The 144,179-nt window shown below is 46.4% G+C and overlaps 1 protein-coding gene across 1 annotated transcript; it reads left to right on the top strand.

Moving 5' to 3' along the window:
• The first annotated feature begins 62,026 nt into the window (after window positions 1–62,026).
• On the top strand, window positions 62,027–120,162 carry LOC138464428 (extracellular calcium-sensing receptor-like). The gene is made up of 6 exons (XM_069607217.1): window positions 62,027–62,274; window positions 71,045–71,336; window positions 80,859–81,683; window positions 85,651–85,875; window positions 119,029–119,152; window positions 119,243–120,162. The coding sequence occupies exons 1-6, from the start codon at window positions 62,027–62,029 to the stop codon at window positions 120,160–120,162; spliced, it is 2,634 nt and encodes an 877-aa protein (XP_069463318.1).
• The last annotated feature ends 24,017 nt before the right edge of the window (window positions 120,163–144,179 follow it).

The following is a 144,179-nucleotide window of genomic DNA, read 5'->3' as shown; positions in this document are numbered from 1 at the left end:
CCCCTGTTGTGTCCCGATACTTGCCGGAGTAACACCCTAGTTTTCAAATTCGTTCTATTCTTCGCTTCTCTTTCGGTATTTACTCGATTCTCGTAATATTGGGCCATGTGTAATACTTCTCCTAGCGTTTTTGCTTGCCATGCACTTTCTGATATCATTATTAAATTTTGAATCAGGAGTATTAATCCGCTCACATATTTATCAACAAATAACCTTTTTTCCGCTTCCGTGCTTACATCCTGCCCACTGAAATCTGTAAATACTTCTTTGAATCTGTTAAAATAATCTGTAGCCAGCTCGTCCTTACCTTGAACACATGCAGTGAATTTGTCCCATTGAATTCTTTTCTCTGGGACAAATTCTTTTAATTTTTGTACTATTCGTGCCGGCAATGCTATCATATTCGGCCCTGGCTTTGCACCACTTCTTTATCTTTATCCTCCTGTATTACATTTGCCCAAGTGGCGCCATAGGCTGTCTCATCATCTACCTTCCTTATTCGTTTCCATATGTCCGCTGGCAGAATTACAGGGGAATATTAGATTTATATCACTCAGAGTGAACACTGAGGATTGCAATAAAGACTCTACTTCTTTATAGAAACCCGATGGATTTTTTCGTATGTCAGGGATCGTTTGTTTTATATTATTTACTTCCTGTCTAGAGAAGGGGACGTGCACATATTGGGCTGTGTAATGTGCTGGAGTTACCTGAGCTGGCGTAGTGCCTACCGCGGGAGTCTCTACCTTTGGTACACAGGTAGGGGGCACTTCCCTCATGGGGAATGTCACACTCACTGTTCCTCCCCCTTCTCTCATATGCAACAATATTCCCAGATCGAGGGATAAGGCTGTTTCTCCCGTCCCTCGTTCCATTGCCCTTTAATATACTGCCATTGTCTGGGGGGTGGGCTGGCTTTCTCCTTGCTTATTTCTCTGTTTATTAGATATTCAACCATCATCTGCAGTGCTTTCCTTTTCATCGGTAAAGAATATTCATCAAATATTCCGTGTATTTCCATTGCGGGAATACTAGGATCTGAAATCCACTTTAACGCTTCACTTGTGCATACTTTTAATACACCTCTAACCTGACCTGGTGGCGGCAAAGATTTCTGCATATAAGGTCCCGCTGCTTTCTTCCTACCTCTCTCAATATCCTTCCTCCCATACCCTGGTGTAGCAAGTACTTCGGAATATTCCTCATCAAGTTCATTCTTAAGTTCAAACAGTCTGCTCACATGTTCTTTTATTTCTTCATCTCTCCCTCTACAATTGGCTAATGCGTTCAAATCCAACAATCGTTGCGGTGGTAACTTCCCAATCAACTTTTTCCATTGTGCTGACAAATATTCCCCCATGCATTCCAACAATACCTGTTTTTTATTGTTCCTTCTGAAGTCATACAGTGACGCTAGCATGGATGCCCCATCATTCTCGTCTATATACATTTCCGCCTGTTCTTGCAGCTCACGCTTTCTCTCATTGCTGATCGCGCTGCGGGTCACTCTCATACATTCACTTTGTTCAAATTCGCTCATGGGGTGTGGTCGGGACAGAGGCACCCTCTTGACCGGGAGGTGCGGAGGGGGCAGTGAGAGTGGAAGATGTCTGTTGGGGTTGTGATAATTGCGAAACACTCGGGCTGGCTGACTAGTGGGCAGTGCAATTACTGATGCAGCCTGTGGCTGTGCTGGGGTAGGGAGGGGCTGAGCAACGGGAGGGGGTTGAGCGGCAGCTACTGACGTAGTCATTTTAGTCTCTCCCCTCGGGCCTTGTTTTGTTTCAGTTAATATTTTGTTTATTAATAAGTCTGATGAGTGTAGCTCTCTTTGTGGATATATTTTTTCAATATTCAATTGGTCGTGTCTATTTGCCTTCCTCAAACTATTACTCCTCTCCTCCTCCTCCTTTTCCTCAGGTTTCTCCGCTTTTGATTTATGCCTGCGTGCATGTTTCTCTCTACTTCTAAATCGGAGCATTGCTTCCCTCCTCCAGTCCCTAAGGATATCAAGTGCCGCAGGGTGTGCTTTCTTACTTCTCAAAACCTTTTCCAGGTTATCTATCCGATCCATCTCAAAACTACCATTACTCGGCCACTGAAGATCTTACTGCTTTCTGGTTTGCTTATGCCAAATTTCACAAAACATTATTGCTCCCACACCATACTTCACATACATAGCATAAGCCGGCGTTCCCCCCGGAGGCGCGACCTGGCCAGTTTCCAAAGATTGTTCGCCGCAGCGGAAAAACCCCGCTAAGGTGGACAATACCCCAGGCATGTTTTAACCTTACCCTTGGCTAATCAAACTTACTCTGGGTGTTTGATTTTGCAAAATCAACTCTCAACCAATATCAGGATCACTTACGAATCGGGGCACGACTCACCTGATTAGTCAATTTGTCTTTTCAAGACACAATTTGTCCGTATACTGACGCAACCAATGACGTTGTGTCTGCGTATCTTGGCTCGGCCTCGTTTCGGAACCCTCGCCTCCTTGTTCGCTGGCCGGGGATGTCGATCAGGGATCAGCTGTGTGCAGATCTGCAGCAAGGAATCTCATCACTTACGCAGGGCGCCCCGAACACCTCTTGATCCCGTCTCAATCGATCCCGTCCTCGCCGTTCCTACCGCCTTCCTTCTTTTGCAACGTACACGATGGAACAAGTGGGGGAGGGTCCCTATTCGGGCGCCATCTTGAAGGGTCCCTCAGGGACCCTCGGATGTGGAAACAAGCCAAATAACCACACACGAACTGATACACCAGACACGAGGTTGTATTCCCAAAATCTAGGGTTTATTGCAAAACAAATAGTCACATTTGGCCAAATGGTCCCACGCCCCGCGACGTGTGTTTAACAGACCTCAGGGGATGCAAGAGAGCGAAAAATTGTACATCAGTTACATATATACAAAATTAGCATCTTATAATCAGTAATGATACATTCAATGCCACCCCTAATTCATTCCCTTTGAATTGGAGGTGATGATTGACCATGGTGACGAATATGACACCTCAGACCACAATATTTAGTAACAGTTTGCAATCTCGAATTTATAGACACCATTCTTTATTTGAGAGAACACAGTGCTTCTGTTTTCGTGGGCAAGCTGCATGTAGGGGACTGGCACATTCCAGGCCTCACTATCTCCTGGTTTCGATTCATGCTCTAGACGACAGCTTGCTCCCTGGGGCCTCACAGTGCTCAGAAAGGGGGGCCGTAAGAAGAGCATAATTCAAACCTTTTAATAATAGTTTTGCACATTGCTATTCTTTTAAGGAGACTCGCTGGCATCCGTGTACTGATTAAAATGCCTTGCTCCTTGCCTTCAAGGATATGTGAGGGAGGGAACCGGGCATTTCTGTCTGGTTCTCCAGCGTAATGTTTCAACATGTCTTTAGTAACCTTGGAACATTGAAGCGAAATAATATCTACAGCAAAGCAGTTTTGCATGAGGCAAAGTGGCAACGTTAGAGAGGGAAGAGAGAGAAAACAAAATGGCAATTCTGGTCATCTTAAAATGCCCGCACTCTAGTTGAGCTAATACCTACGTAATGACTAATGAGCATATATTGTTAACACTTTAAATGAGGCGGTTGGTCTTCAGCCAACCAATTATCCTGCATTACCTTCCGTTCGAGGGGTGTCTAGTTTTTCTAGACTGACAAAGCTGGAGGTATACTGTTCTGCAGGTACCACAAAGCATTTTGTCTCCACTCCTTTTAGGCATTAGGATTAAGAACGCAGCTTCGCTGGTTATTTTATATAAATAGATATATCGAAAGCATGTCTTTTTTCATTTGGTACTGTATTCCAGAAAATACAGATGTGATGCAGAGGTCAAAGATTGTCCAGGAATGTGATAAATTAATAGTTTATCTTTTCTATCTCTCACTCGTACAACACAGTCACTGTGTCACAGAGGAGTGCGTGAGATGACTGAAGTGTAGGAGGGTTGTTGAGGAGGGTCCCATCACCCTCTATTCTGGGCATTGGAATCTCTGGGGTCAATAAAACACTCTGAAGCACATCAGCAGACTGAGGCAGAATTTTTCAAAGTGAGCAAGTTTTTGTCTTCCAGCAGGCAAGGCACAGGATACACAGGATACAGCATTAACAACATCTCTGGGACTCTGCTAAAATCACTAGGCTCACCCTCCTTTATATACACTCTAGGGAGGTGAGGTGATGGCCTGATCAAAAGTGCAGCCCCTTTCCTGCCTGTGATTCATTGCCTATAATGGCATGATCAATGTACAACCCATCTCCCTGCTTATCTGCCACTCAGACCTAGTCTAGACCCGTTTTACTCACTCATTCTCCCCACCATTGTCCCCTGGATGATTTTGTATTAAAAAAAGATCTCTGCTGGTGTCATCATGATTCATAGCAATCCACCATTTTAGGAATTGCCTGACCATGCCTGACCTATCACAAAATGGTGGATCACCCTATTTCTGTTCATATTTTGATGCCTGGTCCGTTTTGAGTCTAGTTTTTTGTAAAATATACTTAAAATATACTACTTAACGAAGCTTCTATCATTCAATACATTCTGACCTCATAAAATAGATAGTCCTTTAAAGCGCTTCTCTGTAAAGTACTTCATTTCTAATTGCTATAACATTTAAATTCAGTGATCAACCCAATAGTTTATCATCATTTGGTTTGAGGTGGAGGGGGTCTATCTCCACTACATTCAGTTTGAGGGGCAGGGCTATAACCACTTCTATACAGGGTGTATGGGGCAAAACTAAAGGAGTAACACAATGGGGGCTGTTGTTTGAGAATGGTTAGGACCTGCAGTGGTGGGGGGGGGGCAGGAGGGAGCCAATCTGACAGTTCACCTAGAGTGGGAATAATCCTTACACCGGCCCTGATAACAATAGGTAATGCAATCCGTCTTTTAAGTGTAAGTTTGACATAAGGACTGTAGAAATTAATTTTCTGTTGATACTGTAAGGATCTCATGGTGGCAACAGTAAAGACTGACACAAGTGATCCAAGTTCAAGAGTGTTTATTGAACTTCATAATGGGTGAGATAAACGCCTAATCTAAACCTAAATCTAAAATGGGAGCAATCTACAACCATCAAATAATAATAAGGTAGTCCTAGTGGTGTCTTGTCAAATAAAAAGGGCCTATACTGAATAAAAACTATTGTCAATTCCTTACTGCCAAATTACAATAGGAGTGTGGGATGATGTTCACCAGAAAGGAAAGAAGTGTTCACAAAATGAAGAGTCAGGATGGTATGGCTGGGTCTCCCTTCCCCACATTTGAAGCACGGGACAAGGCAGGATCGAACACAGCACACTCCTTGGCCTCATCAGCATGAGGTTCCTAGTTCAGTTCAACGATATCAAAAACCTTCAGAGTTTAAGTCTCCTTCTTGCAAAAGTCTGGCTGATTCAAAGAAATAAGCAGATAAGCAAAAGTTATCCCAGTGATCTTGCACCTTGGCCGATTGCTCTTCGACCTAGGATCTCCTTCTGCCAGGCTTGGAACCTCCTTGCAGTTTGGGCCTCCCTCCATCAGGTTCACTATGGCCTTTCTTTAACAGAGTTCATGCATTTCTAACACAGTTCATGTATTGCACATTTTTATCAAAAACCAAGGTTTTCTTTCTCCTAACTTTCTCTCGGCATTCCTCTGTCAGGTACACACTTGCCACTAATTACAGTTCAAAACTTTATTGGAAAGAGAGCCTCCCTTACCCTAGCTTTCCTTTGACAACAGGTCAGAGACTTTCAATTGTATGAGGTATTTGACGTAACCCTTATAGGACCACTCTGACGCATCATGCCACCCCTTCCTAGTGCTTCTGGTTCTTGTAGTTTCAAAGAATAGGTCCCGGTCAGAGACTTTCAAATGAGCGTGAACGTGGAGGCGGACCCCTCTGTACCTGGCCCTCGATTGGACTTTCTCTAAAGTTCAACACATAAACAAGTTCTTTGTCTTTCAGATTTCTTGCTTTAAAAAATGTTGTCACTTGCAACCTTCAGCTCAAAACTGTTTGGTTTACTATCAGCTTCCTCCGACTGACCAGCTGTGCTGAACCTGTGGGCTTCTTTGTTCTTTGGAGTGAAGGATAGTAGCATGGCAGCCAACTTGGCTCGCCGCCTGCATTATCAAAGCGGAGGCTCCTGTTTTCCATTGACATCTGCTGCTTTGCACGGCAGCTGTAGCGCCCGATCTTATGATTTCCCTTTCTGAGGCTTTGCGGTTCTGAGTTGGAAAGTGTAAGGGCGATTCCCCCTTTATCGTCCTTCCAGGTCTCACAGCCTTTCTCTGTTTGAACTGCCGGTTTGGTGTAGCTGTCTCCTCCTACGTTCAGCCTTGCTCTAAGTGTGTTTTCGTGCTCTGCCTTTTTTATTTTTAAAACTTCTTTTTATTAGTTTTACAACATCAGTAATAATTCCCACCTCTATATCCCGCCTTCTGCCCCCCCCCTGGTGCAGTTGAGGGTTCCTCCAGTTCTTTGGAGTATGAGTTTGCAGGGTTAGTCCATATCTATCAGTTTGAGGCACTGGGGGCACCACTGTACTCTGAAGTCTTCCCTCAAGAACTTCATAATCTCTCCCCAGTCCCTTCCAAAGCGCTGCAAATTATCGTTCATTGTGTAAGTGGCCCATTCTAGGGCCACTGTCTCCATACTTTGCGTAACCAGCCTTTGAATGGTAGGAATCTTGTTGTTTTTCCACCTCTGGGCTATGATGATCATTGCGCCTAGGGTTGAGACCACTCTTGCCTTTTCTCAGTGCCTAGACTCGCTCATCTCACCCTGTTCCTTAAAGGTCAGTAGGATGCGTTCTGGGGGGGCCTTTCCCCCTCCTTCCCAAATGCCTGATGTAGGGCTTGTTGTACTTCTCTCCAGAAGGGCTCTATCTTGGGGCATTTCCACCATATGTGCTCCGTCGTGCCCCTGCCCCCGCAGCCTCTCCAGCATTCTGCTGATGTTGTGTTCAGGTACATGATATGCAGCTGGGCCAGTGTTTAGTGGAACCCATACAGGATTTTGTACCAGGCTTCCTGTAGTTGCGATGCTCTGGCCAGTTTCAGAATTTTCCACCTCAGTTTGCCCCATGCTTCTCTCGTGATGTTTTGACTTAGTATTTGCTTGACATCCAAAGAACATAAAGCAGCTATTTGAACGTGAAGAAAGAGGAATACAAACTAAGGATAATACAAGCAAAATCAGACTACAAAGAAGAGTTTAAAATACTCAGAGAAAGTAGCCACCAGGAAAGTAACAACATTCGAGAAATTTGCTCCCATCGTAGCATTTACGCCCATGGAGTTCTCGGGGTGGCATCTTCTAGTATTTTATTTAATTTTAATTTTAATTTTTACATTTTTAAAGCGCTCACACAGCCCGCAGGCATCGAGGCGCTGTTACAGGAATTGTTTGTTTTGTAGTTGCGTAATTGTTTTTCTCTTAGTTGCGTATTTATAACGCGCTTAAACACCCGGATGTTTCTAGGCGCGGACCCGGGGATCGAACCTGTGTTGCTTCGTGTCGTCTTGCTTCCAAGGCGCGCACGTTGCCGCTGTGCTATCCTCCTTTATGGAGGTTGGATATCAGCGCTTTCGTTCCATCGTTCGTCAATATGAATTTCTGGCTACTTTCTTATTGTCTGGATTCATTACCCAGTGTCTCAGTTGCGCGCATCTCAAACTCAGAGAACGAGAGTCCCCATGCTCTCAGGCATCTATGACAGTCAAAGACAAAAAATGGTGTACGGCCATTCAGGACGCCCTTAATAATAAAGTGAAGAAAATCGAGGTGGATAATTACATAAAAAAGAATTTACAGTCGATCAACCCTCAGTCAAATTTCCCCCACAAGGACAAAATAAACAACGCGCGCTCTGCGATTTTGCGCCAATCACTAAGAGTGATTTAACCAGTGTACTGAATCGCCTCAAGCCCACTTCTTGTAAAGGAGATATCTGCCCCTCTAAAGTGGTCAAATTATGTGCCACTCAACTCTCCTTTTCTCACAAAGTTGATGAACACCTGCCTTTAGGAATGCTCTGTGCCATCATGCCTTAAGCAAACATGGATTTCACCACTATTAAAAAAAAAAAAACTGGATCCAGAGATCCCGACCAACTATAGACCTATTTCGAACTCCCACTTCATGCTAAAAATCTTGGATCGGGTAGCATATAGGCAGGTGCTGGGACATTTTGAAAAATTACAGATCATAGGGCAGAGACAGTCGGGCTTTCGCAGGGCCCATAGCAATGAACTTGTGCTAACTGATCTCAATGCTAACATGCTGGATATTATAGACAAGGGATCAACTGCCCTCCTTATGTTGATCGATCTCTCAGCAACATTCAATCTGGTGGATCATTCCCTGCTGGTCAATAGACTGGTGCATTCTGCCAGCTTCTCACCAGGAGCAGCCAAATGGATAGAATACTTTTTGAACGAACGGACAGCAAGGGTCTTCTCTGACAATGGGAACGCAGATGATTTTTAGGTATGCTGTGGGGTGCCGCAGGTATCCTGGCTCTTCCCAGTCCTGTTCAATCTAGTCACACTTCTGCTTTTTCAACTTCTGGATGCTAGTGGGATTCTGAATCACCAATTACATACCATAATCGCAAACAAAAGCGAACCCTGGCAAAACAACGCCGACAAAGAGCTGCCCAACCGAAAATTTTTAACAGCACCTTAGTCGACAATCTTAATGCTAGTCAACTTCTGAGCTCCACAGATATGGCACGTGTAGCCATAAAAGCAAGATCTTAATGCACACAGAAAAGGGTAAATAAGAAAAAGAAGAAATTGGGGGCGCTGTGGGAGGCCGACGAACATGACTGCCTAGCCGTGAAGCTGCACCACATATGAAAATCTGTCTGATCCCATCCTGCGGAACGAGACCTGCTGAAGGCAACATTTGCTTGGATTCAGCTCATGACAACTTTGCTGTACGTGGAGCTGCCTTTGGGTCCCCTGCTGAGCTGAGACAGCGTAAATGAAGGGGGTTTGCTGAACATCTCGGAGAGCCCAGCAACGCGAACACAGGCCGCGGACCCCATCCGCTACCGGCTGCACTGCAGTATTCAGACATCGCACTGGCGGCTCACCCCCGCCTGCCCACACACTCTGGATCGTGGAGGCGGTGCTTCGGTGTGAGGTAACAGGCTCTCGGAGTACGGAATATGGCAGGCGACTGCGCCATGTCGCGCTCTGCGAGAAATTGTGAACAAATGCGTCCCCCTTCCTGGCGCCCGCCATGTTCGTGAGTGGCACGGGCAGCCGGATCGAGGGGTAACCCACGAGAGAGGCCCTCACCCCATGACAGAGGTACATGTTGTGGGTCCCCCCTCCCCAGGGCTGGGAGAAGGACGGGAAACTAACTGTGGCCTGGTGGACCTACTTGTATGCAAGGTGTGGGCGGAGGGCTGTTGGGCCGAGGTGACAGGGAGGCGAGCACGCTCAGCCAGGGTGTGCTCACCTGCTGCATGGGGATCACTGCCTTCAATCCCCCGAACACAGTGACACATTGAATGGCACCAAGTGGATATAGACCCACAAGTGCAGCATAACGTTACGTTTACACAGCGCATGCCAGATCATTAACAATGGGAACAAGGATGACACTTGAAGCCTGTTTCTCGGTAACAACTGTCTGCTAATATTGAAGTGACCGGCACTTTGGAAAATAGGGCTCGGATGGGGAAGTAATACCCACACATAACAGTTGAACACTGTAGACAAGGCCCTGGACGCGGATCTAAGGCTCAAGTAGAAGGGGCCTCAACTCTGCCATCCACTGGTTAAAACAAGATTGTCTCTTCCCTTGGCCCTGGATGGGTGACGCCGCATATGTGTATGAAGGGGATGTGCCCCCAAAGCACCCGGAGCTGACCACATATACCCTAACCTCAAGGGGCCACCTCTCCTAACACTGCATAATTGCACGGGCTCCACCTGGAGGTCCCCTAGATCTCCCATAATTTGAAATCCCCTGCGGGGCTTCAGCCGATCTAACCCGCTTGTCGGAACAGCGATGTACAGCATAATACGCGCCTGAATTCACTATCAACACTGCGCCCAGAAGAGCATGCCAGATACACTGATTCATCCGCATAGATACGTCCAGAAGCAATAAGAGCGGCAGAAAAGGCCCCATGGATGCCTTCACAAATGCAAACACGGAGTCACGGGCTGATGACACACACCAACTGAATAAGAGCGCTCAGAGCCCGTGCCATACCGTATGCCATGCTATTCCCGGCCAGACTCCAGCTGCAGTACTGTGGCAAATCACAATTTTTTGACACTCCTGCAGAGGCTATGAGCTACATTGAATGAAATATTCAGCTGCCTCCGGAGAAAAACACGCAATCCAACGGCCTCAATATTTGAAGAAGCATGAGACCCTGAAAAGGTATCCAAGTTACATAAAGTCTCAGTTCCATCACACGGTGGCTCGGCAGCCTCCGGGACGGTCTGTCTGTCTTAAGAAAGGGACGTTCTCACAGGGCCACCCGCCACTGCACATGTTGACATTGTTCCATTGGGTTACACTCTCTAGTTGGTGGGATGGTGAGGGAGGCGTGAGGGGGAGGGGAAGGGCCGCTTGCCCAGTTGGGAACATTTCCAGACATAGTTTGAGACAAGGGAGACTACAGGAGACTCACGCCACCAAGAAAATCACAGATACTGTTGCCCAGCCATGGGGCCCATGAAAATAGCCCCCAATTACTCGACCCAATCAAGGGGCGTGCTTACAGTGATACATAAGCGTGTGAACTTCCAACTAACCAGAGCTGAAATAGACGACGAGGGCCGCTACGTGATCATATGGGGCAAACTCTACAATGTAGAAATGATCATAATAAACACCTACGGTCCTTACACAGACTCCACAAGCTTCTACTTGAAGATCTTACAACTGATATCGCTGATCAGCCAAGCCAACGTGATATGGGGCGGCGATTTAAACATGATCCTTGATCCCAGCCTAGACCGCACTTCAGAGGGTAACAGAAACCAATCCAAAGCTGCTGCAAACATATTGCAAGCCATGTCTATGCTTCCCATAGCAGATGTATGGATGGAGTTGCACCCACAAGAGAAGGAATACACCTTCTACTCAAGCGCACATGGGTCATGTTCACGTATAGACTATTGGTTTTGCTCGTCGAGTATTATTGCAGAAGTTAACGAATGCAGGATTCTCACGCGAACAATGTCCGACCATTCCCCGGTCCTCCTGGAACTGATCCCGCACAACTTAGAAGCCAATCACTGTATCTGGAGAATGCCACCAGCTTTACTTAGAGATGACAACATGGTAGAGACGCATAGGCTAGAGATAGTGGACTTCTTTGAAAGGAATACCGGCTCTGTTGAATCCAATGCTACTGTCTGGGAAACCTTTAAAGTATGGCTGCGGGGGATGTTGATGTCCTGGGCACATGGAACATTAAAAGAAATAAGACAAGAGCTGGATAATACCGAAAACAAGTTGAAGCAACTGGAAGCGGCACAGGCACGAAGTAATAGCGACATCCTCCTCCAGGAAATATCCGAACAACTTACGAACTTCAAATCACTGGCAGAACGCAAACTCTTTTACGTGACTCAGCCGGTGCAAGCTAGGAAATACGACGAAGGAAATAAAGCTACCCGGACCATGGCCAACCTAATAAAAACAGAACAAGGGATGAGACACATGATCAGCATAATAGACACTAATGGGACGGTACCACACAAACCAGAAGAAATTAACAACATATTCCGAGACTTCTACATGATGCCAACGCAGACATAGTGACCCCAGAAGAACTACGGGAATACATGAACTCATTTCCACTGCCCAGCCTGGATGAAATGGATACATTTCCACTAGATCTTCCCCTAACCACGAGGAGATAGAACATACTATCATGGACTTGCAAGCAGGTATGACCCCAGGCTCAGATGGGATTCCAATAGATCTATACAAAACAAGGCAGAACTTGTCCCGAAGCTACTGGAGGTATGGGAAGAGGCACTGACAAAAAGGTCAATGCCAAGCACCATGAGAGAAGCAATAATCACAGTTCTCCTTAAGCCACAAAAACCACCTCAAGATCCTGCATCCTACCGACCCCTATCATTAATTAATTCAGACGCAAATGTATACGCTTAAGCAATTGCTAACCGGTTAGTAAAATACATGAAGAAATAACAAATTAGTCCATCCCGACCAATCTGGATTCACACCCACTCGATCCACTGCACTAAACCTAAGGAGGTTCTTCTCCATTGCCTCACAAATGGACCCAAAAGCACAGACCATAGCGTTCACCCTGGATGCCGAAAAAGCATTTGACTCGATGTCCTGGAGGTATATGTACGCAGTCCTGAGGAAAATGGATTTTGGCCCAGTGTTCATCAGGTACATCTAAGTCCTATATACCGACCCGAGGGAAGCCGTCAGGACCAACAACTCCCTATCAGCAAGCTTCACTCTTGGAAGAGGAACTAGACAGGGATGCCCGCTATCCCCCCTCATTTTTGAACTTACTATAGAGGGTATGGCAACTAAATTGAGACACAAACATGAATGGAGGGGAATTCGTATAAGGGGACCCCCCAATTTGTCTCACTGTATGCAGATGACACAATGATATACATTATAAACCCGGAAATTCACCTGTCACCAGTGATGCGGGAAATTCAAACTTTCACCAAGTACTCTGGGTACCGAATCAACCAAGCAAAATCCAAGATAATCCCTCTAACACGCTCCACAGTACAATCATCGGCCACTACACAATTAAATGGTCACCCACCTACGCCTGATACTTAGGAACCATACTATCTACAGACAAACAGACCCTAATAGCAAATAACTATGACCCCTACTTAGAACTTCTAGAACACAAATTTAGGGTATGGGACAAGCTCCCAATATCACTGTGCGGGTGTATTGCATTACTGAAAATGGTGGTTGTACCGAAATTACTATACTTATTTTGTAATATCCCGATATGACCTGGCAAACTGTTTTTTCAAAAACTACAGAGTATGGCAACTAGATTTGTATAGAGCTGGGGAACACCACGAATCCAATGGCCCAAGATGTGTGAGAGGTGTGAAACCGGCAGTCTGGCTGCTTTTCCAGATTTTCCACTGTATTTTCAGGCAGCCCAAGCACACTTTGCAAAGTACTGGGCGGCAACTGCAGAAACACATGCACACATACAAGCTAAAAAGTTTTCGGCTGCCCCACTGAATCTAAGGGCAATGCCATTTGCCAAAGCTACACTCGATAGGGGGGAACTTGACACAGTAGGCTCTACATTATGAGCCTGGTCCAGACTATTTGACAGGATAGGTTGCCAGAAACCATTCTGGTCCCATACTCTGTTGTGGCACTACGCAGACCTTGAGCCCACCTTAGACACTGCCCTACAGCGGAAATGGGACCCACAGAAAGAAATTCAGCTGGGAGACCTATACCTGGATGGGAAGTTCGCAACCCTAGAAATCACTCAGGCAAAAGTAGGAACGGGATTGACAATACCACTACAATACCACAGGATGAATGCAGCATATAAAAAGAAGTGACCTTCCTTCCCAGAAATCCCCCCTGAACATCCATTCCTAACCGAGATCATGTCACCGGAGGGATTTACGAGGGGTATCTCCACCCTCTAAAGAGCCGCCCACGACACACCCCATCTAAAAATACCATGAAAGCCAAGTGGGAAAAAGACCTGGGTATACCCGTGGAAGATGCCAAATGGGCAAGATCCTGCCAGTATACTAAATCCGTCTCGATGTACTTGAATTTTAGACTGATTCAATTCAAGATATTAAATCAATTACATATTACACTGAGCAAACTGGCTAAATTTCACCCCACATTAAACCCAAAATGTCCCAAATGTCAGACCCCAGCGGCAGACTCCTTTCATATATACTGGTACTGCCCTCTAATCAAGCAATTCTGGACGGAGGTGGCCGAAGGGGTGAGTGACATCATCGGCCTCCAGATCCCAGCCATCCCTCTGAAGTACTTGTTGGGCATATAGGAAAGGTCCTGATCAAAATACGACAACTCTTTGCGATGGCAGGAATGGTCGCCAAGAGAAATATCCATAGAGCCTGGAAATCCAAAACACCCCCTACTCGACAGGCTTGGCTGAGGGACCTCATATATGTTATGTTATGTTACTTGAATTTGTAGAGCGCACGGTCGCCCAAAGGCATCATGGCGCTAATGAAGGGGCTGCTTGGCTGAGAAAGACAGTAGGAAGCCAGGGGACTAGAACAAAATGGTCTTCAGAGCTTTCCTAAAAGCCAGATGGTTGGAGATAGATTTGAGTGGCAGTGGGAGGATGTTCCAAAGCTTGGCCGCCGCGATGGAGAAGGCTCTGCCGCCGAGTCTTTCCCGGTTATACCTAGGCACGACAAGTAGGTTGGTGGCCGAGGAACGGAGATCACGTTCCGGGATATATTGGAGGATTTTAGATTGGAGAAATTCAGCTCCAAAGCCATGGATTGCCCGGTGGACAATGCACAGTGACTTGAACTTAACTCGCTGAGCCACTGGGAGCCAGTGGAGTCGGCGGATCACTGGCGAGATATGGGCACCATAGGGAGAGCAAGTGGCTAATCTGGCTGCCAGGTTTTGCATACGTTGAAGTCGCTGGAGAAGGCCTACCGGTTGAGAAAGGTATAGGAAGTTACCATAGTCCAGCCGTGGGAGGACTAGTGCAGCCACCACGGGGGGACGCATGACTTCTGGAATCATGGGAAGGACTCTTTTTAGAACCCTGATCTGGTGGTGGGCGGACTGACAAAAAGCTGTGACCTGATTTGACATAGATAGAGAGGCAGAGAGAATAACCCCCAGATTCTTCACTTTGTCAACTGGACCAGGCAAAGGACCCAGTGTCGCAGGCCAAAACGCAGGAGTCCATAGTGAGGGGTTGGAAGGGCAACCCACCAACATCACTTCCGTTTAGTCGCCATTGAGCTTGAGCCAATTTTGGTCCATCCAGGCCCCGACTGCCTTTAGGCAGTCATGAAGACACGCTGAGACCTCAGTTTGATCCTGATCCAAGCGGATCAGTAGTTGAGTATCATCAGCGTAGGAATAACAGTTAAGTCCATGCGAGCGAATGAGGCAGACCAGCACCCAGATATAAATATTAAACAGAATCGGGGAGAGAGAAGATCCCTGAGGGACACCGCAGGTGAGAGCACAGGGGAAAGAAAGAAAAGGGGGCATAGCGAGGGTCTGAGTGCGGTCAGAAAGAAAGGAAGTGAACCAAGCAAGAACCGGGCCAGAGATCCTGATCTGTGCCAGACGTGAGAGAAGGATAGGATGGTCCACCGTGTCAAATGCGGCGGACAGATCCAACAAAATCAGAGCTCCAACTCCACCCGCATCAACAAGTCTAGACATATCGTCTTGCACTGAGACAAGCACACTCTCCGTCCCTCTCCCTGGCCTAAAACTTGCCTGGGCATGATTGAAGATCTTTGAGGATTCCAAGAAGGATGACAGAAGGGGCGTGACCAGAGATTCTAAGAGTTTAGACAGGAACGGGAGCAGGGAAATGGGTCGAAAGTCAGACGGCATAGTAGGATCAAGTGAGGGCTTCTTAAGGAGAGAAATAACCCTTGCAGATTTAAGCTCTGGGGGTACCAGTCCTGATTGGCAGGAGTTATTTATAGCCACCGTAATATCAGCTAAGATATCCGGGGCAATCGTCTTCATGATAATTGCGGGAATAGCATCCTCAGGGGAGGAAGATTTGATCTTTAAAATAGCCGCTAGGACTTCTGCCTCAGTAAACAGAGGGAAGGTGGACCGACTAGCAGAGGGATCAGTGAGAGGAGGTGGAACAAAGCTAGTGGTGCGTGGAGACAGTAAGGCCGAAGATTTAGCAATGTTCGATCGAATCACATCGATTTTAGTTGTAAAGAAAGAAGCAAGGTCATTACATAACTTTTGTGATGGCTTAACCATAGAGGTGAGAGGTTCAGAAGAAGCAAGTGAATGAATGATAGAAAACAGAGTTTTTGGCTTACATAAAGCATTTTCAATTCTTTGAGCAAAGAAAGGGGCTTTAGCCAGTTTGACACTGGCTAAATAAGTAGAGAGACTGAGCTTAAACAAGTCTCTAAGCAGTGGACTATAATTAATCCGCCATTTACGTTCAGCTTGTCTGAGTTGCAGACGGGCGCTTTTAAGCTGATCAGAGAACCAGGGCTGAGAAAGTAGTCTACGGCCTTGAGTCAGTTTGAGTGGAGCATAGCAGTCAGCAGCAGACACCCACGACTGCGCGAGTGTAGTAAGAGATAGAGGTCTCAGGGAAGCACAGTTCGTGGCTATAAGGGCACTGAGGGCCTTAGGATCAACTGAGCGCCAGGAGCAGAGTAACGTCTTAGGAGGGGGAACTTTACAGAGGGGGGTGACTGGTGTAAAAGAACATGAGATTAAATGGTGGTCGAACCAAGTCACTGGCTCAATCGGGCCGGGGTCAAGAAGGGAGTCTTTAGCAAATACCAGATCAAGAGTGTTTCGTCAGTGATCCTCTGTCTTGGCAATACCGGGGTGTCCCTCTATTAATGTATCATGATAACCGGAAATAACTAGTTTGTGTAATTCCTTATGTGGCAGGAATAAGCGTCTTTGGAAATAAGGTAAACAATTATCTATGGTAAAGTCTGATCCCTTTTGTATCCAATCCTGTAAGGTTGTAGGGTCCAGGAGTTGTTTCACTCTGGCTTGAATGTCTTCAAGCGTCTGTAACGAAGTCATGCCTAGAATCCTCTGTTCGGGAATTATTGGTACTGGTTCTGAGTTTGTATCAGATTCTCCCATTCCAATTCGGGATAAGGCGTCTGCTTTGCCATTCTTGCAGCCAGGTTGATAGGTAATCACGAAATCAAATTCAGCGAAAAACAAAGCCCATCGGAGCTGCCGTGATGACTGAGCCTTGGCGGTTTTCAAATACTGTAAATTCCGGTGATCACTGTGATGGTATGTCGAGCGCCAAGCAGATAATGCCGCCAGGCTTTAAAAGCGGACTTAATGGCTAACAGTTCTTTGTCCGTGATTGCATAATTAACCTCGGGTGCCGAGAATTTTCTGGACCAAAATGCTACGGGATGCAGTTGGTTGGTTTCGGGATCTCTTTGGGACAGGACAGCTCCCATGGCTAGGCTGGATGCGTCAGTCTCGACGACATAAGGGAGATCTGGACGCGGGTGTTTCAATATAGGTGCGGAGGTAAACTTAGCTTTTAAATCCTGAAAGGCCTGCTCGGCTTCTTCAGACCATTCAAAACATTTATTTTTCCTCAAGAGTGCAGTAATGGGTTGTACCACGCGTGAAAATTCTGGGATAAACCTGCGTTAGAAATTGGCAAAGCCGAGCATGCTTTGAAACCCTTTTACAGAGCTAGGTGATGGCCATTTGAGGATGGCATCCACTTTTCTTGAGTCCATTCGGACTCCTTTGGGTGTCAGGATGAAACCTAGAAACCCGACGTCTGTGGTATGGAAAACACATTTCTCCAATTTAGCAAATAGTTTGTGTTGGCGCAGTTTTTCAAGTACTGCCCTGACGTGTTTTCTGTGATCAGATTCCGAAGAGGAGTACACCAGAATGTCATCGATATATACGACAACACAAACATCGATGAGTTCCCGAAGGACATCATTCATGAAGTATTGGAAGGCTGCCGGCGCGTTACACAATCCGAAAGGTATCACCTGGTACTCAAATAATCCGTATTTTGTACGGAAGGCAGTTTTCCATTTGTCGCCTTCTTTAACTCGTACCAGATGATAAGCCACCCGGAGATCTAACTTAGTGTATATGCAAGCGTCCTTCACCTGGTCAAGGAGTTCAGGGATCAGAGGCAGAGGATAACGGTTTTTAACCGTTATCTGGTTCAATGCGCGGTAATCGATACAAGTTCTAAGGTCGCCTTCTTTTTTGGGCACGAAGAACAAAGCCGAGGATGCCGGGGGCTTTCACGGGCGAATAAAACCATTAGCTAGGTATTGATCCAAATATTGTCTCAAATGCAGATTCTCAGGTTCGGTAAGGACATAAATCCTGCTACAAGGGGGTTGTGCACCGGGCACCAGATCGATTTGGCAATCGTACGATCTGTGAGGAGGTAACGTGTTGGCATGTTCCTTTTGGAAGACGTCCTGAAAGTCTTGGTATTCCGGAGGTAGTTGCATGGAGGCAGAGGTTACAGATGCTAGATTAATCTTCAGGTTTTCTGGGTAGCAGGTTTGTGTACAATCCGGGAAGGTTATTCTCTTAGCTCGCCAATCAATTCGAGGATTATGTGTCTCTAACCAAGGGATTCCAAGAATAACCTGAAACTGTGGAGCCTTGATTACATCAAACACAACACCCTCCCGATGGCCGTCGGGACCAATAAGAGTCACCTCAGTAGTGGAATGTGTTACCGGTCCAGAGGCAATTTCAGTGCCATCGACTGTGGTGATGACATCTTTGCTGGTTTTAGGACGGAGAGGGAGGTTAATCCTAGAGACCAATTCACGATCCACATAGTTTCCAATAGCCCCACTATCGATGTATGCCTTTATTGCATGCAACCGCTTAGACTGTTCTGGATCTACGAGAACCATTGGCACAATGAAATGAGAGGTCTGAGAGTTAGTTTTCAAGCTCGGCAAGCGGACCCCTACACTTGTCGGGCGGAGTCGTTTCCCGAAACAGAGTCTTCATGGTTTTTATCAGCGGCTCCTAACGCCTTTCGGGGCGGTTTTGCCGGGCAATCTCGTAGAAAGTGTCCAGAATTCCCACAATAAAGAATTAATTTGAACTGCTGCCTCCTTTCACGTTCCTTTTGAGTTAAGGGTCCTTTAACCCCTCCAATTTGCATAGGCTCAGAGACATCAACTCCCTTGGGATTAGCATGGGTCTTGACCAACACCCGGGTCTCAAACCTGGACTGATCTGCTTTTCTGTTTTGAAGTCTGTGATCCAATTGGACCACTAAGTCTATATACTCTGTGCATTCTTGGGGCGGATTTACAACTTGGGCGAAGACATCTTTAAGTTCTCCGCGTAGGCCTCGATAAAACAACGTGACTCTTTTATCCTCTGGCCATCCCGTTTCCACAATTAGTCTATTAAAGGTTGCAATATAGGATAGAAGGTCCTGATTGCCCTGTCGCAGGGATAGAAGTTTGTCATCCAGAGCCTGCCCCTGAGAGTGTCGAGCAAATAACCTTTCCATGCTTGCTTGAAACCTTTGAAAATCACGGAGAATCGGGTCATCTTGAGTAACCAGTGGAACTGACCAATCGGCAGCGCAGCCGCTGAGATATGACAATACAAAGGCTACCTTGGCCTGATCATTAGGGAAGGCCCCAGGTCTGCATAGGAAGTGCAAACGACACTGATTCATGAATACGGCGAATCGTTTGGGATCCCCAGCAAAGCGTTCGGGTGGGGCCAGCGGCATGTTTCCAGGTAGATTAATCTGCACAGGGTTACTGGAAACCACAGGAGTGGGGTTCCCTCCGGAACCGGGTAGAGGAGTTTGCCCAGCTTGACCTTGCAAAAGCTGTCTGGCCAGGTCATCAGTTCTTTCCTTTGATATTATTAATTCCCTCCTGAGGGCATTAGTCTCTTGATGAGCGGCATGTACTTCGGCCCGTAATTCCCCCAGTAATTGGGACAACTGATCAGTCTCAGAACTTTCCATAGCGCCTGGGTGGGAATTTGTAGGAAGGCTTCGCGTTCTGTAACGCTCACCTGACTCCCACGGAGGCGCTGGCCTGGTTCACGCTGCTGTGACCTCTTCTAAAGTGATGCGCAGGGTTCGGAAGACGGACTGGACCGGGCCCCCCAAATCTGGCTTGTCTGGCTCGCAGAAGTATCCTTCTGTAGGCGAAAATAGGGGATTAACTGTCTGTGGGGTAATGCAATCGGCCTCCCACTTTCCCCTCTCACCCTCCTCGAAACCCTTCTGTGATTCCTCGTAGCGTCTCACCTTAGGGTCTGGAAGGACGAGCTCTCCATCCTGCTTCTGATGCAGGGGCGCGTTGGTATCCAGTTACTTCACTGGATTTTCGGATTGGTGAGAACCAAACTTGCTTGGCTTCCAGGTAAGTTTTTTGATAAGAGGTTCCCCTTGTGTCCATGCATTAATGTACTAATGCTAGTGTCTTTTTCCCCATAGGGGCCGGGGTACGGAATGCCGGGGAACAGGCACCGACCCGAGATGAGAGGTGAAATCCTTGTAGAAATCAGGTAAGTCTTTAATGAGTTTTCTTTTGGTAATGTCTTTTCATTCGCTCATTAACGCTGATGTCTCTTTTTCCCCTTAGGGGCCGGGGTCCGGAAATGCCAGGATGCGGCGCGGACCCGAAATGAAGAGGGAATGAATAAACAGGTAAGTCTTAACATGGAGATTCAGCTTTCCTTATTCCCTTCTCTCTCTCACCTTTTGTTCTGGTCTTTTTCGTCCTAGGCGCTGGGGCGTGACTGCGAATCCGGATGATCGCTGCTGAACATGGGGGCGCATTGTAAAGGTGAGTGGAATGCGGCGCTGCAGCGATCAACGCGATGAGCTTTTAAATAAAAGTCTTCCTTTTCAGGATTGTCGGCGAGATGTCTCCGGGATGCGGATTTAGCAGGTAAGGACTTTTCCTTCTTCTGTTCTCTTCTTCTCTTCCTTTGCAGGTGATCCAGGATGCTGGCAGGCGTGGCAGAAGTCAGGATGCAGGAGCAGACACGGTGAGCGTCCAGCTGCTAGATGCAGAACAACACGAAGCACGTGTGGCTGTTCGGGTGGGGTTTAAATAGCCTTGGAAGATGTTCCAGGTATGTATCCTTCCTCCAATCAGGTATGTATCCTTCCCCGACCACGCCCGGATGGTAAATTAGTCCCACAGGTAAAGTAGTTCCTTTCAGGCCTCAAGGAGGCCGGGATCCTGCAGCATGGTCTGCATCAGGTAAGTGCACTCAAGCACTCCCATAATGAGCCTGGCGCCTATGGCGCCAGGACTGATGCCTTTTATGAGCCTGGCACCATAGACGCCAGGACACTGTCCAAAGGGCCCCTATATGGGGTTGCTGGGTCCTTCCTTGGGGACTGGATGTCCGCTTTCGGGGACGCAGGCTTGAACCGGCTCCCCGGGAGCGGGCATCATGACAGGTATAAAGCAGGTTAAGATCAGCTATGAGATCGGCTAAGCCTTTCCCAAAAACTCCTATAGGGCCTGGAGGGCGGTATATGAGCAGAAGGTGGGTGACGCGGGAGGGCGACAACACACATTGACAGAGGAGAGCTTCCATACTTAATGTATGTGAACATGGTATCTGAGCGAATGTATTCGTATCTCTAAAGATGATTGCGATGCCTCCACCGCGTTTGGGGGGTGGACGGTCATGGTGGATGATACGATAGTTAGGGCGGAGGGCTTGGACTATAGCAGGCCCGAGCTCGGTGTGAGCCAAGTTTCAGTCAGACATAAGAAGTCTGGTTGCCTATTAGTTAACAAATCCCAGATCTCACCAGTATGAGCCGGGAGGGACCTGCTGTTTAATAGGCATAGGATGGGAGCGTCCATCGTGGTCTCAGTATTGTGGGCCCTTATGGTTGAAGGGGGGGCTGTAGTAGGTGTAAGGTGGATCAAACCGATTGGCCACCTAGTGTAAGGGGGGCCAGAGTAAGCAGAAAGCTTTTATCTAGTTGCCCCTTCCGGCCCATCCCGGCACGGACGGGCACAGACGGGCTTGCCTTAAGCTCGCCTTCGTCGCGGTGGCGGCGTGCCCGCTGCGCCCGCCCGCTGCACGGGCGACCGATCCAGCACATAAGTGCCGGATTCGGGATGAGAGCGAGCAGGGGGCTAAGTTCAAGGGCAAAGAAAGAGGACTGTCAGGTCGTCTAAGCCCAAGAGGTTCACCTCTGTACTGCCGGAATGAAACTAGCAGTGAATCACAGTAGCAGTCGTTCGGGTTACTTCATTCACACAAGCACATTCACACGTTTCACAGAGATTACAATTCTAAAATAAAACAGCAATTTAAAATTTGAATTGGTTTAAAAACCGAATTTACACAGTTTTGGCAGCTGTCCTCAAGTGGAGCAGCTTCCCTCTAACTGTACAGGAGATTGAGGAGACATATGTCAGAAATATAACAGCTGCCTGCCAACCAAAGGACATATGGGACACCTTTAGGAACTATTTAAATCCAACCTCAGACTTTTCCGACAATGAATCACTAAGCTCTGGACCCAAATTGTTTGACAAGTCCATGTGGGAAGGTGTACTACTAGTTGTGAGAATGATGGAGCGACCCATCCATACTGATTGGTCCAGAAAGACATGCACCAGATGAATTGGTCTCCACTCAGAACTCAAGAACAACGTATATTATGCGATATGTGCATTATATTTGTTTTGCGTATGTCATTGTCAAATAAAGATGTTAAAACCAGGGGTGGGAGGGAGAGGGAAGGGAGGGTGAGGAGGGAATTGTTATACATGCTGTAAAACTAATAAAAAGAAGTTTAAAAAAAAATAAAAAGAAGAAATTATCACTAAAGTCTGGCACTCTGACTAGCTGGTTGGCTGGGAATAATAACTGTGAAAATACTAAAGTGAATGAATCACTCAACCGTTCCAATGAAGACATTTCCAGAACAGATGGGTTTCCTATCTCTAGATATGGGTATACTTGTGGCCAAATAAGCTATGAGAACACGGATCTCCTGATAAATTGGAGAAATTGGCCTTGTAAAGTTTCTGGATGATAATCAAGGGGAAACATGAAACAATGCAATACTAACAATGCAATAATAATAGTCGGACGTTCACGATGAATGCTGTCAGTGTGCGAAAAGAAAAATAATAAGCAATGTTTCCGCACTCTGGATGCATAGGAAATTCTTTCCCTATCGCTTTTCTCTGTAACGAGTAATCCAAGGGTATCCTCTGCTGAGTTGTGATTCTTTGAGTCAATTATTTTTTTCCTCTATTTGTGATAGACAGTTTAAGGCTCAACAGTGAAAGGTCCTGAAAAACATGCCTTGTCCCACTTTCTGGTAAAATTCTTTAGCAGAACTGTGTCCACAGATACAATGGTGTCTGCTTTAAAAGGTCCTCATTTGCCTCAGTGTTGTTGTTCTCTTCTCTTGCTTCAGACCTCTCCCGTTGTCCATGCAGTTGACGAGAAATAAAAGAGGCACTAGCCAACAAGGAAGCAGTGCATACATATATTTCCTGACCCAATATATCAGGCATTGTGTCTGCATATTTCAGTGCCCTAGTGGGAGGAGCCAGGGGAAGTTGCATGTGCCATCCTATCACCGCCTCATGTGGGATTAAATGGTGGTCAGACCCTGGTTAATTGCACAACCTGAATAATGCTGATGGAAGACAGTGAAGCCAACTCTTATTGAGGGTCTTTTTAATTTTGGTGATGCCTTCTTTGAGCAGGCCGTTGAGATGCTCACACACTCCATTTGCTTGTGGGTGTTAGACACAAGAGGATTTGTGTTCTATTCCTAACAAGATTGTGATGTGTTGGAACATTTCATTGGCTAAGTGAGGACCATTTTCAGACTGCAGGACCTCACACGCGCCCCATCATGGAAAGATTTCCCAAACTAGTAATATTGCTGTTCTAAGGGCATCAGCATGGGAACAAGGACCGGCTTTGATCCACTATCATGTAGCGGTACCCTTGGCATACTTGGATCATGCCTACATAGTCAACGGGCCAGTGATGGAATGGACCTATTGGCGAGGTATGTATCCTCTCAATACCCTTAATGTATGACCTGCAGCAAATTGTTTACACATTAGACAATTAGTCATGAATTCAGCCATGTGTTTCACCAAAGTGGAACAGAACTAGTACTCTCCAATAAGAGCAGCAAGCACATCCTTCCCTATATGGGTATGATGGTATAATTCTGTCAGTGCAGTGACAATAATGAAAATGGCATTACCACTTTTCCTGTGTTATTTTCTCGCCATAAAGCGTCTGTCGGAGATACTGTACCTTCCCTCTTAATCCATAACTCTTTTTCTTCCCTGGGTGCAGCTCCCTGCAATTCCATAATCTGTGTCATTGGTAATGTGTTATATCCTTCCTTTAGTATAATTGTTTGTGCATATTTTCATGCTGGGAACAGAGCATCTTTTTCTATAATGTCCCTAAAGTATGCAGTGCATTTTGCTTCTGCATCTGCTGCCTTGTTACCCCTAAAGATGGGGTAATCCCCCCTTGTGTGTGCTTGGCACTTCCCACTGCCTTTCGCAGTGGGTACTGTATTGCCTCTATCAGTCTGCCCAATAGATGTGCGTGCGGCACCGGTGACCCATCAGCACATCTAAAGCCCTTCCTCAGCCAATGTGACAGCCCACAATGCACTGTGGATGTCACGTATGCTGAATCCGAATAAACATTCACATAATTTCCTTTGCTGTGCTCCAATGCTAATATGGAAGCTACTAATTCTGCTGTTTGTGCTGATAAATGTGATGGTAGACGTGCACTTGTCACCACCTCGCTCATCCTGTCCTCACTCAATCTCACTACATGCATGTCCCACTACATTCCCAGCATGTCTTTCCCCAGCAGTGTGGTCAATTGTTGATGACCACTCAATATAAAGCATGTCTCCCCCCTCAAGTGCATTCTCCTGTACTTTTCTAGTGTCACTGAATTCTTCTATGTTGGCTGTGCAGTTGTGCACATAGTCGCCCTGCTTTACGGGGTCAGCGATGAAAGTTGCTGGGTTGACAAGTCTGCATCTTGAGAGCTGGGTTTGACAGTAACACCTCGTACCCTGGAGCTCTCTGTGTTGTCAATGACCTTTTCGGTCTCTCCAGTATTGTGAAGAGAGCATGCTCCACATAAAGAGTGGTGCTGCAGCCCATGGTAATACTCGCCGATTTGTCTACTGCTAATGCGGCAACAGCCAATACCTGTTCACATGCATACTGTCCTCTCATTACTGAGTCTAGCTTTGCACAATAGTATGCTAGGGGCTTGTGCCCCATACTTGTCTTTTGTGTCAGTACTGCAGTCATAACCACTATATTTTAAGTCTGAGAATAAGACAAATTAACTTTAATAGTCTGGTAACCCCAACACTGGAGCTGTGCATATTGCTTCTTTCAGCTCGTCAAATGACTCAGTTATCTCTGTGGTCCATTGTAATGCGCCCTGCCCTCTTTGTGCTTCCTTCAGTGCACTCAATAAGGGCCTAGTGCTTTAGTCAAATACCAATGTCCTGCAGTAGTTGCATAGTCCTAGAAGCTGCTGCATCTGTCTAATGGTTGTGGGTTTTGCTGTCTTCCATATTGCTTCTGCTCTTTCTGGTGTCACTTTTCGGCATCTTGGGATATCAGTTGTCCAATGTACAACACTTATTTCTGGCAATATTGTAATTTGGCCTTGTCTGCCTTGTACCCTGTGTCTGCTAGTATTGTCACCATGTGCATAGAGTCATCTCTACACTGTGTCTCTGTCTTACTGCAAATCAATATGTCGTCTACTTGCTGTATAACCATGCTCTCTAATTTTACATTTCCTAAGTCCATTTGTAATACTCTGTTGAATATAGAAGGTGATTTGCAGTACTCTTGAGTAAGATTTGTATGTTTTCACTTCTTATTTCTATATAGAAACAAAGTTACGTCTTGTGAGTCTCGTGTAATGGTATAGAGAAGAACGCATTCTTCAAATCTACAGCCGTGAAGTAGGTAGCTTCCGTGGGAATGCTACACAAAATTGTTGCTGGATTCGGAACTAAAGGAAATTCTGCTTCTACCATATGGTTCAGAGGGCGCAAGTCCTGTATAAAATGTCATGACCCCCTGTTGCCTTTTTGACAGGTTACACCGCCTTGTGTTGCACAGTGATTCTGATGGTACTAAGATGCCCTGCTTCACTAGTGCTGTGATTGTCCCATAAATACCCTTGTCTGCCTCCCTCGACAGGAGATATTGCTTAGATCGTGGTAAAATGGCTCCTGGCTTCAGCTTTATTTTTACTGCTCCTATCAATTTCAGAAGCCCAACATCATAGAGACGTGTGGTCCATAAAATGCTGGGGACCAAATCTTCCTTGAGAAATGTTTGCAGTGGTTTTAGCATCATCGCCATTCTCTGTGGTACCTCTCTTTAAGATATTTTCACCCAGTATGTGATGCTAATTTTAAACACTACCTCGTGATCTGATCGGTTGTCTTTGAACAGTTCTTCATCTGTGACGGTAGTCAATCTGTGAACTTCTGCAATGGCGATCACTGATCACCATGGTCATCCTGTGCCATCTGTCCCATGTACTGCTATCCAGTCGTCCCCCACTATTACTGCCCCTAATTCTAGTGGCACTATCGTCCCTTACTTTTCATTTAATAGTATTTCTGGCCTGAACAAGTAGTCATTTGGAATGCACCATGTTTTCCCCTGAATCCCTGGGAGCCATGCTATTATTATTTCAGTGTCATATCGAAATAGCTCCTCATCTACTGGCACCCCCCTCTGTACCATTCATCCACAATAAACTTGAATCATTTCCCTCATGATTAGAAGGTGTATCCCAGGTGTGGAACACACTATCCCCTTGCCAGTAAATGAGATGGTAATTTTAAGTTTGCTCATAATGTCTCTCCCCATTATGTTTACTGGTGTCTGTCATAAATATAGTATGGCTAGAGCTAGGTCATGCTCTCCTACAGTGCAATATCATCTGTAAATGGAACCAATTCTGCCACCCCAGAGAATCCTTGAGCATTTGTGGCATCACCTGATATTCTATACTTCGCTTTCCGGATGCAGGATCTAGTCGCCCCTGTGTCTACAAGAAAGGAGAACATTTTATCACCTATCATCACCCCTATGTGTGGTTAGTCCACTGGGTTGAGTGTAATCGATAGGATGGAACACATCAGGTCCATCTGTGGGTTGTCCTATTGAGGGTATAATGACATTCCCTGGGTTGGCCCCCACTACAGTGACCCCCCTAGTTTCCTAATGGAAATTGCTTCCATGGAGTCTGTGCGTGCCAGTATCCTGTCATTTGGGTATGCCGTGTAAGATAGCTGCAAGTTATTCTTCATCTGCAGTATCTATGGTGTCTGTGAATACTATTGCACTGGTGCCTGCCTTTGTGGTGTCTGTGTCATGTGCCAGAGTGTCTGCACATATGCGCTTGGTGGATGTCCTTGTTGTGTCTGGTCCTGGGCATATAACTCATTCTGTTCCCTTGGATATGCTGGCTGGAATTGCATCCCCCTTTCTGTGGCATCCCCCGTCTACTTCTACATACCCTAGAGATATGTCCTATCTGTCCACACACCCAGTACTGGGGTCGTTCTCTTATTTGTCTCTGATACCCTCCAGAGAACACTTCAGGGCCATGCTGCATTGGTTGTCCATATCCTCAGTACCCTCGATACCCCCGCAAGTGATATTTCTGATCAAGGTTTTGCTTCCATCCCCACCAACATCTTTTGTTGCCTTTGCACCTACTCTGGTAACCCGTGGCATAATATATGATAGAATAATGCCACTGTTTTATCCCAGGGTTCTCACGTTTCTAGTTGCCATAACTCTTGAATAGTCTGAATATATTGTAGGGGTTCTTCATCTTCCCCCATTCTACGTGCCATGATTGCACTGATATCTGACGTGTCTGAGTACTGAATCTGTAGAGCTTCGCATACGGATGCTCAGCAGTTAGCAAACGTCAAACTGTTGTGCGCCATGTTCTCAGTTTTTACTCCTGGGTATGCCGCCCTTTTCCATACATCATAGGATGCCTCTCTGAGGACCGCCACTAGTAAACCTTTAATGCCCACTACTGCACATTTCTTTCCTGCTGTCATCCATTTTGTTTATCCATTTCCCAAAACCCGTGGTCAATGAGGGTTACATACACCACAAATTCACCTTGTCAATATGTTTCCATGCATGTATTGAGGCCGTCCCCTCCCTTTTCCAGTAAGGGAAACTGTGATAGCCCTGCCCGCCATCCAGTCTCCTGGTGTCTTAGATGGATGTGAATGCCCTTGCCATTTCTCCCCTCCTTCATGCTGGAAGATCTCTAAGCCTCTGGCATATGGGGTTATATCTTCCATGCTGTTCAATGTAGCCCTGGATTGACGCAGTCTCTCATCCATGTCACCCTGCACTCCCCCTGTATCTTTGTCTGCTCCCCACATGGATCAATGATCGATGTGTTTCCCTGTCGATCAATTATCAAGTTGTCCTACTCCCTCATCCTCACTCCCTACCAAGTCATCTTCTGACTCTGTGCCTCCTGAGTCACTGTCGAAATTGTCATGGAAACTCAGTCTCCTCAGTACATTTGCTCCCTGTGTTTCCCCTTCTAGGTCAATGAAATTCTCGTTGTCCCCTATCACAGAGAACCCTTTGTTGGTTTTGTCTGGCAACACAGCTGCCTTATCATATTTCTTGCTGCGCTCTTGCTCCACTTGCCTATCCCTTCCTTTGTTATCGTCAACAGTGGTTGATCCCAATCTTATGCCTCTCACTGCACGTTCCTCCTCCTCCTTGCATTTGTGCTCTATTGGGAGCCACTCTATTTACCACTTCCTCCTTTCCCTCTTTACTAAAACTTGCCTTTCCTTCTCGTCTTCCTCGCTTCTCCTCTCTATGTCTTCAAGCTCGCTCTTTCTCCTCATCACTCGCTGCTCCCTATCTTTCGCTTATGCCTTTAGCTTCTCCCTTCTCACTTTCTCATGCTCCTCCTGTTCCTCTTTTTCTTATCTCTCCACCTTTTGAATTATCTCTGCCCGCTCTCTTGCTTTCCTGCTCTCTTTACACCCAGCTACATACTTACTCACCCCTTCTGTTTCCATCACTGTCTTCCCATCTAATTTTAGAAGTATTTGTCCTCCTACCCACTCGATGCTATATTCTACAGCCCTTCCCTCATGCTTGTCTGGGTCCCGGGTCTCGCTTTGCACCCCTTTTCCACCTCCTGCTTGTTCTGCCCCTCCTCTTTGATATATGATATATCCTTGGCTATTAACTCCAGTATTGGGTACAGTCCCTGTGTTCCTGTGGCAGACCCTTTGCTCTCATGGTCAGGAGGAAGAGGGGGATTGGGGGCCGAGGGCTTTTCGCCTGGGGTCTCCTGTTGGCTCAGCATCCATTGATGCCTCGACACATCCCCCTGTCATCCTGAAACATTTTCCAGAACTAAAATATTGCCATACGATTGCTCAGCTTTTACCCCTCATACACCTCTTACAAATGTGTGTGTAACGGTTGCTGCACATATTTGGATTTCAATTGACCTTCTGTGCTTTTCATCCATTCCGCGTTATATTTACCAGTCTTGTCCTTAAATCACGGAAGGGCCTTACAGGTTCTGTAGGTGCATGTCCCCTGCATCTTTACCACAATGCATTGCTTTTTTATATTTACTTTACCTCAAGTCGAGGTTTTCAACAACTCCACAGTTATTTAGCAAAATATACCTTATCATGCACAATGTCAAATTTCGAAACAACAATTGTAATTTTGTAATATCACAATCCTCTCTGGCACCTAACCAACTTACCAGGCGTATTCCGTGTAGCACCCTTCTGCAACTTTCTGCCTCCTCAGGCACACCGACCAATCTCGCGCTTGCGCATTCCCACACCCCTACAGAATCGCTTACTCTGTCAATTTATTTAATTGCCAAGCCCTAATTATGCACCTCCTTGTGCTCTCCTCATCCTATGCCAAACCTCCCTGATGGCGTCAACTTGTTACTAAATAAGATAATGATAGAAATCACTAACAGAGCTCACAATGATATTGTATCCATACACAGATATTTTCAAAAACCCACCCCACATACTCATGGACATCGTCCTGACTCCCAACAGGGAATACCAATATTCACAGGTTCAATCTGTGCCTACAGCGTCGCCTTGTAGATAAAACTCCTCAGCGAGACTTAACCAGAAGAATACCTTCCGCATTTTAAGCTAGCTTCATTTGCTAACCCTTATATACAGGGATACCATCATCCATGACCTGAGCTAAAATGCCTAATCCACAGGAAATCCAATATTTACATAGCTTATGTCATCCGCACCTTTAAGTTAATGGTCTAGGCTACCCGCCTGAAGATTTTACCTTAAAGATCGAAGGTTCCTTCACCACTAACAAATTACATCTACTTCCGCTCCTTTCCCTACTATACTTCACAATACTCAACAATTCTTCAACAATACTCATCACCACCCCACATCCAACATTTCTTTACCACCCCCTCAATTGCTGTGTGGCTGAGACAATACTTACACTCTGTGATCAACTTATGGCCACCGGCTCTCACCAAAAATGACACACCACCCTTCTGGACTGCTGGGCTCCTCACACACAACGGGCAGGATATTTCCAAGACTCATCCTGACGGCCTCTGCATGGGATGTACTTCTCATGTGCTCTCAGGATCTGTGGGGTGCCTCACAGTCCTTCAGGCACTGCGACGGAAGAGGCAGCTCTATGCCGAACGGGCATAGTGAATCATCCTCTGCTACTACTTTGTATAGGTATTCCAGAGAGGACCGGATTTCACACCATGCATTCACCGTTCAGAGTACCCAGGGCCCAACAAACCCTCCCCCGGCATACAAACTGAGGTCTCAGCCAAGGGCAAGTTAGAACTGTCCTTTATTTTCCATAACAGACAGGGATTATACAGTGATTATCCATAAGAGGGATTTTCCACAACAGACAGTATTATACAGGAAAACAGAATTCTCTAGTAATCACAGCTCTTGAACCCATTTTAGGGGTTTTTATTGCGGTCTGACATCCCAAACCAGGGCTCTTCCTCAAAAAACTAACAACATGCATGATTGGGTGGTTGGGGTGGTATTACCTATAGCCGGCACATGTAGAGGTTATCTGACTGGCCCTTGCATGTCAGCTGAATTGCCTGAACCTTCCTCAGAAACTATTACATTGTTGCAGGGTCGCAGGATTACCATTGTCCCTTGTCTTTGCAATCCGCCCCTGGGTTTGTGTTCCCTGATTGGCTAGAGCTGAAATCCCCAGGCCTCAAGGTGATGAGAAAGACTATGTATCCCCATTGTTACCATCAGTATAACCACTTTTGCCTTAGAGAGTGCCTACAGGGTTACAACATTGTAAAACACCACATGTATCACTTTGTGTGTGTTTTGCTAGGAACTGCTCCTCTTCCCACCAAGAGTAAATGGCCATTGTTCGGCCTGGCTGCACCACGTGGGTGAAGACCACAAAATTGAGCTTTCTGGTCTGCAATTAGCGAGGCTTTATTCTGCTATTTTGCAGGTGGCTCCTTTTCTCTGGGGCTTATGAATGTTCTGCTTGTCTCTGACCTTGTCTGTGAGCCCTGGACTGGTGCTTCATGCAACCTATTTCTGCTTTTTCTTTGCCTCTCGTTCTGCGGCCTGTAAATTCATGTAATTCTATTATAGTTACATTATAATTGCTATATTTCTATATTGTGCTATTCTTCTTATAGTTTAGTATTATTTGTGGTTCTTCTTTGATCCTTTAGTTACCTATGGTTAGTTGTAATAAGCATCTGCAAGCTTGCTCTGCATCTCTTGTTTCCTTGCGTTTCTGCATTTCTGTATTTGGCTAATGAGAGAAAATAATAAAGGCTTTTGACAGTATGTATATGTATCTGTCCTCTATCTACAGAACTGTGTAAACATGTTGTTTGTGTGTGCATGTGTGTGTCCATGTAACGTTGTGCAATATGCAAGTTTGCTTCTTGGCTAACGTTGCTATGTTGTGGTGTCTCTAATGACGTCAGCACAGGTAGATATTTCTCATTATTCGATCAGGTCCAGTGAGGCACCTCATCCATGTTCAAGGAGGCACTTGTATCCAGGACGCCATCAGCTGGATAAGCTTTGAATGGTTGTCTGAGAGAATATCTGTTGGCATATGTGGATGTGACTGGCCCCCCTGGGGGCTGGCCAAACAGTGACGGGCATCTTGCATTCTGGCTCTTCTGGCTGTCATGCTTATGGGGGTGAAGAGGGTAATTCCAGGGACATTCTCTTCAATTCCCTGCTTCCATTTGACTTGCTTTCTCTCCCCCAAATTGTACTCACACATGGACATAACCAGTTTCTAATGGTGATAATGCTTTTGAATAAGGTTGTACCTTGTGGTAATTGCCTGCTAACAGTTTGTAAATGCATCACTTTGTTACGCCCAGCACCCCAGTACCTGGCGGGCACTGAACAGCATTATTGCCTGAATAGGTGCCACAAAATGGATTTGCTGTCACCAGGATCCAGCGGACAACATTTGCTAAAATCAAGTGGAATTTCCATGAGTGGATGGTACTCCCATATAAGGATTTTGCACGCAATCAGAAATTCTCCCGCCTCTGGGAGAGCTCCTTAGAATTTGACTTTTATTTTCTGAATCTAATTTTGGTTCACTTACTTCACAGATTGAGTCAAGTCCATCTTTGATGTACAAATGTCCATCTTTATGTCCATCTTTATCATTGGCCAAAGATCACTTTACCAAACTGTGGGCCTGATTTCTAAAGCATTGTTCGATGGTATTATCCCACTGAAAAAGGTTTTTGTAAATCAGGCCCTGTGCCTCTGTTCACAGAGATATTAGAAGATGGCTGAATGTCAGTATTTATTTTTGTATGTATTGGTAATTTATATAGGTGCTAGCCGAAAAACAAAATGCCCCAAGACGAGGGATGATGAGGGGCAAAACACATAGGAGAGAGTACAGTTTAAAGGTAACAGTTCTTTCTATATTCAGACCAGTATAAATGCAAAAAAGGGAGGTAAAGGACGTAGTGCAAAATAAATCTTGGGAGGTCCCTCCAAGATGCATGCAAGTGTTAAGGTTAAAGTATTAACATATAGGTTACACAGTAATGAAGAGGAATTGAGGTTAAGCATAGTATTAAAAGTAAGAGACCTCAAATGAAGGGGCGGTAATTATAGTAGTAGAGGAGAGGGGGTGCAAGTCTGTATGAAACTCATCTAGCTTGGAAGTACCCTTAAGAGATGGTTAGGTTTTTGGTGTCATACCCAATTTAAATAATCCAAACACTACCCAGATGCCAAGCTAGTTGGCTCACTCACATCCCTTGGCAGTGCAGCGTACCTCGTAATCAGTCCCACCCAGTGCCCACATTGTCGAATCTGCATGTTTAGGCACCCCAGCCCACTATCGCTCTTTGCAGCATTGCAGCTCTCCCTCCTTGCTGCCAACGCTCACCGAAGGAATGGTGGGTGCCCAAAACCAGTAATTCATTATCTCAATAAATCTTCTTCTTGGCACAGACCCAGAGGGGTTGCAGTGTGGGTGAGGTTCTCATAAATGAAGCTTCATTTAAATGCCTACCCTTTATGAGCACCTACACACAACTATTGCAATTTCAACTATCACCTAGGGAGGTGAGGGGGATGATGCATCCCACCTGTCCAACCAAGAATGTTTGCTGCTTTTGACCAAAGCACATAACAGCACCTTTTTTCACAGAAACATGAAAGGCAGATCACACAAATATCAAAAGCTGTACTCGTGTCACATCAGACAGGCCGTCTTAATTTTTACCAGATATTTTCATGTTTTCCTTTGTCTGTGTATGAGGCCGAGAGAGAGCTGTTGCCTTACGCATACAACAGTTAGACTTCAAATTCATCTTCCAGGTAAACAAAATGTGTATTTCAACAATATCACCACTAGAGGAAGCTGTTGCCTTACGCATACAACAATAAGACTTCAAGTTCAGCTTCCAGGTGAACAAAATGTGTATTTCAACAATGATAACATACAATTAGCGTCAGAAAAGGCACACTAAGAAAATATATACATTCAAGAAAAAAGCATAAATAGAAATTCATTTGATTAAGCAGTATTTCTCTAACAAAATAAATAACTTTTGTTCAATGTACTTATGCATTATGTAATTATTCGCTGTTATATTTATTGGCATGTTATTATATCAATAATATTCTTCATGTAGTTTTTAAATTTTATTTGACTTCATATGTATTTACACTCTGAGAATGTCTTCCTTTACGCACATTAGCCCTTTTAAACAGGCTTTTCCACTAGCCATTTAATAAAAGAATAGTAAAACAATTTTAAAGTGTATTTTACTTCATAAAAATAATTGAATAATTATGATCACATAGTTCATCAAAAGTGTGCATAGTACAATAAAAAATGAACATTATACAGTAAAGTGACTACTGCTACTGGGAAAACAAGCCAATTAGGAAGTCAATAATTTTGGTGTTTAACATCAGGCTGCAAGGAGGAGAGTAACAGTGTTTCCAACGAGGATGCAATAAGGGGTGTGCAAGAGAATGAGAAGGAAGGAGAAAAGACCAATGGGGAAATGAATGAAAGAGGGTTCCATTGATGTTGAGCTAACAGAAAGGATGAGAAGGGGTAGAGAATGGGGGTGTTGTATAGAGAGTTGGGTGGGTGCGGGTAGAGAAAGTGGAGATATGGTAGAGAGAGTAGAGGTAGGATGAGTGCATGGGGGTAGAGAGAGTCTATTGGGAGTGAAGAGAGTACGGGGTCGGTGAGAAGGAACAGAGAGAGTGGGGGTAGAGTGGATGGGTGGTGGTAGAGAGAGTTGAGGTAGGGTGAGTAGGTGATGGTAAAGAGTGGGTGGGTGTAGTTAGAGAGAATGAGGAAAGGGTGGGTAGAGAGAGTGGAGTTAGAGTAGATAGGTGGGAGTAGAAAGAGTGGGGGTATGGTAGAGAGAACGGAGGTAGAGTGGGTGGGTAGGGGTAGAGAGAGTGAGGGGTAGGTGGGTTAGGGTAGCGAGAGTGGAGGTAGAGTGGGTTGGTGGGGGGAGTGAGATTGGGGGTAAGGTGGGTAGGGTGAGTGAGTGCGGGTAGAGAGAGTTGGGGTAGGCTGGGTGGGGTAGTGAGTGGGGAAATGTGGGTGGGGGTATGGTGGGTGGATGGGGTAGAAATTGGAGGTAAGGTGGATGAGTGGGGGCAGAGAGAGTAGGGGTTGGATGGGCTGGGTAGAGAGAGTGGAGGTAGGGTGGGTGTGTGATGGTAGAGATAGTGCCAGTAGGGTGCATTGGTAGTGCTAGAGAGAGTGTAGGTAGGGAGGTTGTGTGGGGTAGAGAGTGTAGAGGTAGGGTGAGTGGGCAGGGGTAGAGACAGTGGAGGTAGGGTGGGTGGGTAGGGGTAGGGATTGCAAGGGTGGGTAGGTTTGGATAGAGAGAGTGGAGTAGGGTGGGTGGGGATATTGTTGGTGGGTGGGGGTAGAGAGAGTGCATGTAGGGGGCAGAAAGAGTGGGGATAAGGTGGGTGGGTTGGGATAGAGAGAGCAGCGGAAGGGTGGGTGGGTTGGGGTAGATAGTGTTGAGTAGTGTGGGTGGGTTGGCAGAAGACCAAGGTGAGGAGGAAGGGAGGGTGGAAGTGTCAGAGTCTGACAGCTTGCAACACCCAATATCCACCATGGCATCCCTCAAACAATACCACAAGCTGGTAGCAGCTATCCAAGGACTCACCACCGAAGTCCAGACACTCAGATCTGAAAACGTTGCCTTGAGACAACAGATTGCTACCCGGGATGATGACGGTAGAGGCGACTTGCCCCTATTGCCCCTGCCCTTTGGGAAATATGATGGGAACCCAAAGACCCTCAAGGAGTTCCTACATACCTGTTCCATGTACTACGCCTTCTGCTCCCGAGTCTATGAATCTGAACGAGCTCGGGTGGGTTTCTCAGTATCCAACTTGGTAGGCAATGCACTTGCCTGGGCTACTCCATTGATTACGCAGGCAGATCCGTCTATCAACGACTGTGCCCAGTTTACTCAAATGTTTTGCACTCGTTTTGAAAGGCCAGATGTGCCGTTTTCCACGTATGAATCCATGTTTGATCTCCAGCAGGGTATGCAAGATGTCCAGTCTTACGTCTCCACCTTTATGAGACTGGCAGAGAACGCTGAGTGGCCTTATTCAGCACAGCAAACACTCTTTCATCCTGGACTCCATGACAAGATTAAAGATGAACTGGCAAGGACAAGGACTGCCCAAACCCAGTCCTTCCAGGACCTGGTCACGCTCTCTCTGCAAATCGAGTTTCGTCTGGGAGAAAGGCGACAAGAAAGGAAATGGGATTGACCATCTTCCTTGCCTTTGCTTAACCCATTGCAAGTAGGCGAGAGACCAGCCTGTACTTCAGGAGATTAGCCGATGCAAATCAGTGCTGCAAGGGGTCCGCTGACCACTGAGGAACTCAAGTGACAAAAAGACCAGGATTTTGCATGTACTGCCGACCATCAAAGCATATGTTGAGGAATTGCCCTGAAGTCCCACCTCATCATCAGGGAAACGCCATACCCTGAAACTGATCAGGGACAGGTCAGTGGTAGAAGCATCAAGTCCCTGTAACAACACTCTGTGTGTAGATGCTCCAGAAGACAACTATTTGATGGTGTTTAAGGAGGTGTTATCCTATGGTTCCTCATCATCCTGGGAAGTCTTGGCTATGCTTGACTGCAGTGTTGCTGGGAACTTGTTTGATATAACCTGAGCCAATGAAAACAGCCTACCCATAAGAGCTAAGGAACGATCCATAGCCGTAAACGAGGTAGATGGGACGCCTCTGTCTTCTGGCCCCATAGTGCAAGAGACTAACCCCCTTCAGTTGACAATGTTTCAACATCAGGAAGCCTTAGGGCCTCATTACACGGACGGCGGTAACCATGGCGCTAATAGCGCCACGGTTGCTGCCGGTATTTTACCGATTCCACCTTGGTGAATTTGGGAATTACCGCCCCATTCCAAGGTTGGCGGGGCGGTAATTCCCCATTCACCAAGGCCCTTCCCCATTCCCATTTGAGCCCTCATACGGCTCAATGGGAATGGGGAAGGCGGCAATTACGGTACCGCAAATTGCGGTACCGTAATTGCCCCCAGGTCCCTTTGCGGGCCCGTTCCTTAATGGCTGGTAAAACCAGCCGTTGAGGTCGGGTCCCGCAAAGGGACCTCATAGTAAGGCAGTAAGGGTTTACCAGTACCAGTTCCGTTACCGGTAACGGTAAACCCTTACCGCATTCCGTGTACTGAGGCCCATAGTCTTAGATCTGATTAAAGCGGCGCACTTCCCCGTCATCCTGGGGATTCCTTGGCTTCAGTGCCATAGTCCGGCAATTGACTGGTCTGCTAACACCATACTGTTTCACTCCCAACATTGCCTACAAGATTGTGTAGTGCATCAAGACTCCACACTTCCCATACGAGCACACTACAAGGAATACTTAGGAGTCTTTGAGGACACAAAGCCCCATCTCCTCCCTCCTCACATGGAAGAGGACTGCTCCATCGAGACCCTACCAGACGCAGTTATAGCGTTTGGAAGGAAGTATCCTTTGTTGACACCTGAGAGAAAGGCCTCTCAAGGAATACTTGGACACTAACCTACAAAACGGACTCATCCAGGAATCAAAATCACCAGCAGGAGCCTAGTTATTTTTCATCCCCAAGAAGGAATGCCTCAAACTTAGGCCCTGTATAGATTACAGGGGCCTTAACCAGCTGATGATAAAGGACAGATACCCCATGCCTTTGATCAAGGAAGTCTTGGAGGCGGTGCAGGGTTCTACGATCTTCACCAAACTGGACCTTTGAGGAGCTTACCACTTGCTGCACATCAGACCTGCCGACGAATGGAAAACAGCATTTGGAACACCCCTGGGGCATTTTGAATACCGGGTGATGCCATTTGGGCTAATAAATGCAACCGCTGTTTTCCAGTGTTTTATGGACAAGACATTCTCGGATCTTTTTTTTTCTACTGTTGTCATATACCTGGATGACATATTAGTGTTTTCTCGCTCCCTCTCTGAACACAATCGTCACGTGAGATGCTATCATGACTCCAACAAAACCACCTGTATTCGAAGCCAGAGAAGTGCCCATTCGAGGTGTCCTTTGGTATCGTATCTGGGGTTCATCCTATCTAATGAAGGAATTAAGATGGATCCTGTGAATATCAAGACTATAATCCAATGGCTGTCCTCTAAGAGCGTTAGGGATATTCAACATTTTTTGGGGTTGTCAAACTTCTATCAGCGCTTTATTGCACGATTCTCCCAAAGGGTGCTTCCCATCACTGCTCTTCTAAAGAAAGGTGGGCCTTTCCATTGGCACCCAGAAGCCGAGCAAGCCTTTCAGTCCCTTAAACAGGCCTTCACTACTGCCCCGATACTGAGCCAGCCAGACCAGACTCAACACTTTATCGTTGAGGCAGATGCTTCCAAAGGAGCAGTGGGTGCCGCATTTCTTCAGAAGGGTAAAAATGGACTTGAAAATCCCATAGCCTACCATTCCCGCACCCTTACACCCAGTAAACGGATTTATTATGTTATTGAAAAATAATTTTTGGCTAGCCGACAGGCGTGTGAGGAGTGGCATCACCTTCTTCAAGGAGCACTACACCGCTTCACTGTACGCACCGACCACAGCAACCTACTCATCTTCCAACAAATGGAGTTCAGAAATGCTCGACATGCCCGTTGGGCATATTTCTTTTACCAATTTGACTTTGGCATAACATACATCCCGGGGAAAGACAATATACTCGCTGATGCGCTTTCACGCAGCCTTGGTGAGGATTTCGGTGCCTATCGAGGTCATGAATTACTGCTTGCTGTGAAGGAGTTCCTAGCTGTAGCCAATACCTTTTTACAAGACGTTCAGAAGGGGCTTTCTCGGGATTCTCTGCCACGCTCCCAAGTGAACCACTGGAAGAACAGAAGGTACTGTACTTCAAGAAACATGCCCTTGACCTACCGACCACAGGGCTGCAACCCTTAGCCATATCAAGGTGACACGATTTGCCTATAGCGGGTCATAAGGGCCAGAAAGCAACTAAGCAACTCCTATCTTGTCTCTTCTGGTGGCCTACCATGGATAAGGATGTCAAATCCTATGTATCCTCTTGCCCTGTTTGTGCAGCCAATAAACATCAGTCCTCCAAACCCATTGGGTTATTGCAGCAGGAAGACGTGCCTTCACAACCTTGGACCCACATTTCCACCGATTCTGTTGTGGACCTTCCTTTGTCCAGTGGTTACACAGCCACCATGGTGACAGTGGACACCTTAAGCAAACTGGCCCACTTCTCACCCCTACGAGGACTCCCCACTGCACCAGAGACAGCAACTGTATTCCTGAGAGATATAGTTCGGCTACATGGGATTCCTGCAACCATGGTGTCAGGCAGAGTCTTGCAGTTTACATCAATGTTCTGGGCTTCTCTTTGTCGGCAGATGGGCATTCAACGTGTTCTGTCCCCTGGGTACCATCCCCAGAGCAATGAGCAGACCGAAAAACTGAATTACACTCTAGAGCAATATCTCTGGTGTTTCTGTAGCCAAAGACAAGACAATTGGTATGACTTAGTCTCCCTACCAGAGTTGCCTACAACAACAATCTCCATACAGCTAGAAGGATGAATCCTTTGTTTTTGCACCTATGGCTACCACCCAAGACATATTCCCCTCTACACTGTTACCTCTACCAAGATACCTTCCTTAGACCATCTACTGGACACCCTCAAGGAAACAAATAAACAAGCTCAAGAGACTTCGGAACACAGCAGGAGAGAATACAAGAAGTGGGCTGACAAGGGTAGACTTCCTGCTCCACCTTGGAAAGTAGGAACTTGTGTCTGGTTGTCTACCAAGTACCTACCTCAGTGGGTGCATCGGGGGAAGTTCTCTCCACAGTTTATAGGGCCCTTCCCTATAACCGCCAAAGTCAATCCAGTAGCCTTTCGTCTCCTTCTTCCTGCCTACTTAAAGAGGATTCACCCTGTGTTCCATACTTTGCTTCTTAAGGTGTACCAGCCCGGTCCCTACAACTGGAAGATTCCAGGATTAAGTTTACTCCACCTTCGGAACCGGCTGAATACGAAGTGTCTCGTCTCATTGATTCTAGGTACCGAAGAGGAGTACTGCAATACCTGGTACATTGGAAAGGGAACCAAGGAGATATGTGCATGCTCCCTTGCTCATCAGAAGGTTCCACAGACTGCACATGGGTAAACCAGGGGGGCCCTTAAGAAAGAGGGGGCATACTGTCATGCCTTCCCCATTTAAAGTATGGAACCACTGGAGATTCCATTAGAGGGCCGGCACGCTCTCATCAAGTCCTTGAGTTAGCGGTGTAGTTTATTCTAAGATGGGCGCTGCTGCTATATCCTGTGTAGGTTTGTTGCAACCGGCGTCTTGCAACCTTCGACAGTGAGACGCTAGTACGCTTTCATCCTTGGAGCCAACGCTCCCTTTTCCAGGTTTCTCTTTGTATGTTCTGTGGTTCCGCTTACAAGGCTTACCCAATCGCTGTGCAATCCTCCTTTTGCTCCTTTCCTGCCTTCTGCTTGTTTTTGCCCATTCCTTCGGGCTCTCTCTCTCTCTCTCTCTCTCTATTTCCGTCTCTCTCCCGTTAGCTCTTTCACCGTTGCTGGGCTCTCCATTCCAGGTCTCGCCCCAGCACCTTCACCTTTCCTATCTCTCCCTTTCCTTTTGCTCTCCCCTTCCGGGTCTCGTACCGGAATCCCTGTCAGTCAATTCCCCTGCACTCTTGGGTTTGGAACTCTCCATTCCGTTATTTCCTTCTGCATCAACCGATCCGTTTCAACTGCTCCGGATCCTTCCCGGACATCCAGGATCCACACAGGGTTTTTTCAGCCAGGAGGATTTTTCCCTTTTAGTTGAGGGGCACGCTTCCAGGGAATCCTCGCTGCCAGGTGTTTCCCAGACCCTGGCAATGTGGCCTCCAGAGGAGAGCGCCCTTTTCTGCATGAGAAAAAGAAAGTCAAGAAAGGAGAAGAAAAGAAGAAGGATAGAAGGAGAAAGAAGACAGAAACGCCAGACAGCTCAACAGAAGACCAAGGTGAGGAGGAAGGGAGGGAGGAAGCATCGGAGCCTGACATAAAGCTGCCGATTGGATCAATATTGTAAGGGAACTTCTTATTGGGAAATACAGCAGACGAGTTTGTAATAAGAGACAAGGGAGTGTACGAGCAAGTGCTGTTCCTGCTGGGACCCCTCTGTGCTCTATTATCTGCAGGGATTCCATGTGACAGCTACCTGGGATAAACACATTTCCTGAACACTGCTTTGGAGATTTACTGCGGCATCTAAGCCATGCCCACTTTGATTGAAATTTTAAATTGCCAATTTTGCGCGCAACGCGCACATGCAACAAGGAAGTGCATGAACGAGTGCTGTTCATGGTGGGACCCCTCTGTGCTCTACTATCTACGGTGATTCCACGTGTCAGCTACCGTGGATATACAAGTTTCCTGAATGTTACTTTGGGGATTTACTGGTAGGAGACTACACACGTTTGGACAAATACACAATATCAAGCATATATTTTCACTTTTCCTTCTAGCGGCATCTAAGCCATGCCCACTTTCTTTGAAAGTTTAAATTGCCACCTTCACGCAAAGTGCACGCAAGGAGGGAGTGCATGAGCGAGTGCTGTTCGGCTGTTCAGCTGAGCAGCTGATCAGCCGACCAGCTCGCCATCACTCCCTAGACAGTTTTTCTCCAACAGTGAGCGAGAAACGCTTGATTTCCATACACACAGCATATCCACGTACACGCTGAATATGGCTTTGCCCGCCGATGCCGCCTCGTTAACAGTAAAGGCAAAAAAGCATCAAATGACTGTGGGAAAGAAGCAGCAGGGAAGCTGTCAACCAAAGCTAACAAAACACCATTGGTGAAAGGCAAACACCCAAATCGATCACGATAGACATAACTTTTGTCAATTAAGACCAGCCAGTCTACGAGAAACCGCCATACCTAGGATCGCTGTAACCTTGCTGAAGAGCCACCCACAGGTAAATATCCCCTCATTTTACTTCATCTGAATTTTTTTCATCTGTGCACCTAATTTCTCTAGCTTCAGATCAATGGATAACAGCAAGCTATTCTTTGTTGGAAAAGATTTTAATGTGGCTCCCAAATAAGTTAATTCTGAGGCAACCTCTACTAATGAATGATCCAAGTTCCAGGCATAGGTCTTCACTATTTTATTTGGTCTCTTCAATAATAAGATCCTGGACTTTGTGGGATTAATGGTTAAGTTCTTAGCCCTCACATAGGATTCTAATGCATACAACAGACGTTGCAGCCCAACTTGAGAGTAATCCAGGACTACTACGTCATCCGCATAGGCTAACCAATTTACTTTCGCATTGCCAATAGATGGAGATATTAAGCCAATATCCTGCAGCCAAATAGCTAGATCCACCATAAAGAGAATGAAAAGCAGAGGGGCTAAAAGTCATCCTTGTCGTACCCCTCTAGCTATCCTGATTGAGTTTGAAAGAAAGCCCGATCTACCAAATCTGACCCACATAGAATTGTTGGAAAGCAACTCTCTCAGGATAGAAAGTAAACTGGGGGGATTCCCCAGGCATCAAGTTTTTTCCATAGTAGGTTCCTATCAACTGTATCAAACGCCTGGGATAAATCAATCCACGCTCCAAAAAGGACCAGACCTCCCTTCATTAACGACTTTGCAGCAAGGCAGTTCAAAACTAGCCCACTCAGTGAAGTAGATAGGCCTTTTCTAAAGCCTGATTGCTGCTTTGGGATAATTCCCTTAAGTTTTAGCCCAGGCTTCTAATTCCCCTAAAATGATGCCCATCTAGCAGGGAAATTGGGCGGTAGTTTGAAGCCAATAACCTATCGCCCTTTTTGTAGATAGGTATAACTATGGATTGTTTCCAAGAGTTTGGGATTCTCTTCTGAAAAATGATGTTATCAAAAAGCGGTTTTAAAACCTTCGCCCAGGTGAGTGGATCCAATTTAAGAATTGAATTACTCAAGCCACTCCGGCCAGATGCTCTTGATGCTGAAGATTTCTTAATCAGCAATTCAAGGTCCAGGATACTGAATTCAAGAGACCAGCTGGGCATTGTATCCACAGCTGAACATAATGCAACCTCAGGGTCATAGACCTTGGAAAAATTATCGGTCCAGACCCACTCCTGGATAACAGAATCCTGTTTCTGGTGATGAGATACCCCATTCATTCCCACCGATGACTAGAAATTTTGAGAATTCCTAAGAGATAGGGCATTAAGTATTCTATCGCCATCGTGCTGTAGCACCAGATGCCTATGGGCATGAAGTCTACCCACATTTTGCCATTGCTGGACTTCTGTTTGAAATTTCCCGACCTTAAGTCCCACGTCGGAATACATTGAGAATTAAGATACCCGGCAATAAGGATATCATCTGTCGGAAATCGCAAGGAACATTCAAGTAGACCATCTGAGAGGGCATGCAAGAAGTCACATAACGAAATAACACTTGGATTCCAGTACAAATTTGCTACTATCCAACTAGAGCACTCTTTAGCACTTCTTCTTGACAGTCTCACCATAAGGATGCCCTGACTACCGCTTGAAATAATAGAGGAGGTATTAAACACTTCATTGCCTGAGGCCATCAAAAGGCCCCCCATTGGTCTGCCTACCCCTGAACCCAAAGCCAACTGTTGATAAATCGAAAACCCATCCATACCCACTACACAGGTTAACCAAGTTTCTTGGAAGAGAATTAAGTCAAATGTTTTAAAAATGTCTGATCTTCAGGGTTCCTCAGAAAAGGATGCAAAACCTGTGGTATTCCACGATATTACATTGACCTGCACCTGGTGTGCTTTTATATCAGGCACGAAATATGAACAATGCAAACTTAGTTATCAAATCTCAACTAGTAACAGAAGTCTAACAATTCCAGCTATCAAGCAAGTTACAGGTTATCCAACGGCAGGGATACTAAATGCAGCTAAACAAGATCTAAAAGCAAGACTAACACCGTGGGAAAATCCAAATCCATGTATCCAACTAATAAAAGTAGATCTGGTTAATTCCACAAGAAAACACCTGGCCAATTTGGCTATACTTAGGGCCTGATTCATAGAATCCAGCGCATTCCCTGTCCGCACCCCAGCGTAATCGCATACCTCGTTCGCACCAGACAAATCTCGTGGAAAGGCCCGCACATGCAGCCATCAGCCGTGAACACACCACGCATGCAGCCCACACCACAAGGGCCCCCAACACCCGTGACCATACCCCGCAGGCAGCCCACACCACAAGGGCCCCCAACACCCATGACCATACCCCGCAGGCAGCCCATACCACAAGGGCCCCCCAACACCCTTGACCATACCCCATACGCAGCCCACACCACAAGGGCCCCCCCAACACCTGTGACCAAACCCTGCAGGCAGCCCACACCACAAGGCCCCCCCAACACCCGTGACCATACCCCGCAGGCAGGGCCCGAATCATGACCCCCACCAGTGACGGCATCCTGCAGGCAGGCCCTGACATATGTCCCCCGACCCCCACCAGTGACGGAAACCTGCAGTCAGGCCCTGACTCATGTCCCCCTACCCCCACCAGTGACGGCAACCTGCAGGCAGGGCCCGACTCATGTCCCCCATCTCCACCAGTGATGGCAACCTGCAGGCAGGCTCCGACTCATTTCTCCTGACTCCCACCAGTGACGGCAACCTGCAGGCAGGGCCCGACTCATGTCCCCCATCCCCACCAGTGACGGAAACCTACAGGCAGGCCCAGACTCATGTCCCCTAACCCCCACCAGTGACCGCAACCTCCAAGCAGGTCCCGACTCATGTCCCTCGACCCCCACCAGTGATGGCAACCTGCAGGCAGGGCCCGACTCATGTTCCCCATTCCCACCAGTGACGGCAACCTGCAGGCAGGCCCCGACTCATGTCCCCTACCCCTCCAACAAATTGGCCTAATATGCAATCATGTAGCATATGTCCACTTAAATGCCACCACATGCTGCACCCCCACAGTGCTCCCCAACCGTGGGGGTGCAGCATGTGGACAGGTATCCATTGGTCCTGCTCCCCAGTACATGCCCCATGGCATGGGAATCACCAAATCACACATGCATGCATGTTTGCACACACAGGAACAACAGCGCTCAAAAGCAGGGACACGTAACAGAGTCAAGGAAGAGTGAAACATGCACCAAACCATTGAGAGCAGGCACCACTTGGATTTCAACATATGAAAATATGTTAATGAACATGTATAAAAGTAAAATACAACCAGTAAAATCAACATGAATCAAATTCAAATTAAAATGAAAGTGAAAACAAAAAACAATTGGATGTAAAAAAGAAAAACTCAAAAATGTGGTCCATATCCATTGACGTCTCTCAAAATGCTAACATAAATCAAATGAAAACCATTCCTCCATGGTGAAAAAATAAGTAAAAAATAACAAAAATCCAACTATATACAAAGATCCAGGGTCCATGATCCCAAAACACCAACGAACATCCAAAGAACTCTATGAAGAAATAACTATATACAAGATGTGGACCAAAGTCCATGAACTCCAAAAAAAATGGGAATAAACAAATGAAACCTACTTCTAAAAACTATATACAAAGGCAGCATGCTAGTCCTACAACTCACATTTCCCCCAAGAGATTCGGCCAGGGCATCATCGAACTCTGTGTCAATCTCCCTGAGGCGGGCCTGTGCTCGCCCCTCGAGGGCCTGCAGGGACTCCATTATGCTCCTCTCAAACTCCTGCGAGACTCCTCGAGGAATTTTGCCTGCCTCTCTGCTTGATGCAGGGTGTTCTCTGCCCTGGCGATGGTGCGTCGTGCCTCCTGTGCCTACTGCCGTTCTGCTCCGATCTGCTGGCATATTCGCTGCAACACGGAAGACATCCTTGTGGTAAGGTCCACATTTCTCTCCTGCCCGATGGTCGATACCTGCCACTCGGATGTTGAAGGCTCCGAGTCCTGTCACCTCCTACGTCGAGCCTGCTGACGCCAAAAATCCTGGTGCCTGCGCCTCCGTTACAGCCTCTGGGATGATGACAAACCCCGGGGCTGTCGTGCACGCGCCCTGCTGCTTGGTGCCTGCACTTCCTCCATTGCCTGTTTCTGCAGTGACCACCTCTGCTGATCCTCCTTCGACTCCCAACTGTGGCAGGGATGTGATCTCCACCAGACTGGCTGCTGGGGTTGGGACAGGTTCACAGGGGGCCCTGGTGGTATCTTGGCCGGAAGACGGCAGGGAGGACGACTGGCGCACAGAGGAGGAAGAGGAGGAGGGGGTCGCGGCAGTGGTCAGCACACGTAGGAAATTTGTGACCAGGAACGGAGCTGGCCAGTTAATGAGGCGACAGACCTCATTGTGATGATGTGCAAGCCACCGATTGCAAGCCTGCACATCATCACCAATGCTGGCTGTACGCCTCACAATACCAGCTAGCAATGGTTCCACCCTGTCAGGAATTGCCTCATCCGCAGGTAGAGGAAGATCTGTTTCCGTGGATACATCCGCCACCTGCGGATGGGTACAGCTTGGGGCATGCCCGCTGGTGCATACTGCTGCAGTCGCAGTACCAGGGACAGGATTAGGCATAGGCCCATCCATGGCAACCTGCACTGCCTCCAGCCCCTGACCCTGGACTGCAGCAGTCACGCCTACGTCATCACCCCGCTGTGGTCCATAGGCTTGTCTGATGTGGTCTCCTCCTCCTCCACCACCAGCAACCCGGATGACTCCCCACTGTCTTCCGCATCGGATTTTCCCTCGGTGGCCTCATCCGTCCCTCCCACTGCTGAGGAGCCCACGACCAACTTCACCCTCTTGGGCCTACCCTGTTCAGCTATGGTCGTTGACCCAGACGTGGCACCAGTATCCTCATTCCCAGAAGATGACATTGCCTGGGAGGATGACTGGGCAATGCGTCTACGCCCGGTGGAGGCATCCCTGCTGCCGGGCTCTACAGCGCCTTCTCCGCCCTCTTCTTCCATTGTTACTGTGGATATTGAAACATAGAACACATACATCAGGGTACTGGACTTGTGTGTGTTTGGCACAATGCAAAAGTACATAATTGCCACTGTCAAATGTCACAACCATCATCACTGTCCACTACATACAGGGAAGTGCCATTCACACACATGCAAAATCATGTCCTTCATTCACACCAGACATTCACATCCTTGGACGAGGCACTGCCAGCACATCCAAATTATACATGCACCTCACACGCATCATGGCACATACATATCTCACTCACACACAACACCTGACAGTCATAAAGCAGGCCATGGATCCATCACATCAGAGAGCACTTGCAGTGAAATTGGCAGCAGGAGGCAATCACACATGCAAAAGCGAATAGTCACAGACATCCTGGAGTGTTCGCCACTCACAGACTCACTTCTCATACACATGTACACCATGCATGTCCATGATGTTGCCAAATGCACATGTGTCACACCTCTGGCATGACACAATCCACACACAGGGATGCATACATGTGCACATTGTGACATACATGCGTGCATCAGCCATTTCCACACAGACACCATTGATGTTGCACATGCATCAATGAACTCACATGCAGCTGTGCCTGAGACATGCACACGGACAACTGTATAGTAGGCATGCCAAACATAAGAGCAGGGTGCACCCACCAACCACACGTCTACATGCACATGCACTATGGTGCACAAGAACAAATGGACACTTACCAGTTGACTGCGAACGGAGCTCCAACTCCAAGACCTGGGTGTGCAGCGCTGGGTTGATGCGCTCCAGGACCCTCTTCTCATTGGTGGTCAACCGGCCCCAGCGCCCCTCTCGTACAGCCCTAGGCTTTAGGAGGCACTGAGCCCCCCTCCGTGTTGATAGCACCCACAATGTCCACCCAGATCTTCCTCTGTCCTTCCTTGCAAACTTTCGATGGTCCATGGAATAGGTCATCATAATGCCCCAGGACTGCTCCACCAGGATGTCAACTTCTTTGGCACTGAGGCTGACAGCCCTCTGCCTCGCTGCAGGGAGGTTGCCACTTATCTCAGATGGTGTGGTGTCAGACATGGCAACCCCCGAGGCAGGTGTGGGTGGGCAAGGTGGTCCTGGGCCTGGGCCGTGGAGCAGTGGTACGGCAGTCAGGAGTCTTCAGGATCAGCAGAGGTGGCCAAAACAACAGGATCACTGGCAATGGCTTCAGAGCAGGCACCAAAATGCAGGACACGTGGGCAGCAGGCACACAGAGTGGGCTGGCAGCAGCAGATGGCTCTAGGAGGCAGCTTGGTGCAGTTGGAGGCAGGTAAATGGCCTTGTAGGCAGGAGCGTGGGTATTCTGTGTTCATTCGTGTGGCCAGCCGGAAACAGAGTGACACGTGTGGAAACAGCATGTTAGCGTGTAATTGGAGGAAAGGCCCTAAGCGCATAAGTTACGTGACACGCGCTGGACGTTGGGCGTTGCCGTTCAGTATCGGGTTAAAGGTCTGCATAGGACAGCAGTGCACTGTATGTGCTTTTTGTGGGGACGGACACTCAATCTTTACTTCTTTGTGGGTCCGCACGCAAATAGATCACTACTGTGGCAGTGTGTACTTCTTGTTTGGTCAGGGAAGTTGCCTACGCACACACGTGCATGTGTATTTCTTCTTTCTATGAGGCAGACGGTGAGTCGCACACTCATTTTCCATTCTTTGGTTTCCCCTGTTTGTCGCATACCCCATTTTTGGGCTCATAGTAGCCTATGTGTTCCTCGCATATGCATTTATTGTGTTGCCGGGTGCCACAGCGTACTGCAGGATGTTTTTTATCACACATGGGCTACCAAGGGGTCACGTACATGTTGGTTTTTGTTTTTGGCGTGCCTGAGCATTGGGCAACCCGTCCATTTTCCACCAGGGGTCACAATGAGTCTTGTTGTGGCACGCATGTACATTTAACATCACATACCCTGCCCAGGTCAATTGTCTGCTGCACCGCCCATTGCACCATTCCATCTGTGCCATGACTGGGAGGGGAAAAAGTGGGAAGGGAGGCAAAGGTAGCCGAGGGGGCTGAGTTGCTGGAGCTGGCAGAGGTAGCCGAGGGGGCCAAGGTGCTGGCACTGGCAGAGGTAGCCAAGGGCCCGAGGTGCTGGAGCTGGCAGAGGTGAACGAGGAATCCGGGGGTTCCCAGGTCCATGCAGGGAGGGACATGCCCCCCTCTCAACTGGGTCTGGTAGCTGCAGGGGCAGCTGCAGCGCCAGCCACCCAGGCTCATGGTCCTCCTGCCATGCCTGTAGTGGTCCCAGCCCGGCCCAGGGAGACCAAGGGGCACATGTCCATGTTACCAAGGCCAAGAGGCGTGTGCTGCAGGGACCTACCATAAGCGCCAGCGAACCAGGGCCAGCAATTCCATTTGCTAGCCTGACAAGCCAGGGTCCGGTAGCTGCTGGGGCAGCTGCAGTCAGGATCCTCCTGCCATGCCTGTAGTGGTCCCGGCCCCGACCCAGGGAGACAAAGGGGCACATGTCCATGTTACAAAGGCCAAGAGGCATGTGCTGTAGGGACCTGCCACCAGCACACAGGCACACATGCCTGCAGGGCCACCTCCACTCACAGCATCAGTGGCTGATGCCTCAGCCCCGGCCACCAGTGCTCCAGCCCCTATTGACCCATGTGGTCCCAGCCACACAGGGGCTACATAACCCTGCAGGAAGGGTAAGCGGGCAGTAGGCAAACAGGCTCAGTCCCGATGCACAGCACAGTGAGGAAGAGGAGCTTCAATGATGCAGAGATCCAGATCCTCTTGCACTACATTTGTGAACACAAGGCTGACATGCTTGTTCGGGCAGGTAGCACTTATACGCATGCCCATCCCACTGGCAGTTTGTCACTGATCGCATCAACACCTTGGGCAGTGAGAGACGCCAACTTCAGAGGCAGTGAAACACTGGAATGACCTCTGGCACCAGGCTAAAGACAAGCTGGGTGCCAACCACTCCTCCACTCTGGTGACTGGAGGTGGACCAGCAGTGGAGGAAGAAGTACTCACTCCACATGAGGACATCACTAGTCAGAGGATTGATGCAGAGCTGATCCAGGGCATGGGGGACCTCCCAAATTATGAGGCAATGTCTGGTGAGTGGTGATGGGTGTGGTCAAGGACATGTATATGTTGCGTAGAGGCCATGTGTTGATTGTCTGGCAGTTCTGCATGCATTCGCATGACTACTATGGGTGTACCATGTCATGGTGGTCTGACACATACTTGTAATCCTGCAGCCTACACATGCACGATGTTCTGCACTCCCTGACAATGGACATCTTTACACCTACTCAACCCTCCAGTTACACCCTCTGTCCGGGACCACTTGGCCCTCTTCCTGATCAAACCCATGATGTCTGATGGGCTGTGAGCATATGCCACTCAACATTGTCCCTCTCTCTGCTCATCTCTGATGTCTCTCAATGTTCACCCTGCCAGGGGAACCTCCGCTGGGGTGGCCTCCCTTTCCCCACCTTCCCAGGGCAGCCCACAGTCTCCAGGGGACTGGTCATACATGTGGTGTGGTACTGAAAAGTCCTCTAGCAAAATATTTGTGCTCCTGCTCACTGTGCCAGGAACATCCAGTAAGGTGATCGGCCTATAGTTGCTGGGATTGGACCGGTCACCTTTCTTATAAATTGTTATCACAATGGACTTTCTCCATGAAGATGGAAGCTGGTGGGTTCTAATGGCCTGCATGAAAATCACCATAAGAATGTTGGCCCATGCGATAGGATGTTGTTTAAGCATTTGGTTAGACAGGCCATCGGGGCCAGGGGAGATATGATATACATCTTCAATACCAAACTGTAACTGGTGTTGACTGATACCAGAGTGATCTATGATATTACCTGATAATGGGGTGGTGGCGTAAAGTGTCTTATAAAATGTATGCTGCACTTCATCGGGAACCGCATTTATTTGTGACATTGGCTGTGAGGCACCATGCGCTTTATTCAGCAAGCCCCATATCCTGGCAGAGCTTTTAGAGGCTAGTGTCTCTGAAATATGTTCAGCATCTCATTGGTAGATTAGTGCTTGCCTCGCTTTTATCCAATTTTTAAATTTACATTTGAGGGATCTTAGGCAACCATTTTACGGGGTCTAGAGAGCGAGAGAATTGTTATATTCTCTACTCGAAACGCAGCTTTCCTCTCAGCCACCTGAGGATCATAGTTATGTAAATTACTTTAATTGATTTTAGAGGTCGTCTTAGTATTAGATGATTGTTTCAGTCTCCTGTTGATATCATCCAATGAGTCAGATGTCCAATGAAATCTGTTCTTGCCATTATTTAGTGTCATGCAAGAAGCGACAGAGGGTAATGGAATTCTTCTCCGATTAGACCGCGTCCATGATAGTGAAAGGATTTCATGATCACTAGCGGTTTGGAGTTTCACCTGAAAGTGGGATATGAGATGGAACAGTGTACTGTCTTTATAGACGAAATCAATTAGCGCCACTTGGCATCCTCTATGCCAGGTATCAGCCGGTGGGATGTCACCACGAACACACACATTTAACATGTAAAGCTGGCACTCTTTCATGAATGTGTTACAATATGTGGCAACAGAAGAAAGTGGCTTTGAAGTTTGTTTAATGCACGTGATGTTGAGATCACCAGCCAGGATGGTATCTTCACAGTCACGGTCAGCAGCTACTAAATCTAACAAAGACTCCAGGTCCCTGATAAAGTCATCGTCCATAATGCCAGCATGATTACAATAAGCATTTATTAGAGCGGTGGATTGCCCACTAGATTTAGTTTTCACCAACTGTAAAAAACGGTTGGGGGATGCCCAAGCTTCTAATTTGAGATTCGAGGATGTTTTTATGGCGACCATAAGGCTTGCCATTGGTCGGCCTCGAATCGGGACAGTGGCAGGGATCAGAGAGACAACATGTTGATCCCACACAGGGGGAGTAGAGAGCCAAATCTCTTGTAAAGCTATAATATCATGATCTTGTAAAGAGTTAGATTTAATGTTGGTAAATTGTTTAAATCCTCTTGTATTCCAAGAGGCCAAAGAGCAGGGAAAGATGTCATGGGTTGTTAATATGGATTCTGGATGGTTCTTTTGATTAAGATTAAGAGTGGACCAGTGTTAGCATTTTCTTTGGTTATCCTTAACAGCTATCTGGTTTATGTTTTGATGGTAGTCCTGTATGGGGATATTTTGTTTGCCAAAATTGGGTATGTGTTGGTGATCAAATGACGATTGGTTAATCAAAAGAAAGCCCAAATTATAAAGCTCCCCATGAGCTTGCCACAATGCATTTCTTAACATGCCTGATTTCATCCATAATTTGACGACTGATAAATTGTGATCGTGTAAAAATTCGATTTGGTCACTGTCATTGGAACAAAGTTCTTCTAAGGCAGGTATATCACCGAGTGTGTTCATAATAGATTGCCTGTTGAGATCATACATTGGAATGGATGCTAGCGGCATTGCAAAATGAGATGAAACAAATTAGAGTTTGTGTGTGCCAGCCTGAGTTTGTGTTTTAAATCCTTGCTTAACAGTTGCAAGGACAAAGACTGATGTGTTTTGTTATTCAATGCAATTGGTTCCTGCGCTATTATTTGACTGTCTCTACTAAGAGACGTCTCATGATGTTTTAGTTGTGAGAAAAAGAGTTGGAGGGGTTGTGCATCTGCCCCCGCCTATCTTCAAGCATCATGAATTTGTCAGATTTAGGACCAATGCCACTAACAGGTTCTATTTTCTTTTCCTGTTGTGCAAGTAAATATGCCACCATATGAGGCGAAGATAGTGTAGTAATATCAGACATATTTCCTCTTTAAACCACAATTAGTGGTTGCAAAGATTGTATCTCAAGTTGCAGTTTGATTAGTTGGACTAGAGCATCCAGTGGATCATATATCAAGGAATGAGCCTGTTGATGCCCTCGGAGAGGCTGTGAGATCTTCTGCTGGGCCGCCTTACGATATTTCTTGGTGATAGCTAAACGGGCTAATCATGTCACTGGGCCTCATTACGACCCGGGCGCAAAGGGATACCGGGCACCGGTAATGACACTGGTGCCGGTAATCCCTTTGCGCCCTATTCCGAGGTCCCTTTGCGGGTCCTTCCTTAATCCCTGGTTTTAGCAGGCGTTAAGGACGGGGCCCACAAAGGGACTTCGGAGCTAATAACGGTACCGTAATTTACGGTACCGTTATTAGCACCTTCCCCATTCCCATTGAGCCCTATGGGGGCTCGAATGGGAATAGGGATTGACATTTTCAATGGGGACTTACCGGTCCCGCAAAGTTCGGGCTAGACCGGTAAGTCCCCATTGAACCAGGGCTGACACGGTACCGGTAATGGTGCTAGTCATGGCGCTAGTAGCGGAATGAGGCCTACTGTTTTTGTTAGAGTAAGGTTTTGGATAAATTGGTGCGAGCCAGTAGTTTTCTCTCCAGCACACATTTTAATATGTTTAGTTTTTTTAATTGCATGATTAACAGCAGATGCTTTCACTTTATTTTTAAATATATTATAGTTTAATATTGGTGGCGGATCAGTGGATCCCTGCACCTGAGAGGACTTGACTTCAATTTTGATTACAATAGAGTTTTTTCTTGGAACAGCTTCTTGGGTGTTTTTAACTTTTTCCTTTCTTTTCTTTAAACAGACTAATTGGCAGACTAAAGCCCTGGTGTTATTAATCGTGTGTGATGAAAGTTTTGACGTTTTTTCCAGTGGCACTTTTTGACTTTATTATTTTACTTCCTCTATTGAGTTTTAAAGAGTTAGATTGTTGAGGAGGGGAGAAAGCTGTTAATGACACTTCCCCAACTCGGATGTCAGCAGGTAAATTAGAGCATACTTCATTTGGCCGTACCTCCTCCAGCTGGACAGGTCTATGACAGCTACTGCAAATAATATCACCATTATTTTTTTCATGCATTAGTTGCGATAATAGCTTATGTTGTACATTAAGCTTATTATCCATTGTTTCCTAGAGCTTCGTAAGAGAGAAAAGGGCCATACTCATAGATCATAAGGACGTATCCAGCCCTACTGAGTAACACATGGCAGTCGTTATGGGCTTAACGGCAGGAGACGCTAATTTGCGCCTAGGCATTGGCTGGGTAAAGGAAACAGACAATACAGATGAACTCTGCGCTGATGGCGAAAACATAACCAGGGATTGAGATAAAGCTCTTGTCTGCATATTTGAAAGAGGGTTATGTAAAACGATGGATTGTGACGCCTCGTTTGTTTCATCGGCCATTTTACATGGGGCCTCATTACAAGTTTGCCGGTCCGGTAACAACAGTTCCGGTAAGCTGCCGCTACCGCTTTTAACAGACCGGCAAACTACGAGTTCTGTTCGTGGGTGCATATCAGCCCACCAAGTCTGACCTGGCGGGCGGACTCGCACCCGCGAGCAGAGCAAGTTGAATGCACCTGCACCATTCACGAATGGTGCTGTTGCATCCGCAATCCCCGCTCCCATTGAGCCCTATAGGCCTCAATGGGAATGGGGAAGAATATTTCCCCATTCCTGGGCACCGGAAAAATTCACAAGTTTGGCGGCAGCCTGCCAGTTTTAGTGGCAAGGCTACCGCCGATATTTAAATGCGGCCCAGGGTGTTTTTACAATAGCGCAGTCAGGTTCCTTTGACGTGGGAATATCTTCATTCATAGCTCCTGAAACCCAATTAGAGTTGTTATTATTAGGGAGAGGCACCACAATTGGGCCTTGAATATGAATTGCAGATTTCTCCAGAATCGGAGAAGATGAGACCTCTGAGTGCAAGGGAGAAAGTAATAAAACCCCCTCTTGAACTAGCGAGTAGGACGGCGTGTGAGTCAGATCAATTCTCGCGTCGTCCAAGCCATTTTCCTGGGGCTTATCCAGGGCCGCGTTTGAAAGCAAAGGCGGCCATTGCACACTCGTTGCTTCGCTAGATTTATGATCAAGAGCACCGAATTTCCGTATGTCAGATGTGAGGGCGAGTGAATGGGTATTTAAGGCAATATTACTGCTGCGCGAAAGATGGATAGTGTGAGTCGTAGTTTTTGGAGATAACAGCGAGTCAGCAGTGTGAGCAGCGATTTCCTTTGTTGTAGGCATATCTTTTTTTTTTTTGTATTTAATCAATTTAGATTTTTACAAAAACTTTTTGGGTCTAGAAGAGAGAAAAGTGACATTTCTGTGTATTTGTAAGTTTCTCGGAGATGTACTTTTTCAAAGGTTCTCTTTTATGTCGTTTGCAAAGTCTTCTCCAGAGCTATGGTTATAAGTTTGGTAGCTGCTATTAACCATCTTGTTTGGGCTCCTGTAATGAGGCGGTTCCACCAGATGTTTTCGTCAACAACGTAAGATATTTTGTACACAGGACCGAGGAAGCCTTTCTTTCTTGGTCAATAGCAGGACAAACCATCAAAATATGTTTGATAGATTCTGTGGCTTGAGGGTCTCTGCAGAGTCTACAGTAGGCATATCAGTTGTGAGAGAGTACGGCCTCAGCATGCAACAGTGTATTTAAAGTGAAAGCCAAATTACACACAGGTTTGCACTACGTCTCGCTCACAAAGGTCCAACAGCAAAAGTTACAAAATAATATAGACACGAAAATGCTCTGGGACAAATATAACGCAGGTAAATAAATAGGCTCACGCTTCCGCGGCCCGCTGCCAAGACTTTCCAAAAGCACTTCCCCAAAATGTGCACGCCTGCTGGATTATTTCCAAAAGCACTTCACCAAAATGTGCACGCCTGCTGGATTTATGGGATTCTGGGAAGGGGGGCAGAGCTTGAAGGTAATTATATCTAAAACAGGGAAAAAAAATAAAAATACATAAGTATATGGTACTTCAGAGTGTTAAAAAGGTGGAAGATTATAAAAAGAGTCTATTAGAGTGCATGTTGAATGTCCATACCAAGAAGGTATTTTCTTTAGAAGAATGAGCAGCGGTCCACACCAAACACCTTCAGCCGACAGCACTTTCCAAAAGCACTTCCCCAAAATGCGTGCGCGCAAAATGTGCGTGCCTGCTGGTTTTATGGGATTCTGGGAGGGAGTGGGTGGAGCTTGCAGGTAATTATATAAAGAAGGTATTTTCTTTAGGAAAATGAGCAGCGGTCCACAAAAAACACCTTCAGGCGACAGGACTTTCCAAAAGCACTTCCCCAAAACGCGCGCGTGCAAAATGTGCGTGCCTGCTGGATTTATGAAATGTTGGCCGGTCAAGTGGCACAGCGAGTAGAGCGCTCGCTTTGGCATCAGTGCAGAGCTTGCGAATGCAGGTTCGAATCCCGGCAGCGCCAAAACTCAGCGTTTCATCCTTCCGAGGTCGATAAATGAGCACCACACACCGTGGGTAATAATAAGCAGCGCTCAGATACCTGAGGGTTCGTAGCGCTATATAAATGCCAAATTATTATTATTATTGGGAAGGGGGGCAGAGCTTGCAGGTAATTATATCAAGAAGGTATTTTCTTTAGGAAAATGAGCGGCGGCCCACACCAAACACATTCAGCCAACAGCACTTTCCAAAAGCACTTCCCCAAAACGCACGCGTGCAAAATGTGCGTGCCGGCTGGAGTTATGAAATGTTGGGAAGGGGTTGGAGCTTGCAGGTAATTATATCAAGAAGGTATTTTCTTTAAGAAAATGAGCGGCGGTCCACACCAAACACCTTCAGCCAACAGCACTTTCCAAAAGCACTTCCCCAAAATGTGCACCTTCTGCAAATGTACACCTTGACCTCAGACAAAGCTTACAAAATAGGGTCCTATGGTGGCTGATGGAATCTTGGTTAACCTATGAGGTTGAACATACTTGGACGGTGGTTGATGTGGGATTTGGTATTTATTTTCTCTATTACCTGTGTCCCCCACGGAAGAATTCTCAAAGTATGATGGGAGGTTGTGATGTGGCTGTATCCTCTGACTTAAGACACGAGTCCACCATTGGTACTGAATATGGCCCACACATCAACAATGGTGTTTTTATTTTGGTCGGGTGGTGAAAACAACTGTGGTCTGGTGAACTCTGGCCCACTGGAATAGCAGTGGCACATACCCAGGAAGACGGATCTTTATGTTGTAGTCGACAGCAAGAGCAGGGTATCTTTGTGACTTTGATAAAGTGTTTCGAGAGGGTCAAGAGCATTAGTACGTATCAAGAACTGTGAATGTTTCATTAGGTTTCCCAAAAGTAGAGGGGCTGTCATTTTCTTTTTTAAGAATGTACCCGTCTGTGATGAAAACGTTCACATACGCCTCCAAAAGGGCACATTGATTTTTTTTTAAAACACACTTCATGAGGTGGGGGCATGAGGGATGTCCAGAGAAAACAACCACCAAGGACTTTCTATGCTGTACCTGCTGTTCATACTACATGTTTGAACATTTTGGAACGGTGTGAAATTTCTCCACAAAAAGCCACTGGTGACAACCATCTTGAATCTCAGATTACAGGAAATGATCTCACTTCGAAATGAACGGAAGTTTACTAAAAATTTATGAAAAGGTTTGCCTGACCACACACAGCAGAAAGTGAGGGTGAAAATCACCAGCAGCCAAATCATTGCTTACCCTGTTTATATCCCTCTCTTGAGGAGAACCATCTCTTGTTCCGGAGGCACCTCAAGACCTTCCTCTTTGCTTCTGCCTTCGCCCCCCGCCCCTCTCCCATGCTAATCTGTTTCTCTCTCGGCACCGTGCACCTGGCCTACCCTCTGTCTTCCGGGCCCAGGTACATGCTCACCCTGCCACCCACCCACACTGCCTCCAGGCCACCCCCTGCACTGGGGTCTGTATCTGTACCCATACAGTCCCCCACCCCCTCAAGACCTTCCTCTTTGCTTCTGCCTTCGCCCCCCGCCCCTCTCCCATGCTAATCTGTTTCTCTCTCGGCACCGTGCACCTGGCCTACCCTCTGTCTTCCGGGCCCAGGTACATGCTCACCCTGCCACCCACCCACACTGCCTCCAGGCCACCCCCTGCACTGGGGTCTGTATCTGTACCCATACAGTCCCCCACCCCCTCAAGACCTTCCTCTTTGCTTCTGCCTTCGCCCCCCGCCCCTCTCCCATGCTAATCTGTTTCTCTCTCGGCACCGTGCACCTGGCCTACCCTCTGTCTTCCGGGCCCAGGTACATGCTCACCCTGCCACCCACCCACACTGCCTCCAGGCCACCCCCTGCACTGGGGTCTGTATCTGTACCCATACAGTCCCCCACCCCCTTTCTTTTCTTTCTGCTCTTGCTGCCTTAAACCCAGAACTTGCCACTTGCTGGCTGCACTACCACTGTTTTTTTATTTTTATTTTATTTTTTTGCCTTATTATTTATTTATTTATTTATTTATTTACTTATTTACTTATTATCTATGTGTTAGGGAGAATTCTCCAGAATGGCTAATTTCCCTTACCTATTGAGTCCCTCAGCAGCTTTACTGTATTTCCAGGGTTTCACTTTTTCACCTGGTAAGAGTGTGAGCCTTTTTTCCCCACTCTTACATGTGTTTTTGCTATGTGTCGTTCATTTTTTTGCGCTCATGGACTATGGATTCTCACCCACTCCATTGGCATCATCTTTTTACTGTGTGTCACACAGCACCTTTAGTGCAGTGACACAGGGTTGTCTTTTTAGACTTCCCACTTTAAACTCCATTTTCTGTGACTGACTATTGTCTCCCAGAACCTATAAAGTTGCCATTGACTTTTATTAGTCTTTTTAAATTTACAGACCAAGTATAACCTATCTTCCAATAGAGTACTGGAAGGGTTAACAGTTATCCCTTTTTTTCTCTGATTCTCATGGAACATTATTTTGTTCCCCTTTCTCTAAGATTTGGCTGGTGGCAGTGGTATCTACCATTTTTATTTTACCGCACACTAAGAAAATAGCCTCGGTAACGTTAAAGGCTATGGTGGTAGCCTCAAACTCTAACCCACTGGACCCCTTTTATTTTTATTTGGTTCCGGTTGGGTTTATTCACCATTTCTTTTTGTAAAGGTCTTTCTCGTGTTTTACTCTGCGTGCCAAACCAGGTGTGGTTCCTTTGTACGCCATCCTTTAGCCGGCTTCTACACAGAAGCCCTCCTTAGGCGCCTGACTGTCTGGGTGGACAGGATGTGAGGGAGGGGTTTGAGGCCCCCTGCACAGGGTCTCCTTGGAGACCCAAGTCGCACTCTAGTTTGATTGACTAGGTGACTGTCCTGCCAGGACAGCCACCGTGCTGTGTGATTGACAGCCAGGTTGTGTGAATGGGGGAAAACTGCTTAAAAGCAGGTCTCTGGGACTTGGAAGGCAAAGTTGCCACTGGATCGAGAGAGCCAACGAGAAGCTGAAGGAAGATGACTGCTGCAACTACTGACACACAGTGAAGCCCTGCTGCAGGTCCGAATCGCCTGCAACTTCGACGACAGAGGAGATCTGCAAGGAGTCTTCTCCCCTTGAGTCTGGTGGGACCAACCATCTCACAAAGCCCCTGGACCTCCTCTTCAGCCTGGTTGAATTTGTTGTGATACAGGAAACCGGATAGCCAGTGAGAGAAATGGTCCATTTGTGCTTTTAAGGAGCACACCTTTTATTCGACGCTATGCTCTGCTGCTGGTTTCTTCCCTGGGCAGTGCAGGGACCCTCCAGTCTTCCTCCTTCTTGTCACCACGACAGTTGCTTCAGGAACCGTGAGCCTGCAGGAACTGCCAGGAACAACCGCCTCAGCTACAGGATTCTTCTTCATTTAAGGTACTGTGCAAATCCGATCGTTCGTTCCGTCCGACTGTGGTGAAAGTGTTTGAAATCTTTCGCCTCTCTGAAGGCTTGTCCTTTTCTTCTCCTTTAAATAATCTTTCCTCCGACCAACTTTGTTTTGAACTTTTGGCAAAGACTTAACCGCAAACTACTCTGAACTGTGTGATCCTCTGCATAGAATCTGTACCATTAACATTGGCCCAGGCCTATTGATTTGAATCCTAGTTGTAGTAAGCCTTTTCTAGGTTGCCCTGACTATCACTTGTTGGTGTTGATTTAAAATAACCTTGTCTTCTCCTCCCTTTTAAATTGCTGGAATGACCATTTTGCTCACACTTCATTTTGAGCCTAACTTGTCCAGAATCTATTGGGTGCGGTGTAGTGTATTGGTAACATGCGGGAGCGTTGCTAGGGGGGGCTAAGGGGGCTATAGCCCCTGGTCTTTTGGTTGTAGCCCCGGATAGAATCTCAGGAGCTACAGCCAAAAGACTAGCTAGCCCCCAACCCCAACCGTTCCGACATCAGCTTAGCCCCGGGTCTTTTCCAGACCTAGCAACTCCCCTGATGATTTTTCTACTGCTTGATAATAGTGAAATGTTTAATGACTGATGTGTATATAAATATATATTCTTTTACTCAGAAACCTTGATTCAGTGTTTGTTTGAATCAGAGTAATTGCTGTCCTTTGTGTAACTATTGATACTGCTCACTTTACTCTTGAGATAAGTCTGGCTGCTCAGCCATCGCTACCACTTTACTGTGTAGTACAGGATTGTACCAAAGGTGAAATTGTACTTACACTTGTAGTCTTAATTATATGTGGTGTTCCCAAAGGGTACTGCATATGATTCTGCCTAACATTTTGCTTCTCCTCTGCTCCGCACTGTCCATCCCCCCGCCCTCCGTGCACTTTTCCCCTTTCCCCTTCCAATGCACGTGCGCATTCTCAATGTCACTGGGCCTAGTAAGATCGCTGTTTTGTTATCCCCTGTTGCCCTCCCTTGCCTTGTCGCGCTCTGAAACACTTGTGTACGAGCGTGATATGTTTAAAATATCATATCATATCACAGCGCAAATCACAACCCTAGGGAAAGTGAATGGGGTAACAGGGATATGGAAAGCACCTCAAATGTAAAATGCAAGGAATTCAGACTGTAGCTGGCAACACCAAAGGTTTCCGATTGAGGGAAATAACCGGTGTTCAAACAGTGTACTAACCATGTGAACCCAGAACCATGCCACCATGCGAGCACAACTCAAAGTCCACAGGGCGGCCACTCAGGCACAGGCACCTGATGCTGCCACTCTGCTCCTTTATTCCCTGAGCTGCCAAGATTCTCCTCTGTGCATTGAGCACTCCTTCCCGAATCAGTCATTACCGGCTAGGTGTGGTGCACCGCCGGCGGCACTCACATTATCTCCAAGGCCCGATCCTCTACTCCTCCTGGGGACTTGCGCTTCTATAAAAAGGTCCGAGGCACGTGAACCGCAGGATTCCATGGCAAAACATGAGATATGTTAAGGAAGAGGTTGTCTGAGATGTACATGGATGGCGCTCCCAGTATACTGCACCTCAGCTAAGGAATATGCCAGTTTGACTTCTATGCACACAGGCCACGATAGCCCTGTCCTTGCTAAGCACAATCAATCTAGCCTGGTCACTCCAGCACTTGTATGTCTGCTTTTACTACTTATTTCTCAGACTCACAATGTGTTTCTGGGCTATGACTGGACGGGGAAGCTCTCCACACAGACTCCTGTGAGATCGGCGCATGTCAATGTCCCCGAGTCAGGCGCTTAGCCTTCGAATCTTTCCTAGACCAATCAAGCCCTCATGAAAGTAGACCAAATGCAGACCCACCGGATCTAGAGAAAAGTGGGTTCCGCTCAGCTGTTGTATCATTCCCACTGTTCCATAAATGTAGACACAGGACTTGGCGGGCTTCATTCCAATCAAAATAAAACCCTAACACATTAGGACAATGACATGGAACATTCGATTAAGTATTGCCAAAATTCAGGGGGCTCATGTGTTGATTTTTTGTATTTATTTTGCATACATCGTTATCACATTTCTTTGTCATTTCTGCATAGTAGGAAAGCTGCGCTATTACAAATACAGTGTGATAGATAATGTTGATGAGGATAGAGTAAAGTGCTATCTTTGGGAGGCACAAGGGGCAGGGGCATAGCCATACTTTTTTCTTTTTTAATTTGATTTAATTGTAATACAATTTTTACAACAAAAATAAAAAACAACTAGCCATACTTAACCAGGGTCATTTCTTTGCTGAACCCAGAAGCATAGCCATTTAGGAAACCCTCTTTTAGTGACAGGCATATGGATCATTACTGATCATCAAATAATTCCCACATCCATCCAAAGGATGGCTTTACGGAATTATATCAAACCCTTCTACTGCGCGGGAGCTGTCCAGTACCTGCTCTTCTGCTGTTTATTGCCCGATACTGTTGCCCAGGGATTGATGCCCGGGTGCCAACTCCAGAAAATCAAGTCAAGCGGCTTCTCTAGAGATGGGGATATCCTGATTGGTGGCATCTTCTGGGTCCACTTTGCTGCAGTGCAACAAGAAATCACCTTCAGGGAGCAACCAGTGCCGGCCACATGCCAGACGTAAGTAAGTTAACATTTGTCGCTAGAAGTAGTCTTGTATTTTTAATTTTATGTGTCATGGTATCTTACATTAGGATTTTTTTATAACATTTAATAGTTCATCTTAGGGCCAATGTACTGTTTAAACAAACCAGATTGCAGTTGTACACTACCAAAAAATAATTTGTTAAACGGTGTGTGCAATAACAAAACATCCACGTTTTTTTCAATTGAGTAAAACTCAGAGTTCAAAGTTAAGGAATCGCTTTAGATGATGTGAAGTACATCTACATTTTCATATCCCCTATCATGCTAACCTGAGAAGCTTCTCATTCTTCCTGTAGATGCAAGCAGTGGTATGATATATGATAAGTCATTTATGATGCGCCTGTAAACAAGTGTTTCTAGCCACTGAAGGCGGGCGCCCTAATACACGTTATATCCATTAGTCCAAAGTAATGGACACACCCCGTCAGGGAATGAGAACAGGAGATATATTGCAAGGATAACACATTTTATATAAGATCAAATTAGCAAGCAAAGAACTCTGCTGCCCGAGAGCGCTCAGCCAAACAATACACAGGCAGCACGTTATAAGGTGAAATGTCATCACTAGTGATGCAATACTATACAGCACAAAAGGACAAAGTGGATTGGCATGCATGTGTGGCACAGCCTGCTCTATAGGTGATGCCAGGCTGCGATTGGCTGCTGCTTCTCAGTCGATCTGATGGCACGTGGGTCAGCTGGACTCATCTCTGTGGTGAAGGTCAGTTCAGATGAGATACATTATTAACTAATCTAAACTAAACAACAGGAACTGGCACAGAGAGAATAATGGCACACATAAAAACCATTACATGAATTGGGGCACTTAGAGAACATAAGCAGATATATTGGCGTTCCAACCTCTAAATACTGTGGCTTTCATTGGTAACAGGGCCCTTTCCATGGTGCCTTTCCTGTTGTGGTTTGATCTATTCTTTATGATCGCTGATGCCTCATGATATGAATAGACATACAGACGTGTATTAGGTTTGGGGAGACATCCTGCTGCACAGGATTAGGTATATGGTGGGTGTTCGGGGATGGTCTGCAAGAATGGTCAGGAGTGTGTCTGTATCAAAGGGAATGAAGGGCGGGGGACCAATGGACCGTGACCTGGAGAGGTGGGGGTCGAGAAGGCATTGGCCAATCAGTGGAGATGGATGGGCACCGGCACTGGGGCCTGCTCTGGTCTCACGCTCAACAGCGAGCACATTCTGCAAAAAAGCGTTACTAAACAATTGCAACCAACAGTAAATTACTAGACTTCCGTGAGAACAAGGCTTGCACGGAGCTGGCAGTGGGTGGCGGTGGCTCAGGTATTCGTACGAGGTGCTGGGGAAGGGAGAGCTAGAGTCACGGAGGGATGATTTTTTGGGCCCACAAAAAGTTGCCATCTAGTGTAATTCAAAGTGGAGTTTCTTGGCATCGACATTTGCTGAGTTATTCGCATGGTAACTAATGTTAGGTCGTGCAGATCTGTCATGGAGGGGTGGGGATGTGTACCCCCTTAGTTTACATGTGCTCTCTTCATTGCAGGAATGGTGAGGGGCTGGCGATGATGCCAACTCTTCCCCAACACCACGACAAGACAAGGAAGGGAGGACAAAGCGAGAGGACAAAACAAACAATCTTACTAGGCCTTGTGTCATTCAGATCATGCAAGTGCAAGGGGGAAGGGAGAGAAGAGGTTCAGGTGGAGGGAGGGGATAAGTGCAATAGGCAAAGCTCAAGTAAGTGCTGCCGGGGTGGGCGGCTCTGAGTAAGTGCAAGAAGGCAGGGGACCGTAGGGTTGAAGATACAGTCCCTAAGTGTACAGTAATCCCCGGAGTCAGTGCAATGGGTTACTGGTCGGGTAGGAGCGTGGTGCCCATAAAGGTTCAGAGGGTGGCCAGATAACCAGTTAGCGCCACAGACAGGTACATCAGCAGGGGAGAGAGAGAGAAAGCAGAATCAAAACTGAAGGTTTTGAGTTGCTTCTGGAACCTTAGGTGGTCCTGCTCAAGTTTGGGAGAGGCTGGGAGGATGTTCCAGAGGGGGGCTCCTGCTGAGGAGAGAGATCTACCCCCCACTCTCTGCCTGGAGAAGCGCCTGACCCGCAGAGAGTCGGAGGTGGATGAGTGAAGGGCTTGAGAAGGAAAGTGCTTAGGAAGAGAGAGTTGAATGTAATGTGGTCCCTTGCCCCAGAAAGCTTTGTAGGCAATGCAGAAGGTCTTGAACTTGATCCTTGCAGCCACTGGGAGCCAGTGGAATGATTTCAGGACTGGCTAGATACGATCCCTGGCCTAGAGGGCAAGGACACGTCTTGCAGTCTTGTTCTGGATAAGTTGCAGAAGGTGAAGAGTAGAGGCAGGTAGATTGAGAAAGAGACTGTTGCAGTAGTCCAGCCTAGAGAGAACCAGGCCTCTGGAGATGGCGCGCTTCTGGGGGAAAGTTAGAAAAGGATGAATACCTCTGAGGAGGTGCAGTTGGTAGTGGGACTTCTTAGGGAGGTCTGTTATGTCAGGAGAGAAGGAGAGAGTGAAGTTCTAGGAAGGCGCAGGGAGAGGGACCTAGGAGGGGCAGAAATAAAGTCTACCATGCCTGGCTCAAACTATGTCACAAAAGTAATTAATTGTACGGTGGAGCTTTTAATGAAGAAACTCACTTAATGTCTTTCTCCCTCTCCTATTCCGCTATACAAATTAGCAAAGTTGAAGCAGATCAGAAAAAATGCAGTAAACACATTTATCGCCATTTTTGCAGATCTGCTTCATCACGAACATGACCCCAATTGAAATGTATGGGAGGAAAGGTCTTTAGGACCCCCCTCCCCTGCACTCCTCTCCTACGTGAGGCTTATGACTCGTCCACAGCCACCCATGCGCCTGGACCCGGGATGCAGGGTGGCTGCGGGCCGATGCGTGAGACTGCATGGCTCACATTGTAGCATGGTACAAACTCCATTTTGTAATACACTTTGGCTCCATTTTGAGTACACTAATTCAGGCCTCCGAGGAACAAGCAGCCTGCAGAGCTACAGCTCTCCCCCACTTGATTGCGCACAGCAAGCCCGCACTCCCCCCAGCCTCCTCCCCATGGCGGCTCCACTGAAGGCCTGTTCTCACGAGCAACTAGGCGCGAACAAGTAACCGAACAAACATTGTATCATTTACCTTCCGCAGTACATCATTGCCCTGACGGTGACCGGAGTTTAAGTTGAGGCCTGGGAAAGAACAAAGCTGTCTCTATAAACATGTCTTGACCCCCTGTAGACCCCCACACTCATGATATATGTTGTGCCTAATCACCTACCCTGTTCCCCGTTTGAAGTGTAAGACCTGAATGTTGAACCCGTGTGCCACCCAGTCTTATCCATGCTGTCAAGGAAGCTCAAAACTCATAATGTTGATTGTCCATATTAAAAGGGAACGACCCTTGCCTATCCCAGATATTCACATGTAAAGTTGTCCAACATATGTGTATTCGGCCCTATTGTCACCGACCAAAGATCATCACTACTGCGCAATATTTAAAAGGCAATATACAAAACCCATATACATGATACAATTTTAAGTGTATCATATACCAGCCATTTAAAGTAACACACCCCACCTGTTGGCATATGAGATGTCGTTTGAAGCAAGTGTTTTCACCCTTAAGAATGTACCTCAGCCCAATTCTAAGGGTAACATTGTAATTTGTACGTATACACCAACCTCGTTTTACCTCACGTTGTATGCTAGCTTTCCCAATGTGTCCCCGCGAATGATGTGATGTTAAAAAAAAGCTTTTTATTTGATTCTGTAAATACAGTATTCATGAACCACGAAGAAGTGTAAACTAAATAGTGTGTATAAGCTCGTACGATATACCCATAGATGAATGGATATATGTAAACCTGTAAGTGTACTGACATACCTCAGTTTCCCGTCTCTATAATGATGTGCATGCTACTTGATAAATGTAGACCCGCGAGAAACTACAAGGCCATCTCCCCCTCCTCCTAGCGAGCCACGTCTTCAACTCCCACCCTCCTCCCTCCAAGGCCCGGCTGCAGCTTGAAGGTCCCTGGTTTACTGACAAATACAGCTACACCTCCCGCATTCCTGCTGAGTCTGTATCAAGTATTTACCTCCCCCCAGGCCTCCTGACATCTGATGCCACTATAAAATCACCATGTACCGCCATGCTCTGGTCACAAAGAATTATGAGCAACACGGCCCCACATCCCGCCGCCTGTTAAGGTGCCAGCTATGTGCCCCTCTGACCCAATGGTACCCCAGTTCACCCCACCCTCGCCAGACCACGGAGGCAGTTCTTCACCTTTGTACTAACATACCGTAAAGCTGCCTCTTACTACATCTAACAAGGTAGAATGATAAAGGTACCCTAACCCGTGCCCCCTGATAACACACCTGGACTCATGACACTGGGTCCTGTGTACCAGCGATTTTATGATGACGTATTAAGAATTCCCAGAGTTATATACTGTTTCTCTCTGTCTCTTTCATGGTATTAGATTAATGAGTTGTAGGATTTATAGGTTAAATTGACACAGAAATTAGTGATGAATGTGTATGCGGGGGCGCAAGGGCAAAATGTTAGTGCAGCACCAATGTATCCCCATGGACAGCTCGTGATCTTATACTCCACCCCGATGAGCCCAGCTGACCCAAGCACCCAGCGATGCCACCATGTGGATCTCCACCAATCATGGACCACCGCACCTACATTGTACATAGTAGCTAGTCTCCATCACACAATCCCCACGATTATGTGCCCCCTATAGCTTATCTAATTCATGACGTATTTTTGTAATAAATATGACTGTCTTTGCTATTGTCAGACAGAGCACTCGCGGAGTTTGCAGAGTCCTTTGCATGCCCTATATTGATTTAGATAAAGCCTTTTATATCTCACCCGCACTTGGTCTTGGTCTCATTCCCTGCTGGGGTGTGTCCATTATTGCCTCTCATTGCAGAGTTTAAGTGTCTTTTTGGGGGACTCTCACTCTCAGTATCTATCTGCTGCATGGCATGGCACGTAGATGGAAATTATGGAGTTTGTCTGCATCTGCAGTTAAGGAGCTGCCCCAAAAGCGGCACAAGAGACAATCAAAATCTATTGCTGGGGAAGAACAGGAATCTCACAATGGGGCATGCATAAACACATGTGTCAACTTTGACTAATGGACCTTGTCTCTGGAGGCCTGAGGTACCAGGCACGGGTCTTTAATCTTGATCTTGGCAACAGCTGTGACCCAGTGTAGCTCTCAGAGGGAACTTTGGTCTGCTCACAACAGGAGTTTGTTACGTGCTGTAGCATAGCCCAGGGGTAGCCAAGATGAGATTCCTTGAAAAACGGCTTTGACATAGTACAGGCAGTAAAACCTCTCAACTGTCACCATGGTTGCCGTGTGAAGATTTGGAAAAAGATGAAAGATTCTTCCTAACACATTAAAATGATATAAACAAGTGGTCCCATACAAGGCATCATTATAAGTTCTGTAGAGTTTGAGCAGTGCTTACCTCTTTCAAGTAATTACCTTTGCCCTGTTCAGTAATATTGGGTTTGTAACTAGTTGAGAGAATTCCACCGGGTTGGTGGTAACACAGGGTGATCTCCTGCCATACAGCATCTGATCTAGTGGCTGGGCTGCATTGGCCCACAAACATTTTGGAAAACATCATCACCACGCAGCTGCAGAGATATCTGGAAGAAAATGTAATTCTCGACAACTTCCAGTCGTGTTTCAGACCTGGCCACGTTTTTGGTGGCCTGAGTATTAATTCTTTTATAAAGTACATCAATACCATTAAAATGATATCGAAGATCTTGCAAGAGGTGGCAGGTTCCCGCATACAATAAAACATATCAAAAAATCTACTTGATGCATGAATTAGAAATTATTTAAAAACACATTTAAACAAAATGTCCCCCTTGAGGGCAGATGGAAGAGGGATGCTTTCAGCTGCCAAGTTGTGAGGGTGACCACTATCTGCCTCCTTCTCTGGCATACCTTTAAATGTGGTGTGCCTTTAAATTTTATTCAGCTATGCAAAATGAGAATACAGAACTGTTGATATCTGGAGCACGGCAAATACGACGCTATTGAGATATCTAAGAGCGAGAAGAGACCCCCGACCTAAGAAATGGGGGACATAGGGGACCACTGATGCACAGAAATGAGGAAGGATGATAGACCACTGAGGTAGGGAACGCAGGAAATACATGACCACAGAGGAGTGGAGTCGAAGAAATAGAGGCCGTTGAGGAGGTTACTGGGACATGAGCAAGAATCCATATATATTATGATCTTGTGAATCAGATCTAAAAAGAAGTACAATCATTTAGAAGCTTTGAGTAGAGTAGAGTAGAGCAGAGTAGAGTAGGATAGAGTAGAGTAAAGTAGAGTAAAGTGAGGAATATAAAGAGAAGGACTCAGCTGTGAGAGATTGGCTCTTATTTTATTTTTTTGTAAAGCATTTGCTACCAGTGCACGATGCTTTATTGGCGGATGATCTTAAAATGGGAGGTTTCAGAAGTTAGGAAGGGTGATTTAACAGAATTTGTATGCTTTCATTTTAATCAAAAATAGTTTAAAAAAAAGGCCCATCCTTGAAACGCAACTCCAACCAGGATGGCCCTTTGAGTTCAGTTGAATCTCGCAGCTGAGAATCATATTTATTTGATAAAACGTTAACTTTCAGGTAAACACTATGAACTGTACTCAGAGTACTCTTAATATCTGATGAACTGTAGCAATGCGAAGGCTGTATGGCTATAATATGAAGGGTATTCATTCAGCAGGGCACTTGAAAACAAAGTGGCATAACAGAGAGGCAAAGCACTCTGTCTTCGCTAGGCTAAGCAAACGCATGACCCACATGAAGATCCTTTATGCAATCTGAAACCTGTGCAGTGTATTCGGGCAATGTTCATGGATATACTATGTTGATAGAGTGTATTTTATCATATCTGTCTCACAGCACACGTGAAACAGTGGAACTTTGCTCATGCGTTAGAAATCAGCGACGACATTTCACCAAAATGCCAAGGAGTAGAAGTGACATCCCACGACCCCTGACCTCCGATGACGTCACAGGAAGTGATGTAATTTGGCCCCACCCCGAAGTGACATCACAGGAAGCGATGGAACACGACCTTTCACCCCCTGACAAAACAGAAAGTGGTATCACATAGAATTGTTTCTAAGTACACTACTAGAAATATGGTTACGATATCACTGTAAAGTGATATACATTTCATAGAAGAATGGATCACTATATGTATCATTGATATCAGCGCGTATAGGCCCATTTACCAAATTACTGTGAATGCAAGCAGACGTCCAAGGCCAAGCGATAATGATTTGTTATTATATAGCACTTACGCTTAAACGTTTCATATCAAACAAACATACATACAATATCACCCAACATGTGTTGGTACTCATTTATCAACCTCAGAAGGATGAAAGGCTGAGTTAGCATTGCTGGGATTCGAAACTGCAACCTGCAGATCACACACACACGTCACATCAGCAAGTGTTTAACCCACTGAGCTATCTTACCAGCTATAGCTATCCTACCGGCTATAGTAAAATGAGCAATTACATGTCTGAATGTTTTCAGAGTCAGAAAGCAAATAGTAGACACCATTAAACTGGTAACTGAGATTTATCAGCAAGCCAGTACATCTGCATGTCTGTTACAATGTTGGCCACATGTCAATCCTGAGTGGATCTACTTTGCAGGATTCACAGGTTGGAAAAATACATATTATTGGGAGGGTTCATAACTGTATTAAAGAATTTAGAGAAACGCGTCGAAAGTAGTGCACTCACACAGCGTCCGGTACTATGGGTACTTGTTACCTCATACATGCAAACAAACATCCTGAATAGAAGTCTAGGGGGAAAGATAGACACATTACAACAAAGCATTGATTACTGTACAATGAAATCAACGGCCATATGGTCAAACATTTCTACACTGTATACCAAGCTTTTAGGCACATGGATTTTGTCAAGTGACCGAGGACATCGAGATGGAATGACTTGTGATTATCGTAACAGAGACAATGGCAGAAAAGAAACATGCTATAACTGCAACTTGCGAAAAACAAAATGGATGCCTTTTGGAGGTTTTTGTCAGCATTGTCAATTTGAGGTGTTTTAAGAACAGACTAAATCAGTGACTCACCCCCGAAGTGTGCCTGAAATAAACCTTTAATGAGTCTAGCAATTTATTGTATAGAATTCCAGAAAGACACATGATATGTTGTCCCTATTCTTTCTTATTTGGGGTCACTGATCAAAGTGTTACACTTGTGGAACCTCCTGGTCTTTTTAACAGGCCTGAACAAGAAAGCCAGCCACTCCAGAAACAAAGAGCCACAGGGCGCTGGCCTCAGCCCAGGAGCTTCCATTTAAAAATACATGTTTTTAAATTGATTTTTTTAAGGGTAGCAAGTGAGACCACAGGGGTACCATGGGAGACCTGAGGGGTTGCAGGTTTGACCCCTGGTGAAACCCAAATGATGTTCCTGCCTGAGCAGAAATGAACTGTTCCATATTCTATATAGTGAGAAAAGGATAACTATGTTTCTGGAAATGAGGATAAACTAGTGTAGTTAAGAACGATGACAACAATTAACCTTCTTCTGATAAATTGCCTAACTCTTAAACAAAGATGAAATGCTGGTAAATATTTTGTGTTAGTGCTGGATGTGTCTGATTATGAGGCCTCTTTTCACATTTCAGGTTTGCATTCCCCAATTACCAGCGGGTCCAGGCCATGGTGTTCGGGATTGAGGAGATTAATAACAACCCCAGCATTTTACCCAATATCACCCTGGGGTTCCAGATCTATGATTCCTGTACGATGCTCCAGCGGTCGATCAAGGGGACTCTATGGATCCTTTCAGGACAAGCAGAGCCGATTCCAAACTACCGGTGCCAGCGACGCCTGCCGCCAGCCGCTATTATAGGAGATTCATTATCCACAAGGTCAATTCTTCTTGCACGTATCCTGGGTCTGTACAGATACCCGCAGGTAAGACACTAAGAATCCAATGCGCCGCCTTTTACATAGGGTTAAAAAAGGAGGTGCCGTTATTCCGTCTTCTAGCTAATGCCCATCATCTGGTAGTATAATGAGAGATCCATAGAGTCAAACGGTTCTCTACGAGAGCCCTTTTGTAGTCCACAATCCACACGCTGCACAATAACCTGCTCAAAAGGCCTATTCGTAGAATGGCAGGGACAGCAATTCTATGACAAGACTGGAGGCAAGCATTATGCTTCAACTTATTTTATTACCACTCAACAAACTGTAACAAATCAACAACTTTTAAAATGTCCAAAGTGACTTTACAGTGACTTTTCTCTTTAAGAACTACAACTCCCATAGTCTCTGTAGTCCTCCGCTCTCTAGCTCAGCTATGAATAAATCCTGTCCCTGAGCTCCTCCTCTTCTTTTACTGCTCTTCAAGCAGATAAGTCACGTTTAGTTTACCTTTCTGTATACTTGGAGTAGGATAGTTATAACATGTTTTAAAGCAGGTTAGTTAATTGGTATTTGTATTTATTGTTTTATATAGCGGCTTAATCCAAGGCGCTTTATAATGAACAACAAAATATACATTAAACATGCAACAGTAGAAGCTATTATGGTAAACATGAATCAAACCAGAAAATCAGCATGTAGAACAATTTACATATGAGAAAGAAGAGGAGAGGGGGGTGGAGAAAGAAGGGAGAGAGAGAGTAGTGAGTAAGGTGAATAATAGGAAGAAGGGAGATTTAGAATAGAAGGGGAAGATAAAGAACAAAGAGAAGGGTAGAAGAAAGAGGAAAAGAAGGGGAAGAGGGGGACGGGGATCACGGAGGGGAGCTATGCATGGTATATAGCCAACGTATGACTGTGAAGAGCTTTAGCGGAATAATATAGTATATTGTATATAGCCAGCGTAGTACGTCTGACATGCTCCATCTAAGTACTATAGTATATATTTGTCGTAACTAACGGTAGCATACCGAACATTTCGGGTGCAGTATTTATTTGGCACAGCGCAGCATATTCCCGGACCGAATTGGGTATCCCACACAGCCCGCGGAGCAGTTGACCCTGTGTCGCATGACCGACACCTCAGGGGTCCCGGGTTGCCCACCGAGCTGCTGGAGCTCTCCTAGGAAAGGAGGAAACATTGCAGTACTCTAGCCCCCACCTTTGGTGAGGCGTGGCCGGAGCCAACTGTAAGAGTCAGAGAATGTCGCAGTGCTCCGGCCCCCACCTTTGGGGAGGCATGGCCGGAGCACACTGCGCGTCCTCCGTGTCACATTTCAGCTGCGTCGAGGAGGAAGAAAGAATTCGGCCCATCAGTGATTTACTCCCTCGCTAAGAATAATAGCGTTGGCATGGGAGTTTGATTGATTTACGCACCGCGCTGAACGGTGGATGCAGAGAGCAAGAGTTCTCCTTCTCACGAGATTCTAAGCCTCAGCGACGGTGCAAGGTTCTTTAAGGTGTCTTCACAAGACACTTAGCAGGAGCCTCATCAGGAGGCAAATTTGATCTAGAAGCCACCACAGGCACAAGAATACAACACAACTCTGGTGCAGCCACAAGAAAAAAAAAATGAATATTAATAAAGAGATACTATAGATTGAACTAAAACATTTGCATAAGGATCATCTGACTAGCGAAGTGGCCGTGCAAAGACACCTGATTCAGGTAAACAGGCACACAGCACACTCCAAATAATGTCAGAATTGGAATGGAGCGAAGAGGAGTAGCCATTAGACCTAGCTGCCAGCTTCAAAGAGGTGCTGGGGAGTTCTAGTAGATGCAGTGGCTCAAGGGGTGCGACCCCTACAAGAAAGGCTGGAAACACTGGAAGCTATGTTGAACCAGCCCAAAGACAGAAAAAAGCCTATTTGCAGCATCAAGCGGTGCCAGACCTCACGGCCCCCACTCCCGGGGAAGACAATGAGGGAGAAGAATACCTAGGCTCGGAAGAGGAGCCAACAGAGGGAGACCTCTCCCCACAAGAGACAGACGAGCCAGTTGACGAAGAGTGGGCTAATCCCAGCGGGGGTTAGAGAGCCTGCAAGGAGAAACACCTCAAGGAGGAACAGGAGGACATGTTCGATTCGGTTAGCATCCGAAACCCAAGGTCCTCAGACTGGCAGCCCTCACCCAGAGCAATACAATACATGATGGTGAGGCTGAGAAAAGCCTTAGACAAGGAAGTGAGACAGTGCCTTCGAGCATAATGCCCACGACCGGATCTTCCCAGAAAAGTGGCGGAGACCCCCGAATTGGACCCTAAAATGTTGACCTTTGTATCCAAAACCAGCAAGGACCCCCATAAAGGTATAGACAGATCTTGGAAGAGTTGCCAAGAGAAATCGCAGACTTGGCTGGCCCTCTCGCAAAGATCATGGACCTTGCTGAGAGAGCGAGAGATACAGGAGAGGAAGTAGATCCAGAGGCCTTAACAGGATGGGCGCAAAGGGCGCGGAGAGAAGAAGAGGTCTCTTGCTCAAAGCTTAGCGATCTAGCATCCTATGAAGTCGGAGAAGCAACTCAGGGCCTACTTTTCAGAGAAACTTTCAGGAAGGAGATGGGGCGGTTTGTCGGCACCTACACATCCTTGGAGAAAGCACAGGGCTCCATCAGGAAAATATTCCCGAATAGAGTTTTTGCTGGGACCGGTTCAGGGGCCATACGACAGGTCGGCAACAAGGAGGGAGAAGACCCCCCCAATCACAGAGCACAATACTGGGAGAACATGCAGCAAGATGCGTTCTTCCCAGCCAGAGGCCGTACCCCCAGGGGACACAGAGGGAGAGGCTTTGGCAAGGACAAGGATTTACACCAGGTAAGATCAATGGCCTACCCTCCAGTTGAAGGAGAACCAGTATGTTCTGGGAAAACTGGCGCGTGCTTTTCAGCGATGCCTGGATCTTGCAAACCATAAGCGGTCTGCAGATAGAATTTATACAGCCACCAGTGCAAACGTGCACTCCCCACCAGCAGCGCCTAGCAGCCTCAGAGCAGGGATGCCTAGACTACGAGCAGTCCCAACTACCACAGAAAAGAGCCATAGAGAGATGCTCAGAGACACCCAGCTTTATAAGTAACATGTTTCCTGTTCCCAGAAAGGAAAAAGTCCGACCTCTGATAAATTTGAAAGAATTGAACGTATGGATTGTATACCATCACTAAAAGATGGGAGGAATCCATCAGCTCAGAGATTGCCTGAGAGAGGGAGACTGGTTGACGAGATTGGATCTGAAGGATGCTTATCTGACGATTCCAGTGCAGAAGCAATACAGAACATTCCTAGCTTTTCGCTGGAACAAACAGCTTTGGCAATTTAGGATGATGCCCTTCAGGCTTGCATCAGCACCCTGGGCTTTCACCAAACTGCTGAAAGCAGTGGCAGCAGCAATATGAGAGAAAGGCATTGCAAGGATTGTAGGGCTGCTTGCAGCTTCCATTCAAGCCATATTTCCAGGCCCCTTGCACTATCGAGCATTACAGAGATTTAAAATAAGACATTTGCAACAGGGATTAAAGTAACATCAGCTGATACCACTAGATCCAGAGTTCATCACAGAACTGGAATGGTGGTTGCAGAATATGGATGCTGGAATGGGTGTGCCGTTTTCGGGGACTGACCAGATCTGATCATAGAATCAGATGCCAGCCATCTAGGCTGGGTAGCAAGATGTGGAGAGTTGCAGACAGGGGACAAGTAGTGAGGAAGAGCTACGCCTGCACATAAACTGCCTCGAGTTGCTAGCAGGCTCCTTCAGAATCAAAGCGTTCACGAAGGACAAGGTGAAGTCATGCGTTATGTTGAATATGGACAACATCTCAGCAGTATGATACATAAATCACCCAGGAGGAACAAGATCCAGGATGCTGGGCGAATTAGCGAAGGATTTTTGGCATTTTTACCTTCAAACAGGGACGTCAGTGACAGCGGAGTACCAATGCGGATCACTGAACGTGATAGCCGACTGGAACTCTCGTTACCTCACGGACTCCAGCGACTGGACACTAGATCCGACCATTTTTCATATGCTAGATCGGAGAAGGGGTCTAGTTCGCACGGATTTGTTTGCATCTCGCCTCAATGCACAGACAGCCAATTACTTCATCTGGAGATTAGACGCAGACGCCTTCCTACAAGACTGGTTGAACGGAATCCATTACGCGTTTCCCCCCTTCACGATGTTGAGCAGTGTTCTAGCGAAATGTCGGAGGGAGAGAGCGGAGCTAATTTTGGTAGCACCGTTGTGGAGGCCACAAGTGTGGTTCCCAGCGCTGATGGAGCTTACAATAGACCTACCGAGAGTCCTCCCCGAAGGGGAACAACTACTCCCGGACCCAGCTGGGTTGTATCATCCTCTGAGAGGGAGGGGGACACTCCCACTCATTGTGTGCAGGATGTCAGGAGATGCTGGGAACTGCCAGGCATTTCGATGCAAGCTGCGGAGCTCATCGCAGAATCCTGGGATCCATCCACTATGAGGAGCTATGACACGGCTTGGGCCAAGTGGACCAATTGGTGTAAAGGGAGAAGTCTTCATCCCATTTCAGCGCCTGTAGTGGCTATACTGAACTTTGCCACATGGGGATGGGTAAACCTCTACTTCGCTGACAAAGAGGAAGTAACAAATTTAATATATACTCAAAGTGTGTCAGCGGAATCAAAACTCAAGTTATGGAGGAGGCCGGCAAAGGGTCAGGGAGAAGGGCCCCCAAATTCAGAATCACAGATCAAACCACATAAAAAAGAAAATAATTGAAAAACATGAATATTATATTTAACACATACACATTACATCATATTTTGAGCTCATATCTAAATAGCAGCATTTTGTTAAAGAATAAAGTGCATAATCAGACAAAGTGCTTATATAAAAACGAGACTGATAATTCAGTCAGTACTGGCTTAATGTAGCCGAGCTGTCTGAACATCAAGCCGGTTCAACCGACTCATGGTCAGAGGCTACGGCCACATTTATCAATGTAAGAACAACCACAAATACATAGACAAGGCAATGATGGTTTCTTTTAACGTTGGAACTAAAAGGGGTGCCGTACGTCAACTACTAAGCTGTCATGACCTACTATATACACTAGGTCTGACATGAATACAGGAAGTAGTTTCGAGGGTACAGAGCATCTAAGCTGTTTCACGGTTGATGCCCATCTTCTTCAGGACGGCGCACTCCCATCCGGATATTTGCCACTAGGAATTTTAATATATACAATGCATATATAGGGCAATAATGCATTCTGCTGTAAAGATTTGTGCAAGCTAAGTCCATAGTTTTGCCTAGAACATCAGACAAAAGGAAACAAAAAAAGAGACAAAAAAACACAGTCAAGCAAAACCATAAATAATTATACAACAAAACTAAAACTAAATTAAGACACTAATTCAATAAATGAAAAAATTTACGAATAACGAACGGGATGCCCGCCTCCATCTGAAACTGTCCGGCAAAAAAGCCCTCCATACTTGTGGAAGGGAGAAAGGTTTGAAAATTAAATTATCGCATTACCATTATATCAACCTGTAGGCTGGTCACCTTTTATCGAATGTAGACCCTGGGAAGTAAATATGGACCAACGGGGCAAGTTCTCTACCAAGTAGAACTGCAGAAAACAAAAACAGGCACATCTTATAGTACACGAGGGGTAGTCAATGACTAGAAACCACTCCAAAAAACAGGGGTGAAACCACGAACTACAGTCCTTCCCAATATAACAATTAAATCATGGAATAGTGCTCACCTGAATGAAAGCAGACAGAAAACAATAGAATTCACTCTTGATATTGTGTCACAAACGACAATTAACAATTCGGCATCTGCAAAAGAGTGTCCTACCAGGGCGGAGAGGTGTTCAGCATGATGTAGTTAACACGCAAATAGCTGTAACACAATAGACAAATTAACAGTGTCAGCCGCCGATGTTTGGGATTGCATAGCAAGTCATACTTGTGTTATAACGGTCAACCCGATTATAATTGAGTTGTAATCCCTAGTGTTTCAAAGCATTTCAACAAATGGCTGAAGCAGTGAAAATACTGCAGCAACCACGAGAATGGCGGCATTAAGAAGCATGGAATGGAAAAACAGCAGCGGTTTCCCGATTATTTAAAGAGCTAATACGCTGGCTCTGAAGCACTATCAGAAATAATGTCAAAAGCCTCAGCGTGTAGCCGAGGCTAAAGCGGCCCATGCTGGTCCAAGCCGAAAGTGGCTACCAGCAGGCTCAGGTTTACTATTGCCGCTGCAGCCGCACTTAAGACACGGCATATAGCTGAAAAAGGCGCTGGAAAACCGGTGCCCCAGCTCACGGCGTGTAACTAAGCACCTTACAAGCGCTAAATAAACATCCCTAACAGCCCGACTCACCTTGAATGTATTGACCCGTAGACCTGCATACAAACTCTGCCATGGCACCTCAACGGATCTCCTGTGAAACATCTGCGGGAGGAATTTAAATATCCAAGTGGGCGGATCCTGACGTCCTACGTTATCCGTTTTTTGCAAAATTGCAGGCTTACTAGCACGGAACAAGCCGTAACCGAGCGCAGAGAGTCGCCAACTTGTGTTGGGTAAAAGACCCTATACAATACTGCATAGTCTTAGGCTGCTGACCAGAAATAGAGAAATGATGCAATATGTATATTTTAAACAAATAATGATATTTAAATAAAATATTCATGTTTTTCAATTATTTTCTTTTTTATGTGTTTTTTTTTGGGGGCCCTTCTCCCTGACCCTTTGCCGGCCTCCAATATAACTTGAGTTTTGATTCCACTGACACACTTTGCGTATATTACATATGCTGAACTTTCTAGCACAACTCCTACACGACGGAAAAGCTTTCCGCACCATAGGAGTGTACAGGTCAGCGATCTCCGCAGGACACGTACCGATCGAAGGGTCCCCAGCAGGGGAACACCTGGCGGTAGTCAGGCTCATTAGAGGAGCTATGTTTAAAGGACCACCAGAGCCTAAGTACAATACTCTATGGAACGTTACCGCAGTTCATCCGTTAGTGGAGAGCTGGCCAACGGACACATATTTATCCCTTAAGCAGCTGTCAAGGAAGCTAGCGATGCTGCTTTGTCTCATATCCTGTAAGAGGGTATCACATATCAGAGTGTTGCAGATTAATAGGAAGACCTTTGGACCTGATGGAGTAAATGTCTCCATAGTAAGGAGGACTAAGACAGGAACTTCTTCAGTCCACTACCCGTACTTCCCGAATAATATTAAATGGTGCGTAGCAAGCTGCATCAAGGAGTACAAGGGTAGGACAGCGGAGAACAGAGGAGCGAGTACCACCCAATTGCTAATAGCGCGTAGGAAACCTTTTCACGCAGTAAAGACAGCGACCATTGCCAGATGGGTCAGAGAAATACTGCAAGCAGGAGGGATTGACTTGAAAAAGTTTAGAGCTCACTCAGTAAGAGGAGCTATGACCACCAAAGCGTTTATGGCGGAGCACCATTACAAGAGATGATGTTATCAGCAGATTGGGCTAATGATCGCACCTTCAAGGAATTTTACTTTAAGCCATCTGAGAATATAGCAGTTACAGTATTGGGAAAGCTTTGAACAAGCATAATGCTCGCCTTGAGTCTTGCCATAGAATAAAGATTACCCCTGCTAACTGCGCAGGGAGTATTAATTCTATTAAAGACTAGGAGGCAAGCATTAATTTCTCTCCCAAGTAAACAATGAATGATCATATCTATGTAGAATGTAATACATAATCATATGATAACAATGCATAGATGCCACCCTTATGTTCTGATTTGTATCCTTCCTAAGAGAAGAGCAGGAGAATAGTTGAGTGAGGTGGCCAGTAGCCAGGACGTGAGCAAGCAGCCGGTGAAGTTATCGGCAGCCAGTTTGAGTGGATGAAGATTTTGCACTGTTAGTGAGCTAAAGTTATGGATTCTAAGTGACAGTCAGAGCATGTAAAAGAGAGGAGGATCTCAGGGACAGGATGTATTCATAGCTGAGCTAGAGAGTGGAGGACTACAGAGACTATGGGAGTTGTAGTTCTTAAAGTGAAAAGTCACTGTAAAGTCACTTTGGACATTTCAAAAGTTGTTGATGTGTTATAGTTTGTTGAAACTGCTGAAGAGTGGTAATAAAAGAAGTTGAAGCATAATGCTCACCTACTAGTCTGCAATAGAATTAATACTCCCTGTGCAGATAGCAGGGGTTATCTTTATTCTTTATTCTTTCTCATTACAAAGATCTCCCAAAGCAAACACCATAGGAAACACCATATAACGGGTTATCTTTTGGCGGTTCTATGTTCTTACATCTCCAGGTATTTTTTCACAGAGTTTTTGGTCGAATATTTTCACCTAAAAAAAATTTAAGATTTTTTGTTTTTTACTATTTAGGGGGGCTCATCTCCCCAACTGCCCCTTCGCTAGTATCGAGTCCCTATTCCCCACACCCCCCTACCCCTAACTTCCCCTTACCCAACCCCCACCGCCCCCCCCCCCCATATTGATGAGTTTTTATTTTCGGGCCAAAGTTTTCTGTGAAAAAAAGTCTAGCGATGTGACAACATTGTTCCCTATTGACATTTAACTACTGACCTAAACACATGCAAATAAAGAAATTGATGGTGGTCTCCCAAACACCAGATTACATTTCCTCCATTGATTGATGGTGTACCTGGTTGTCTGCTTGATTCATGGCCCTTTTCCCTGTTTTTATTTTTTAAATAGTCACCTCTATTCACCCATTGCTGTTTACCTCCGAAATTCTGATTGCTCATTTTAATCATGTCTGCCACTGCTGTGTTACCATTTAGAAAACTCTCTTTCGAAATCACAAACACCCGCTACTGTAAGAAGTAGGTAAACCAGGGCTCAAGTCGAGGGTACACGTAGGGGGATGGAGTCCACCCACTTTATTCAGAGGGTGGACTCAGTCCCCACCAGCTAAAATAAGAAATATTGAATGTCCTCTTTGAATTTATGAATTAAAGCTGACCTCAGGGATCAAACCGCAGTGGCCGATTTGCAGGCGAAAACCTCACCACTACACTATATAACCTGATGAAAAATAACCAACAACTAAAGGTGAAATGTACCATTTTGGTACTGCAAGTCCCAGGGAAACCATTTGTATCGGTTGTTGGAGTTTAAAACATGAAGACCCAGTTTTTGTGTGGGTGCTGATTTTATGAAAGGCAAATGCCATGTGTCCTGTTCAATTTGAGTGGTTATGCAAATCTAATTGAATGAAATGTGCATATTTCACCTTGATATCCTAATTTCTGGTGACGTCACATCCCATTGCGTTTGTTGAGGAGTCCCCCCAATTTTTAGGACTTGACCCCTGAGTAAACATCTTATGCCATTTTACAAGACAACATCAAAGAATGGGGATTCCGACCCTATAGAAAAGGTGCCTGCAGAGTCAGACCCTACAGGCAATGCGCATCACAGAATATAGTTTCATTTGAAAATGTCTCATATTAACAACCCTTTCTTTTTTCTTGCAAAAGATCAGCTACTTTTCTACAAGTCCACTCCTGAGTGATCGAAATCAGTTTCCTTCCTTTTTCCGCACCATCCCCAGCGATGACGTCCAGTCACGTGGTCTGGCCCAGTTAGTGATGCACTTTGGATGGACCTGGGTGGGAATTCTGGCCACAGATGATGACTATGGACAACAGGCCAGCCACATAGTAAAGCATGAGCTGATCAAGGCTGGCGCTTGCGTGGCCTTTGCGGAGAACATTCTCCAAAACCACGCCGACAAGAACTCCTTTCATGTCGTCAAAGTGATAAAAAGCTCAACGGCCAAAGCCATTGTCGTCTTCTCGTCAAATGTTTACCTGGTGCCGCTGCTGGATGAGGCGGCGAGGCAGAATGTCACAGGAAAGATCTGGATTGCAAGTGAGGCCTGGTCCACCTATTCTCTCCTTTCCATCAAGAAATACTCGGATATCCTTGACGGCACCATCGGCTTTGCGATCCACAGTGGAGAGATGGAAGGCTTCCGGAAGCATATCCTCAGCATCCGCCCGTCAACATCTCCAGGAGATACTTTTGTGAGAAGGTTCTGGGAAGAAGCTTTTGGGTGCCAATGGTCAGATCAAGGTGACCTCCTCAAGATTAAGGATAACAGCACCAAACTTTGCACAGGTGACGAGAACCTGGACAGAGTTTTCAGTGACGATATGATGGAATTTAGACTCACTTACAATATCTACAATGCAGTTTATGCAACCGCCTTGGCATTAAAGGACTTGAGGGCTTGCACTCAAGAAGGAGGGCGTATTCCTCAAGAGAACTGTGCAAATATTTTAGACTTCCAGCCATGGCAAGTAAGTACTACCTACAGGATTTTAGTGGGAACGTAAGACAAGAGTGAATGGGACATATACCAAAGCATTGCATTATGGGGTGCTCCTGGTAGGAAAGAGAGGGTGGGGATGAGCCAATACATCACCTGCACAATTATAGGGTCCATCCATCCACGTGCAGCATTCACTTTCACGAGTTGATTAAGTAATGACCAGACGGTTTCAAAGCACCTGGCGTCCTCGGGCTATCAAATGCAATCGAAAAACACGCATTGCCAATTATGCCCAGTAAGAATACACTGCATTTTATTTGGCAACTCTAATACTCTGATTGAATTTCCAACTAGAGGGGGGCATATATATTAGGCTAAACCGGATTAGTGCAGCTGTCAGTCACAAAACATATCAGTGCAAGAGGAAGGCAAAAGGACAAGGCACATGTACTTTGCTCCAGGAATTTGATAAGTATAAAAAAAGGTCAATCTTCAGCCTCTGATCAAATTGAATATCAATAGTTCTTAAAGGTCTGAGTGAACTCTTCTTACAGCCACGTTTTTGTTGGAATCTGATTTTTCAACAGAACACTGGTTCAGAAATAATACTCTTGAGCTTGTGCGCTCGTTAGTCAGCTGCTAATATGTGCAATGTGCATGTTATGTTACATTTTGAATGTGCATGAAAAAGTGATTACACTCATTCACATGCACACACTTGTCTAAAAAACATTTTAATTATACATTTGGTTTGCTCCTATGTGCCATTCATCCTATTGACTTTTCATGGTAGTTTGCATTCAGAAGACTTCAAACTCGCTGTGAACATACCTCCACCACAATTTAAATGTTAATGTGCTAGTATACTGTAAAAAAACAGCTGCTTTTGTAGAACTGAAATATGACATTGGCAGCCCAGGACATGGCACCTGTTTCCAAGTAGTTGGCATTGACAAGTATGTATTCAAACTCATCAATCAAGCCCATGTTTCTGTGTGCAAGTTCCACCTGTTGTCTTCAAAACCCCCAGTTTGCTATGCTCCCCATTTAGAGAAGACATGGTTTAAAACTTGTACATGTGGAGTGGCATTCCTCTGCTTGGCCAAGCCCTTCTTTTGAAAAGTAAGAATGTCTCTGATGGAGGTAACATTGTGAGTTCTCCAGAACTGCATCAGCATATTAATTATTGATTGGATTCTTGACCAATTGAGTATTAAAAAACTATGTTGTCATCGCATTCAAAGTTGAGGAGAATTTACAAGTAATAGATTTAACTAGAGATTATTTGCATAATTTTTCAGAAAAATGGACGGGACTTATCATCCAGTGGAATTTCACTCCAACAGCTCATTTTGAGCGTCATTCACAGTAGATCTATAATTTTTTTGCAAACCTTAGAGACAATAGGTTTGCCATTCGACTGGCGAGTAGGTCTCTGCCACTATTACAATGATACAATCATTCAACAACGTTAAACCAAGTATTTTATCTGCATCTTTTTCTGTGTGAACTGCTTGTTTGGATACAGTCACTAGCCTCTGGTTATTCACTCATGTTGTCTGCACTATATGACTTGGGGTTGCCATTGAGCATCACGGATACTGTGACACATGTTTGTCTGTCACACTAATAGGTCATACCATCATTTCAAGCACATACATGTCCAGAGGCACACAAGAATGCTTTCCTTGTTAGGAGGTGAAAGCAGATGCAGAAATACTACGTACGATCTCACACCGGGACTCTGCTAGCAGAGCTCAGCAGTAATACGGTTTCAACTATTCTTGATGGGAGAAGGGAGGAATGCTTGTAAACTCTCATGTTGTGCTGGATATCCCATGTTTGATTGTAGTCCACTTAAGGCATTCCAAATGCATTATTTAAAGTCACGTGTGTTATCTTTATATGCCCCCTGAAGTTGAGCTCACCTACTCACCAATAGGGAAAGCGTACTTTTGTTTGCTGATATTGATTTAGACAACGGGTAGTGTATCATAGATGGCACTTCACGGTGGGCTTACCACTATAGTGAAATCCATCACTAGTGATGGACTCACATCCCTCCTGGGCATCACCAAGGCCTCCTTCTCTCAAAAGAGCCTTTGCTGACTCACTGAAAACCAGACAGATTCTGCCACTATTAAAGACACCCACGCTCAGCCAAGAAGACATGGCCAACAATTGTTTCACCAGGCACAAGCCTTCATCGAAGAACTAATTGGGCAAATTGTGGTCCTCAACCTACAATTCCACAACACAACCTTCTACAAGAATATCAATCCAGTTTCTGTCAAAGATGAAGCACTAAGACCACATCCATGCAGGCCATTGATAACGCTCTTCACATCCCAGAATAAAAGGAAAGAGGGAATTATGCCTTCTCCCCCGCCCATACTCTCTCTTCCACTATTGAAACAATGAGCCACACGGTTGCCTATAATCTACTGGCCTGACAAATGGATTTGTATTAAGCTGCTTTGCAAGGATTTCCTGGGGTATTTATTTCACTGTGTGAGTGACTAGTGGGTGAATGGGTATGAATGTGTGGATGTAAGGTTGGGCCCAAGCAAGAGCTATTGTAACATTATGTTTCTTACATGTTTTACTGGCATTGTTGGGCAATGTCAACTTGATGAATGTCATTAGATGGATGGGTGTTAAGGGTTGGGGGATGTAGTGCACGAAAGCAGGCAGGCTGCACATTTTCTGTGGCATGGCATTTTTTACTCACATAAGGGGCAACAGTACATTGATTTGTGTTCTTACGTGGTAGGAGGAGGCATTTGTGCAGCCAAACAAGGAAATTTTTCCTTACTGTAGCATTGCATGTTTTACTAGCATTAAGGGCAAAGTCATCTTGAAGAGTATTATTGCATGGTGGTGGTGGAATTGGGCATGCGTTTGTGCAACCAGCAATATCATGTTCTCTTCCTGTGGCAGGAGATGTTTACTGGCATTAAGGACAACGCCAACAAGATAATGTTCGCACATGGGGATATTGGCATATACTTCCAGAGCCATCATGAACATGTTTTCATATAATATCATTACTGTGCGTAATATTACTAGCCACAAACAGAGTTGGCTGGTACCTTTGAGTGCCTGGAACCAGGCACAGCCCCTTTGTTTCTACTCTAGGTGACATATTTAATATTTCATTAAAACACATATTTATATCTAGCTCCTTGGGCATTGCAAGGTGTGCCCATGCAGGGCAGCAACATCATGCATATTGCGCATGTATGGTGGTCCAGGCCGCCCGGAGTGTGGCACAGCCAGGGCTTTGTTGCTGACCTTGGGGTGGGCCACCCCAGCATGGCTCACAGGGGCCCACATTTTGTGCTACACCACTGCCTGACAGCAGGTCTCCCATTCATCCACTCTTCTCCTCACCATGGTATTCGTCTCCATCTCGCTCTGTCTGTTCACCCTTCTTTCTACAGCATGCCGTAGCTTCATAAATGCAAACATTCTTATAAACACATGAGTCATGTGGAAGGTGTGGCAGAGTGCACCGTAATGTAGCGCATTACCTGCAAAATGTTGTCCGATAGAATAGTTGAATGGCAAGAAGTGAGAAGTGCCCCTGTTCTGAACATAATTCCACGCAACTGCTCAAGGCACACATTTTGCAGGGTTTGAACTTGCCACTCCATGTCTTTCTTGAGCATCCTGCACTTGTAGCACTGTCGAGAATCCTCAAATATCTAGTAAAAAGAACTCCATCAAGAGTGAGAGACACAGAAGACTTTAAATTAAGTCATTCAAACAGGACTTTCTACCACCAGTAAACCAATTAACATAAATGAATGCATAGTTTAAGCACATATTCATTAGCCAAAAAGTTGTACTCATCCTTGCCACAATGACGTTGTGTTCACTAATGTGATGCTAAGAATGAAAAATGTGTAATACAAAATGTTTACCTTAAAAGTAAAAAAATAAATGATATTGTGATCTCACGGCAACCTCCCTTTCCATCCCTGTTTGTCCAGCTTCTTCACTACGTCAAGAAGGTGCGCTTGGAAAAAGAACACACAAACGTGTTTTTTGATAAAAATGGCAACCCCCCGGCCCGGTACGACATTATAAACTGGCAGCGGAGTCCAGATGGCATGATCCGGCAATTGAAGGTGGGCAGCTATGACTTCAGTGCCACCCCAGGAAAGACCCTGGTCATCAATACCAGCGCATTGAGGTGGGATGCTGGGAGCACACAGGTAGATGAGGGCACCTTTAACAAGGCTGTGTCGGCACCATTGTCAACTGTGATATTTGAGAAATTCATTACCTTGATTGTGTAATATGACTGTTAGAATTGTAATAAAATATCAGTTTCCAAGAAGGCTGCACATGTGTGTATGGTAACAGTTCCTTGGCACAATCTTCCGCATTCACTTAGTCATAGTGTACACTCCCTGTGTTGAGTGTGACATTTTGTCAATGGTTGCTTCCATCAACTGTTCCTTATGATCCGTGTGCCCTTTTGCAAATTTAGATATAAATGGCCACAAAGGAAATATAAAAACAAAGGGTTGCATGGGTGCAGCTTTCTTTTTCTAGTCTTTGAGTCTTAGGACCTGATTTACAAAGGTTGTTTACTAATTGACCTTTTCACAATTGACATCGGGAGAATTGACTTCGGGAGAATTGACAAAATTTAGAAGGTCAATTAGGACATATAGGCGGGGGGAAACCCCCCGCAAACCCCTGTCCAATCCAAAACCCTCTGACACCCCCCACCCGATTCCCTTAAATTATTTATAATCCAAAACCAACCCAATACATATATAAAATCACTAAAATAATATAAAGGTCAATTGTGCAGAAGGTCAATTAGGACCACTATAATTAGGTCAATTGTGCAAAAGGTCAATTTGGGTAATACCTTTACAAAAGCACTTCACAATGGGAAAATGCCATTGGAAATCATGTAGTAATTCAAGCCTTACACCATCTATATTTTGTTTATTTATTTCAGGAAAAATGACAAAACAGAGTATATTCTTAAAATCATGTGACAAATTATTTTTAAAGTATATAAAATACCTAATGATCAGGTAGAATTCTATGTTTTAGTGTTTAAGGCATAATCCGGCAACACCCAAGACAGACATATAACGGATATGGACAAGGTAGCTTGTTGATGGGAAAACATTGTTCAGAGTAGTGTGTCTAGTAATTTAAGGGTAAGGTAACATTCTCTTATAACTTTTATAGTGCCTTAAGATTAAGTGTTACTAGCTCATTGTGAGCTGACCAAACATTCTCATAAATTTCAATGTATGTGCAGTGTATGGTTGTTGGTGATGTTTAGCGTCTTTCGTTCCATCAGCTTCCTTTTTGCCTAGACATAAACACCATGATCTAGGCACAAAGTATGAAAACACTCATGGAAATTAAAGTGATTCGTGGAGGAGACAGGCCATGGGGGTGTGAAATTAAGAAGCTTAGCAAACCAGACAAAAGTTGCAGAACTGAATGAGTGACAGATGGCAGAGTAGGCACACCCTGGAGCAGGCTCGGCAGACAAGAAGGGGAAATGTGGAGATGAAGAATGGACAGAGCATCTGCAGAGTGGCCAGTGGCAGGCGAACATCACTGTTAAATAACTGACAATATACATCCCCTTGTGTATTGTGAAGGGTTTTGAAAATTGGTGTGGAACTAATCAGTAAATCTGTTGTATCTGGTGTCTGTAGCAGACACAAACATCCATAAACAGTCGACAAGTCTGTGTTTCGGCCTCTAGCAGTTCAGCAACCCATTGCTAAAAACGGCCTTCATCAGGACTAGGAATTGTTTTCCATGTTCTTGACAACCTTTTCTGTGATTTGACTCATGCTTCAATTTTGTTGCACAGTATATCGTGACAAAGTCATGTTTAGACTCTGGCCATGTAGTCCTTTGGCTTGGACCCTGTGTAATATTGTTACACATTGTGGGAGGTGGTCTCTGTGGGCTCTTAACCGCTTGTGCGGTACGCTTCACAGTACGACTTCCAGGAGTAATGCTCAAGGTGATCTCCGAGCGGAGGGTAGCAGTCTAGTCTTTTCACGTCTCGCTGAGACACTCATTACTCATTACCCTTTATCCAGAACGAGAGCCGGCAGCTCCTTGCGTCGCTTCTGTTTCTACTGATGCTCCGTGAGTTTGTTACTAGACTTTCTACTACCCACTAGTTCTTCAAACTTCTCCGCTTTACTAACTCTGTACTTTCTTACTTCCCAGATCTCATCACCAGCTCTCCCCTTCGAATCTGGCTTTTCTAGCGTTCGGATCTACCCGCCAAGCCCTTGTCTCCGTCGGCTATGCAAATGTTCTAGCCCCGGCTTTGTCATTTCTTTGGCACCCGCTAGGAGTAAGTGCTTTTATATCAGGGTCTTCCCCTTCTCTCGACTTTAGCACTTACCTTATTGTGTATTGTAGAGCTCCCGGCTTCGAGTCGTCTCTCTCCTGAGACCAAAGACCCATTATCCAACTTTCGAGTCCCGCCGTCTCTGGTGAGAGAACTCTTTATTCAACCTTCCGCTATACTATTCAGATTCCATCCTTCTCCGAAATACTCTTACCATATTCTTTTGTGCATCCAGAAGAACCCTTCCCGCCTGCCATCCACTGCCACAAATCGAGGACAGTTCTGCATCCATCCCGATCCACGGAGCTCCCGGACTCGACCAGGGTTTTCTTCCTTCTCGAGGGTTTCCCTGGCAGCCTTGTTCTGTCCCCTAGTTACTCCCATTCCGGGTCGGAGAGGGCAGGGCAGTTACAGGGGAGCTTTCACTGCAGCATTTGATTGTTCCCTAGCAGACAATTCGATCTGTCAAGGTGAGATTGTTAAAACTTTTGTTACTTCAGTTGGGATAACTAACAGTTATAGCTTCTGATATCCTCGTAGTGCCCCAGTTAGGAGATCGGGACAATAAGATCGTAGCGGTTGGGTCCTCTCTGTTCCTAGACTTGCTTGGATTAGTGCTTGCTGTTAAAGTGTGAGGCTGGAATCCTCATCTGTACCGCGTCCCTCAGCTTCTGTCATCATTTGAAAGCAAATACCAGTATCTCGAATGTGCGGCATCCCAGTTACTGTTATTATTAGGATTATTATTATTATTCACAGAGACAACCATCTCTCAACGCAACAAAAAAAGAAGCAGGCCTTTTTGATCTACACCCCCAGGCTGTGGAACCTAAGACCCATTAAACCTAGAGTTGCACTCACTGTCATGCATTTCAGGAAGAAGCAAAAGACACTCCTCTTCAAAGAGTACTTTCTTCATTTACCAGCGATACCCCAATCTAAACTGCCAGCTGATGACACCTCACCAATAATAACTGCCCGCTGCTAAACTGCAGTGTAACATAGACCTGTTGTAACTTGTGTCCCCTTACCTGTGTTCTTATTAACCCATTGTTGTACTGCACTTTTGCTTCTTCTTAAAGCTAGTCACAAGCTCAATACATTCCCAAATAAAAATAAATGAAATAAATATTCTCTTGCAAGGTGGTATAAAAACAGTGTAGCCAATTATTAACATCCCAAGAGCAGATAATCATAAACAAACCTGACAGAAAGTCATGATAGACAGTTCTTTGAAGCGCACAGACCAGAAATCTAAATAACAGATAATTAGTCAAAGCTCCCTGCAGGACCAAATGGTTATACTGCATGTTTTTACGGCAGGCTGAATAAAGGTTATCAATAAAAAACAAGCCTGAAAAAACATCTGGGATTAGATACAGAGGTATTAATGAAAGAGGAATGTTTGGACATGCCACAACATAGTAACCACAGGGCATATGTGACAGCATGCAATTTATGCTCTGATTGTACTAGGTGCCTATGGCATGCACCGGGAGCACTATCTATATTAGACCAGCGATCCATGCACCGCTACAAACAGTTCCTACAGGGCACTGACTAGAGCCATGTCCTCTAGATCCTGTACCTCGGCTGGGACTGTGGCTGTGCCGTGGATGCAGCAGTATTCCTGGCAGTACTTGAAGACCCTGCCATGTGGTCATACTTTGTGGTCACACTGATCATGGTATGGGCACTACACTGTCCCTGTCTGCAATGTTTGTAAGCATGAGTTGTAGCCATAGGATAAGTTCTATAGCCCCTTACATGATAGGAACCCATATAAACTACATCCTCAGAATGCAATTTAACAATCTTTGAATGCAGTACTACTCCCCCTATTACCTTTTTAAAATTGACTGCAGCTATGCTTTCAGGCACTGTTCCTGGGTGCACTGAGTGCATTGTCCATAATGCAGTGCACATAGTACAATCATAGGCTCCATTGTATCTAATGGACTCCCCTCTATGACTACCATAGGGGTGACTGAGCGCACCCTAACCCAGGCTTCCCTGAACCCCTTGGTTGGTTCCAGTGATCGGTAGCCCCCTCCATTAAAAAATCTATCTAGCTATGTGTGATGACCTAAAGGCAAATGCTTATCTGGGAACAATCTAGGGTTCCTATCCAGGATTTCTCCAAGAGATGGTTAAGACACCATGATGTGTACTCTCTCTGTTCCTTCTTTGTTCTTCCTTTCCTCTTCTCAATCTGCCTCTTTACTCTCCCTTTCACCACCTAATTTCAACCCCTCTCTGCCACCCACTGTCTCACATCTCTCTCTCCCTGATCATACCTCTTAATTTTCTCACAATGTTCTCTTTCTACCCGTTGATCTTACCCTCTCCTCTTTCCTCTCTCCTACCACCCACCGTTACTAATCTGCACTCTCACCTTACTACTACTCTCTCTAATACTAGACTACTACTGTACCCGCTCAGCTCCACTACTAATTCCCTGCCCCCACAACTCCAGTCACTCTTCTTTAACTCTCTCAGTCACCTTTTCATCCACTCCCTACATTCTCACTATTACCCTTACCCACACTTCATGCACACACACTCACCACAGAGTACCACTTTCTCTCACCAACCAAACTCTCACCCTTTCTCGAATGTACCTTTACATTCCTCCACACACTCTGTCTTCCTTCCTATCAATTTCTCTGCCACCTCTGATATGATATGATATGATGTGGCATTTATAACGCGCCTATACACAAGTGTTTGAAGGCATGACGAGGCAAGGGAGGGGGAACAGAGGGAAGACAGACAATGATCGTACTAGGCCAAGTGTCATTCAGATTGTGCAAGTGCAAAGGAAGAGAGAAGACGAACAGTGCAGGGGGGGAAGCGAAAGTGCAGTGTGTGGGATAATAGAATAACAAGATAAATAAAAGAATGGCCAGCAGGTGGCAAGTGGAGGGTGAGTGTTTGTTTGTTTATTGAATTTATTTGAGTGAAGACATAAGTGCTGGTGGGGTGACTGTAGGGATACAGAAAACAGTCCCCAGGTGCAGGGGTTGCCACGGAGGAAGTGCAGGCGTGCATCTGGTAGGGCTAGGGCCAGAGATCAGATGGGTGGCCAGGTAACTAGATCAGTCTCAGTAACAGCCAGGACTTTAGCAGGGGAGAGGGGGAGAGAAAGCAGAAGCAAAGAGGAGGGTTTTCAGGTGCTTCCGGAACCGAAGATGGTTCTCCCCAATTTTCAGGGAGGCAGGGAGGCTGTTCCAGAGGAAGGCCCCAGCCAAAGAGAGAGCTCTACCACCAACTTGTTGCTTGGAGAAGCAACTGACCCTGAGGGAGTTGGAGGCGGATGAGCGAAGAGCTTGAGAGGGAAGATATCTAGGAAGAGAGAGTTGAAGGTATTGAGGCCCCAGACCCCAGAAGGCCTTGTGGACGATGCAGAGGGTTTTAAACTTAATCCTCGCAGCCACTGGGAGCCAGTGCAGAGATTTCAGTACTGGAGAGATATGATCCCTGGGCTTGAGGCCAAGGACAAGTCTTGCAGTCCTGTCCTGGATGAATTGCAGAGGGCGAGAGTAGAAGCAGGCAGATTTTTGCAATAGTCCAGCCTAGAGAGAAACGGAGCTCTGGAGACAGTGAGCTTCTGGGGGAAGGAGAGGAAAGGAAGAATACCTCTGAAGAGGTGCAGCTGGTAGTGTGATTTCTTAGAGATGTCAGATATGTGAGGCTAGAAAGAGAGTGTGGAGTCGAAGATAACCCCAAGGTTATTAGCCTTGCAGGTGGGAGCAGGAAGAGGCCAAGAGAGGCCGGCCAGGGAACTACAGGAAAGGAGGGAGTGGGTGTGCCGATGAGGAGAATCTCCCTCTTACTAGCATTAAGGCAGAGGTCATTGATGGCTCACCACTCCTGGATAGAAGACAGACAGTCAGAGATGAGGGATGGAGAAGAGGTGGTCGAAGGTAGCCTGAAAATGAGCTCAGTGTCATCTGCATAACACTGAAAGTTGGGGCAGAGAACGGCAGTGCGGTGGGCAAGGAGTGCCAGGTATTGGTTGAAAAGCCAGGGAGAGAGGTTAGACACCTGGGGGACACCACAGGTAGAGAAGAAGATAGCAGAGAGGAAGGATCCAAGTTGGACCTGGGAGGGTCGGTCAGAGAAGAAGGAAGTCAGCCACGCCTGTGCCTGACCGGTGATACCTAGGTTATCACAGAGACAATTAAGCAGGATGGCATGGTTGACGGTGTCAAAGGCAGAAGAGAGATCAAGCAAGATGAGGACATGTGGGTGTTAGAGAGTCAAGGTTGGAGAGAAGGTCTTCACGGATGTTCAGAGAGCAGTTTCTGTGCTTCTGGCAGTTCTGAAGCCAGACTGATGGTCATGAAGACAACCAACAGATTCAGTGTGGATATTTAACTGTGAGATGGCCAGTTTCTCCAGGAGCTTGCCCAGGAAGGGAGTAATTGAGATTGGGTGATAGTTAGCTGGGCAGGAGTGATTGGCAGAGGGTTTCTTAAGAAGAGGGTGCACAAGGGAGTGAAGCAGGGTGGATGGGAAGACTCCGGTGGCGAAGGAGTGGTTGCAGAAATCAGCCAGGGCAGGGGCAAGGGTGTCAATGTGGTCCTTGATGGTTTTGGAGGAACGGGGTGAACCTGTTTTGACGAGACTTTCATAGATCGGACTTGTCTAGAAACCTCATCTGCGGAGAACAGGGGAAAGGCGGAGAAGGAGAGAGGAGAAGTGGCTGCAGAAGGGCCAGAGGAAGAGCAGGGAGTATAGGGAGCGAGGGGAGAGGAGGAGAGTGAGGGCAGGATGTCCTGAGTTTTAGAGATGAAGTGAGACACCAGTGGTGTGCAGAGGGCCTGAGAAGGGACAGGAGAGGTAGAGACTGCGGCAGGATTGGCCAGTTCCTTGCAGATTTTAAAGGGTTCAGCCGAGTTGTTAGATGCCGCAGAGATGCAGGCTTGGATATGAGCTCTCTTCTTGGTGAAAACAGAGAGCCGGTATTGCCTTTGGAGCAGACGGCAGGCCAGTTTGTCAGAGGATTTACAAGAAGCACGCCATTTCCTCTTGGCCACCCTGCACTTGCGTTTAAGGGTGAAGAGGTCTGAGTCGTACCAGGAGTTGCACTTGGCTTTGGGCTTGGCGGATCCTCATGACAGAGGCAAGGATATCAAGAGTATCAGATATAGCAGAGTGGAGCTTGGAGAGGGCTGTGTCAGGGTGAGAGTTCACCAAAGGAGGTGGGAGGGTGAGAAAGTGGCAGCAAAAGCCTCAACTGATACGCGCTTCATGGGTCAGATGACCGAGAAGGTGGGTGGCAGTGATGGAAGTGGGTTGACTTGTGAGGTAGAGAGGGTATGATGGGAAGAAAGGAGAAAGTGATCACTCCAGGAGAGGGGAGTGGTAAGAGGGACAGAAAGGTGATAAGGTATATCATCCGAACAACCCAAACCTTCCTGTTTCCTGTCCTTGGCTTTATCCTTCTCTCCTTCTCCCATTGGTCTTGCCCCACTAGTTCCCAGAGGCTATTGGTTCCTAGCTTTCCCACCAAAGAGGGTTCAAAGACTGCTGAATACATAAAGAGGGGGATAAACCCACTCCTTTTCTCTTTGTAGGTCCTCCGACTATTGTCAATCGTGCCCCCCCACTGCACAATGTCCTAGTCTATGTCATGGAGAGCCTCCAAAGCCTATAAGAAAGCAAACCACTCTGTGTCGTTGTGCCATCATTATACATGGGGCTGTCCCACGTCTGCCCTGCTTGTAAGCAAGTCAATAGCTGGTGGCAGCATAAAGCAATTGATGCTGCACTTATAACGTTGGTTGATGCCACTTCACTAGTGGTTCACTCTCTCTCCAGTGCTGTGGACATTCACTGGCAAGAGGCCTGTCCCGGGTGGCTCCAGTCAGATGCCTTGTCATGGGCGATCCACCAGAAATGAAGGGGGCCTTCTGTACATAAAAGAAAGAGACTGGAGAACAATTTCATAGAGAGGTATGGCGTGATCAGGAATTTAACTATTAGCATTTAACAGGCAGAAAGGGAAGGGCAGGGATTGGGGCCCTCCCAACTGCCACCTTCCCATCTGGGGTAGGAATAGCTCTGGTTTCCATCCTTTTGAACCTTCCACACTAGACTGAGAGGGCCCCCATCCATTCTTAAAATGGTCAGTTTACTGGCCCTGTTACAATATACTGCATGCATTGAGCCAAAAGGTCAAAAGGCATATCAGGCCATGATATGTGGTCATGCTTCATGGTATGCAGTATCCATAACCAGAGTGCATGTCAACCATTCCCAAATACAGAACAGCTGGCTGTAGGGGCTGGTGAACATTAACTGCCAGAACTTCACAAGGGCATGCTCATTCTCCTTATGCACTGACCCTACCTATGGTGTCTGCACAACATACCCTGTGAAACAGTCTTAGGTGTATTGTCTCTGTTTGCAGTGCCAACAGGCCACTGATTATACACCAGCATATAGCTATGGCCAATGACCATTGCACTAAGGGATTGACCATTGTCTAAGGACTGCACAGCTGGCTGTAATTCCTATTTTCATTTTTTACCTCGCACAGAATTACAGTATTTTATATCAACAGACCAAATGGTGTCCCATCTTGCTGTGGTTTAGTCTCTCATCATCATCAGTATCTTGACTATACATAGAAAAAATGATGTATTTACTGATTCCCTCATATCTAATAAATCAGTACAAGACTCTGTTACATTTCCATTATTCCTTAGAGATATCAACCACTTACATGTGAAATGACAGCAGGCCTTGTTTAATATGCAGCCCTACACTGTGAACCTAAGACTTATTACCTGGATTTTTTGGGTATATTGCATGTCCTTTACCTAATTCTTCTAAACTAGTTATTTTGAGAGACCTTAATTTCTGGTTTGATGAATTAGACACTTTCTAGCTGGCTTTCGGCCCACTGCATTGAACATCATCAGTTCCTCCCTTGGTCAGAAAATGTAGGAATTCCTTTTTATATTCAGTGCGTGAGTAAACTACATCCAACAGCATTGATTCATTCCAGAGAAGCTAGGAAATAGGGTAACATTACTCCATAATGGCTGTCCCTTCAAATTACTGTGTAAGTATAAGACTTACTGGAGATGTCTTCTACCGACAAACTGGTGGCTACCTTCTACACCAAAATGACAAAGGTGGTAGATACTGTAGCTCTACCTAGTAATAGGATGCCCAATACATTATTGGAAAGCAATAACACATCTAAGAGACAGTTGAAGTGAAGTTAGGACGATATTAGAAGAACATGATTTCCTCTGAAACTATGAGCCTATCCAAACTATTACTGGTAGAGAAAAACATCTTTACTCTCTAAGAATGTTTAATTGCCTATTATTGGAAAACAACTTGGCATGAACTTTGCAACCTAGAGACACAATCAAGCCAGATGGCTCCCTCACAATCTTTTTGTGATCAGTAATCACAATAATTCTTGGGAAAATAACATCTTGAATTCATGCAAACGTGGTCTAAATGTCCCTTTTAAAGGGTGACAATGATGTAATTCAGAATTAAGTAATATGTATAGATATTCCGATACTGTATTCCTTCAGTCCCATCTATGTCCTCATTTGATTTACATTTATGATGACTTGTCCCACATGCATGCTGCTTGATCCCTACATTCCAAGCATCCTTAAGAACGTTAGTGCAGTGGTAGATTCTGAAATTCATTGATAATGAACCTCGTCCATAGACCTCTAAAAAATGTGGTGGTGTCTTCTCTGTTTGAGTGACCTACTTTGTCGGGTGGAATTAAAAAAGACCAGAACAACAAAAAACTAAAACAACTAAAATGAATAGGATTTGCGAAGGACGAGGAACAATGGCAATTGAAAGAATGTGGCAGTTTAAACTTCTACGTCTAAAATCACCTGAATGACAACTCGAGGAAACTACCGAGACTTAAGAAAACTTAAGACTGTAAAAGGATAAATATACTGAAAACAGTTATAACATTGGAAAATGTATGATGACCCAAAAAAAGAAAAACAAGTAAGTAACTGTAAGTATTAACAAGTAACCAAGGTAACATGATGAACACGTGAATAACATTAGAGAAAAGGACCCAGGAAGCTGTAACGATCATGGGATGACGTCACTAAAGGTAGAAGTTACGCGAGAATACGGGAAGTGTAGACGAAGGCCTGAAAGATGGATTGCAGTAGTCAGAGGCGACGAATGCGGAAGTAGAATGCCACGGACGTGAAGACTTGCTTTTCCAATGCGGACCCTCACGAAAGGCAATAACACAGAAGTGAAACGCTGAGGACGCTGAAGATAAAACAAGGGAGAAAAGAACATAGGAGCAGAAACTCCTGATTACAAGAGACTGACCAGGAGGTGGATGAGAACGACGAACATACCCAGTGAAGATAAGAGAGAAGAGAGAAAGCCTGATTAGAACTAGTTACTAAATAAGGACTGGTCAAGCTGTTCGGGTATTGAACTAAAATTGAAATATCTCACCTTAACAGGGAGTAAAAAAATAATCTGCAGAAAAATCAAAGAATTATTAAAGGGCCTACAAAAGAAAAAGAATAACAAAACGGATGAGAAAAACAAGAGCTACAATATAACAACCGTACCAAGCGCCGAGTTAATGAATAGAGCATAATAAAGTAAGGGGAAAATAACAGAAAAGAATAGGAAGCTGACTTATTCTCTAAATATTGGAATAGAATGGCATGTGATATCCTGTTTCTCCATACAATTGCACAGGCGAATATAAAGGTGACAATAAAAAGAGATCTGAAATAATAGAAGTCATACCCAATACTAAGAACTGGTACGAACAAGCGTGGGAAGGGGAGATCCACCCTAAAATGCCCCAGGGGTAAATATGATAAGCAAGAGATTGCTATTAAATAGATTCCCCAGAGTTAATGGGGATCAGAAGAGAGAGCCACGATAATATCATAGTGAGACAGGTTCATAAACAAGATGAGAATGATGCAAGATAGGAAATAGGAATGTGATAGGGAGTAATCAACCCATCTGAAAAACAATTAAGGTGTACTAAGTATGTAGACGTTGAACTACATTTAAAGACTGGTTACTAAATGAACCGTCTTTCTAACTTGTTTTTCACAGACCATCATCCGGAGTCTGACTCAGAGTCGAATTAGAAGGGACAGAAAAAGAAGCCTAGATTCCTGGCGAATATAGAGGACAAGCATCAATTGGAAACAATTTCTTTTGTGTTGTGTTTCCCCCTGAAGAATTTACTGGCCAATAGTATGAGAGTTGAGTTGAGGAATGAAACATGTCGGGTGTATTATGAATGATGAAAGAATGGATGGCTAAGTGAAAATCATCAATGATAAAGTAAATTGAAGACTATCAGTCGGTACCGCAAGCTATAAAAGACTGACAGAAAAGTTGTTCTTGTGATTAGAAACATTGGCATAATAAAATAAATAAGAGTTATTGCACGACAAATTGCCCAAGAGATAGCTTGTCAGAATAAGACGTTGCTGTATCATAAGTGGTATTGTAAAATAATTTGAGAAAATCAGACAAATAATATTGATTGTTGATGAAGTGTGTTTTTAAAGGAAAGAACAAGATGTTATATTTTTCTGATATATGAAAATAAAATAGTGATTATTTTTGATACAAAAACGAGATGTTGTATGTTTACATTTAATGAGTAATGAGATACATTTAGGCTCAAAACCGGATTAGGATGAGAAAACAAGGGATCCCTTGCACATATGATATAAAGGTATTGACTGTGTTTTAAAGAGGGCTGCTGCAAGGTGGTCCAAGACAAAAAATATTTTTCACTACCCTCTAGTCTCTTAGAGTTGCAAGTCTTCACTGTTTAAAAATAACTCTTTGTATACCAAAAATGCTGTTTTATATTGCCCAAATTCTCACATCCCCTTCCTCAGTAGACTCATAGAAGTAGTTGTCTCTACAAAACTGCAAAGATTTATGAAGGATACGCATCCTCTTGATGATTTTCAAGTCGCTTGTTTGCCCCCCTGAGTCATCAAGATTTTAGTCACCCCAGCCACGAATGACCTATGGATGATCGCTGATGGCACCAGTGTCTGAGCTCTGATTCTACTAGATCTGTCAGCAGCATTCAGCAGGGTATACCACTCAATACTTTTGGTTCAGCTCCATAAACCATAGGTTTTGTATCGGAGGAATAGTCTGGGATTGGTGCAAGTCCTTTCTTTCAGACAGAACTGTGTCAATTCCTCTTCAACCCTATGAATCTGCGCATAGTACAATTTTCAGGGAGGTGCCACAAGGGTCCTCCTTAAGTCCAGACGTCTTCAATCTGGGTCTGAAATCTCTGGCTGACCTAACACTTTCCTACAGATTCTCCTTCTATATGTATGCTGATGATACACAAGTCATCCTTTCTGCTGGGGGATGTTATGTTATGTTATGTTATGTTATGTTATGTTATGTTATGTTATGTTATGTTATGTTATGTTATTGGAACTTGTTAAGCGCACGGTCACCAAAAGGTATCATGGCGCTGGAGGAGAGAAAGTGGAGGGGAGAAAATCAGCTACATAGCAGTTTACTGGAACAAGTATGTTTTTAGCGATTTCCTAAAGACCAAATGATTTGAAGAGTTTTTCAGAATTGACGGAAAACTATTCCAAAGCCAAGCTGAGGCAACTGAGAAAGCTCTGCCTCGAATGCGGGAGCGGCAGAAAAGGGCAACAACAAGTAAACCTGCGGTGGCAGATCATAAATGCAGCGTAGGAAAATAGCGAGTAAACTTGCTGCAAAGGTATTCAGCCCCTTGATCATGCAGAGCATGGTGTACCAGGCAAAGGGACTTAAAAACAATGTGCTGGGTAACTGGCAGCCAATGTAAAGACCGCAACACCGGCAAGATGTGAGCCCTTGGTCATCCTAGCAGCTATGTTCTGTAGGCGCTGATGCTGCTGGACTACAGCTTTTGGCTGGGCCAGATATAACGATTTGCAGTAGTCTAAGCGATTAAGTATCAAGGCTGCAACAACAGGGGGCATAGGTGTGATGGAATAAGTGGAAGCACCTTCTTTAGTATTTTGAAATGAAAATGTCCCGCGTGGCCAACTGCAGCCACTTGTGCCTCCAAAGAGAGTGAAGTGGAGACAACCACACCCAGATTCTTCACCTTAGCCGCCAGGACTGGAAGTGGACCAAGGGAAGAGGGCCAAAAGGAGGACACACAGAGTGAAAGATCGGGGGGAGAATCCACCACCAACACCTCCGTCTTGTCTCCATTCAACTTCAGCCAATTGTGGTTCATCCATGCTACCACGGCAGTCAGGCATTGATGCAGGCACGACAACAACTCAGCCTGATCATGATCTAACTGGATAAAGATCTGGGTGTTGTTGGCATATGAAAAGCACCTGATGCCGAAGGAGCGGATGAGACACACAAGAGGCCAGATGTAAATATTGAAGAGAATGGGAGACAAAGCGGAGCCATGCGGAACACCACAGCAGAGAACAGAAGAACCCAAAAGAAAAGGAGGGAGTGAAAGGGTTTGGGTTCTATCGGTGAGGAACGCAGTGAGCCAGGCAAGTACCTGGCCCAAGATTCCAACCTGCGCCAGGCGGGGAAGCAGGATGGGGTGGTCAATGGTGTCAAATGCTGCCAAGAGATCTAGTTAAATCTGGGTGCCAACCCCTCCTGCATCTACCAGCTTGGCCACGTTGTGCTGAACTGAAACCAGGACGCTCTCCGTATCCTGACCTGGTCTAAAGCCGGAGTAGGCGGGACATAGAGCCCAATGGATTCCATAAATGAGGAAAGCAAAGGAGAAACCAGTGATTCACGAAGTTTCATAAGAAATGGCAGAAGTGAAATCGGGCGATAGTTAGAAGGCTGCAGAGAATCAAGCAAAGGCTTCTTAAGAAGGGTAATCACGGTGGCAGCCTTAAACTCTGTTGGAATACTGCCTGTCTGGCAGGAAGCATTGACTGCCCCCGTTATCTCACACAACAGCTCAGAGGAACTATCTTTCATCACAACCAGGAGGATAGCATCAGATGGGCCCCCAACTTAATATGCTGGATAGCACTGAATACATCAGTCTCAGAAAAAACAGGGAAGGAGGACCAGCCATCTGGTACTGCCAGGCTCATAGGAGCTTGAGTTGCCATCACAGAGGAGGGCGAAGCCATAGCCAACGGAATATTGGCACGTATTGTTTCAATTTTTGTCACAAAGAAGTGTGCCAATGAATCACAAAGATCTTCCGTGGGGCTAGCAGAAGGGGTCAGTTTAGCTGCAGAGGAGAGGGATATTACCACAAAGAAGAGAGTCTTGGGTTGACAGAGCGATGACTCAATTTACTGAGAAAATTTTTTTTTCTTAGCTACCACAATTGCTGACGAATATGCTGCAGCACAAGATTTATAATACTGTCACGTTGATCACCTTCCGCCCCCTGCTCCTCACCTGAAGATCCTGGGACACTGGATGACTTCTTCCGTAGTACCTTGGAACGTTCCTTAGATGGTTTCTCCTTTGACTTCCTGTCATGCAAGTAAGGTCTGGCTCCCTCGGAGGCCACCTCGACAGGGAATGGGACCTGCCTTGAGGGGGGCCCCGAGGAGCCAAGCCCCAAAAAGACAGGGAAAAAGCCGATGGATGGCACAAAAAACCCTGCAGGCAGTTCCGGGAAGGATACTCGAGTCGAGTATAGTTGCAAGAGGCAGACCGGTAAAGTTCTGGGGTGACTCTTATCTTCTCAGGATCCCATAGGCAGCAAACTGGCAGGAATAATAAACCATATGTGAGATGTCACAGAAGGAATCGTAAATAATTCAGAAGAGAGCGATGAAAGCAGAACGCTAAGAAAGAGAGGAAGAGACTAGAAGCTATGGATAGTCCCGAACCCAAAGAATAGGCAGTACCCCGAAGTCAATAGAGGTGAACGCAAGGAGGCGCGAGAGTGGCGGAGGATACCGCGAGTCGGAACGGCGAGGTGCCGAAGGTAAGAAAACAGGGTGGAATGAAGAGCGGCAGACGCCGGAGAACGAAGGAAGCAAGGTAAATCGTAGGCTGGACCAGTGGTATGCAGGGCAGGTAGAAAACGGAAGGAGGCTGGGGGGGGAGGCTACTCGGAGGAGTAGCCGAGCGAGCGTATCGATGGAAATCACAGATACAACGCGCAGGTAAGTGGGCGGGGCTGGTTTAAATAGCGATGGCGGCCATATTGGTTGAGGGCTAGGCCGTTACTGTCAGGTTCTCCGTGGCAGTGCTTTCCAATCGTGCCATAGCTTCCAAGGGCGGATCATGACAGTATGGCCTCTTTCTCCCCGGAAACCCCCTGGTTTTCCTGGATACCTCCGATGAAACCCTTTTACGAGTCTGGGTGCGTGAAGATGGTATCTAGGTTCCCACGTCCTTTCATCTTCGGAATATCCCTTCCAATGGACCAGATATTGGAGTCTCCCTCGGTGGTAACGTGAATCCACTAAGTACTCCACCTCGTATTCTTGGGATTCCTTTACCTTCGGTGTCTTAGTCTTCTGAGTCTTGCGGTGAAAAGGATCCTCCTGGTATTCCTTGAGTAATGAGGTGTGGAAGACTGGATGTACTCTTTGAAGACCCTTAGGTAAGCGTAGTTCATAAGCTACGGGGTTGATCTGTCTGATGATGGGATAAGGACCCAGGTATCGAGGTGCGAACTTGCCTGTGTGTATCCATCTAGGAAGATGTTTGGTAGATAACCAGACTCTCTGTCCTGGCTTCCACTCTGGGTTGGATCGGCGACTTCTATCCGCCCATCTTTTCTGTGTGAGCTGACTGCCTTCCAGTGCTTCTCTAGCCATCTTATGAACCTCCTTGAGTTCCGACAACCTGTCGTCTATGGCAGGAGATTGGGTAGGTTGCATTCCGGTCCAGGGTATTTGTTGTGGATGATACCCGTAAGTGCAGTAGAATGGACTCATGAGAATGGACGTGTGGTAATTATTATTATAGGCGAATTCGGCCTGAGAGAGAAAGGCTGACCATCTTTCTTGTTTGTGACTACAGAAACACCTTAAATATTGTTCCAACCCAGCATTGAGTCTCTCGGTTTGTCCGTTAGTTTGGGGGTGAAAACCAGAGGAAAGTGCTCGGCTGATACCCAATTGGTGACATAGTAATGTCCAGAATTTGGAGGTGAATTGGGTTCCGCGGTCCGAAATAATGGTCCGAGGCAATCCATGGAGACGAATTACGTCTCTGAGAAAGATCGAAGCCGTCTCTGGAGCTGACGGAAGACCTGAAAGAGCAGAAAAATGAGCCATCTTACTGTAGGTGTCTACAGTGACCATAATTGCTGTCTTATTTTCGGATTCCGGTAGGTCAACAATAAAATCCATGGAAATCAGTTCCCAGGGTCTGATGGGTAGGATAGGCTGTTGCAACTTGCCCAAAGGTTTGCCTGTTTGGTACTTGTTGGCGGCGCATACGGGACAGGTGGTTACATATCTTTTTACATCCTTGGGTAGTTCTGGCCACCAGAATCTGCGACCTATGAGTTCCTGTGTTTTCTTGATACCTGGGTGTCCCGCTAGGGGGGTATCGTGGCACCACGAAAGTATCTGTTCCTGAAGCTCCTTGGAAGGGAGAAACAGTTTAGTACCATGATAGAATAGACCGTCATTGGCCTGAGTGATGGATGCGGGTATGGCCGGTAGATGACTGTAGTGGGTTACCAGATCTTGTAGAAATGGCACGACCCTAGCCATAATCTTCAGATTTGGGAACAAGAGGTCATGCCCTTGTGGGAGGTTGTCTTCCTCTCCTTGGCATCTGGAGAGTGCGTCTGCCATCTTGTTTTCCGTACCCGGTACATATGAAATGGTGAACTCAAATTGGGAAAAGTAATAGGCCCATCTGGCATGTCGAGCATTAGTGCACTCCATCTGCTGCAATACCCGGAGGTTGCGATGATCTGTAAGTATTTGGAACGGGTAAGCTGCTCCCAAGAGTAGGTGCCTCCACTCTTGACAGGCTGATTTTATGGCAAGTAATTCTCTTTCCAGAACTGAATAATTACGTTCGCTTTTCGTCAGAGTCCTTGAGTAGTATGCGACTGGGTGTTTGAGGCCATCATCCGTTCTTTGTAGAAGTACGGCTCCCAGTGCTCCTCCAGACGCGTCTGTTTCCAAGATAAAGGGTCTTGTTTGATCAGGTTGTACAAGTATGGGAGCCGAAGTAAATAACTCCTTAAGGCGAAAAAACGACTTCTTCTGTTCTGGACCAAAAACATACTTAACTCCTTTCTTGAGAAGACTGGTAATAGGTAACATCAGGTCGGAAAAATTAGGGATGAACTGGCGATAGAAATTAGCTAAACCCAAGAATATTTGAACCTCCTTTATTCCTCTAGGTTCTTTCCATTCGATGATGGCTCTAATCTTTTCGGGTTCCATCTGGATTCCTTCCTTGGATAGGATATAACCTAGATAAGAAACAGATGTTACTTCGAACTGGCATTTCTCAGGTTTGACCAGAAGACGGTTAGACAGGAGTCGGTGTAACACCTGTCTCACATGGTCTTGGTGTTCTTGAAGGCTTTCTGAGTAGATAAGGATGTCATCTAAATAAATGACAACTGACACAAACAACATGTCAGAAAAGATCTTATCTATAAACCTTTGGAAAACAGCAGGGGCATTCACGAGACCAAAGGGCATGACACGATATTCGTATAACCCGAACGGGGTCCGAAATGCGGTCTTCCATTCGTCGCCTGTCCTTATCCGGAGAAGATGATAGGCTCCCCTGAGGTCTAGTTTCGTGAAATAAGAGGCCCCTCTGACCGCTTCCAGAATGTCTCTTATTAAAGGCATAGGATAGCGGTCACGCACAGTGATTTGGTTGAGACCCCTGTAGTCAATACAAGGTCGTAATTCGGTGGTGTCTTTTTTGGGGATGAAGAATAACGATGCTCCCCCGGACGATCGGGATTCTTGAATGAGTCCATTCTGAAGGTTATCGTCCAAGTAGATCCGTAAGGCTAGTTTTTCGGAAGGAGACAAAGTATACATTCTACCAAAGGGAACCACGGACCCTGGAAGGAGATCTACGGCACAGTCTTCTGGTCGATTGGGAGGTAAGAGCTTGGGTACAGAGTCCTGAAAAACCTCAGCATATTCCTGGTATAGTAGGGGAATGGTAGCTACCACCCTACGCTGGGGTGCTTGGTGCTCCCTGTTCTCTCCCTGGGTAGGTGGATTGATGGTACAGTGATCCTTACAATAAGTAGAGTCAAAACGCACAACATTGGTGGTCCAATTAGTCTGAGGGTTGTGCCGTCTGAGCCATGGAATCCCTATCACCAAAGGAAAATGTGCTGCTCGAATCAGGTCAAATATCATAGATTCATGGTGTTCTCCTAAGACCAAATGCAAGGGTAAAGTCTCGGAATCTATGGGGCCTGAGGACAAGGGCTCGCCGTCTACCCCTTCTACAGGAATAGGTTTCTCCTTGTGTTTAATGGCGATTCGTTGTGCCTTAGCCCATTCGATATCCATAAAGTTTCCTGCGGCTCCACAGTCCAGCATAGCTAGTACTTCTATGGGAGAGGATTCTGTAGTCCATAGCTGAACTCGAAAGATCATTAGACTGTTGTCTTCTCTTAGTTCCGAGGGTCGGGTAAGGTTGCAAGGGCTGCTTCTTGTTCCCCCGAGACCTCCCTTGCAAAGGACCGAGGGTTGGAGTTTTCCTTTCTTCGTGGAGGGACTTCCGGGCAGTCCCTGAGTAAATGCTTTGAGGAGCCGCAGTATAAACAGAGGCCGGAGTCTCTCCTTCTCTTGCGTTCGGTAGCCGTCAAAGGACCTCGGGCTGTTCCTATCTGCATCGGTTCTTCTGATGTCGGCATGTCTCTGGGGGGATGTGGAGCAGGGCTAGGTGATGGTAGATTGAGCCGAGGTCTCCTCCTTTCCTGTCGGCGTTCAGATAGCCGGTATTCCAATTGTAGGGTCAGTGTCATGAGATCTTGGAACGATGATGGGCGAGCTACCCTAGCCAACTCGTCCTTTAGTTCGTCCTGGAGACCTCTCCTAAATATCGTTTGCTTAGCCGAATCAGGCCAGTCTGTCTTCGCTGCTAGTCTTAGAAATCGGGATATGTAGGTCTGCACGTCTGCGTTCCCCTGTTTCACATCGAGTATTGCCTCAAGTGTGGTGTATAGGACCTCAGGACGATCGAATCTCCCCTTGAAGAGATCCACAAATTGGTCATAGTTGGACAGAGCGGGATCGTTTCTGGTCACCAAAGGGGTGGCCCAGGCCAAGGCATTCCCTGTTAGGTTGGTGATAAGGAAACCGACCCTAGCTCTCGCAGTTTCAAAGGCATAAGGTCGAAAAGTGAAGTGAATTTGGCAGGCGTCTAGGAATTCCTTTAGACCACCGGGATAACCATCATACTTTCCAAATGTAAGAGGCATAGGCGGCAAATCCCCTTGGTCATCTCTACGGAAGACCATTTGTTGGCGTAAAGCGGCGTTCTCGGTCTTCAGGGCTTGTACTTCTAGAGTTACACTTTGTAAGGCGGCAACCAACTCCTGGTACTGTTCCAGAGAAGCCATGGTTATGTTCGGGCGTTGTATTCTGTCACGTTGATCACCTTCCGCCCCCTGCTCCTCACCTGAAGATCCTGGGACACTGGATGACTTCTTCCGTAGTACCTTGGAACGTTCCTTAGATGGTTTCTCCTTTGACTTCCTGTCATGCAAGTAAGGTCTGGCTCCCTCGGAGGCCACCTCGACAGGGAATGGGACCTGCCTTGAGGGGGGCCCCGAGGAGCCAAGCCCCAAAAAGACAGGGAAAAAGCCGATGGATGGCACAAAAAACCCTGCAGGCAGTTCCGGGAAGGATACTCGAGTCGAGTATAGTTGCAAGAGGCAGACCGGTAAAGTTCTGGGGTGACTCTTATCTTCTCAGGATCCCATAGGCAGCAAACTGGCAGGAATAATAAACCATATGTGAGATGTCACAGAAGGAATCGTAAATAATTCAGAAGAGAGCGATGAAAGCAGAACGCTAAGAAAGAGAGGAAGAGACTAGAAGCTATGGATAGTCCCGAACCCAAAGAATAGGCAGTACCCCGAAGTCAATAGAGGTGAACGCAAGGAGGCGCGAGAGTGGCGGAGGATACCGCGAGTCGGAACGGCGAGGTGCCGAAGGTAAGAAAACAGGGTGGAATGAAGAGCGGCAGACGCCGGAGAACGAAGGAAGCAAGGTAAATCGTAGGCTGGACCAGTGGTATGCAGGGCAGGTAGAAAACGGAAGGAGGCTGGGGGGGGAGGCTACTCGGAGGAGTAGCCGAGCAAGCGTATCGATGGAAATCACAGATACAACGCGCAGGTAAGTGGGCGGGGGTGGTTTAAATAGCGATGGCGGCCATATTGGTTGAGGGCTAGGCCGTTACTGTCAGGTTCTCCGTGGCAGTGCTTTCCAATCGTGCCATAGCTTCCAAGGGCGGATCATGACAAATACTGTCTGAGGCTTGGATCGTATGCTCTCCACCATTTACGTTCCGCCTGCCTCAGAACAAGACGTAGTGACCCAAGATTCTCTGATAACCGGGTTCCGAGGGCAACCTCTGTGGCTGGATGAGCCGTGGGGGTGCCACCCTATCTGCAGCTTCAAGCAGTGCTTGATACTCAGGTAAGGTAGTTGTTGGAGCCTCACTACATTTACCTTTCACTAATGAAACAAGGTCCAAAAAGTCAACCGAGTGCCAACAACGTTGCCATCCCTTCAAAGGCACAGCCTTTTGCTGCACTTGGACAACATTAAGCAGACAGGTTACTAAATAGTTATCGGACCATAAAACTGGCTATGGCGGCAGAGTGGTCAAAAGAACTTCGTTAGCCAGAACTTGGTGGTTATTAAATTTCAAATTAAGATCTCCCAACACCACAAGATGAGTGAATTGGGTGTGTAAATCAGCCACCATATCCAAAAAGGGCTCATGGAACCCAGCATGAGAACCAAATGGGCGATAGATAACCAGGAAATGGCCTATAAAAGAGGGGGAGAAAACACAGAGTGGTAACAGTGCTTCCATTGACAGGGAGTGAGTAATCTACAGTCTAGAGACATTTAAAGAGGTTTTAAAGATCACTGCTACCCCGCTTCCCATTTGCAGAGTGGGACTGTCAACATGGATAATTCCATTGTCAGCCGTTATGGCTTGGTCCAGGGCCGGGGCTGAGGACTCCTGTAACCATATTTCAGTTAAAAATAACAGATCAGGTTGCCAGATAGATAACAGCTGGTTAATATAAGCCACATGGGCCGGCAACGAGCATATATTATGTAGCAATAGAGTTAGGTCAGATGTCTTCAAAAGATTGCATTAATGATAATTGAGTATTAATGTAGATTACCCCTGCTATCTGCGCAGGGAGTATTAATTCTATTAAAGACTAAGGAGGCGAGCACTCCAGTCTTGTCATAGAATTGACAGACAAGGTGCCAAAGAGTTATACCAGCCAGCAGGGAGCTGAGTACCAGGAAGTGCCAAATCCAGGATTTCACGCCAACAAATACTCAAAAACCCCTCCAGCCCGGCCTTAGCATGGACGGGCACAGACGGGCTTGCCTTAAGCGCGCCTTCGATGCGCTGACACGCAAATGTCTGGCACATATGTTACTGAGCGGGTTCAAAGTGAGGCAAAGTAACTCCCCCTTACGAAAAAGAAACAGGACTAGCCGACCGCCGGCGTTCTAGTAGCAGAATTTAATTTGACAGTTTCACCATAGTAAGGCAGATAATACAAAGTTAAAATTACAAGTATTGCCACAAGTAACACTAAAGACACAATGCAGAGGGGATTTAACATGGATGACTAAGAAATGATGTCACTGCGAGCAGGAGAGGAGTTTGTTTCTATTCAAGGCTACCCAAGTCTTCAATACATAGCCTTCAGATTATTCAAAATATGGCGGACCAATTAGTGATAACGTTAAATCGCAGAGCCATTATCATAACAGTGCGTGTCTTGCTCCAGTGGCTAGTAGTCAGGGAAAGGGTCAAATTCAAAGGTCTCACTGTCGTCTATAAATCCATCCATTCACTTGAACCAGCTTTTCTAAGAAATATATGTATTCTTTATAGAACTACTAGGACTCTGCGATCCTCAACCAATTTACCGCACATTTTGTTTTAAGCACTGAGGTGGCAAATCATTTTCAGTAGAAGGTAGAACTCTGTAAAGCACTCTGCCTGGCCAGTTACACATACCGTCTGAGCATCTGAGTTTCCAATGAGAGTTTAAATCCTAACTCAACCTGTATATGCATCTCGCAGCTTTCACGCATAGGTCATTTAGTTTAAGCTCCATGATGGCCCTTGCGCTGCACACTCATGCTTGACAAATGTACATGAAAAAGCACCCTACTTTTGAGTTGTTGAATAATCTATTTGTCATAAAATGTCTGTGCTTCTTTCAAAAGAGATCTAAACAATTGCTCCTATTACAATCAATCAATCAATATATCCCTTATTCGGCTCAGAGTCATGAAAGTAAATACCCAAAGAAAAAGCACACTTCATAAAATGAACACCATTAAACACTGAAAGTTAATTGCATGAAATACATACAGTAAATAAAAACAAGTAAAGGCAAACAAAACCAAGAGTTAAATAGAGTACAATGCCTCAATTTCATCTAAAAACACGTTTAACACTAATTAATCATCAGCTTGTTGGGGGAGAGGAAGAAACAAGTTTGCAGCCCCCAAAATGAGCTTGCCATTAAGTAATAGCCATGTGACAACAGGCTACAGCTTTGATAAGGTAGACTAGTGTGCACCATACTAGACTTTGGGCATCAGGAGCCAAGACCGAGGTATACATTTCGCCACTCTATAGACCTTTGCTGGGTCATCGGATCTCTTACATAACTCCAAGGCCTCGGCAGCTGCGCGGATACCTTAAGGTATAGGACTCTCAATCCTTTAGTTTTAGGGCAGAGAAACATAGAGTGAGTAACTGTCTCTATACGGATATTATAAAGGGGGCACATGTCCAAATTCCCCAATCTCCTTGAGTGTACCCAGTCTAAAGTTGACATACAGTGCATGAGCCTAGGGGTTTACCAGATCTAAATATTTTTCAAACCCAAACTCAGATTTTATTCATACATAATCGGGTGCCATCTTTAGATTTTTGCATGCGGCCACCAATCTCTCTCCAAATAATGTTTCTCATAGTTTGTCCCTTATGCACGTGGACTTTGCTTTGTTAATCAACGTGGGTCTTAGACACAAGTCCTGTTCATTACGGTAAAAAAGACCTCTCCTTGCGTGTGCCACGCATCGCCAGCTCCGTGCTCCCTCCGGACTCAACAAGTGTGTCACCTCATCCGTGAAGTTCAGAAGGTCCGGGGTCTGCCATAGCTGCAGCCAATACACAATATGCTTTGATGTGGCTATCATGTTAATGGGGCACAAATCAATTTCAAGAAGTGACAAAGGGTTGGCCATGACAGTCTTTTTAGAAATTTATTTTTGACACCAATCAATGATTTTAAGTCGGCTGACCCCCAAAGCTCTGCCCAATAGAGGGCCACCGCTGTAGCCTGTTTCTTATACAAATTCAAGGTCGGGGATGTGGCTACTCTCCCATGTCTATTCAAAAAATCATGTGTACCACCACTGTATTTTTCCAAAGTAACTGTAGACTTTGCCACCTGACTTGTCCAATGCCCGTTCTCATGAAATCGTGTTCCAAGATAGTCGTATGTCTTTACCTATTCAAGGATCACGCCCTACCCCCAATGTCTACTTTCAGGTGTTTACCAAAATTGGGCTTGAAGACAAGTGTCTTTGATTTCTCAGTGTTCACGGTCAACTTTCGTTCCTCACATTTTCTCATGAAGGACAACAGTGACGATCTCAATCCCTGAAGGGTTGTGGAAAGGGGCATGGCCTCATCCGCAAAGAGGACACCTAGATATCTCCTCTAGCCCAACTTTGGAGGATCTATGCCATGAGCAAGCAGCAGTTCTATGACCTCTTCTACACATGTACAAAATAACAGTGGGGGCAAGACACACACCGTCCTTACAACTTTTGTGACATTAAGTTGGGCAGTAACCTCTCCTCCCGACCCCAATCTGATGACTGCTTTGTTTTCCTTATATAATGATTGAATAACAGTGATCAGACCCTGGGGCATTCTGATTTTTGCCAGGATAAGCCAGAGGAGATCCGTCGGGACACAATAAAAACGCTGTTATGAGGTTCACGAAAGTGGCACATAATCTCATTTTCCGCAGCTTGGTATATTTTTGAATGATAGTAAAAAGACAAAACCTCTGATCCACTGTGCCTACTATTAAATATAGTACATTCCATTGCTAGGGTAGTTCAGTCAACTAAAAGTTTGCTGTTGACATGGCTCATGAATCCAATTTCAAAGAATTTATAATCAAGTAATTTTAGATAAAGGGGCTGAGTATGAGTTGAGCAATATTCTGGTGGTAAATCTGCTGGAATACTGCCCAATGGAATTACCGTTACTGCCACTTGGTCTGGGGGATTTACCGCTGGATTACAAGTGGTGGTGGTATTATCCCCATTCATTTGGAGTCCATGGGACTCCATGGGGGATTTCATGGAAATTACTGCTGCAGTAATTGCGCTGATTTTGCTGATTTTCCGGCAGAAAGTGTGAGGATTTACCTCCAACAGGATGCTGGAGGTAAATCCCCCACTTCATGGCCAAATTTGTAGCATGACGGAGTGGGAAAAGTCGCAGTAATTCTGTTACCACCACATTTCTTTCCGCAACACCATACTTATGATGTTCTTGAAACCAAAAACGTAATAATAAAAGGACACACCTTGAAATGCTTCAGTTGACAGGCAGATATGTTACTCCCACCACTAAAATAATTCTTGAAACTAGTAGTGCCAGAGGGCTGTGCACATGTTGTGCATTTCTGGTACTTTCAGTATACATGGGCCTCATCACGAGTTGGGAGGTATCTCAGCGATAATTGTGCCAGGATACCGCCCAACGCAGTTAGTGTTATCACGATTTGCGCTGGATAATGAGTAGTGGTAAGGCAGTAAATCCCCATTTCCCATTAGGTTCATTTGACCCAATGTGGATGTATGGCACAATTACCACAGGTGCAAATACCGCCAATGGTAATAGCGCTGAAAATGTCCATACCGCCGGCACATTAACTGCCAACATATAGCTGGAGGTGAACGCATCAATGAAGGGCCATAGTCAATATTGGGTGGAACAGTAAATGTGGCGCTATTAGCATTACCACCGCATTTTCCCGCTCCGTCCAACTCCTGATGAGAACCTAGTCTTTGAGTACAGTATGATGAAGTGAGGTTTTTAGACTGGTGGTATGGAGTAACAATCAAACAATATTAAATCCAAATCGTCCATTTTTTTGGCCAGAGAGTTTTTTTATTGATGAAGACAAATTGAATCTTATACACAATTTATTTTATTATTACTTTATGAGAGCCAGATAATTCTTTAGACTTTCCAGGTAAGTCTCTTTTTCTCAGTTGAATTGATGAATTGAGCAATAATCTTTGTATCAACACTTTGTTTATATGCAGTTAAATTGACACAAAACATTTTCTATTTGTTTATCAGGTGTTTGTATGTTTCTATTTGGTCTTGATTTATAATGTCAAATATGTCTCAAAGTATTCAGTGGTTTTGATAGAATATCCTTAAATAGGTCTCCAAACAATTCCAAATTGGTAGATAGTTGTTTAACATAGAAGCATAGAGGGGCCAAGTGAAAAGATATCACCTCCTTAATTGCCTACACTACCAGCAGATTTAGAGTTTCTAGTGTTGAATAAAATATTGAGCAGCAGAATTGTTCTACATGAGAAGTCCAGATAAATAGATGTAGGTCAGTGAAGGACAAACTAAACTGCTTTGCATCAAGTTTATTTCAGTGCAAAAAATCTACCCTTAATGACATTGGTGCAGTTTCAAAGGGAAAGCTGAATTTTGGCTGAATGATCATTTTTAATATCTGTATCGTCCAAAAGACAGTGATGGGTACATTTATAACTGTCTCCATTAAAGTTGTTGTGTTCCTACACATTACTACAATTGTCAAAACCTGGACTATTGAACATCTAATTTGGGGTCTTGTTTTTTTGAGCTGTTGATTCATAGCCCCTCATTATTTCAGTTTTGGCCTTTATTGCTGGAAGAAACCCATATCTGTTTATATCGTCCATAGATGCTGGGTTGACAGAGTCCATATCAGGTTTATATATGAGCAAATGATTGGCTTTTAGTGGAATTTTCACTTTTGAGTTATAATATAACAAGGCAATAAGAGGTTCTTGTATGTGTTAAAAAGACTTGGTGATGGTGCGCAGGATTGTTGGGTACCTCTCATTATTTCATAAAGGTTTGTCTCTAGATCCTTAACTAACAAATTCCAAGTCACTCTGCAGTATAGCGTCTGAATCACTTACATGTTTTAAATCTGCATTTGCATTGATAACTTCACCTGCTACTTTTTCTGTGTCCACTGTGATGGTCAGCAACGGCTGGTTCCCAGCCTAAATTAAGCCAATTGCACCATTTGGAATGTCTGTTTCATCATCTGGTTGTATCTCTAGAAATAAACCCTGTCTGATCCTTGTGGATAGGGTTGTTACATGCTCATGTAGCCTTGTAGCAAGCCATTTGCAGAAAATCTTAGCTACAACATCCAAGAGGGCAACTGGCTAACATATGTTATATTACTGTAGGACCTTGCCCGGGTTTCACAGGGCAACTGGCTTTGCATTCTTCCCATGTCTGTGGAGTTGGGAGTTTTATTATCAAATTGTGGCCTTAAATTGCCCCTGTGCTAATCTTGTGCTTCCTGATATCTCTTTATTAGCATGGAGAACATCAGTAGGGGGAGTGTGCATTGTGCTATGTTTGCTGTGCATTAACAATATGGCAGTGTATTGCAGTATAACATCCCCTTTTTCTCTCAGCAGATTCTGTCACCCAGTGCTTCCACTGCTTTTCTCTGACCTTCTCTGATCCAGGGAGTGACTCATAGTTCTGGGCAGATCATTGCTGTCTCTACTATGCTCAACACTCAATGGTTTGCTACGGTAACTGCTGTTGAGTGTCCCATGCTGTGCTACATGGACTACACTCAGTCGCGCACAACTCCAGTGTGCAGTTCATTTGGGCACTCAGTATGCTCCCACTTTCCATAACATAACAGGCGTATTTGTAAAGCACACGTTCACCCCCGAAGGGGCATCTTGGCGCTAATAACAGATGTTTATTGTTACCAAACTTAATGGTACTCATTTTATCGACCTCGAGAAGATGAAGGGAGCTGAGTGGATCTTCCGAACCTCGACCATGAGGTCAAACACAGTCCCGTGTAGTGGATGCATTAGTCCACTGAGGCACAGACTTTACATGATAAAGGGCAGTAATCAGAGAGCTGGATGACTCTGGACCATCGCTTAACCGGCAATAACTTTCCAAAGCGTCCCTGTTCAGCTCAGCATGAATGCAGGAAAGCAGGTGGCAATCGGCCATTAACATGAATGGAGTGAAGGAGGAAGCAATCTTTCACCTGAATGTTTGGTCCTGGTCTTGCCCATGTACCACAGGAGCAGCAAGCAGAAGTGGTGATAGTCAAAAGTAAACAATACAGTTGATGGGAATAATATAGATACCACCTAGAAATGCAGAATTGTATGACTGTCTGTGTTTGACACTATGCCCTTTTCAAGAAAGAACATAGGAGCCATTGAACTAGGAGCCCTGACAGACAGCAACTCCTCCTGTCTGCCATTTGTCTAGCTTCAGAACAATATGACATGGTCTTAGTAAAATAACACTATGGGGTTGGCGACTCCAGCATGAGGTCTGCTGACCAGAGATCTTTCTGGCCATCACAAAGACAAGCAGACATCTGTGTAGCCCTTCCTCATCAGGTCAGCAGATGGTGTTTTGTGTCACTGGTACAGTGAAAAAGGTGCATTGTTATAGGGCCAGATTACACCCCACTGGTGCATGCACTACCGTCTGACACGCCATGCTTTTTGACACCAAAGAGGGCCAGTGCAGAGGTACTTACCTCTGGGAATGGCTACAGGCTAATAGTGACTAAAGAAAGTTCATACTATGAACCCTCCCGTCCCCTGCACACTATATGCTGATTATTAGCTATTGAATAAATAATTAAAGCTCTAATTCACAGAATTACAAAAAATACATGCATACAAAGATCCTTGCTTTACTAATTTGGTGTATTAAACGATTTTTGGTTCAGTGAGCCTTTGTATCCATACAGTTTTTGTAATTCTGTGAACTAGAGTTTTAATATACTCTAAAGCTGATAATAGGCATATAGTGTGCAGGGGACGGGAGGGTTCATAGCATGAACTTTCTTTACTCACTGTTTGTTTTTTAACCTCGTGTCAGGGTCATTATTCCTCCGCTGCACCTCACATATTTAAAACCTATGCTTAATTTTGTATATGTATTTAGGTGTGCACCAACAGGTGAATCTACAGTGTCCGTAATACCCACACGACATGTTTGCATGCAACCTTAAAAGGGAGGTTTGTTTGTGGGAATGTCTAAGGCAAGTTAGTCTGTAATCTTAACTGACAGACATTGCATCCCTTATTGATTATCTGGGAATATGTTCCAAAAATCATACAAAAGTTACTATTTGGATATGGCTGAGTTCTGAGGTTTTAGTAGGTCAATCTTTTTACACCTCTCTAGTCAATGATGTATCCAGTCAACATTGTCAAACTCTATAATTTCCAAATGCAATATATACAACAAATTCAGTTTTGAGATTCCCAAATCCCCAAGGATCATGGAGGCCATTCAAGAGAGAGGCCCCTGTAGAGAAGAAGGGTCTACCCCCCACTCTTTGCCTGGAGAAGCGTCTAATCCTTAGTGTTGGAGGTAGCTGAGCGAATGGCTCAAGTTGGAAAGTATTTTGGAAGAGAGCGTTGGTTGTAGTGTGTCCTCTGACCAGAAAGCCTGTGGACAATGCAAAGGCTCTAGAACTTGTTCCTTGCAGCCACCGGGAGCCAGTGGAGAGATTTCAGAGCTGGAGAGATACAATCCCTGGGCTTGAGGCCAAGGATAAGACTTGCAGTCCTTTTCTGGATTAGTTGCAGAGGGCGGAGAGTAGAGGGAGGAAGATTGAGAAAGAGGCTATTGCAGTAGTCCAGCCTAGACAGAAGCAGGACTCTGGAGACAGTGTGTTTCTGGGGGAAAGTGAGAAAGGGAACAGTCCCTTTGAGGAGGTGCAGCTTGTAGTAGCACCCCCTTTCCTGTCACTCTCTGGCCAGCCTCCCTTGGAACTCCTCCTGCTCCCACCTGTGAGAATAAAAACCTCAGGGTCATCTTCAACTCCACACTCTCCTTCTCTCCTCGCATCTCTGACATCTCTAAGAAGTCACACTACCAGCTGCACCTCCTCAGAGGTATTGTTCCTTTCCTCTCCTTCCCCCAAAAGCTCACTGTCTCCAGAGCTCTGGTTCTCTCTAGGCTGGACTATTGAAACAGCCTCTTTCTAAATCTGCCTGCTTTTACCCTCCGCCCTCTATAACTCATCCAGAACAGGACTGCAAGACTTGTCCTTGGCCTCAAGCCCAGGGATCGTATCTCTCCAGGAATAAAATCTCTGTACTGACTCCCAGTGGCTGCGAGGATTAAGTTCAAAACCCTCTGCATTGTCCACAAGGCCTTCTGGGGTCTGGGGCCTCATTACCTTCAGCTCTCTCTTCCTAAATATCTTCCTTCCCGAGGTCTTCTCTCCTCCGCCTCCAACTCCCTCAGGGTCAGTCGCTTCTCCAAACAATGAGTTGGTGGTAGATCTCTTTCCTCGGCTGGGGCCTCCCTCTGGAACAGTCTCCCTGTCTCCCTGAAACATGAGGAGAAGCGTCTCTCGTTCCGTAAGCACCTCAAAACCTTTCTCTTTGCTTCTGTGTTTTCTCCTCCGCTCCCCTGCTGACTTCCTGGCTGTTATTGAAACTGCACTGGTTACCTGGCCACCCCCTGATCTCGCCCAGGTCCCCCCACCCACCCAGAAGTGCACCTGCATTGCCTTCCTGGCAACCGCTGCACTTAGTGACTGTTTTTGTATCCCTGCAGTTCCACTACCAGCACTTGACACCTGATGTCTGCACTTACCCTTGCACTTGCCACCAGCTGGCTGTACGTTATTTATTGCTATTCTTTATCCCATGTACTGCACTTTCCCCCTACCGCTTCCCATGCACTTGCATGATCTGAATGACACCTGGCCTAGTAGGATCGTTGTCTGTCTTCCCTCTGTTCCCCCTCCCTTGCCGCATCGCGCCTTGAAACACTTGTGTATAGGCACGTTATAAATGCCATATCATATCTTATCATTGGCGACATCCATGATGTGAGGAGAGAAAGAGAGAATGGATTTGAAGAAGAGACCAAGGTTTTTTAACTTGCAGGAAGGCAAAGGAAGAGGGCCCAAGGCGGGCGGCCATAATGAGAAAGGGAAAGCAGGGGCAGGGGTAGCAATGAGAAAGCTCTCTGTCTTACTGGCATTAAGGCAGAGATTGTTGGAGGTGCACCAATTCTGAATCGCGGATAGACAGTCCAGAATGAGCGAGAGAGGAGAGGAGGCTGAGGGGAGCCTGAAGGAAATCAGAGTGTCACCCGAATAACACTGAAAGTTAGAGGAGATGTTAGAGATCAGGTAGACCATAAGGACCAAGTAGAAGTTGAAAAACCAGGGTGAGAGGATAGAGCCCTGGGGAACACCACAGGTAGAGAGAGAAGTGGCAGAGAGAAAGGGACCAAGTTGGACCTGGGAGGGGCGGTCAAGATGAAGGAGGTCAGTCACTCCAGGGCCTGATCCATGATGCAAAGGTTCTAAAGGAATTGATTGATCAGGATGGAATGGTTGACCATGTAGAAAGCAGACAAAAGATCAAGGAGGCTGAGGACAGAAAGAATGCTGGAATCAAGGTTAGAGAGCAGATCTTCACAGGTGTTCAGGAGAACAATTTCCATGCCACTGGCAGCTCTGAAGCCAGACTAATGGTCATGGAGACAACCAACAGATTCAGTGTGGAGAATAAGCTGGGATATGGCCAGCTTTTCCAAGAGTTTGCCCAGTAAAGGGGTGATGGAGATTGGCCGATAGTTTGCCGGGCAGGTAGGATCTGCAGGCAGCTTCTTGAGGGGGGGGGTGCACATGGGAGGGCTTAAGTGGAGAGGGGAAAGTTCCAGTGGCAAAAGAGTGATTACAGAATTCGGCCAAGGCTGGAGCAAGGGTGTCAATATGGTCCTTGATGGTTCTGGAGGAGCAGGGGAGCAACTGTTTGGACACTTTCATTGATCAGACTTATCTAGAAACCTTTTCAGGTGTTGTCAGAGAGAAAGAGGAGAAAGGAGGAGGAGAGGGAGAGATGGCCAAAGGGGGGCAAGAGAGGAAGAGGAGAAGGAAGAGGAAATAGAGGACAGGGTGTCCTGAGTTTTAGCAGAGAGGTGAGAGGCCAGAGCCATACAGATGGGCTGGAGGGAGCAGGCGAAGTAGAGACTGCATCAAGATTGGCAGATCCTTGCAGATTTTAAAGAGTTTGGGTGTGTTGTTAGAGGCTGCAGAGATGCAGGCTTGATTGTATGCTCTCTTCTTGGACAGGACAGAGAGTCTGTATTGCCTTTGGAGCAGGCAGCAGGCCAGTTTGTCAGAGGATGCGCCCAAAGCCCTCCACTTCCTCTCAGCCACCCTACACTTGCATTTCAGGATGGCGAGGTTGAAATCATACCAAGAGTTGCACTTGGAGGTAGGTTTCAGCTGAATTCTCATGACAGAGGCAAGGATGACCAGGGTTTTGGAAATAGAAAGATGCAGATTAGAAAGGGATGTGTCAGGGTGTGAGTCAGCGACAGGAGTAAGAGGAACAGAGAAAGTAGAGGCAAAGGCATCCACTGACACATGCTTCATGGGCTGAAATGAACAAGAAGGTAGGTGCCAGTGCTTTGCCTGAAGGATAGAGAGTTTCAGATGAGAGGAGAGTAGAAAGTGGTCAGTCCAAGAGTGAGGAGTGGTGAGAGGATTAGAAGGGCGGATCTCTGAGGTGATGAGAACATCCAAAGTATGTCCGGCAGAGTGTGTCGGGCCAGAGAGCAGAATGGAAAGAGAGAGATTGTTGCAGAGGTAGCGGAAAACCCCAGTGGAGGGATTAGAAGCATCCATGTGGATGTTGAGATCTCTGAGGAGGAGAAGTTGAGAAGAAGAGGCAAGGAGAGAAGAGGAGAGGTCGGCCAATTCAGAGAGGAAGTGGGTGACCTGGCCAGGTGGCCTATGGGTGGTGGCCACAGTTAGAAAGAGACCAGGAGAGCTATAGAGCCTCCAGACCAGGCATTAAAAGGAGGAGTAGGCCTGCACAGGGATGACAGAGGCAAGGGACCCACTCCGGTTTGATCAGGGCTACTGGACCTCCGGAACATGTATATTCATTGTGCATATAAAATCTGGGTATTACCATTCCTTCAGTCAACGAGACCAGTCTTAATCATTTGAGTAGAACCTATACATTAGTCAAAACCCATGACTTTGCATATTACAGATTGATTTTCTCTACACTTCCTGATCAATAAAGACAGTGGAATTGCCTAATTGGGTCATAGGGAACATTTTAATCACATTTATGGAAGCCAACGTGCTGGGATATGATTCTGTCTGCGTGAGGTATTCAATTTAAAGATATGTACTGGTCTTTGAGCTGAACACAGGACACCAGAACGATAAAGACCTATGCACCCCTAAAAATAGAACTCCAGTGGTTCGACAGTAACCAAACCATTGCAGTAGCCGCTAAATAAATAACACACGGCTAATATGCCTTGTTTGCCCATACTATTTCCCTTTGTGCATTCCTTTTACAAACGTGGGTTCCATAGTCTTGCCCATATTAGCTGTGATACATTGAAATGATTGCCAATTCATGAATACCACAAACTCTCATGTATAATGTTCTTCTGTCGCTAGGTTCCTGTCTCTGTCTGCAGTCCCAGCTGCCCGGTTGGATTCAGAAAAGCTACCTTGCCAGGAAAGCCCATGTGCTGCTTCCAGTGTGTCCCATGTCTAATGGGGGATATTTCCAACCAAACAGGTAAGTGTATGGGCGCAATGGGGAACTTGGCAATGATTACAATGTTTAGAAAAATAGCCATACTGCACTTCTCTTATTTTAATATCTTAGATTCTAGGGAATGCATTAAATGCCCCTGGGACCAATGGCCCAACAAGGAACAGGACAAATGCACCCCAAAGATCACAGAGTTTTTATCATATAAGGAGACATTTGGAGCCACGTTGGCGGCAAGCAGCATTTTCTCATCCGTGATACCTGCAGCCATCCTGGCAATATTTGCTCATTTCAACAACACTCCCATTGTCAAAGCGAGTAATTCAAAGCTCAGCTATGTGCTGCTTCTTTCTCTTACCTTGTGCTTTCTCTGTTCACTCTCTTTCATTGGATACCCGACAGCAGACAAATGCCTCCTCCGCCAGCCGGCTTTTGGCATCACTTTTACCCTTTGTGTGTCTTGCATTTTGGCCAAAACAATCATGGTGGTCCTCGCCTTCAATGCCACGAAACCCAACAGTGACTTAAAGAGGTGGGTTGGCCCTCGAGTGTCTTATACAATCATCACCGTCAGTACTCTCATCCAGGTCATTCTCTGTGTTTTCTGGTTGGTTCTTGCACCTCCTTACTCAGAATATAACACCTACACCCGACCTGGAATTATCTTAGTGGAATGTAATGAGGGCTCACCGTTTGCTTTCTGGTGCATGCTGGGATATCTTGGACTTCTGTCTACCATCAGTTTCATAGTGGCCTTCCTAGCCAGGAAACTACCTGACTGCTTCAATGAGGCTAAATTCATCACCTTCAGCATGCTGGCCTTCCTCAGCGTCTGGATCTCATTCATACCTGCCTACCTCAGCACCAAAGGAAAGTACATGGTGGCCATGGAGATCTTTGCCATCTTGTCTTCTGCTTTATCCCTGGTTTTCTGCATTTTCCTTCCAAAATGTTACATCATCCTATTGAAACCTCAAAGAAACTCTAAAGAATATTTAATGGGAAGGGGTGATGCTCTTACAAGAAAGCTTTGACCAATCTCCCATCCTAAACGTTTAGTGGTTGTGCTTTAATGTTTCCTTTATCATCTGTCATATGCTTGACATGTAGTCAAATAGTCAATTCCCACATTACCATAGTTTCAAATCCTTTGCGGCTTGATTTACATGCTGTCCTTATTTGCCCATAAACTACCTACAACTGGTAGTGCCACTTTGCCCAAGGGACATGTCTGCTTCGTTAAGGTCTTTATTATCATAGCCCAAGGCCATTAGGGGAATCTCTTTGAGTGTCACTGGGACAAACGTTGCAGCATGTGCAGATGTAATTCTTCACTTTGCATCAATGCATGCTGCATTCCTTGCAGCCACCCCAGTGTCTATTATAGACCACGTGACTGTGAGAGGAGAAATGTGAAATGTACAAAAGACTGACATTCTTATGGGGAAATCCACTGCAAACATGGACCTTGATAAGAAGGAGCCTGTGGGCTCAGGACATATACGCTGCCTGTAATTAGATCCAGGATCGCTGCCTGTAATTAGATCCTGGATATTGAACACGAGGCTGGGAAAGACAATCAAAACTATTCCCAGTTATTGGAAAGACATTCAAACTCATTATACATTGCGGAATAGATTGTGTTTTTTCCATAGACTTGAATGAGCCAGTAGTGACATCTTAAACGTTTGGCTATATTAAACAAGCTACCTACACAGCACCTATTATCAAGCCTTCTTCCCATTTCCCTTCCTCCCCATAAGGTTAAGAGCAATATATTTTAAACACATGACACTGCACCATTGAACTCACGTTTTTGAATGCAGGTATGCTACGTAAACTTGTTTTACTATAGTCTCTGAAATTCATCCTGCTTATACTTTTCATTAAGTTATAAGTGGTCCAGAAATAGTTGTACAATGATTATCTCTAATAGCAATTAAAATGCCTGTGCGTGTGTTTGCTATCTCTAAGGAGCGTGTTGGCCTAAAAACAAGTATGAACAAAATGTGCAGCGCAGGCGAATAGACAAAGGGGGCAATGAAAGCAGCTCACTTGGCATACATGATCTGTTCTCTTTTACTCTGTGAGCATCTACTTCTGTCTCCTTAACACCTAAGTCATCAACTCCTGACCAATCAGAACAAGGCGGTTAGTTTGACTCGCTGCTTAACACCAGTGTTCTTCTCTCTACATAGGCTCCCTATTGTAGGCTGTATCAGCTTCAAGCTGCTCTGGATCATGCTCAGAGACTTCTGGGGCTCCGGCCCTGCTTGCCCCAAGTGAAAGGTGAAGAGGTATAGTTGGTGGAGCCACTGGGGCAGCCCTTTGGAATTAACTCCTTACTGTCGAGGAGCACCACCTGTGGTACTGGAAAAGTCTAAAAACATTCATACTCTGAGATTTCTTTACTAGAATAATAATGGGAGTGACACCCTTGATGCACCAAATGAGGAGAGCTAGATCAAGGTATTCCAGGTTCTGCTGTATTCAACTGATTAACTGCTACAAAATGGAGATCATAACAAATCTTCTATATGGCTTCGAGCCATATGTCAGTGCTGCAGACTTTTAAAAAGTGACATATGTGTCTGAGTTTGAAATTTTTATTTTCTTTAGAGATTACCCTGCCACCAGTTTAGGGTACTCATGATCATCATGATGAGTTTGGGTAAATGGTGCATATCTTAAATATCGCTCCCTGTGCCGCAGTGATTTTGTTGTCGCTGTGCCGGTCGAGTGTGCATCTTGTGACCTTTGAACCTGCTTTGTGCCATATGCAGAGCAGGTGCTGCAGATCACGCTACTAATGCATCAGTGCACAAGTGCACTATGCTTTTGGCATTGAGTTGCAGAAAAGGGGGATCTGATTAGCAGATTATCGCTTTGGAGAAGAAATCACCCGCTTCTATTTATGTACTAACACAAATTTAAAAATTCAGGCCCTTTCACCCTTGCCAAATGTAAATTCTTCACACTCCCCCCCAGCCAAAAAGAAAACTCACACTTCTAAGGATCTGGCTCATCCTATTGGTGAAAGTACTTACTGAGGCCATCTACATTGGAGTCCTGTACCCCTGATTTGTGTTGGATGTCCATGTCCAATCCCTGTAGGAATATGGCCCAGTGCAGTCACCTGGGATTCTCTCCCTGCACAGCCATGAGCCACCTCAAAGGTCTGTGGTCATTTTGGAAAGTGAAGTGAGACCCACAAATGTAGGGATGTACAACTGAAACTACTGCAAATGCCTCCTTTTCAATGGTAGCCCAGTTGTTCTCTCACTTGGTAAAGCACCTACTTAGGTATGCACAAGGGTGTTCTAACCCTTCAGAGTTCAGTGTGATAACATTGCACCGATGCCAAATTCGTAAGTGTCTGTCTGTATGATAAACTCCCGAAATCTGGGATCTTCAGAAAGGGGGCCTGGCACCGGCCATCCTTCAAGGTCTAGAATGATAACAGGCAGGGGTCCAAGTGACTTTTTTTGGCAGCTTCTTTGAGGTGACATCATTCAGGGGAAGGGCAAGAGTCCCAAACCCCTTAATGAAAATCTGAAATAACCTGGATTTTGGCCACGAGAGGCTGTTTCTTACCAAAACCAACTTGAAGTCCTAGGTAAGTTGCAGTGCCCTGCGCTATCTGGCATTTGGACGTCTTTATAGTCAGCTTTCTACATGGCTTGAAGCCCCTTTTCCAGGTGGGGTAGATGGTCTTCCCAGGTGCTTCTGAATATGGGAACGTTTTCAAGATAGGCGATGCTAAAGTCTTCTAGCCCCGTTAGAACATGGTTTACCATCCTCTGGCAGGGGCATTCTTTAGTCAGAACGGCATAACAGAAACCTGATAATGCCCATCCGGGGCAGGGGGGAATGCAGACCTCTCTTTGTCAGGATTAGTCAGACCGACCTGTCAGTAGCTGGACATGAGTTTGGATGTACTGCTGAACCAGGCAGCACTTAACAGGTCAATTAGCTCATCTGCCTGAGGGATGGGGTGTGCATCTGTCTTCATGACAGAATGGAGCCACCGATAGTTCTTGAAAAAGTGGTCCTCGGTCTTCCCACTACTGGACTTTTTAGGGACCAGTATCACCCGGCTAGCCTAGGAGCTGCAGGAAGGCTCAATAACCCCCAAGGCCAATATCTTGGTGAGCTCCTCCTTAATGCCTTGTCCGATGTCCGGTGAATCCTACTCTTCACCATTTTACTGGCTCCAGTGTCGATGTCATGGGCACAACAATTGATCTTCCCAGGAGTCAGGGAGAACAGTCAGTTGAACTCCCTTGAGAGACCCATGGGTGGACTCTGAATGTAATAAGTCAGGGAGGGCATCCGTCTTCTCCTCCATCTCGTCATCTGTGACCAGAGCCATCACCAAGTCATCCAGGCTGTAATGAGGTTTTAAACTGTTTACGTGAAAGAGCTGATGCGTCTGCCTCAGGGTCCTCATGTCGATGAGTTAGTTCATCTAAATTACCCTTTCCAGAACCATGTAGGGCCCAGTCCCCTTTTTGTATAAGGCACTGGGCATGATGGGATCCATGATCCAGACCATTTGACTTGGCGTGCACTCGGCTTGGTCGCCTTTTGGGCATGCCAGTGCTTCATGAGCTCCTGGCTGGCTTTCAGGTTCTGGGTGCTCTGTTCCCTTCACTTGTCCATCCAGGATCGGAGGCCAAGCACATAGTCCACTATGTTGTGGGAAGGAGTTTGGGAATTGCTCTCCCATCCTTCCCGAACCAGACTTAGTGACCGCTACTGGGATGGGAAAACCGAAGATCGAAAAAACAGAACTCAGCACCACTCTGTGGCACCTCCAGTAAGTGAACAGGAGGAATGGCAGGAGAATATCCCATTTTCTCTTAAGTGGCTCTTCCAGGCCACCTATCATGCCCTTCAGGGTATTGTTGACCCCTCAACAAGCCTGTTGATTTGTAGGTGAAAGCTGTAGAGAAGGTATAGGTAATCCCACACTCATACCACATTGGCTTCATATACGCATATATGAAGTCAGATTCCCTATTGGAAATTACTTCCTTAGGGAATCCCACTTGAGAAAATATCTTTACGAGTACCAGGGTGGGAAATTCCTTTGTTTGAGTTTTGTCTTTGGCGGGAGTCCCCTGGACCCCCCGCCCAGGCTCCAGTCAGTCTGTAAGCACAGGAAGTGGGGGAGGAGTCCAAAACTTCCCCCTCCTTTGTCCTAGGTCTTCCTTCAACTGGGCCAAATCCCAGTGGGGGGTTGGCTGTCCTGATTGGACAGCCAGACGCCCCTTTCTTGTAAAATGCGGGGAGAGAATGCAGAGGTTGTGTTGCAGTTCCTGATAAATACTGGAAACCTGGAAGCTGGTCATGTCGACCACTTGGACAGAAAACCGAAGAGGATGACGAAGGAAAAGCGGTGAGAATGATTTCCAGCGGCCGGAGAGCCTGCTGTGTAAACGGAGCCTGCTGCAGCCCTTCCTTCCAATCAACCTGGGGTCTACGAAAACGACGACCTGAACACAGAACCTTGTGAGACACACTAGAATCAAGAAGACTGGCATTTTGAGCCATTCCACGGGTTGCTGCGACCTTGCGTTCTTGCAATACCCCAATACCCTGGGACCTCGAGCCACTGTGCGGTACATGGTCTTCTGAATTCCGAATCTCACTGAAACTTCGTGGGCATCCTGGTGTATCTCCAGAGACACGAATCGAGTCCAAAAAGTCCCCTGATAAGAGTGCTGGACCTTTTAAACGACGAGAATTCAACCACAATTTTCAGTCTTCTTCTGTGCCCCTTGAAAAGGCGCCAAACCCGCAGAACCGCATTCAGCCACGAGAAAAATCTTGCCCAGAGCCTTCTTCATCTATCCCTGCTGCAAAGTCCCTTCTGAGGTCAGTCTCCAGGACAAGGAATCCACTGACCGGGTATTTGGCTGCAGTCCCTGAAGTTCTCCTGCTGCAATCTCTTCTTCATTGCTGAGGTACTGTGTTGGCTTGGGTATATACTTACCTTAAGCCTGTTGGGATTTCTGTGTAGTCCTGGGGTGTTTTCTGTGATTGGGAGGTCACTCGTCCAGTACACACAGTCCCACTGCTAGAACCCTGTTGGGGTGTCTTCTGTGAAGCCCCTGGACCCTCTTCTAACCCTAGAAGTAAAGTACTCACTTGTTTTCCAATTTTCCTAAGGAAACTCTGACTTTTGCTACTAAAGAACTTATTCTAACACTGCCTGTTGGTCACGAGTCCTAGTGACCCCCCTTCTGCTACTGAGAACTCTCATGCTCTAAGGGAAAGACTTTGAAGGGATTGGGACTTCTGCCTAGAAAAGAAATCAAGTGTTTTACTTACTTGTAAAGAGTTGGTTGGTTGGTAACTGTAATTCTAAGAGTGAACAGTTACAAAGGTCTTACTGATCTTGAAGGTGTGATGCACTATTCTTAAAAGTATGGTTAACATCTTTTCTTCCTTAGCCACTGTTTTACCAGTCTAAAAGAAAGTAGATGTGAAGGTATTTTACTCTCTTGTGATTAGGTTGTGCCTCTTTACAAATGTAATGTGTTGGTTTCACCAGATTATTCCTGTAGGCTAATTGTATGAGTGTCCTCCAACTGTTGGTATCACCAGGTTAGTCCTGTTAGGATAACTGTATGAGAGTCCGCCAAATGGATCTTGCTTCCCCTGACTTGCTGCTGGCCTGTCCTGAATAAGTCTACATTAGGTTGTTGCCTACCTAGAATAATTATTCTGTAAAGTGTGACATTGGGTTTTACTCTCCACTTCATTTTGAAGTTAAAGTAAGTGTGTTTTATTTACCTTGTGTTAGCTGTGTGCCATCCAAAACAAGTTACCAGAGTTTTTGCTTACCTCAATCTGGGGTTCCCTGATTCCCACAGCATCTGTAATGGTATATTACATCCTTAGGGTTTACTCACCTGGTATAACTGTGTGTTATGACAAAAGTAGTTATAGATTTTTACTGCACCTAGAATAAGTGTTTCACTATTCACCAAAAGTGTATTGTCCAGTTGACTGTTTATGTGATTTGTTCCAAGAGTCACTTGACAACTGGAAGGGCCTACTGTCCTTGTATTACCAAAAGTAATCTAAAAGTAACCATTGGTCTTTTACTCCCAAAGAATAGGCTTGACCTAAACTAAATGTGTATAACAAGGTTTTGACTTCCCTAGAACTACTGTTAGGTGTTCCAAGTAAGGTTTATACTTGGGTCTGTGTACTTTCAAGTATAGTGTTGTGTTTTATATTGTGATTTCATATAATGTGTTAGTACTTACTTAACCCCTAGATTTATCTGGGCCTACCTGTATTTAAATAAATCCTTTATTTTTACAATACATAGTGTTTCAGTGTTTCTTTGGATCATTTGTATTACAATGTTCATTTGTACTGTAACTTCTGCCCTCTCTCCCTTCTAAGATAAGCCTGGCTGCTCTGTCTACGCTACCCCGAACTCAGGTGGTACAGCCTTATACTAAGAGTGGAGTCTTGTACTGCCTCAGTAGAATGGTTTTGCTAAGCCCTTAATTGGACTTCAGAAAAACTGTCCTAACAGTAAAAGTAGTTTTATTCGGAGCCTGGCCTTGATTCTGTGCACCATTCCCTTGATTATTCTGGTGCTGCTGCATATGGTTTCTGTTGTGGCCATTTGTTCCTGGGTGCCTTCTCTGCTGCCTTCTCTGACCATACCCGCCTCTATTTTGCAGATGTGGACATTGCAATCGCCAGTGTCCTTCCCCTCTGCAATACTCATATTGATTTAATCCCAAAGGCCCTCCATGCATGTTTAAATTTTTCCTGCCCTGTGCATTTCCCCTTCCACTGTTGTGTCCCGATACTTGCCGGAGTAACACCCTAGTTTTCAAATTCGTTCTATTCTTCGCTTCTCTTTCTTTTTCGGTATTTACTCGATTCTCGTAATATTGGGCCATGTGTAATACTTCTCCTAGCGTTTTTGCTTGCCATGCACTTTCTGATATCATTATTAAATTTTGAATCAGGAGTATTAATCCGCTCACATATTTATCAACAAATAACCTTTTTCCCGCTTCCGTGCTTACATCCTGCCCACTGAAATCTGTAAATACTTCTTCGAATCTGTTAAAATAATCTGTAGCCAGCTCGTCCTTACCTTGAACACATGCAGTGAATTTGTCCCATTGAATTCTTTTCTCTGGGACAAATTCTTTTAATTTTTGTACTATTCGTGCCGGCAATGCTATCATATTCGGCCCTGGCTTTGCACCACTTCTTTATCTTTATCCTCCTGTATTACATTTGCCCAAGTGGCGCCATAGGCTGTCTCATCATCTACCTTCCTTATTCGTTTCCATATGTCCGCTGGCAGAATTACAGGGGAATATTAGATCTATATCACTCATAGTGAACACTGAGGATTGCAATAAAGACTCTACTTCTTTATAGAAACCCGATGGATTTTTTCGTATGTCAGGGATCGTTTGTTTTATATTATTCACTTCCTGTCTAGAGAAGGGGACGTGCACATATTGGGCTGTGTAATGTGCTGGAGTTACCTCAGCTGGCGTAGTGCCTACCGCGGGAGTCTCTACCTTTGGTACAAAGGTAGGGGGCACTTCCCTCATGGGGAATGTCACACTCACTGTTCCTCCCCCTTCTCTCATATGGAACAATATTCCCAGATCGAGGGATAAGGCTGTTTCTCCCGTCCCTCGTTCTATTGCCCTTTAATATACTGCCATTGTCTGGGGGGGGCTGGCTTTCTCCTCGCTTATTTCTCTGTTTATCAGATATTCAACCATCATCTGCAGTGCTTTCCTTTTCATCGGTAAAGAATGTTCATCAAATATTCCGTGTATTTCCATTGTGGGAATACTAGGATCTGAAATCCACTTTAACGCTTTACTTGTGCATACTTTTAATACACCACTAACCTGACCTGGTGGCGGCAAAGATTTCTGCATATAAGGTCCCGCCGCTTTCTTCCTACCTCTCTCAATATCCTTCCTCCTATACCCTGGTGTAGCAAGTACTTCGGAATATTCCTCATCAAGTTCATTCTTAAGTTCAAGCAATCTGCTCACATGTTCTTTTATTTCTTCATCTCTCCCTCTACAATTGGTTAATGCGTTCAAATCCAACAATCGTTGTGGTGGTAACTTCCCAATCAACTTTTTCCATTGTGCTGACAAATATTCCCCCATGCATTCCAACAATACCTGTTTTTTATTGTTCCTTCTGAAGTCATACAGTGACGCTAGCATGGATGCCCCATCATTCTCGTCTATATACATTTCCGCCTGTTCTTGCAGCTCACGCTTTCTCTCCTTGCTGATCGCGCTGCGGGTCACTCTCATACATTCACTTTGTTCAAATTCGCTCATGGGGTGTGGTCGGGACAGAGGCACCCTCTTGACCGGGAGGTGCGGAGGGGGCAGTGAGAGTGGAAGATGTCTGTTGGGGTTGTGATAATTGCGAAACACTCGGGCTGGCTGACTAGTGGGCAGTGCAATTACTGATGCAGCCTGTGGCTGCTGTGCTGGGGATGGGAGGGGCTGAGCAACGGGAGGGGGTTGAGCGGCAGCTACTGACATAGTCATTTTAGTCTCTCCCCTCGGGCCTTGTTTTGTTTCAGTTAATATTTTGTTTATTAATAAGTCTGATGAGTGTAGCTCTCTTTGTGGATATATTTTTTCAATATTCAATTGGTCGCGTCTATTTGCCTTCCTCAAACTATTACTCCTCTCCTCCTCCTCCTTTTCCTCAGGTTTCTCCGCTTTTGATTTATGCCTGCGTGCATGTTTCTCTCTACTTCTAAATCGGAGCATTGCTTCCCTCCTCCAGTCCCTAAGGATATCAAGTGCCGCAGGTTGTGCTTTCTTACTTATCAAAACCTTTTCCAGGTTATCTATCTGATCCATCTCAAAACTACCATTACTCGGCCACTGAAGATCTTACTGCTTTCTGGTTTGCTTATGCCAAATTTCACAAAACATTATTGCTCCCACACCATACTTCACATACATAGCATAAGCCGGCGTTCCCCCCGGAGGCGCGACCTGGCCTGTTTCCAAAGATTGTTCGCCGCAGCGGAAAAACCCCGCTAAGGTGGACAATACCCCAGGCATGTTTTAACCTTACCCTTGGCTAATCAACTCTCAAACAATATCAGGATCACTTACGAATCGGGGCACGACTCACCTGATTAGTCAATTTGTCTTTTCAAGACACAATGGGCCTCATTACACGGATGGCGGTAGGGATTTAACGTTACCGGTAATGTATTACCGGTAACGTTAAATCCACATGTGGATCACGACCCAGCACACCGCTATTAGCGGCACCGCTAATTACGGTGCCACTAATAGCGGGCAGGCCGCGTGCGCGCGATCCTCCATCCCGTTAATTACGCCATGCCGCTATTAGCACAGCATCACAAGGCCAGTGCACATGCTAATAGCGGCATGGTAAATCCCCCCAAACCCCTTACCGCCATGGTGCAAATACCGGCATCGCGGACCACCCGTTAAGGGAAATGAGCAGTGTTCCCACCTGCCACAGGTGCACCAAATCAGCACAGGTGAAGGCAATGGAGACTATGGCAGCTCAAAAGGAGCACACCACACCCCTTCCCACACCCCTCCCCACACCAAGATGGTTCCAATACTGGCAGCATTACCTGGCCTGGAGGACCTCATTGCAGCGCAGCTGCTACAACAACAGGCAGCACAAAGGAGACGCAGGAGGAGGAGGAAGAGGAGGAGGAGGAGGAGGGCAAGACAGGCACAGCAGGCACCACAACGCCACCTAATCATACCACAGAGGCACCCACCAATACCCAGGATCAGAGCCAGTCCATTCAACCTGACCCCTGAGAAGATACACACCCTGTACCATCTGGACAGGGCTACCATCACCAGCATCGTGGACATGATCCACAACGACATTGTGAGCCTCATAGACATCAGAACTGCCATCCCCCCGCTACTGAAGGTGGTGAGTGTGCTCCACTTCATGGCCACAGGCACCTATCAGCATACAGTGGGACAGATGCATGGCATCTCACAACCAGTATTCTCACGCACGCTGAACCAGGTACTCGATGCACTCCTGAAGCATGCACCTGAACACATATCCATGCCACAGACTGCCCAGGAGATTGCAAACACAAAAGTTGGCTTCTATTCACTGGCAGGCATTCCAAGTTGCATCGGGGCCATCGACTGTACCCATGTGGAATTGGTGGTCCCACATCACAATGAAGTAGTGTACCGAAACAGGAAGCGATTCCACTCCATCAATGTCCAAATGGTATGTGACGCCAACAAGATAATCACACATTGCTGTGCCAGATTCCCAGGATCAACACATGATTCCATGGTTCTGCGGAACTCAACTATCCCACGCTACATGGAGCGACACACCGGACAACGTTCGTGGCTACTTGGTGAGTAGCAGGGCAAGCACATGGCTGCGTGATTTGGGGGGGGGAGAGATACATACTCCAACTGGGTGTGAATGGGGGGGGAGAGATACATACTCCAACTGGGTGTGAATGGGGGGGGGGAGATACATCCTCCAACTGGGTGTTGACTGGCGTCCGTACGGAAAATGGACATACAGATGTACGACAATGTCCTTCAGGGAAGGCCACGATGTACTTGAGAGGACCCACATGCAATTCGAAGGTGCAGAACATTGAGAACAATGCAGGTTGCAAAATATCACACATCCATCCACATTGCACATCATGCCACGCCACATATTACACAAACCTGCAACATGGTGTCAAGACTGTAATACAGAATCAGTGCAGCACAACATCAATCCAGCAACGCGCCCTTGAATGCATGCAAAGGGATCACCCCTAGACATAGCACTGAACCACACACCTATGGCACCACTGAAGTGATGCTTCACAACATGGCAACATCGGTGTCAGGATGTCAGTACACTAGCAGTGTGTTACCTAGTTTGTATGGGCCAGGGACACCTAAGACCTGGCCTCACCCAGTACATGTCAATTACAGTTGGAGGCATGAATGTGGCATTTCTACTTGCAGGGTCGACCTCCCCCTTGCACGTTGCTGTCACACAGACCATCTGCATGAATGCTGTCAATTTAGTACTTGAATCACAATGCAATGTCAATTTGTGTGATGTGAACAGGCCGATCTTGAGGTGAACAGTAACAGGACCCCGTTCATTCCCCCATACAGGTGATGCGGGCTATCCCCTGAAGCCCTGGCTCCTCACACCTGTACGGAACCCACAGAACAGGCACGAGGAGGAATACAATCGTGCACATACCCGTACCCGCATCGTGATCGAGCAGACTTTTGGACAATTGAAGTCACGTTTCAGGTGCATTAGCAGGTCTGGTGGTGCTCTCCTGTATGGACATGAGAAGGTGTCCAAGATCACCATGGCATGTGTCATGTTGCACAATATGTGTATCAGACGGAATGTGCCACTGCCCCCTGACGTAGAAATAGAAGCACCTGATGAGGATGATGATGGTGATGAGGACGGAGGTGAAGGGGATGCAGGTGTTGCAAGAGGGGATGGCCAGGAGGGACGTGCTGTGAGACAGCATCTGATCCAGCAAATATTCTGAGGAACATGTTTCCGTACTGTCACATGGATATGGGGGGTAATGCACTGGTGTATGTTTTGAAGCACGCAATGGACCCTGTTGCCAATAAAGTACACACACACAATGAAGATGTCCAAGCCTGTGTTTTGTTCAGAAACCAGTGTATTGAGTGACATGAAGGTGTAGTAGTGCAAGCCCAGAAACATCCCACCACCCCCCCCCAACAGACCCATAACACCCTTCCCACCCCCCCCACAACATCCCAACACCCTTCCCCCCGCAACAGACACATAACACCCTTCCCCCAACAGACCCATAACACCCCCCCCAACAGACCCATAACACCCTTCCCACCCCCCCACAACATCCCAACACCCTTCCCCCCCCAACAGACCCATAACACCCTTCCCCCCCAACAGACCCATAACACCCCCCCCCAACAGACCCATAACACCCTTCCCACCACCCCCCACAACAGTCCCTCATGTCTCTGCCATTTCTGCCATGGCCAATGCACACCGGGGTATCCCCATTAGCCCCCTAATTGCAATTGTCCTTGGAAGGGTCTTGAGGGTTGCCAGACGTGCGCCTGGTGGTTCTCATCGAGCGCCTGAGGGGGCTTGTTTGAGTCGACCCGGAAGTCGAGGATGGGGCAGACTGGCCTTGTGGGTGAAAGTGGCGGTCCATTGTGTCTGCCATGCGGACAAGCACCTCCCTAAGACTTGCAATTTCACTGCATATCCTGTCCGTGTTGGCGTCCATGCGCTCAGTGGAGTGCCTCGCCGTCTGGACTATCTTCTCGGTGAGATTTGTTGCCTCAGCGACATGCTGCCCAACCAGCACAGTCAGCTCCTGTTGGCGCTGCAGGATGGCGGTGAATTGCTGATCAGTGCCGGGTGACTGTGCATTGGATGCCGTGCCCACAGATGGCTCCAATGCAACTGGTGATGGTAGCATGGGTGACATTATTGCAGGGTTGGTGTCCTCGTAAGTCCCGTCAGAACCAGGGGTCTGGGATGCCATGGGCTCTGGGCTTCCTGGGGGGCTTGGGGTGTGCACCTCCATGTGCTGGAGTAGGGTGTCCTCTGGATCGGACTGGGGGCCAGTGGCAGCTGCCTCACCAGCAGAGCTTGCCGCAGCTGATGGTGGGCCCTGGGTGTCTGGCATTGTTGGCAGTGTGTTTGCCTCCGGTGGTGGGGCCACAGTTGGTGGTGCAGCTACTGCTGCCCTGGCAGTGGCACTGTGACGTAGGCTGCCACTCTTCAGGTGTGGCCTTCCACCCTTGCCCCTGGATGTTGCAGGGGTTTCCTCCGGCTCCTGTGCCCTTGGCCTCTTTGATGTAGGTGGTGCCTTTGATGTATCAGCAGCATCCTCCCCATCTGTATGTGAGCCTGTCAGGGACGAGAAGGGGGATGTCATTGGTTGCGTTTCAATATACTCAATGTAAATTACAGGGATTATGCAGTTGTGGACATTGGGATTTAGCAGTTATGGATGCAGGTGATGTGCCAGTTCAGTGCCTCATCCATGCATGTTTGAGTTTGGGACTTGTCTCTGGTGATGTGTGCATGTGTGTGTGTTTGGGTCTGACACTGACATGGTGATGGATGGGTGCATGTGTGGATGTGTGTCCATGCATGAGTGGGGTCTGGGCTCACATATGGGGGTGACTGTGCATTCACACCGCATCCTGTCATGTGTACACTCACCTGCATCAGAAGTGGTAGCCACGCCGACCTCCATGCTGCCCACTCCCTCAATGCTCTCGGTGGCAATCATGTTGGCGCATGTCTCCTCCCATTCCTTCAGGCGTATTGGGGAGCCATCTCCGCCAGCAGTGGCAATGCGGTGGTTCTCCGCCAGGATGCCCCTCACCCGCAGCCTGAGGTCGTCCCACCTCTTCCTGCATTCGCGCACAGTGCGCGTGCTGGTGCCCACGGCACTGACTTTGACTGCCACCTCCACCCAGATGGCTTTCTTCTTGAGCAAGGTGGCACGGCGCATATCATTTGCAAAGACGACCTCTGCATGCTCTGCAAGGGTCTGCGTCAACATGATCAGTTCCTCGTTGGTGTACTTTTCCTTCCGCTGCCTGTCACATGTTTTCTTCAGGGCCTTGGGCATGATGCAGGTGTCACGGTTGATTTCACACAGCTCACTACTCCAATATTGTCCAGGGGGCAGAGGATGGCAATGGATTGTGTTTTTAAAGATGGCCGCCGTGCTCTTTCCCGTTCCGGTGCGATGACGCTATTTCCGCTTCCGCTATTTAACGGTCGATGCAAATAGCGGTCACCGCAAATAGCGGTCATCGCTAATAGCGGTGACCGCAAATAGCATGTACAGTGAGGGCGGAGGTGCTATCAGCACTTTGGGCGGGCCCGGTAAGGTGCTTTTGCGCCATGGCGGTAGGGTCATTTACCGGCATGGCCCTATGCGCGTGTCCGCTTACTCGTAATGGTGCGCTATTGGCGGTCTCCTGTGAGGGCGGACACGCTAATAGCGCCATGCCGGTAAATCCCTTTTTTAGCGCCTACCGTGTAATGAGGCCCAATTTGTCCGTATACTGACGCAACCAATGACGTTGTGTCTGCGTATCTTGGCTCGGCCTCGTTTCGGGACCCTCGCCTCCTTGTTCGCTGGCCGGGGATGTCGATCAGGGATCAGCTGTGTGCTGATCTGCAGCAAGGAATCTCATCACTTATGCAGGGTGCCCCGAACACCTCTTGATCCCGGCTCAATCGATCCCGTCCTCGCCGTTCCTACCGCCTTCTTTCTTTTGCAACGTACACGATGGAACAAGTGGGGGAGGGTCCCTATTCGGGCGCCATCTTGAAGGGTCCCTGAGGGACCCTCGGATGTGGAAACAAGCCAAATAACCACACACGAACTGATACACAAGACACAAGGTTGTATTCCCAAAATCTAGGGTTTATTGCAAAACAAATAGTCCCATTTGGCCAAATGGTCCCACGCCCCGCGACGTGTGTTTAACAGACCTCAGGGGATGCAAGAGAGCGAAAAATTGTACATCAGTTACATATATACAAAATTAGCATCTTATAATCAGTAATGACACATTCGATGCCGCCCTAATTCATTCCCTTTGAATTGGAGGTGATGATTGACCATGGTGACGAATATGACACCTCAGACCACAATATTTAGTAACAGTTTGCAATCTCGAATTTATAGACACCATTCTTTATTTGAGAGAACACAGTGCTTCTGTTTTCATGGGCAAGCTGCATGTAGGGGACTGGCACATTCCAGGCCTCACTATCTCCTGGTTTCGATTCATGCTCTAGACGACAGCTTGCTCCCTGGGGCCTCACAGTGCTCAGAAAGGGGGGCCGTAAGAAGAGCATAATTCAAACCTTTTAATATTAGTTTTGCACATTGCTATTCTTTTAAGGAGACTCGCTGGCATCCGTGTACTGATTAAAATGCCTTGCTCCTTGCCTTCAAGGATATGTGAGGGAGGGAACCGGGCATTTCTGTCTGGTTCTCCAGCGTAATGTTTCAACATGTCTTTAGTAACCTTGGAACATTGAAGCGAAATAATATCTACAGCAAAGCAGTTTTGCCTGAGGCAAAAAGGCAACGTTAGAGAGAGAAGAGAGAGAAAACAAAATGGCGATTCTGGTCATCTTAAAATGCCCGCACTCTAGTTGAGCTAATACCTACGTAATGACTAATGAGCATATATTGTTAACACTTTAAATGAGGCGGTTGGTCTTCAGCCAACCAATTATCCTGAATTACCTTCCGTTCGAGGGGTGTCTAGTTTTTCTAGACTGACAAAGCTGGAGGTATACTGTTCTGCAGGTACCACAAAGCATTTTGTCTCCACTCCTTTTAGGCATTAGGATTAAGAACGCAGCTTCGCTGGTTATTTTATATAAATAGATATATCGAAAGCATGTCTTTTTTCATTTGGTACTGTATTCCAGAAAATACAGATGTGATGCGGAGGTCAAAGATTGTCCAGGAATGTGATAAATTAATAGTTTATCTTTTCTATCTCTCACTCGTACAACACAGTCACTGCATCACAGAGGAGTGCGTGAGATGACTGAAGTGTAGGAGGGTTGTTGAGGAGGGTCCCATCACCCTCTATTCTGGGCATTGGAATCTCTGGGGTCAATAAAACACTCTGAAGCACATCAGCAGACTGAGGCAGAATTTTTCAAAGTCAGCAAGTTTTTGTCTTCCAGCAGGCAAGGCACAGGATACACAGGATACAGCATTAACAACATCTCTGGGACTCTGCTAAAATCACTAGGCTCACCCTCCTTTATATACACTCTAGGGAGGTGAGGTGATGGCCTGATCAAAAGTGCAGCCCCTTTCCTGCCTGTGATTCATTGCCTATAATGGCATGATCAATGTACAACCCATCTCCCTGCTTATGATTCGTCGGACTATCGGCCACTCAGACCTTAGTCTAGACCAGTTTTACTCACTCATTCTCCCCACCATTGTCCCCTGGATGAACTTTTATTTTTAAAAAAAAGATCTCCACTGGTGTCATCATGTGACCCATAGCAATCCACAATTTTACGAATCACCAGACCATGCCTGACCTATCACAAAATGATGGATCACCCTATTTCTGGTCATATTTTGATACCTGGTCCATTTCTAATATAAAACTGAATGAGTTTTCTTTGCAAAACAAGTATGTCTCTATTATCAGTACATTTCCTGTCAACCCATTCCCTTAAATCCCTTTTTGTGTGTTCTGTCAAAATTCACCTGCCTTCTGAAAAAAACTATATTATCCAATTTTCAGAACACCACTACCTCCTAGACAAAGCTACAATTAAACATTTTGATTCTTTGTGTATCAAACCTATTAATTACCTCAATTTTCTGTACATATTGTCATTTATCTTACTGAATGTGGTAAGCCTCCTGGAACCTGATTCATTTACAGAATAGTATATCCCTTCAGGGGAAATACTTATCCTTTTCTTACATTGACATTTTCAAATGTAGAGACACTTAAAATAACACATTTTATACATAAATAAAAAGGCATGTTGTCGTCTTCTCCATCTCCTTGGTACATCCGTAGCAGGTGAGGATATCTTTTGTTAGGGATCCATTTTCTCTGTTAAGAATCAAAATACGTCATTCAGGCACTGGCAACGAGGTCAAGTTACTTCCTAACCTAGATTCTGTCTACTTTCTGCTAAAAAAAAAAAGAATTTCTGGGTTCACTTCTATCTTTTTTCAGCCGATATAACTCACAGGCTTTCCCTAATTCAATGGTGCACAAAACAATAACACTTTTCACTAGCCCTGTTCAAAGCGAGAGCTAGTACTTTCTCTGCTTTGCTGTAACTACTTGCCACTTTGCTGTAAATGCTTGCTACTTAGCTGTAAATGCTTCATTCTGCCTTTTTTCACCATCTGTCTCCCAATCATGTTGGACCATTGTCTTTTTGTTCTGTGCTTTGTCTTTATCCTGTTGAGAAAAACTAAAACGTGTTTCTGCACATTATCTCCTCTTTACCCCACTACGCTTAATCTAGTCTACCCCTGTTTTTCTAGACTATGGCAGCAATTCTTACTATGTGCCTTCATATTATATCATAAAACTACATTTGTTTGCCTATTCTAAACATGTTTCTATATGTACAAGTTTAAACTCTGCCCTTGTTGGCCTTCTGCCAATAATTGAAATTTATAAAAGGTTACCCACCTGTCATCTGATGTCTTCTATGTTCTGTGTTTACCTGAAGTGGCCATGTTTGCATCTATTTGCTACTCTATTGACACCTGATTGCACCTATCTTGGGAAAAATGGCTAAATAATCGATGACACTGTCAGGGTAATTCATAGAATTTCGCAGAAAAGTGTCGCAATCGGCTGGCGCAGAGTGTCCGCGTGCGATTGACTGCGCCAGGCACGTGCGATAAAACCGATTTCCGCGCACAGCGTATTCATGGATTTCATGCTCCCAAACCAGCCGTGGCGCAGAGTATCGCAGCGACCCTGCAGCAGCGCCAGTAACGCCCCCAAGAACGCCCTTGCGCAAGGAAAAGCCATCAAAATCGCTAAATCATCGCAAAGGGCTGCGCTAACCCTGGACCAGTTACAGGGCTGCCAAACAAGGAACGCAAAGCGGGAAACGTGCATATCAGGGGTACACGTGAAGTCATACACGCGATTAGCCAGGGTACGTGTATTACAGGGGTACGCGGGAAGTTCAACACGCGATTAGCCAGGGTAAGTGTATTACAGGGGTACGCGTGAAGTTTAACACGCGATTAGCCAGGGTAAGTGTATTACAGGGGTACGCTGGAAGTTTAACACGCGATTGACCAGGGTAAGTGTATTACAGGGGTACGCGGGAAGTTCAACACGCGATTAGCCAGGGTACGTGTATTACAGGGGTACGCGGGAAGTTCAACACGCGATTGGCCAGGGTACGTGTATTTCAGGGGTACGCGGGAAGTTTAACACGCGATTGGCCAGGGTAAGTGTATTACAGGGGTACGCGGGAAGTTCAACACGCGATTAGCCAGGGTACGTGTATTACAGGGGTACGCGGGAAGTTCAACACGCGATTGGCCAGGGTACGTGTATTACAGGGGTACGCGGGAAGTTTAACACGCGATTAGCCAGGGTAAGTGTATTACAGGGGTACGCGGGAAGTTTAACACGCTATTAGCCAGGGTAAGTGTATTACAGGGGTACGCGGGAAGTTCAACACGCAATTAGCCAGGGTACGTGTATTACAGGGGTACGCGGGAAGTTTAACACGCGATTAGGCAGGGTAAGTGTATTACAGGGGTACGCGGGAAGTTTAACACGCGATTAGGCAGGGTAAGTGTACTACAGGGGTACGCGGGAAGTTCAACACGCGATTAGCCAGGGTAAGTGTATTACAGGGGTACGCGGGAAGTTCAACACGCAATTAGCCAGGTTACGTGTATTACAGGGGTACGCGGGAAGTTTAACACGCGATTAGGCAGGGTAAGTGTATTACAGGGGTACGCGGGAAGTTTAACACGCGATTAGGCAGGGTAAGTGTATTACAGGGGTACGCGGGAAGTTCAACACGCGATTAGCCAGGGTACGTGTATTACAGGGGTACGCGGGAAGTTTAACACGCGATTAGGCAGGGTAAGTGTATTACAGGGGTACGCGGGAAGTTTAACACGCGATTAGGCAGGGTAAGTGTATTACAGGGGTACGCGGGAAGTTCAACACGCGATTAGCCAGGGTACGTGTATTACAGGGGTACGTGGGAAGTTTAACACGCGATTAGGCAGGGTAAGTGTATTACAGGGGTACGCGGGAAGTTTAACACGCGATTAGGCAGGGTAAGTGTATTACAGGGGTACGCGGGAAGTTCAACACGCGATTAGCCAGGGTACGTGTATTACAGGGGTACGCGGGAAGTTTAACACGCGATTGGCCAGGGTACGTGTATTACAGGGGTACGCGGGAAGTTTAACACGCGATTGGCCAGGGTAAGTGTATTACAGGGGTACGCGGGAAGTTATACACGCGATTAGCCAGGGTACGTGTATTACAGGGGTGCGTGGGAATCATCACACGCGATTAGGCTGGGTGGGTCCTCACAGGTGTTCCCTGTACACCCTCCACGGCCCCTGCAGGCAGTCTACAAAACAGGGGACTACCCTGCACACCTGCTCATGTCCCCCTGCACCCCCACCCCCCCCAGCAGTGCAGGGGCAGCCTCCACCAGGCCCCCACTCATGTCTCCCACCACCCCCACCCTCCCGCCACCAGGGGCAGCCTCCACCAGGCCCCCACCCATGTCTCCCACCACCCCCCGCCACCAGGGGCACTCTCCACCAAGCCCCCACCCATGTCTCCCACCACCCCCACCAGTGCAGGGGCACCCTCCACCAGGCCCCCACCCATGTCTCCCAACACCCCCACCCACCAGCACTGTGGGGCACGTGGCCAGCAGGCAGTCAGGCAGCAGCAGATGGCAGGTGGGAGCGTGCTCAGGGCTCTGGGGGGCAGTAATTTCGCCTCCTGGCCAGGAGCGTAGTCTCTCGTGTGTGAACGCGTGGACAGCCTGATAGGTAGTGAAATCCCACACGTCAGCAAAGGCCCTTAGCGCGTAAACCCGTCAACAGCATATGCGCGCCTATAGTCACCTGCACGTGCAGGAAATTGTTGCGTGACACGTCCCAGTGTCAAAGCGTGTGATTGGTGAAAATGGATGTACACGTAGAAGTGACAAAGCGTGTGATTGGTGAAAATGGATCTACACGCAGGACTGACAAAGCGTGTGATTGGTGAACGTACACGCCGCGTAAGTGACGCTGTACGTGTGGGCCTGTATATAAGGTACATGTAGAACACCATTTCCTTGTACGTGCTTTTCGTGGAGAGCGAGTGGGTGAAATCTGTACTTCTTGTCGTTTCACACGCGATTTACTTCACGGCGTTTCCAGTTCGTATTCCCTGTTACCTCTGACAGCTTTTTCTCTTTTTTCTCTTTTACTGGTTTACCTGGGCCTGTTCCCTCAAACAGTGTCCCCTTCTACTGTTGTCCTGTCTTCTCAGACAGCGCACACATCTTCTTTTGGCGGGGGTTTAGCCAGCCAAACGCGCTCATTCTTCACGCTCTTTTACCTGGCAGACGGTGAGTCACGCACGTATCCAACTTCTGTGCTTGCCCCGTGTGTTGCCTACCCCTTCAGAGGTCATTCTAGGCTGCGTGTGACACGCATACGTTCATTCTTGTGTTACTGGGTGCCACAGCGTAGTGCAGGTTTTTCTTTCTGCACACGTGGTCTAGGAGGGGTTGCGTGCACGTCATCTCCCTTTTTTGGGCCTCCTGTGCGTTGCGTGACCCGTCATCTTTCCCCAGGGGTTACAATCAGCCGTGCTAGAGCACTAGGGTACAATTACCATCTGGTACCCAACCCCTTTGACCCCCAATTGCCCAGGACAATTGTCTACAGCCACTCCCATACGCACATTAACATCAGTGCCATGGCTGGGAGGCGAGGATTGCGTAAGGGTGGCAAAGGTGGAAGAGCCACAAGTGGTGGCCGTGGTGGATCCGGTAGGGGACGTGGTCGTAACTTGCAGGGTGAGCCTGACCCCCCATGTGTGGAGGACCAGTCAAGGGCACCCATCATCCCCCCCCCCCTCCCCCCCCTCCCCCCCTCCCGTTGAGGCTGAAGTGGCTGACACCATCCATGCTCAGCCCTTGTTGGACCAGCCCATTGTGGCACCAGACCTGGCTGACTCCATGGCTGACTTCCAGGTCAGCAGGGCTACGACACGTGCGCTGGTGCACGTTGATGCCATCATGCCACGTGGATCTGGGGCTGCAAGGTCATCTACTGCACCAAGGAGGCAGGGCGGAGTGGCTGCAGGGGCAGCTGCGGCTCCATCCACCCCAGCCCTCACACACCCAGCCAGGACAGTGTCGGTCCTAGTCCATGCTGCTGACATTCCCCCTGACACCATCACACTCGAGCCAATGCCTGCACCAACTCCCATGCTGAGTGTGCAATCCCACACTCCTGATACAGAGTCCACCAGGGCTCCTGCCCCTAGTGTCCAGAGCGGCGCAGGACACTCAGGATCACCACCACCTTCCAAGCGGAAGAGGAAGAGTGCTCGTCCGGCACAGGCTGATGCCCCAGACACGGCTACACAGTCCGGCCCGTCCAGGAAGCCCAGCTTCACGGATGACGAACTGAATGCACTTGTCGAGTATGTGTCCGGACATGACAACGAGATGGTCATTGTTGCAGGATCCAAGACCACACCTGCACAACGCCAGGCACACTGGCAGACCGTTGCGGACATCGTAAGTGCCCTTGGAATCGTGAGGCGCACAGCCAATGATTGCTATAAGCGCTGGAATGACCTAAAGCGCAGGGCAAAGAGTAAGCTGGCCTCAAGTCATGCCGCAACTCTAGTGACTGGAGGTGGGTCTCCAGTAGTAGACATGGAACTCACTCCACATGAGTCAGTCGCTGGGACCTACGTCACGGAGGAACAGATCCAAGGCGTGGGAGATCTGGCTGATTACGAGGCATTGTCCGGTGAGTGCACATGCATGTGTGTGTCATACATGTGCATGGTGTGTGTGTGAGGGCTTCTGTTTGGGTGCCAGGAGAGAGTGTGTGCGCCTCAGTCGTATGGGTCAGCCATGTGCTTCATGCAATACTTCCTGCGCAGCTGCATTTGGCCATAGCAGTATCCCTTCTGCCAACAGTAGACATCTAGCACAACTGCACGCCAGTTGCCCTTGAAGTGTCACCTTGACACAACAGATTTGCTTATTTATCACTGTTCATTCAGTCAGTTTGTTTGCATTCCACCACTTTCACTAGGCATGTCGCTGTCCACTAGTCACATGTCTGACATGGGTATGGTAAAGGGGAGTGACTTTGTTACCTGGATATCATTTGTACACACATGTCCCTGTGCAATTTGACCATTACAGACTGGCAGCTCCAGGTGAAAAATCTGACCTGTCAGAATCAGAAAAGCTATTACATGCGGGAACTGGACTGAATGAATAGGTGCTGCCCTCCTCTCCATCTTCACTCAATAGCAATGGTACATGCCATCTGTGTGATGGCATGTGTGTTTCACCTGCCAATCACAGGCCAATGTGTGATGCCACTGCCAGGCAGCATGCAGAAAATTTGTTCATCTTCCATCTTGGTGTCATCAGTGTGTGCCGTTTGCCTGCACTTCATACGCAGTGAGGGTGCATGCATGGGAGGGTTTTAGTCATGTGGGACATGTCAATCAAGTACTGGTTCTCTTGCTTCTCAGCCCTCAATGTGTGCCATGGTGCTAATGCCTGTTTCCATTACTTTGTTTTCATGTCTTTGCAGGGGAAGACGCACCTGATACTGCTGGGGTTGTGGAGATGGTGCAGACCCAGGAGGTGTCCCAGGGCCGACCAACCACCAGTGAGGGACGTGGTGTGGTGGTGGGGGAGAACCCACAAGTGCTGCAGGTCGTGCTCTCAAGGGGTGTCTCTGGCTGCACCTCCCCCGAGCTGTACTCAGGTGTTGATTCGGATGAGACCTACGTGCCGTCGCTGGTGAGTGTTCCAGGGAGGGAATCTGTTCTGTCTCACCCACCTGCACCAGGGTCAGTACCCTCCATGGGGATGTCAGTGTTGGCAGCTACGCCTTTGGTGGTTACGGATGCAGGGTCACACTCCGCGACATCTGATCCTGTTCCTGGGCCAGCAGATCAGAGGGGGAATGCAGTCCTGCAGCCTCAGGCAGTGCCGGCACAGCAAGGCGCAGTTCGCCTTGCCCCAGACAGGTGTGGTGCCCGCCGACGTGGTGGCCGTACGCCACCTGGCAATACCGCATGGGAGCAATCCATTTACGGTATGGCTACCCAACAGGCTGCATCCTCCGAGATGATGGCTCAGGCCATGGATAGGGTGGCCACTTCCATTGTCCCCCCAGAAAGGCTGATGGAGCGACTAGAGCAGGCAACTGACTCCATCTGCCAGTCACACAGGGAGGACATGTTGGGGTCCAACAGGGACAGGCGGGCGGCACTGGCGACTCTGCAGGAGGCCATCTCCATTGAGTCCCAGGGCCACAGGGAAGCCCTGAGGCAGGAGCTCCTACACCTCAGGACGACTCTTGTTGAGCTTGAGGCTTCCACACACCAAAGGACAGAACAGCAGCTGGAGCGTCTCACCCGTACGCTCTCAGCTGAGATGCAGGCAACGAGGGCGGAGGTCCGGGCATCCCGTGAGTTGTTGCATGGGGACCTCCGCACACTCATCCTCCAGAACCAGACCTACCACACCCGCATGCTTGCAGCCATGGAGGAGCAGACTAGGGCCTTGCGTGGGCTGCCTCCCATAGTGCAACCACCTCCGGATGCAGCTGCACAGGGTGATAATAGCGACAGCAGTGACACTCCCACAATAGGGTAGCCGTGTGGGCCATGAGCCCATGGAGGTGTTTTATTTTCCCAGGATCCACGCAGGTGGGTTCTGGTGTGCATCCTGTCCTCGGACCTCCTGGGTGGCCTCCCCAACCCCCCCGGGCCCATCAATGGCCATTTTTGATTTTTTCTTATTTTCATTTTTATTTTGATTTCTTTTATTCCCAATTTTTTTGGGAGGATCTGTTGGCTCCGATCTGTTGGCTCCGATCTGTTGGCTCCGATCTGTTGGCTCCGATCTGTTGGCTCCGATCTGTTGGCTCCGATCTGTTGGCTCCGATCTGTTGGCTCCGATCTGTTGGCTCCGATCTGTTGGCTCCCGTGGTTCCTGTGGGCATACGCTGCATTGTGGCTGGGCACATGCAGGCTTGTAATGTATTTGGTTCAGATGCTTGGGTTTGAGTCACACACACCCCTCCTGCTTCCCGTTTCCATGGGCTTGCAAAGGGTGTGCCCAAGTGACAGTGAATTACACAGTGACGTTGGACTCCCATTAACTGTGTGGCCAGTCTGTAGTCAATACTGTG

This window comes from Ambystoma mexicanum, chromosome 1p (genome assembly GCF_040938575.1).
Source record: "Ambystoma mexicanum isolate Mex_15411 chromosome 1p, UKY_AmexF1_1, whole genome shotgun sequence".
Classification (NCBI taxonomy): Eukaryota; Metazoa; Chordata; class Amphibia; order Caudata; family Ambystomatidae; genus Ambystoma; species Ambystoma mexicanum.
This window is presented reverse-complemented; position numbering and strand designations above follow the sequence as displayed.

Excerpts from the sequence above, each read along its gene's own strand:
- LOC138464428 (XM_069607217.1), top strand. The coding sequence starts at position 62,027 with ATGGCTTTACGGAATTATATCAAACCCTTCTACTGCGCGGGAGCTGTC. Across the intron at positions 71,337-80,858 it reads GTCTGTACAGATACCCGCAG|ATCAGCTACTTTTCTACAAG; the intron begins GTAAGACACTAA and ends TTCTTGCAAAAG. Across the intron at positions 85,876-119,028 it reads GGGATGCTGGGAGCACACAG|GTTCCTGTCTCTGTCTGCAG; the intron begins GTAGATGAGGGC and ends TTCTGTCGCTAG.